The sequence below is a fragment of the Mustela lutreola genome, chromosome 6 (assembly GCF_030435805.1).
Source record: "Mustela lutreola isolate mMusLut2 chromosome 6, mMusLut2.pri, whole genome shotgun sequence".
Lineage (NCBI taxonomy): Eukaryota > Metazoa > Chordata > Mammalia > Carnivora > Mustelidae > Mustela > Mustela lutreola.
This window is the reverse complement of record NC_081295.1, coordinates 32,042,108-32,186,286: the sequence shown is the minus strand read 5'-3', so window position 1 is coordinate 32,186,286 and position 144,179 is coordinate 32,042,108. Positions and strand designations below refer to the sequence as shown.

Below are 144,179 nucleotides of genomic sequence, written 5' to 3'. Positions count from 1 at the left end.
CAGGCACGCATCGCTGATTACCAGTATACATTAAATAAAGTTGTTTGTACACATTGTCTTACCACATATAGGCAGAGGCTTATTATTCTAATTACTCTAATTAGTGCATTGAAATGTTTTCTACTTGATTTGAGGAGACAGTGATTAGTTCTATTACTTCTTTTAACTCGTATTTTATGGAAAACTGTTGGTGCATGTTCAAATTACTTTATTTGCCCCTGGAATATAACGGTGACCCAAACGCAGTGAACTGCACGGTCCTTGCGGGGCCCCAACTTTGATGTGGGCCTCAGCTTGGAGGAGGCGTTCGTTATTTATTATTTCCCTCCCACCCCGCGCGGCCGCGTCTCCCAGGCCCGCCGCCCCCGCCCCAGCCTGAGCCCCAGATGCGCGCCCCGCACTGGCCGAGTCCAAGCAGACGCGAATCTGAAACCGGCTTCGACGCCGCATCGCTGGCCTGCTGCCCCGCTAGTTCCCTGGGTGCGATTACTTTTAAAAGACGCCCTTAAGCATATATTCCGTGAATCTGTTTCTTGAGCTTTAATGTTACTATTAATTGATAAGATCAGCTCATCAAACATACTATTTCGATAGGGAATTGTAATTAAAACCTTAATCCTGTTTGAGACTTTTTTTTTCCTTTAAATTCCTTTTTCTTATGGACGGGGTGCAAAGTTCACTATAAAAGTATTATAACAGGGAGATTAATTCGTTATCTAAATAACAATCTTTGCTATTGATCCAACGTACTTTCCTCCACCTTTTGTGTTGGTCGGGGAGACCCTTAAAAAGGAGAATATGACAAAGCAGAAGATTTGGACCTAGTTCCGCAGACTCAGATCGACTTGGCAAAACGAGGGGGTCCGCGACCCTCCCCCTTAACCACAATCTGAGGAAGCTTCCGAGGTGGGTCTTGGCCGGCCAGGGGACCCCGCGGGGAAGCGCCGCTCCAGAGCCGCAGGCCTGGGAGCCGGGCCTCCTCCGCGCTCCTCTCCCTTGGCAAAAGGAGATCTGCTCAGTTTCTAGGTAAATATTCCACCGGTTCTGCTTTTACTGTTAATATTTAAACTCGGATTATCCCGTCTCTAAATGCGCGTTCCTAACCTTTGCCGGTGGCTGGGATGTAATAAACCCAGGCGGGGCTCGGCGGTTCAGCCTCCCCGGGTCTCGGCCGCAGCCTCCCGCCCCCCGCCCCCACCCCCACCCCGCCCCGCCAGCGCCCGCCCTCCGCCCCTCGCCGCCCGCCGCTAGAGCCGCGCGGGAATGAAATCAGCGCCTCCCGGCAGCTGACGGCTGAGCATTCAGGACGCTCGCAGGCGGAGGGAGGCCGCCCTTTATCCCGGCGGAGGAGTCCTCGGGGGCTGCAGGCGGAGTTGGGCAACCCCGCAGCGCCCTGGGGGAGAGAGCGCCCCGGGGCCCCGTGGCCGCAGCCCCCCCAAATCGGGGTGGGGGGCGAGGAAGTTGGGCGGGGGGTAGCGGGTGTGTTTGTGGGGAGCGGATCCACTCCTCATCTCTCTCCCTCCTCACACGCCCCTTTAAAAGAGGTCGTGGCCCCAGTTTGGGAAGAAGCCCAAGAATGTCTGTAGCGAAGAGGCGCGTCTGCGTTCCGCATCGGTCAGCTCAGTGGCCTGAGGTTGTCTTCTCAGCGCTCTCCCCCCATTCACACCCGCCTTCTTTCCTTCCAACAAAGTCTTCTTCCACCACGCACAGACTTGTTATGTAATCAAGTCTCCCCGGCGAGTTTAACTCGAGAATAAAGGACACCCCATTCCCACCCCTCCTTTCCATTCCCTTCCCTCCTTCCTCCCTCTTTTCTTCCCCCAGTGCATCTGTTCTCCAGGACTCCTGTCCTCGCACCTCGCACCGCGGCCGCAGGCCTTAGCCGAGTAGAACTTTGGCGCCCCACAGTGGCGTCGTCTCGGAATTACTCGCGATTTTACAGCCTCCTGATCCGTTCCAATGTTTTGTTTGGATCCCATTGCTTTCCCCCTCCTCTTCCTCTCCCTCCTCACTCTACATTCCTTCCCTCAACCCCCAGCCAAATACTCTTGAAAGTGACTTTATACATATGACTCATACAGAGGTTTCTAAACATCCGGTTCTAGGTAATTCCCGAGTGGGGATTTGAAATGCTTCATCTGGAAAGATCATACATTTTATAACAGAAAGGTTCCCCCCAAAAAGGTAAGAAGAAAGAATTATTCCCCAGCCTTCGGGTCCCTACGTGTTTGGACTTTGGCAGGTCTTTTCAGTCTCCCAGAGAAGTCCTGGTCCTTTAGGGGCATCGAGACCAGAATACCAGGTTAGAAGCAATGGTTAATACAAAAATGAGTAAGATACTTAGAGGACAGTGTGCTCAGTAATTCAGCCCAGGTTACACCTGTGATTTCTTTCTGTATAGTAGGTTTGTTCAGTCTTAGGTTTCAAAAAGTGAGTTTTTAGCTGTTGCTTGAACAGAGACCTATCCATGGAAAAGCTTTGCAGAATAGGGACACCGCCCCCCCCCCAAATAAATACCTACCAAAAGCATCAATTCAGCATATGGAGCTGAATTTTGTTTCCTTTAGAGCCCAGTGAATTAGTCCTTCTCCCACACTATAAGCCATTCTCACGAGGAACGGTGATTTCTCCCTCTGCTTTTATCCCAAATATCGTAGATAAAAAGGGAGAAGAGAACACGGACCCAAGACAGCTTGCGGCAGTGCTCATGGAGCAGGCTCATGGAAATGGGCCTGCGCTCCTGTACCCGCTCTGCGCCACCGAGAAGTCAGTCGACAAGCCCAAATCTGTTGTTCTCTTTTGCAGGATGTGGATAATGCCACTTCTTTCTTTCCAACAGGATTTAAGTAAGGCTCAAATGAAATAATGTACCCGAAATAATGTACCCAAAACCAATGTGAAGTTCTGTTGTCGCCAACTCCCCTGGAGGCCTCTGCTGTGACTCTCCAGCAAAATATGTTTTCAGCTTAAAAGTAATGACGTAGCCTTATGACTATCAGTGTGGAGAAAGAAAAAATGCAGGGATCGCCATCTGAATTGTATTATCTAGGAAAGGACCAGTGATTCCGATTATTTTAACTCAGGCTACCACGGCAGTGGACTTTTGTTGTTGTTGTTGTTGTTGTATTAGGATGTTCAGGCTTTGGCTTGTGGCTAAAACCATCATTAGGCCTTCAGCGCCCCACAAGAGTAATCCCAGCGCTTACTGCTCCGCTGCGATTCCAGGACCAGTCCAGCACTCCAGGAAACCACTCCTCCTCCCCATTTTTTGTTTCTTGTTTTTTGTTTTTGTTTTTGCTTTTGTTTTGTTTTAACATCTTACAACCTCTTGGCATTTATAGCGTCCTTGTCGGGTGTCATTCACAGCACCCTGCATTAGTCAAGAAGAGAATACTGGGGTCATATACTTAAAGCCAGTCACATATATACATAAATCAGCAACAGCAACTATAGTACCAGCCACCAGCAGGTTCTTTCCAATCGATACGGCCCCCACCTGTGGAGAGCTCCAGTGGTCGCACGACACATCCAGTCACTGAACTTGGAAAATAAAGACAGTTTGGACCCAACAGGCTCTCTGCTACACCTGGGAGTTCCCCGGAGGGGCGCTGTGGCGGAAGCCTGTCCTGCACTCTGGGGTACCCTTCGCCACTCAGAGGACCCTTGCCCACTCGAAGCGTCCTTCACCACCCTAAAGTTCTTCCCCCGCCGGCCAGGGTGTCGGGGTTGGGGGCGTCCCTCTGTCACTTGGGCGTAGGAGGAGTGGCCCTGTCAGGTCCCTCCCTTTGCCTGCGTCCGGAGGAGGCCCTCTTGGGGCGCCCAGCCCGCTAGGGTAGAGGGAGAGGTTCTGGGCGTTTCCCCGCCAGCGCCAGAAGTCTCGGGTCGGGTGTTCTGGAGGTGAAGGAGGGTTGGAGGGCAGTTAAGGCCAAGTGTGCGCGCAGGTCCCCGCGCAGGCGGCCGAAGGCGCGGGCGCGCTCGGGGCGCCCGAAGTACCGGCGGAGCAAGGGTTTCGCCCCGGGCCGCTTCTGAGCTGCCCCCTTCTTCCTCTTGTTGACAACGCGGGGCAGAGGACGCGTGCCAGGACCAATTTTACACTTTGTCTCCCAGGAGGTGTGGGGAAGCAGGAGGCGGTCGCCGGCCCCCGGGGCCCCACGATCGGGACACCCCCCGGGACCCGGCAAAGACACCTCGCGCTGATGACGAGGTGGCCCGACCGAGAAATGACCTACGCCTTCAGATCCTCCGCCCTGTGGTCCCAGCAGTGCTCCACGGGGTCTCGCCTCAATGGTTACCTTCTGAAGGCCTGGAGGCCCCAGAGGCTTCCCCTGTCTGGCTCCCGGGGGTGGGGGGAGAGAGGCGGCCCAGGCTGCCCAAGGCCGCGGAGGGCAGAGGACTTTGCCAGCGAAGAAGGAAAGTGAGGTGGCACCGAGACGTTCCGGATCCTGCCTATCCGGCCTGAGCCAAACACTGAACACTAGGTGCACCTTCACCTAGTTGTGGGAGAAGCCAAACCAATAGCCCGAGAACAGCAGGACTTCTTCCAAATGCGTGGAGTCCCTGAGCCAAGATGTGTGGGCACCGCTCCCTGCAACAAGCCGTTGATAATGCAGGTACATGAAAACACACGCATTTCCAACAGGATAGACCCGTGTTCAATCCATTACGATTCTTCGTTAGAATAATCAAAGTTGGAAGGGAAAGGTAATTTAGCAATTTTTCTTTTTTCTGTTTTGAGAGAGAGAGAGAGAGAGCTTTGGCAGAAACAAGAAGGAAGTCGAGTGGGCACTCTAGGTAGGAGGCAGCTGGCACTGGGCGAGACCAGGGAAGCAGGAAAAGGCAGAGGGTGAGCAGGTTTGGTCCGCTGGGCCTGAGAACAGGAGCCGGCGCTGCCATGAGACGCTGCTAAAGGAGCCTGCGTATAGAGTTAATTGGTAGAGGATCTTGAAGAAGTTTTAATTAGATTCAAAAGGCAATTAAGAGCCATTGTAGAGGAATGATCTGATGAAAATAATGCTTCAGAAAGGAAGAGAGTTGGCGCGATGCATCAGATAGATTGGAGAGGATAAAAGCAGAGAGGTTGGTGAGGGGGCTGTGGGGAGACACCTGACTCAAAGTTATCAGGGAAGGCTGAGAAAGAAGGCAGATGATGGTGCCGATGTGGCTGTAGGCACTAAGAGGAGAGAGAAAAAAAAAATTGCCAGACCATGATTACATTCTTGGGGAATCAGATGGATACGGAGAAAGAGACAGGAACAAAGAAATTGTGTTCAGCTGGCGATGTACTAGTTTCACTAGTCTCTCTCTCTCTCTCATTCACATGTGCACACACACAGTATCATGAAGTCATCAGGGTAGCAGGTTTTTTAGCAACACTTATCTATTTATTGAACTTACCTCTAAGGCTAAGCTGGTTAAATCAATTTAATTTCAATACAATTCAAATTTAATAAAAATGAAGCACCTATCAGATGCCAGGCCCTTTTCTAAATGACGTCTCTGTAATGTAACTGAGCTGGAAAGAGTTGGAACGGAGAGAAAATGAACATATATCAGAGGTCTCAAATTTTTCATACACAGAAGATGCCGACCATGTAGAGAAACTTTTATAGACAGGCCATAGCCAAGGTTCTTTTAAGTTCCCAAAAGAAGGCCTGCAAAAGCCTGTGGCTTCCTTTTTTCTTCATGTATTTTGTATCACATATTTTCATCCAAATCTTACCTTGCTTTAGGGGAGTTAAAGAAGAAGTCTGTTTTGAGGAAATTTAGATATACATGCAATGTTCCTTATTTAACAGGTCAAGTGTCGAAAACAATGACAGGTTAGATTGGAGGATAATATATTTACTTACATTTAAGACTACTTCCCAGTAAAAGTGTGCAACCCCCCTCTCCAACATTTCCTAGCCTTAAAAAAAAAAAAAAAAAAAAAAAAAGGAATGGTTTACTGTATGATTATGAGTTAGGAAGAAAGAAAAGCAATTTGAATAGAGGTCAGTGGAACGTGGGTCTGCCAGTATTCCCTAGAATGTGGTGTAAAGTCACAGAGAGTGCCTGTTTTCAAAGACAGAGCATGAACTGACTTCATATAATTTCTCTTCCTCTTTCGTATACCACAGATAGTCAATCTACATTGCTTTTATTTCCCACTTCCCATGTAAGTCAAGCTCACCAGATGTCCTTGATTTTTTTCCTTGGAAGCTCCATTTTTCAGAAAAGAAAAGAAAAAGAAACTTTTCACCTGAAAGTGTTTCTTAGAAATGAATATCCGGGGGATCCTGGGAGAAAAAATGAGAAGCTCTTTTTCTGCCCTCGTTGTCAGAATACGACTTAATCCTAATTTGTTAAGGGCATTAAAGTTTCTACAGTCCTTTCCCAAGCACTTCTTCAGATGTAAACATTCTACTCCCAGCCCACACCACCCTCTGAAACATTTTACAAAATGCATCCTGTAAAAACCTCTCAGGGGCATCCCAGTGGACGGGAGAGACGACTGAGTCTGAGGTAGAGGATGTGTGTGTCCAGTGAGGGAGCTGCCCGTGTGGCCTGCCTCTTCTCTCTGCCTGTCATCAGCACAGCTCATTTGGAAGGAAGAGAAAGAGCTACTTTAAAATAGTACAGCATGGGGGCTGAGTCATTAGGGTTATCTGCGTAGTAAAGCAACGTTTTAGAAACCAGTTAAACAATTATTTCTGAAACAGTTTCAGGTAGCATAGATTTGAATGGCACCTTAATCAAATGATAAAGTATAGACTTCTCTTCATAATTTTTCAGTCTTCTCAAATAGAATGATCTAGAAAACTAGATCACGAATACCTGTGTACCTACCAATTTCTTTGAGAAATCGAACATTGTCAGTATGTTCTTTGCCCCTCACTTTTGGCTCCCTGGTGGACTTCTCTCTTCTCCAACAGAGGTAACTACTATCCTGAATTTAGTGTTTTCCACCTATTCATTTCTTTGTATTCTTACACATATTTTAAATTCTTTTTTTAAATTTTTTTTAAAGATTTTATTTACTTATTTGACAGAGAGAGATCACAAGTAGGCAGAGAGGCAGGCAGAAAGAGAGAGAGAGAGGAGGAAGCATGCTCCCCGCCGAGCAGAGAGCCCGATGCGGAACTCGATCCCAGGACCCTGAGATCATGACCTGAGCCGAAGGCAGCGGCTTAACCCACTGAGCCACCCAGGCGCCCCTTTTTAATTCTTTTTAAAAAGATTTTATTTTTAAGTAATCTCTAACCCAACATGGGGCTCGAACTCACGACCCCAAGATCAGAGTCACGTGCTCCACCAATGGAGACAGCCAGGTGCACCAGCAGATGTTTTTATTCTTAAGATTTCTTCATGTTTTAAAATTTTATATAAATGATTTGAAACTGGGGCGCCTGGGTGGCTCAGTAGGGTAAGCCTCTACCTTCGGCTCAGGTCATGATCCCAGGGTCCTGGAATCGAGCTCCACATCAGGCTCCCTGCTCAGTGGGGAGACTGCTTCCCCCTCTCCCTCTGCCTGTCTCTCTGCCTACTTGTGATCTCTGCCTGTCAAATAAATAAAATCTTTTTAAAAAATGATTTGAAATTTTTGAATAAACCACACTTTGTAGAAAAAATGTTAAAGATCTCAAATGCAAAAGACAGGCATTTTTGGATACACTGCTATCCTTTTCAGACTTATATAATGCAATTGGCTCAAAGGCCTGTATGGCTATTCTAAACCAGTTATGCTGGGACATTGTGAAAGGCAGAATGGACAGCAATTGCAATATTCACATTTTGCCTTTTTCAATAAGCAAAACCCATATATTTTAAATTATCAGCTTCATTGTGTATAAAAGCCCAATACTACCATATGTGTGTACTTATAAATACCCGTATGTCTCAATACTTGCCACTTCAGAAATATTTATTTCCCCACGGAAGCATTATTTGTTCACTTTGAGTACTTTTATAAGTATTAAATGGTTCAAGAAGGATTCTACTTACAAGTATCGAGAGAATTGGGATATGAAAAGGTAGTTTCTTTCTCCAGCTATGAATAAAAACGATAGGTTGTTTCCAGAGGTGGTTCTGACAATAGCCCCCATGCCGCACACTTTGCTGGAGTGAGGTTTCTGCCATGCTCTCCTGCATGGTGGTGTCAGACCCCGACCTTCAGTCCTTGGTCCAGGCCCTGGCTTTGATTAAGAAAACACGGCCATGCAAACAACTCTACGTGGCTTGCAAAACTAAGATTCAAGAGTCCATGTCACTTCTATTTTTGAACTCCTGAAACCCCTGAGGGGGGAGGAAGGATAAAGTCCCTCAGCCAACAACCTGGCTGAACCCAAGCCCAGCCAATCAGCGAGCTGAATGCAGCCACGGGTGACGACAGGCAAGAGCAGAAGGATTGGCCGAACAATCCAGAACCGTGAGAAATAATAAATCATGGGGCGCCTGGGTGGCTCAGTGCGTTAAAGTCTCTGCCTTCTGCTGGGGTCGTGGTCCTAGGGTCCTGGGATCCAGCCCTGCATCGCATTGGGCTCTCTGCTCAGCGGGGGGCCTGCTTCTTCCTCATTCTCTGCCTGCCTCTCTGCCTGCTTGTGATCTCTGTCTGTCAAATAAAATCTTAAAAAAAAAAAAAGAAATAATAAATCATATTGCTTCAAGCCATACATTTTGAGGGAACTACAGTGTAGCAATAACTAACTGAGAGAAAGAGTAACTTGGGAATGGACCTGTGCTATAAGGGGAAGGCATAAAAAAAAAACAAAAACAAAAAACTCACAAAAGGAAGTCTCACCAGCTCTTCATCTTAGTGAAACTAAATATCTAAACATTCTTAGGGTCTCGTTCCTGCCCAACCCGCAGTCCTCTGAGGTGTGTCAATTGTGAGCAAAAGAGGCTGTACACTAGATGAAATTTTTCAAGTGACCAGTCCAAATGGCACTGCCCTCGTGGCTAAGTGTGTGGGGAACCCTGAACTCCTCTGGTAGTTTTAGTAATATTTATAATTGCCACAAGGAGTTTATAATCTGAGCCCCCAAATCTGTACCAATTTCCAGGACAGCAGAAGCATATGAATTTTATGTGTAAGGTGACACAGAATTCTTAGCTGGAGGAGAACTCAAAGCTAAGAAGAGTAATATAAGAAAACAATTTAGCAGAGTTTAAGAAGATGAGGAGATGTGATGTGGCCCAAGAAGTGGGCTGATGCTTGACAGAGGGAACAACTGGAAAAGGCAAAGGAAACTTGCTCTTTATAGGAAATGGGTGGGAGGAGTAGTCACTTGTAAGAATATTTTTTTCAGAATACTAGTATTTGACTATTAGAACTCTTCCATTTACAAGTCATTGAAACTAAATAAAGCGGGCTTAACCTCCCCCCCCCCCAAAAAAAAAAAACCCATACAATAAAACAAAACAAAAACAAAACAAGAAATGTATTAGATCATACAGCGTAAAACTTCTGAAATGACTGGACACAGAAGGACAAATGGCACCAGTGGAACAGAGTCGGGCTCACCTCATCTCCTGGCAGGTGAACTCATTCTGGTGACCAAGCCTGCTGGCTAGATGATCAAAGTTAGGCTTGTATTCTGTCCTACAATGAGCCTTATCCTGAAGAGTTCCACTTGAGGTCCAGAATTAGTCTTATTGCACATTCTTTTTAAACAGAGTGTGGTGTGTGCCCCTGGCCACGTGCATGTGCGCGTGCGTGTGGAAAGAGCTGCCGTGCTCTGATTGGTCCGTCCTGAGTTCACATGCCAGCTTCTAAAACTAAGGAATCAGCTTCGTCTAAACCACATGCCCCTCGTCTGAGAGGTGTTTTCCCAAAGAAAGTCAGGATGATGGTACAAGAAAGGTTAAAAGGTAGCATGAACAGGAAAAATAGGATTGAAGAAAAATAAAGTGTCTACTATAATCAATGTACTTTAATGTATTTTAAACTTGTCTAGGCTAAGACTTAAAAGTAAGGGCACTTGCAGAACTCTTTCTTTTCTAGCTTGAGGTAGCAACTTTAAAAAATGGGTTATATCATCATGTAAGTGAGTTACAAAAGTGAACGTTATTAGTCTCTTAACCTACAGTTTCCCTATTTCTTACTGTAGAGGTAATAGATTTTTCTAGGAAACAACTCTTAGAAGATTAAAAGATTTCATCTAAAAAATGTACTTATTTGAAATTCCACAACATTCCTAACGAAAAAATATTATCTGCATAATTACATTAAATGGCTTCTGGAATACATTACCACTAATGATGCTAATAGAGTTAGTCCAGATGCAAACTATAAAAACATCCATTATCTTTTGTCCTTGAAGGAACTTCAAAAATCGCTCCTTTTTTTTCTTGCAGGAAGCCTACTAATGCTATATTCTAATTTCTTGTATGTTGTTTTGTAAACTGTTCTACAAACCCTTGGTATCTCACAGAAGCTTCTGAAATGATTCAGAAAATATATTCCATAATTGTTTACTTTTTTCTGTGGTTCAACATCATATGTAATTGATTTAAACAAGATAGTAGTCAACGTATTTAAATCTGATTTTTATTTATCTTCTTAGTTTGTATACAGTCTACAGATATTAGGTAGGACTGTACATGACAAAAACATATTCTATTATTTTATTTAAAAAATTAAGTTACCATTATTGGTAATACATAAAGTTGAAAATAGATTTCATTGTGCAGTAACACTAGCATGTTAACTCACAGAATTTACCAAAAAAAAAAAAAAAAAAAAAGTCTTCAAGGAAAAAGTACCCTAAATATTCAAGTTCATAGAAAAGTAAAAGTCCCTAGGAAGATGTTGCTGCGGCAGAGGTCGAAGAGGTTGCTGCCCGTGTTCTCCTCAAGGATTTTGATGGATTCCTTTCGTACATTGAGGTCCTTCATCCATTTTGAGTCTATTTTTGTGTGTGGTGTAAGGAAATGGTCCAATTTCATTTTTCTGCATGTGGCTGTCCAATTTTCCCAGCACCATTTATTGAAAAGGCTGTCTTTTTTCCATTGGACATTCTTTCCTGCTTTGTCGAAGATTAGTTGACCATAGACTTGAGGGTCTATTTCTGGGCTCTCTATTCTGTTCCATTGATCTATGTGTCTGTTTTTTTAACATGGATGGAACTAGAGCGTATCATGCTTAGCGAAATAAGTCAAGCAGAGAAAGACAACTATCATATGATCTCCCTGATATGAGGAAGTGGTGATGCAACATGGAGGCTTAAGTGGGTAGAAGAATAAATGAAACAAGATGGGATTGGGAGGGAGACAAACCATAAGTGACTCTTAATCTCACAAAACAAACTGAGGGTTGCCGGGGGGAGGGGGTTGGGGAGAAGAGGGTGGGATTATGGACATTGGGGAGGGTATGTGATTTGGTGAGTGCTGTGAAGTGTGTAAACCTGGTGATTCACAGACCTGGGGATAAAAATATATGTATATAAAAAATATATGTTTATAAAAAATAAAAAATTTAAAAAAATAAAAAAATAAAAAAATAAAAAAATAAAAAAAGCAAAAAAAAAAAAAAAAAAAAAAAAAGAAAAGTAAAAGTCCCACCAAAATGACGCTTATTTAAAAATAGATATTTGTGGGGCGCCTGGGTGGCTCAGTGGGTTGAGCCGCTGCCTTCGGCTCGGGTCATGATCTCAGGATCCTGGGATCGAGTCCCTCTCTGCTGAGCTGAGAGCCTGCTTCCTCCTCTCTCTCTCTGCCCGCCTCTCTGCCTACTTGTGATCTCTGTCTGTCGAATAAATAAATAAAACCTTTAAAAATAGATATTTGTAAGATAAGCAAGTACATGGTGATAGAAAGCCTATACATTTAAACCTCAGTGAGTGGCTAGATCTCTCCTATAAAGTATCTATATATTGAAAACTGCTGGTAGCTTTAAATGATCATATGACATGGTCATTAGTACATATGCAATGTTTTGAATACAGTCAATAGGCTGTCTTTATTTTCTTGTATATAATTTGTAGGTCACAAGCTTTTTTGGCCTTGTAGGGAAGTATATTTCCAGAGAAATGGAGCCAATGGGATATGTATATACGTATAGATATTTATACAATAGTAAAAGGAATTGGCTCATGGGATTATTGAGGTTGGCAAATCCAAAATCTTAGGGAATGCTGACAGAGTAGAGACCCAAGAGAACCAGTGCTCTAATTTGAGTCCAAAGACTGGTTTGCTGTAGAACCAGGAAAAGCTAATGTTGCAGAGAAAGCCCAAAGGCAAAGGCAGCATGTTGGAGAAATTCTCCCTTGCTTGGGGAAGGCCAAGCTTTTTGTTCTATTCACCCCTTCAACTGATTAGATAAGGCCTACTTACATTACCGAGGGCCTTTTGCTTTACTCGAAGTCTACTAATTTAAGTGTTAATCTCATCCAAAAACTAAGAATACATCCCAAATGTTTGATCAAATATCTGGACACCTAGTGGTGCCAAATTGGCACATAAAATTAACCATCACATGTGTACTCCTTATAAACTTGGCATCCATACACGTTTTGCAACTGCACTTAACCTTCAAAAAAAAAAAAAAAAATAAGGTCACAATTCCACCTAACATGATACAATTATCCTGTATACAACCAAAAACCCACTAACATTTTCCCCAGAAAACACACAGTCCTGAAATGATGTTTACTTTTCATGATATCCTGTAATGTAAATACTATGCTGTAAAATTAATAATACTTAAATACTATGATCTAAAGTCAATTCATCTTATATTACATAATAAGGAAATGAGAGACTGAAAGTTATTTTGCCATGTAAATATGTACACAAACATATTCATAATGAAATAAATGAAAAAATATATATAAAGAAGTAAATAAAGTATTCATGGCAATTACAGTCTTTACTTCTGTAACTGGTCACGTGGTCATGGCTGGTATTCATGACTACCTCCCTCCCCTCCCCATTGGTATTCCCTTTGCCTTTAGCAAGCACTTCTGCCGGTCTTGGTTTTTCAGTTGGTGGGGAGACCCCAACCTTCATTCCTGACCGTGTTCTGGCACATACAGTAATTTTCAGGCACCAGACCAGGTGGCAAGTAACAATTAGGGAAATGTAGGCCAGGAGGGGTCAATGTCCAAATAAGTGGACGGTTTGAATGTGGTCTAATCTTATCTTTTTTTAAAAGATTATATTTATTTGAGAGAGAGCGAGCACACACACATACAAGTGGGGGGAGGGGCAAAAGGGGAGAGAGAGGAAGAGAGAATCTCTCAGGCAGACTCCACACTGAGTGTGATGCAGGGCTGGATCTCATGATCCTAAGGTCATGACCTGACCTGAAATCAAGTTGGATGCCTAACGAACTGAGCTACCCACTGCCCCAGTCTAATCTCCTTTTACTAAAAATGTTGTAAACATTGCAAAGCTATTATTTTCTTAAGTTTTCAAAGAGCTTTAGACCTATTGTCTCAATATCAGTTCTAATCCTGTCAGGCCTTTTTTTTTCTTTTTCCTTTTTTTTTAAAAAATAAGCTCTACGCCCAAGGTGGGGCTGGAACTGACAGCCCTGAAATCAAGAGTCACACACTCTATGGACTGAGCCAGCCGGGTGCCCCAGTCAGGCAAATTTTTATGGCATTAAAAACTTCTACCGATAAATACGTTGTTTTCAGAGGGCATGTCTCAGAGGATGCTGAGAAATAAATTATTTCTTTAGTTTGTCTTTTAATCAGGAAGATTTCGAGTTTTCCAAAGAAAGTGTGAACGCTATTCCACATTCATATACCTATCCCATATATGTATCACATGAAGATAAGTGCTCAGTTTTATGGGGGTGTAAATCTGGTGCCTTTCACCAGCATTGAATTCATAGTTGGAGTTTCCTATTTCCATTAAGTAATTAAAACTTGTTGAAATGAAATATCATCTTTAAATTGCCATAATTCAAAATAAAGTATCACACATAATTAGAAAATAGACTAGGAAAAGGTGGAAAGAAGAGACTTTGCAAAAGGGATGGTAAATCTAAAAGTAATAAATTGAAGTGACTTTCAAAATAGATGGGAAATTAAGAGAAAATAAAACTGCCTTTAACAACATTGCCTATGTTATAAAACTTGGATGTTAATAGTCTTGCCTTAGCCTGGCGACAGGCCACGCGGTGTATAATCTCCAAAATTTGTTCAAGCAATATTTACTGAGCCCCTATTCTGTGCCAGGTGTTAGTCTCCTTCCCAGGAGACAGAGCAGTGAACAGAACAAAGTCCTTGTTCTTATTGAGATAAAAATTATAGAGGGGTGGATACAAATCCACATATAGTATGTCAAAGAGGCGTAAGTGCCCTCGACAAGAATGTAGGGTGCAAAGGCGAGGGACTGATGGGGTAGAGAATATGCTACTTCATCAGATGGTCCATAAGGCAGTACTGGAGCGGAGCCCCGAGGAGGGCAAGGTCTGGAGCGGAGAAGACCCTCGGGGAAGAGCATTGCAGCAAGGAGCAGGTGCGGAGGCGAGGGCGGCAGTTTGGGAGAGAAGAGCCTAGAGCATAAGGGTTTTGGTTTTTATGATGGAGGGTTTTAAGCAGAGAAAAGGACATTATGGGAGGATGTTTTAAAAGCAGTTTGTAGGTGTGGAGATTAGATTGTGAGGAAGCAAGGGGAGAAACAGGGACACTGGATGTCACCATCTAGCAGTAGTTATAATTTTGTAGTATTTCAATCTGGGGTGGATCTATCCTGCGGATTTGGAGAATCAAATACAATCAAAGCACATTCACTTCAAAGGAATAGGAAGATATTTCATTTCCACATTTCTAAGACTTACATATGAACATAATTCTATCACTTACAGAAGTCCAATATACTAAATATGTTTTTTTATTAACATATAATGTATTATTTGTTTCAGGGGTACAGGTCTGTGATTCATCAGTCTCACACAACTCACAGTGCTCGCCATGGCACATACCTAAATATGGGTTTTTTTTAAAGTTAAATTCACGAAGACGAAATACAACCACCAAATAAGGAATGTTTAATTGGGAAGAATGGTATTAACTAATTTTACATTATAGTATATGGTATCTCACTATATAGGGTTATTATTATTGTTATTATCAATATAATTTATAGAACCTGTACTGCTTAGATCAGTTTGGACACCTGGGGTGTTTGTTAGAAATGTAGTTTTCTGGGTTCTGTCTAGGCTTGGAATCTCCAGGGGTTTGGGGACTGGAAGTCTACATTTTAAACAAGCTCCCAGATGATTCTTACATATGATCATGTTCAAACCAGAAAATCTCAGAGTAATGGAAGAATATCAGTTTGAATATTAAGAGGAAAAACAAAGAGAACTGTACTCTCTTACTTTACCTCCAATCCCTTTGTTAATAGGGTGGGAGATGAAAAAAAAAATGAAGATTCGATTGCCCTGCCATAATTCTAGGGACAACGAGTTAATTTAACAACGAGTTAAATTATAATAAAAATTGCATCCATTTGGACACTATGAGAGGCATTTCGCATTGCTGCCAGTTCTCTTCCATCAATGTCCTTTGACTAGAAGGGCAGATCCCAGGTAGGGTCTTCCATCAGTCTGGGTCCTGGATGGAGCCCACCTGCACCTGAACCACATCATGGAGGACAGCCATGGCGACCAACCCACAGTAGCTAACGTGCTGCATAAGAAATAGATGTTATGATACTTTTCAGGTTGTTATTCATCGTAGCCTGATAAAGGCTAGTACATAAGTGCCTCCAAATCTGGACCAAAAACCCAGTTCCTGAGACAGAAAGATATCAAAAGTAAAAATTCTGAGGTTCCAAGAATCTTGGTGAAAAAAATGTGTACATAGCTTGTCAACGTGACTGCATATACATTAGTGATAGAATGTTATTATGCAGTTTAGAGTTCAGTATATGATAGGTACATATTTGAGTTATGGTCATTTGTGTTTGGAAAATAGGTGTAATGAATCTCCATGACAATTTCATAATGTAAAATTGCACTGACATGCAGAAAGGAAATGTCACAATTTATCTGGGGATATCATTTTCAAAGTCCATGGAAATATGGGGGAATTTCTTTTTAAAATTATAATCCCCCAAACCCACAACGCTCTATCAATGTACATGACTGATGTCAGATTTACATCAGCAAAAATAATTTGCTTCTCCTTGTAAGTTTTTGCAAAGTTTTTCTTCTTAGTATTCTTAATTTTCCTACTAGTGACAATTCGATAACAGTTTCGGAAAGTTTGTTTTAACTTTATTCTTACAATGTAGTCAGTGGCAAGGAAGAATGTCCTTGTTTTTGAAGGATCTCTTGACCACGGATAATGCAACCTCGAGGGAAAACTAGCGACAGCTTCTGATGCCTCTTCTCCGTCTGGCAGCAGTGAGCTGGGGCGGTTCACATGAACTCAAAAGAACAGTGTGTGCATCTCATCCCAACCCAGCATTGAGTGACTTCACACTGAAAGCCTGAAATCAGTCACACTGGGAATATTTCCATAACAAAAATTGGAAAGCCCTACAAGCCAGGGATCCCTCCCTCCCCAGAGAGTTGGGGGTTAAACCTTGGTCAAAAGTTTTCAAAAGTCACCTTCTTTAACATTTGGTGTTTTAATGTTCAGAACATCAAAAAATAGATGGCCTAGATTGATTTCTGAGGGAGGATTTATGGCTACCGAGTTAAAACTGAAGCCAGCAGCTGATTACAGAGGTTTAGGACTGTGGGTGCTGAGGAATCCGTCCTAATGATGCTCCTGGAATGCCCTTCTGCTCAGACTCCAGGCCATTGTCAAGGTGACGAACTGAGAGTAGGACATGAGATCCTGACTTTGGTGAGGAATGTCTATAGAAGGGGGATCAGAAGGTATTTTGAAAGTTGGAAGCAGAACAGTTGTCGAGTAGTCTAATATTTTTTCTCTTTTCTATGTAGCTACACATGGTCAGACACACTGCTGACAGATGCTAAGGAAACATATGCTAGAAACATTTTTTCAGATCTTTCAATTTTACGAATATTTCTGATTATAAGGACTTATGAATATTTATTTTAGGTTTTACTGGGTGGAATTATTTTTAGAACTCTTAAGCGAAGGAAACAGGGCTTTAACACTATCAATTCTCCATTTGGGGTATCTGTCAGCAAAAACATCTCAAATAAGAACAGTGGTGTGCCAGAGTCTGTGTTGGTATTAATAATTCTCGAGCTTTTGTGGTTGTAATCTTAGCAGCAGTTTACAAATGTCCTATAGAAAACACTGCAGAAACAGAACTTCCCACCAAAAAAGAAATTAACAAAATTAATTAAACATATTTACTTAAAAGACTGAAATGTATGTATTTTTTTTAAAATTTTTATTTATTTAAGATACAGAGTGAGAAAGAGAGGGAGACCACGAGCAGGGGTAAGGGGTAGAGGCAGAGGGAGCAGCAGACTCCCCGCTGAGCAGGGAGCCTGACATGGGACTCGATCCCAGGACTCCTGGGTCATGACTTGAGCTGAAGGCAGTCACTTAACAGACTGAGCCACCCAGATGCCCCTATACGCGTGTGTGTGTATATATAAAATTACACTATACATACATATGTGTGTGTATACATGTATACTATGTCCCTATACTTGTGTTTTTATATATAGTATATACTTTATGTATACTACACATACAATACGGTTCACATAAAAGTATCTTCTTTGGGAAGAAATGGTCTTGTAATAAATTACTTACTTCTTTCATTCACAGACTAGCTAAACAGGTGCTAGTTCTGAACTGTTGTTACTGAAACATACTACATATTCAACATTTTAAAATAGTCACTGATCGGAAGTTAATCTAAAATTTCTTTTTCTATTACTATACAGTTGATGAGTAGAATAGCTTACTGACTAGCACGACATATAAATGTTACATAAAGCAGCATAACAGTGAAATCCTACATACAAATAATAAAATTCCTCAGATGGTACAGCAGTTCCTTTAGCCATTCCCACGGACTAGACTATATCATTCATATTCACAAAATTTTAAGTGCCAGAAGTAAACACATTTCTAAAAGTCTAATATAGGAAGAAAATTTGACTTAGAAATTTTGGGCCAAAATAAAAAGTAATCGTGCTCAGAAATATTTTTTTAAATCACATCACCAAAGTGGCTAGTCAACTTCCTAATCTTTCTCTTAAATAATACATTTAAAATATTTTTATTAGAAATAAGTTATGATGCATGATCTTGAAGAAGTATATTAAAAGCTACTGTAGTGAATTTTTTTAAAAGATTTTATTTATTTTGAAAGAGAAAGCATGTAAGTGGGGGGAGAGGCAGAGGGAGAGAGAATCTCAAGCAGACTCCCTGCTGAGCAAGGAGCCTCATGCTGGACTCAATCCCACAACCATGAGATCGTGACCTGAGCTGAAATCAAGGGTGCGGTGCTTAACCCAGTGCCCCTGTGGTAAAGACTTTTTATAAGACATCATATAATACTGCTTAGTAGCACTTTCTAAACAGTGCCCTAAGAAACTATAGTTTCCAAGAAATGTTGACGAATATGCCACAGAAAATTGGGAAACAGCACAACCCTTACCTCATCTCACCTTCACAGCATCCATTAGATATAAAAAGGTTCTGAAGTTCGGCAGTAAAGAAATCTGCCTAGCTGTGCTGAATTCATGGTATCCCATGCTTATTTCACCATAGATTTTTGGGGGGGGGGCACATAACCTCTTGTGAAAATTGCTCTGTAATTATTTATATGCATTCTGGAAAATTCCCCCCACACTAACATGTGACTAGTACAGAGATCTCTACCTATATTTGTGGTCCATATATATGGTCGACTAAGTGGATGGATGACTGTCTCATCTTGTGCGATTCTTTCCATTCTAGCTCACCAAAAATAGTTTGGTGCTACAAGATCTGTAGAACCTGGGAACTAATTAGTAAGGAAGGGATTGGCTTCTACAAAAACCAAATGCCACAGTACAGGATACCTTATACGTAACAGCAGGAAAACACTGTGTCAAACTCTGGTTTAAGTAACAAACCAAACAAACTTTAAGTAAATAAATCTTATTTGGGGGAATTACTGAGAAAGGAGAGAGAAGTAAATAACAGCGTGAACGCAGTCTGCAGGTTAATTGCAGACTCGTGTAATTTTAGAGTTTAAAATGAGCTAATGTCATTTCATAACATGAGGATGGATTGTGAGTGTTTAGCACATAGATGATGGTTCATCTACCAGGCTTATCCTCGTCTCATTTCATAGAAGCTGAGACACAAACCTATTTACCCAAACCTTCCATTATATTCAGCAGTGTCCTGAAATGATCAGTTTTGAAAGTGAGCTAATGAGATACTCAAGCTTATCTTATTATTCGGAAGTACAGAATAATACAAACAATAAAAATCATTAGACATTGAACAGCATTTTTATACAAATAAAATTTAAAACATCTCAGTTAGTTGTCTGTGCAGATTCTCATTTGTAACATTTGTAACAGAAAGAGCTGTTTTATCTTTGGTGTAATCTACTCAATTTATCTGATCATATGACTGCTTTGCTTTTAAGTTTTTCCTTAAAAATTTTATACCTAACACTGCACCAATTTACTTCACCAAATGCACTGATAAAAATCTTCCTTCCTTTGAAAATGTCAATTTCAACGTAATTATCTTTTCCCTTCAAAATGTAATAAACCATTAATAGCATTCCTATGTACAAAAGTTTAAGCCCAAAATTCAGACTTATAGGCAAAAATCTGAAATACACTTTCTGCTGTGCCAAAGGAAAAATCTTGGCCTCTATTCACATTTATAATATATATATAATAAATCATGATCGCTGATTAAAGTAATTTATCTTTTCCCTTTTGACTTGTAGCTATTGCTGTCAATCATCATCTCATTTGCTTATTGACATTAATGTACTGCTAGAGAACTAGGCTGGAAGGATAATATGACAGTTGCTAAAATAGTTCTTTAGCAATAGCTAACATTCTGTTAAGGGTCACTGACAAAATTTTCAGAATGGCTGAAAAGAAAAGTTCTTCTGAAATATTAATTTAGTATTAAATGTGTTAAGAGAGGAGGAAACTAGATATAACACTGAAAAATGTGTGATAAATGGCTTTGAAAATGAAAATTACTAGTCAGAAATAGGTGTCCTTTAATACTATAAAGTAAAACATGAAAAGTCAAACACTCATTATTAATATACATGGTAAACAAATGAAATTTTTATTTGGTTTTATATCTCTTTGTTAGTATTACTATACTTATAAATATGAGTTTCCAATCTTTAGTTAGTTCCTGGGAAACACCAAAAATAAAAACACTTCTTTAAAAAAAAAATCACTTTCTCTTCTTTACATATTGGCTCCAAATTAATCACCCAACAAGAAAGGAGGAATGTTATCTAAATGTTTTTCTGCATTTTGTGTGTTTTTTGGGTCTTACTTCAGAGAAATTTAAATTAAGAGATTTTTTTACTTATGTTCATAGAGTTAGGAAAGTATTTTAATCTACTACTAGCCACTGGGAAGATAATTTATCTTACCCAAATGCTAATAAATATTAAAAAACTTAAAAGTCAGTTGACAATATTAATAACGATGGGTCATTTGGCTTCAGATTTTAATAGATAAGTCTACATATTTTGTCTTGTTAAGAGAACCCTTATACACTGCTGGTGGGAATGTAAATTGGTATAGCCATTATGAAAAACAGTATGGAGGTTTCTAAAAAAATTAAAAATAGAACTACCATATGATTCAGCAATCCCACTTCTTGGTATATATCCCAAGAAAATGAAATCAAGATCTCAAAGAGGTATCTGCACTTCCACAATCATTTACATATTATTCACAAGAGCCAAGGTATGGAAACAACCTAAATGTCAACAGACAAATGGATAAAGACTATGTGGGATGTGTATGTTTGTACACATGTGTGTATGTGTATATTGATAATGTGACATGATTTATATATATCATAACATATATAACACACATATAATATGGAATAGTATTCGGCCTTTAAAATGGTAAAGTGAGAAAGATAAATGCTGAGAACAGATTTGAGAGTGGTGTATAAAATTAGGAATGGGCACACCTGAGCTTAGTAATGATTTGGGAATATCCAAGAACAAAGGTCAAAGATTTGGTCCACCAGCCAAATTCAGACAGCCACTTGAAAAGGGCTTTAACATTTTTTAATGGTAAAAAAATAAATAAATAAGAATAAAATAAATCAAAGGAAGAAGAGTATTTTTGACACATGAAAATTACATGAAATTGAACTTCCAGTGTCCATAAGCAAATAGAGTTTTACTGGAATGCAGTCACATTCATTTATATGCTGTCTATGGTTGCTTCCACACCCCCTCGAAAGGGGTGAGTGGCTCAGGCAGAGACCCACGGATCTCTCAGCTTACACAGTACAAATGTAGTCATTAACTCTCCACATTCTGAATGCCACATATATTGCCACACCACCATGTCTTATGACCAGTGGACACCCATAATGCCAGAACAAAAAGAAAAAGAAAAAAAAATGTGGACTCTGAGTTTCCTGTGTTTTAGGCACAGTGCAGTATGGATAATTCTGTTACCACAGTAGATGGCAAAGCATTGTGTTTACTGAGCAATGACACTGTAGCTGTTCTGGAAGAACACTATACATACAATGGAATTATCAGATAAAGTACTCATCACAGTGGCCAGAAAAATGAAATTTGAAACAAGTAATCTCATTACTCATTACAGAACGTCTTTCTAAAAATAAAAGAAAAATGAAAATAAAGCTGCAGCCAAGGTAAGCATCCGAGTGGTTCATTCATTAGCCCCACAAGGAAAGCCTGCTACCAATGGTGAGTTAATTAAATTGTTTTTTGATTCATCAGCTACAGAAAAGTGTCCAAAGTAAACTTGCTTCGATTATTTAATTAGGCTTTTGGCAAGAACAGTGGCTGGAAGAATTGAGGACATTGGGAGTAACATCAATAGTCAATAAAAAAACAAAGCACATGATTCTGAGTCGTTTCCCCTGGCTCTTGCTGAGTCAACAGATGTTACTGCTGCCGCCTCGTTCTTGTTGTTTATTGGCTACGTCAGTGCTAGGGCTGAAGTGACTGGAGAGTGAGTTTCTACAAATAATCTGTGTGGAGCAACTACAGGAAAGAAACCACAGACAAGAGTATTTTCTCAGAAGTTAAGAAAAAGGACTTCAGGGCAACCTGAAGTAGACTCTGCTAAGATGTGTCACATTTGATGGTCAAAATATGTGGGGAGCAAGAAAAAGGCTGAGTCGGTCAAATTTATAAAACTTGTGAACATGCAAAGTGTTGAAAACTCATACAAATAACAATGGTTATTTACTGTATTATTTATGGCAGCTATTTGTGGAATACATGTGACCTGACCTTGTGCTAATGACCCTGCCCTGGGCAGTGAAGGCCACGGAACCAGCCTCAGGAATCGTCTGTCGGCTTTAGAAGCTTAATATCCCGAACTGTCCTACTACACTGCAGCCTGTCGGCTTAACAGTGGTAGTTTTATCGTGAGTTTTTGAGTTCAGAACAGTTATTGCAATTTTTCTGGACCTGAAGAAATACCTTCAATCATGATTACAAAACACGGATTGGCTTTGGATATAGCCTTTGTTGCAGACTTGATCCTGTTTTGTAATGAATTTTGACCCAGAACTGAAATACTGCAAAACATTGGGAACAGTTATTCCCACTGAATGTGGAATTCAGGAAAAGGTTTCTCCAGACTCAAAGAGCATTCTGGAGTAGTGCTTTTCAAAGGGTGGCCCTCAGACCAGCAGGGTCAACTGACTGCTCATTAAAATGTGCATTCTACTGAATCAGAAGCTCAGGAAACAGAACCAGCAGAACATTGCTCATATGCGAAACACATACTAAAGTAATTTTGGTGACAACTAATGTGATTTGAATCACAAAGTAACACCGAGCAGCTTTATATATTTCCTGTGCTATCAGAAGGTAAGACAAGAAGCCGCATCTCCATTCTCACGCAAATCTGCAGCATGCATTTTCTGAGCTTTAACCGTAAGTCCAAGCAGTGGTTTTTTGGGACCCTGATGCAAATGTAAAGGAAATTTACATTTTTCAAATCTATTCAAATATGCAATTGAGGAGCTCCACCCAACCTTCAACTGGAAGTGATTAATCTGCAAGGTAATAGCATGCTAAAAGGAAGATACCAAAAGAAGAAAGAATCTAATAGAATTCTATCAGTGCCTTCCAAGCGATAAATATGCTCAGTGAAAATATTCTCATGGATTAACATATGTACTTGGCAATACTTATCTGTATGAAAAGATATTTTCCAAGACAAAATATGTAAAATCATACTAGAGATCAACATTAACAGATGAATACTTACAATCAATTTTGAGGACAGGAAATAATAACTTTGAATCCCAACTAAGTGAAATATTATCCTCCTCAAGAGTATTTCGTTCTTCTTGGTAGAAAACCGTATCACAAAAATTGTTCTCGAATACTATGTTTTGAATTCTGTCAATCAAAATTTTGTGGAATTTTTTTTCCTATCACCATATAATACCCATACAATAATCTTAATTTTGCCTCATAGTCTGTTACAGAAAATGTGTGTTGACCAGTGCTCTAGAGTCAGAAGCCACTCTGGACACGTAAAACACGGGCTGAAATCACTGGCCCTAAATCCAGATGTCCAAGGCATGTATTATGGCTCTGCCACTAACAACAATGTGGACATGTGTAAGTTCTTCCATCTTTCTTTGCCTCAGTTTCCTCAACTGTAAGTGGGAATAAGTAATGGTATCTATCTTACAGCATTGCCTTGAAGATGCAGTGACTTAGGAAATGCAGAGCACACAGAGTGTGCCTGGCACAAAGTAAGCACTAACTTCATGCCAGTTGCTAATTTAAGATAAAAGTACAACTTCATCCAGTTGGTAGTCAATTTATAAGTCTCATCCTCCTAAAAGTTCCACTGGATAAAACACTTAAAATGTTTACATACATTTGTGAGTTAAAAGAAAATCCAAGTGCATGAAGGTAACAATGTAGGTCAACCCCCAGACCTGTCCCAACACCCCTTGCTTCCGCCATGAAATAGAAGATAGAATGAGTCATAGCCATGACAGCAACCTTCATACAGAAGTTTCTTACGTGGAGGACACTCTGTTACTATTTTAATATTTCAAAAGTCACAATATTACCTTCTTTATATTCTATGAAAGAATAAACACAGTACTAGTACTAGTACTAATTTATAACCTTTACGTGTTTAAAGTTTGACATATTATATGGTCTAACTCAATAATACATTCTTATTCATTCAACAAATATTTATTGAATGCCTAATATTTGTCATATGTATAAATTCACTCGCTTAACTACTTTGGGGGGGCAATGCTTTCATGTCTATATTGTTGAGAATACCCTCAAAAATTGCCTAGAGACATATATTAATCACGCTTATTTTTTAGCTGAATGTGCTTTTTCTTAAATGACTACAAGAAATTCTAGAATAATGCTATCCAATATGATAGCCCAGGTGACTAATGAACATTGGAGATGTGGCTAATGCAACTGAGGTATGGAATTTTTTTTTTTTTAAGATTTTACTTATTTGACAGAGAGGGGGAGAGAGAGAGAGAGAGAGAGAGAGACAGACAGACAGACAGACGAGAGAGGGAATATAAGCAGGGGGAGTGGGAGAGGGAGAAGCAGGCTTCCCGATGAGCAGGGAGCCGATGTGGGGCTCAATCCCAGGACCCTGGGATCATGACCTAAGCTGAAGGCAGATGCTTAATGACTGAGCCACCCAGGTGCCCCTGAAGTATGGAATTTTTTATTACATTTCAGTTAACTACAATTAAATAATATAGCTACACATGGCTAGTGGCTGCTATCCTACCGGACAGCACAGCTCTATAGGATTACTCTAGGATGTGCAGAAGTTGGAATTTAACTCTATGTGGGAAAATAAATTTTGCTCTATGTGGGAAAATAAATATTGTTATACCATATACTTAGTTTGCTAGTTAAAACAGCCTTGTCGGGGCGCCTGGGTGGCTCAGTGGGTTAAAGCCTCTGCCTTTGGCTCAGGTCATGATCCCAGAGTCCTGGGATGGAGCCCGGCATCACATCGGGCTCTCTGCTCAGCAGGGAGCCTGCTTCCTCCTCTCTCTCTGCCTGCCTCTCTGCCTACTTGTGATCTGTCAAATAAATAAAAATAAATGAATAAAAAGAAAAAACAAACAAACAGAAAAAACCTTGTCTTTTCACACCACAGAACATTTTCTGTTTACTTTTTTAGCAGCAGAACTAAATCAATTCACTATTTAACAAAACAATGTTGTTTGTTTTTCCTCCACTGTAACAGATTCCTAATTATTTAAGGTGCTAGGCCATGGGGGTGGAAAATATATAAATATATATAATATTTATTTTTATATATAAAACATATATAGTAGTCTATATATATATTATATATAAATGAGATATATATATATAAATGTGTATAAAAATATATATATAAAATGAAACCCACATATATATTTCAGAAGTCTTAAACCTTTCCCCCTGGCAAATTTTTAAGGCATCTGCTTAATAACTAGGAAGTTTTTTCTTTAGTAGTTTACCTCTGTTTTCTTTAGCAGTTTACCTCTGTTCTTGATTATGCTCATATTTTTATACTGGTATGATCCAGTATAAAAAGTAGAATCTGCTAAGATGTGTCACATTTTACCTAGTAAAATAGGTATATATGTCAGAAGGAAAATGGAAAAACTAAAATTTTCAAGTCAAAGAGTTAATGTATCACCTTTCCCCAACTAATTCTGGAAATTCTGTATATACCTAAACAAAACACTGGTCAGGTCATAAGGCTTATTAATAAGACATCCTTACATGGAGGTGTGAAAAATTAATTTTATTTTTAAATATCATGATACTTTCTGGATCAACACATTCCTTTAAAAATAAGTTAAAAGGTTTCCATATTACTCTTTTATTACACATGTAATTACTTAATAAAGAATAATATTACTGATTAACATAAGATAAAAATAATGTGAGCCACTCACATACTCTTCAACAAAAGTGCTTGCAATATTTTATGAAAACATTCGTTTACATTTTTACGTGATTTAATGGACAATTTCATATTTTTCTTCAAAATCTACAAATGCCTTCATGGAACATTAAGACATTCCCACCATTATATAAACTAAACAGAACCAACCGTAAAATAAAACCCTACAAAAGCACATTGATTTTATTATAGAACACATATTAAGTCACTGTGTAAAGCTCTTTTTTATGAACACTTTTGGAAAGCTCACGTTGAGTTCTAGCACAGCTCTATTATCAATCTGTGAACAGAAGGACACATCAAGCAAGGAAAGATCTTTACAAGACTCCAGAAGTTTTCTTAAGGATGCTGGACTTACCATTCTTGTTCCTGTTAAGACAAAATAAAACACCATAAATATCATATTTCGATAGTGTCGTGATAAAGAGCACCTTTACTATTTATTGTTTAAAATGCACTTAAATTGCCTTTTAAAAATGAACAGCATTTCTTTAAACAAAAGACACGCTTCAATAAACCTGTAAAAAAAAAAACATGAACTGAATTCTCCTAGCCCACTTGGCATCTAGGATCTGAATTTTGTCAATACTCTATTCAGTTATCTCCCTTTCTACCTCCTACCCCTCCAGACCTTTCTCTTTCTGTCACCCAACTTTCCCTCAACCTGCGGGCCAAGCTTACAGTGATTTTCCCTCACAGTCCACGCAGTGTGGTTACCGAGCAAGCACCCTTGCAGGAACTTCTGTGTCAGGCGCTGGTGATGCACAGATAAGTAAGACACGTGTCTGCCATAAGGAACTCACTTACCAAATCTGAAAGCAAGTAACTACAATACAATCTGGTAAGTTTGACAGTAAGCAGTGGGTATAAAATGGCATTACCAGAAATCAGATGGTGGATGCTGGGTACCGTGTAGCCCATGGTAAATGTGAAGACACTATGGGACGTTTGAGGAGCAGCTCAATTACATACATTATGAAAACACCTGCTACCTAGCAGATACTCAGTAAATACCAAATACCATTAGGCTTTAGGATATCTGTTATAAAAAAACAAAACGACAACAACCTTGCTTTAACTACAGGTTTTCTAGGGAGAGAAAAAAAAATCACAATCCTATCACATAGTTCATCTATGCCTTTTTCCCTTTAAGAAATCCTTTGACTCCCTTCCCTGCCATGGGCTCTAGAAGTGGTAACTATACAGCTCTCTTGACTGTGGCTGGCCCCCGGATTCTCCTGGGAATTCAGAATGGGAATTCAGTAAAGCCTTCCGTGTCCATAGATCTCTCCAACTAAAGACAAGAAAAACTGGTTGGGGGTGTTATATTTAGCCATGTGTACCAAGATAGAGATGGCCAGTGTGACAAGGAAAGAACAAGGCAAAGCCAAAGGGAAAAGCAGACACAAAAGGGTCTGTGAGTGTACAGGGGCAGAGCAGGGAGGGGGCCAGTGCCTGGGCATGAAGGACAGGAAAAGAAAGAAAAAGGAAAAAAAAAACAGCTTTCTTGCCTTTTGGTGGTTTTCCAGTCTTTCCCAAGGTTTGGCCACAGCTAGCTCCTACCTAGGGATCGCAGAGAGATGCCTCTATTTTCATAATCATTTCCTTTCCCTTACATGTATATTAGCTTGAGCCGTTTCTGTTGCACAAGCTCAGAGAAGCTCCACTGAGACCCCCGGCTACATGGTGTTTTTCACCCACCCATGTTCTACTTGGTCATTAGAATCTGAGTCTCCTGATAAATCAGAAGACCCAAAAAGCTTAATAAGAGAATGTCAGGGAAGGCAGTCGGGAGACTGAAAATTGATGTAGGCTAGGGTGTCCTGTCTTGTGCCACGGACGCTGTGCACTTTTCTTTCCTTATCCACTTACGACACAGCTATGTTCTCAGCTCGCTCCTTCAGGGCTGGGGCCGCATCTCTCTTGTTCGCTGACCCATCTCCAGTGTTGGCAACAGTGCCTGACATGGTATATGCTCAATAAGTGTATAATAAATGAGAGAATGAAGGCTGGTGTTTAATTTCCCAATTCCATCAGCCCAGGTTAGACCCTTATTAGATGGATTACCGCAGCTAATCTCCCTGATTCTGATCTCCTCCCTCTCCAATTCACCTACCATTTGTTTCTAGATTAATATCCCCAAAAGCTCTAAATATATCACTCATGCCTTGAATTAAAACCTGATAATAGCTCTTCCTTGTTTAATTCTTTGCAGATTCCTCATCCTGGTGTTCAAAACTCTCCGTGAAAGCCTCCATTATACTAACGTTCTAAGTCAAATTAGATTTGACTATTCTCTGAAGATACTCTGTATTTTTAACTCCAATGCTTTTGTTTCATGCTATTCATTCTGCTCAAAATGTCCCCCCCCCCCCGATTTCCTATTCACTTTTCAAGGATACCTTTCAAATACCTATTAACCTTTTTAATTAAACTTTTTCTTATTTCTCTAATCATATGTACTCTCCTTTCTTTGAACCTCCAAATGGCCTTGTTTCTGGCATGCATTTAAGTTATTTATATATTGTTTTAATTTTTGGCCAGGTTATAAACTCTCTGAAGGTAGGAACTACATCTTACTCAGCTTTGTACTGATCAGTAAGCATTTTTGGTATGAAGAACGTATGCCACTTAACGTTCATATGTGCCAGTTACAAAATGACATAATCACTATCAGCTTGGGGTTTAACTAAGAAGCTGGTTTTGTTTTGTTTTGGTTTTTGTGTGTGTGTGTGTGTGTGTGTTTTAGTGGATTCAAACACTTAAAAATAAAAGGAAACCATAAAACAATAAAAATGAAAATATAGCATAGTGGTTTAGGAGCATAAACTTTGATTCAAATTCCTATGTCCTTACTAGCCATATCCTGGAGATCCTGGGCAAATCACATAACTTGTTTCAACCTGTTTCCACTTCTATGGCTATAAAATACCTCACATAGTTGTTGTGAGGGTTAAATCAGTTAACATATGCTCACAACAGTATAAACCACACAGTGCATTGTTGTTAACATAATTATTAATTATTATCGATACTTTTACTGTGTCCTTCGTATTTGAAATAAGATGTTCAAATACATTTACATGTATGGCCCTCTTTCAGCTATAATTTGTTTTGGCCTGATAATGATACTTCCTTGCTCTTCTTTTCTGAGTACAGTTGACCTACAATGTTACATTAACTCCAAGTGTTCCAGGTAGTGAGTCAACAAGTTTATACATTATGCTATGTTCACCACAAGTGTAGCTACCATTTATCAACGACTATATTCCCTATGCTGTGCCTTTTAGTCCCATGATGCACTTATTCCGTAACTGGAAGCCTGTATCTCTACTCCCCTTCACCCATTTTGCCCATCCCTCCACCACCCTTTCCTCTGACAACCATCAGTCTGTTCTCTATAGGTCTGATTCGGCTTTTTGTTTGTTTATTCATTTCCTGTTGTTGTTTTAAGATTCCACTTATGAGTGAAATAATGTTACTTATCTTTCTCAGTGTGACATGTCACTTAGCATAATACCCTCCATGTTTCATAAATGGCACAACTGCATCCTTTTCATGGCTGTGTAATATTCTGTGGTTTATCTCCATACCACATTTGGTTCATCCATTTTTTATTTATAGACACTTAGGTTGCTTCCATATCTTGGCTACAATACATAATGCTACATAAATATGGGGGTGCATATATCGTCTTGAATCTGTGGTTTTGTTTTGAGTAAACACTAAGTAGTGGAATTGCTGGAACATACAGTAATTTTATTTGTAATTTTTTGAGGCACTTCCATACTGTTTTCCACAGTGGTTGTACCCATTTACATTCCCACCAACAGTGCATGAGGGTTCCTATATCTCCACATCCTCACTAGCATTTATTTCTTGTGTTTTTGATTTTAGCCATCCTAGTAAGTGTAAGGTGGTATCCCATTGTGGTGATGTACATTTCCCTGATGATTAGTGTTGTTGAATACCTTTCATATGTCTATTTGCTATCTGCATGTCTTCTTTGGAAAAATGTCAATTCAGGTCCTCTACCTATTTTTTAATTGTATTGCTTCTTTGGCATTGCGAAGTTCTTTATATATTTTAGATAGTAATTCCTTACAGGATAACTCATTTGCAAATAACTTCTCCCATTCAGTAGGTTCCTTTGGTTTATTTTGCTGTGCAAAAGCTTTTTACTTTGATGTAGTTCCAACAGTTTATTTTTGTTTTTGTTTCCCTTGCCTTAGGAGACATATCGAGAAAAATTTTGCTACAGCTGATGTTAGAGAAATTACTGCCTATGGTTTCTTCTAGGATTTTTGTGATTTCAGGTTTCACATTTAGCTCTGTCATCCGTTTGGGTTTATTTTTGTGTAGGGTATATAAAGTGGGCCATTATTACATTGAGGTATGTTTCCCACTTTATTATTATTATGTTGAAGTTTATTTCACTTTGTTGAGTTCTTATCATGAACAGATGTTGAATTTTATCAAATGCTTTTTCTGCATCTATTGAGATAATCAGATGATTTTTTAGCCATTTCTTCTAGGATGTCCAGTTTGTTGGCCATGTAAGTTTTCACAGTATTCTATTTGTATTTCTGGTGTGTCAGTTATTACTTCTCCGCTCTTATTTCTGATTTTGAGTTCTTTCTATTTTTGGTGAGTCTGGCTATGGGTTCATTGATTTATCTTTTCAAGGAATCAGCTCTTGGTTTCATTGATTTTTTCTAAACATTTTTTTTTTTTTTTTTTGGTCTCTATATCACTTATTTCTGCTCTGATCCTTCTATTAACCTTGGATTTTGTTTGTTTTTCTTTTTCTAGTTCCTTTAGGTGTAAGGTCATATTATTTGAGATTTGTTTCTTGAGGCAGGCCTGTATCACTATAATTTCCCTTTGAACTGCTTTTGCTATGTCCCAAAGATTTTGGACCATAGGTTTTTGTTTTCATTTTTCTCCATTTTTTAAAAAATTTCTTTGATTGCTTCATTGACCCATTCATTGGTTGTTTCGTATCATGCTGTTTAGTCTTCAGGTGTTTACATCTTTTTTAGTCATTTTTCTTGTGACTTACTTCTAACTTTTCTTTCTTGTGATTTATTTCTAGTTTCATACTGTTGTGATTGGAAAAGATGGAAAACATGCATGGTATGACTTTAATCTTCTCAAATTTATTGAGGCTTGTTTTGTGGCCTAATATGTGATCAATTCTGGAGAATGTTCCATGTGCAATAAAAAAAAATACATTCTGTTGTTTTCAGAAGAAATGTTCTCTATACATCTGTTATGTCCAGCTAGTCCAATGTGTCATTCAAAGACATTATTTCCTTGCTGACTTTCTGCCTTGATGATCTATCATTGATGTAAGCAGAATGTTAAGGTCCACTACTACTGCTCTATTACCATCAATTTCTCTCTTTACATCCACTAATGCTTGTTCTATGTATTTAGGTGCTCCAGTATTGGGAGCATAGATATTTACGAGTGTTACATTTTCTTGTTGGATTTATCCCTTTCTCATTATGGGGTGCCCTTCTCTGTCTCTTATTATAGTTATTGTTTTAAAGTACATTTTGTCTGATATAAGTACTACCAACCCCCCCCCCCTTTTTTTCCCCCACTTCCATTTGCATGGTGAATGTTTCTCCATCCCATCACTTTCCGTGTGTTCCTCTTCAGGTCTGAGGTGAGTGAGTCTCTAGTAGTCAGGATAAAGATGAGGTGGGTTTTTTGTTTGTTTGTTTGTTTTCAAATCCATTCTGCCACCCCATGTCTTTTGATTGGTGCATTTTGGCCAATTACATTTAAAGTAATTATTGATAGGCATGTACTTCTTGCCATTTTATTATCTGTTTTCTGGTTGCTTTTGTAGTTCTCCTCTATTCCTTTCTTCTTTTGCTCTCTTTCCTTATGATTGATGCGTTTCTATAGTGTTACATTTTTTGTTTGTTTGTTTGTTTTCTCTCTTTATGTATATCTATTATAGGTTTGGGTTTGTGGTTACCATGAGGTTCATAAATACCATCCTAAGTGTATAGCAATCTATATTAATTTCATGATCTTTAAGTTCAAACACATTTTAAGAACAAAACACAAAAAGAAAAAAGTACCCTTTTTTCCCCTCTTCATGTTTTATGAATATGTTGTGCTACCTTACATCTTTTTATTCATAATTTTCTAATCTCTAATTATGGCCATTTCTTTGCCCCTAAATAAGTCCCTTTAACATTTCTTCTAAGTCTGGTTTAGTGTTGATAAACTCCTTTATTTTTTGTCTGGGAAAATCTCTCTCTCCCTTAAATCTGAATGACAGCCTTTCTGAGTAGCGTATTTTTGGTTATAGGTGTTTTCCTTGCAGCACTTTGAAGGTATCATGCCAATCTCTTCTGGCCTGCAAAGTTTCTGCTGAGTAATCAGCTCATAGTCTTATAGGTTTTCCCTGGTAGGCAACTTTTTGTCTTTCTTTTGCTTTTAAGATTATCTCTTTATTAACCTTTGACATTTTAATTATTATGTGTTGTAGTGTGGACCTCCTTGGGTTCAGCTCATTTAGAATGTTCTTTGATGTGGATGTCTACTTCCTTCTCTAGGCTTTGGAAATTTTCAGCTATTATTTCTTCAGGTAAGTTTTTTTTTCTTACCCCTTTTTCTCTCTTCTGGGACCTCTATACAGCAAATGTTTGTGTGCTTGATGTTGTCCAAGAGATCACTTAATCTATCCCCATTTAAAAAAATTATTTCCTCTTTTCAATGTCCATTTTTGGTGCTTTCCATTAACCTGTCTTCCAGATCTCTGATAAATTCTTCTGCGTCTGCTAATCTGTTGATTCCCTCTAGTATGTTTTTTACTTCAGTGATTGTAGTCTTCAACCCTGACTATTCTTTTTTATATTCTGTATCTCTTTATTGATGGTCTCACTGGGTTCTTCCACTCTTCTTTCCAGCCTGGTTATCTTTATGATCATTACTTTACATTCTTTTTCAGGCATATTATTTATTCCTGTTTCGTTTAATTCTTTTTCTGGGTTTTGTTTTGTTGTTTTGTTTTTTCCTTATTCTTTCTTTGGAGCATATGTCTCTGTCTCCCCATTTTGCTTGACTTTCTGTGTTTGTTTCTATGGATTAGACTGAATAGCTACTTCTCCTAAATTTGAAGGAATGGGCTCGTGTTGGTCATTCTCTATATAGAGTGTATGCTTGATGATTTTTGCTGGTTGGCTGGAGCTATGGCTGGTATGGGCTGGAGGGAGTGGGGGTCCTTTCTACATAGTGAGTGCCCTGTCGGGATAGCTAAAACTGAAGTGGATGCAGGCCAGGGTGCCCCAGGGTTCTATGTGCTGAGGGCACCCTAGCAGGACAGCTCAAGCTGAAATGGGTGCGAGCCAGGGTGTCCCAGTGTGCTCTGTGTAGGGGGTGCCCTGGCTGAGTGGCTGGAACTGATGCAGTTGCAGGCCAGGAGGTCCCTGAGCTCTCTACACAGAAGATACCCTAGCAGGATAGCTGAAACCAACATGGGTGCAAGCCAGGGAGATACAGGGCTGCACACACAGAAGGCATCTTGGAAGGACAGCTGAAGCAGAAATGGATACAACTAGGAGTGTTCCTGGAGTCTCCCCACAGAGGGTGCCCTGAATGGCGGCTGTAGTTGAGATGGAGAACAGGCTGGGAGGTTCCATGGCATCCCACACAGGGGGCATCTTGGCAGGACAACTAAAGCTAAAATGTGGTCCCTGGGCTCTTCACAAAAAACATACCCTGGCAGGATGGCTGAAACTGAACTGGGTGCAAGTTGGGTTGTCCCATGGTGTTCAATGGAGCAGGTGCCCTGGCTGGGTCGCTGGAGCTGACACTGGCAAGGGTGGCAGTGTTCTGGGGTGCTCCACCCAGGGGGCCCTGGGCTGAAATCAATGCAGGAATGGGCGTAGGGTACCTGGGGTGCTCCACCCAGGAGGCACCCTGGCAGACTGTCTGGATCTGAAGCAGACGTCAGCCAAGATGGTCTGAAGCACTCTGCACTGGGGGTGTCCTAGCAAGTCATCTGAAGCCAAAGCAGTGTGGGCCTAGAGTGTTTTGGGGTGTTTTGCACCTGGGTCACCTTGGTGTGAAGGCTGGAGCTGTAGTGAGAACCAACAGGTGTGTCCTGGTGTGCACCACTTTGTGACTGCCTTGGTGGGACAGCTGGGGCTGGTGTGGGCTAAGGGCCCAGGGATCACTGAAGCACCAGGCTCGTTAGGGTGCCCAGACTGTGCAGTGGTCTGTGCCTTCAAGGTGGAGGGGGAGTGCAGACCATGTCCATCAGCCCCACCCACTCTGAGAGCATCCTAGCAGCTCCTCCCACTGTTTGGTGGACTTCTAGCACCAACTCTTTTATATACTAGCTGCTCTTTCAGATCATGGCTTTCTGGGGAAAGAAAATAATAATAATAATAATAGAAGATGAAGAAGAACAGAAAAAGTGAGAAAAGCAAAAAAGATAAAAATGAAAACAAAAACAGAAACAAGACACACACACAAAAATCCCACAGCTTATTTTCTATGCCCTAGTGCCACTGTCCCCAAAGGGGACTTGTGGACCCTGGTCTCACTGAGGTCGCAGCTTCACTGTGATGACTGGGAACTGTGGTTTCCAGATCCTGCTGGGGTCTAGGCTTTTTTTGGGGGGTGGTGTGGGAACAAAAACCGTGTTGTTCTCCAGTCTCTCCTACCCAGAGAGTAAGCCCCCAGCGCCAATGCAGTTTGGCAGGGTTCCCAGTGTTGTCTCTTTTGTATGCTAGTTGCTCTTCTATACTGAGGCTTTCTTTCTCTGCCCAAGGACAGAGAGATCTGGTCCCCATCCCTCAGTACTCTCCCCCACCACTGCTGTTGGCATTGTCAGGCCTGGCGGGGGGGGGGGGGTTCCTTCTGTTACTGTGTTTCAATTATTGTTGCTGTTCTATCTCCTGCCTTGCAGAAGATGTTCAGTCAGCCTTCAGCTCTTCTGCAGGATGAACTGTTCTATAAACAGGCATAAATGGGTGTGCTCCATGGAGGTAAGTTCAGGGTATTCCTATGTTGCCATCTTGGACTGGAACCTTCCATACTTCCTTGCTCTTACATTTAGGAAAGTTACAAATGTTTTCAAAAAGAAGCCATTATACTTCTTACCTATTTTTCTTCTATGTCTCTGTCAAGTAATTCATCCATTTGTTGGCCAAAGTTAGGCCACTGGACCACCTACCCCATTGTTCACCACAACTGTGCTTTTGTTTTAGATCAGTGTTACCGACTATCTTTATGGTTCTGTAGCATCTCTTTCAGACACTGGCTACTCTTCATCTCTGCTGTATGAGGTTTTGAGGGGGAGGGTTGAAAGACAGGAATTAACCAACAATACCACCAATCCTCTGAAGCAAAGCCTAATGTGATTAGCAATCCAATTTTAACGGCCCTGGCCACTGCTCCTCATTCTCTCTCATGTTCTTGAACTTCCCCAAATACTTCTCTTACAAAAGGTTCAGACTAATTCAAGGTGGAACGTAGGTAGGAAGGAAAAGAAAGAAGCAAAGAAAAGCAGGTGTGGTGGGATGGAAAAAAAGTGCTCACTATGCTGGGGCCCAAAACTTGGCATTTGAACCACTGTTCTGCCATATACTAATTGCTGGGCTCCAGTCCCCCTTCTATAAAAAACAATGATAGCCGATTCTCTGAGCTAGGAAGAATAAAGAAATACAACATAGATGAAGTAGCTAGCCCAAAATGTACATGCAATAGGCAAGAATTTCTTCCTAAATTTTTAGGCAAGAATTTCTGTCTAAAAGTAGCTTGAATAAGTAACATGCAACCTGGACTGTGAGTTTTCAAGGAAACCAAACTCAGAAGCTGAAAATCTTCAGGTTTTCCTGTTGTTGAATGTTTAATAAACGGAAAAGGATATAATTAGCACTTCATGGGCTAACCTACAAATACTCACAGATTATTAGAGAACACAGTACGAGTGCTATAAGAGTCCCAGAGCACCAACTGTAGGGGCAATTGTAAGTCTGGTGTTGCCAGCAACACCTCACAGGGCTCCCGCTGACGGACTGCAGTAAGGACACAAGGAATCCCAGAACTGGGAAGGGTTTTTCAACAGATCTTCACTGGGGCAGAACTATTCCTAAAATCTAGAATGATCAGGAATGAAGATTTGGCAATATTCCTTAATAACGAGTTTATCATCAAGAAGTGTGTGTGTGTGTGTATAATTCATTATAAAAATGGATTAATTTCTTCTCTGTCTTTAATAAAAATGGAGAACATAGCTCATATAAATTTTCACTCTTCTTACTAGACCAAGAATTAGTGTTTGTTTAAAGGAGCTTTCTGCTAGATTCAACTACAAAATTCTGTTATTTTCCTTACTCTTTTACCCATTATTCTCGGTATCAATTTGCCTATCTTGCACCTCCTCGAACCAAGCAGCCTTATCAGGACAACATTTTACTGTATCCACGAAGTGTTTTTTGTTTTTTCTCTTTCCTTGCAACAAGTCATGTCAAGGCTTTAAAACAAATCTCTCTACGCACCCTTACCTAATATGTCCAGTTGCCGTAATCTGCTACAATTACACGCCAGCTCTTCGATGTCTGTGTCGCACACGGACCTGTTAGCGGTGAGGAAGAGTTTTTGCAAGTTGGGGAGCTGGCGCGCCAGTCTGGCGAAGCACCCGGTGCTGCTCTGCAGCGTGGGGCACCAGCCCAGGTCGAGCTCCTCCAGAAGCGGGCAGCCGGACGCCAGCTCCGCAATCCCGTTCTCGGTGATGTTCTTACATCTCCACAGGTCCAGTGTTCGGAGTTTTTTACACTTGGCTCCTATCATGCTGGCTATCACGTCATAGTCTTCAATCTGGAAAGCAAATCATTCCAGTCTCTGACGTGCTGTGCTCAGAAATACAAACTGTGTAGAGCGAGTTAAAACACTCTTTTTATTTAAGTTAAAACAGTATTAATCATCTATTGTCTGCTTCCATGTAAACAGACCCACGTTCTTGATAATACCGATCTACCCACTCGTCTCATGGATGTGCCACTGTCTCATGAAACAGCAAGAACCATCACCTACTTAAAAATCCATTTAACAGAACTCCAGACAGGGGACTTCATGAATGAAATCCCAAAACAGTATGAAACCCTCATAAAGAATGTGAGGACTTTGTGTTGTTCTGAATGCCTTCCATTCTGACCTCGCTGCCGCTTCTCATCGACGGGGCCTAGTTTCTTCTCTTTTATACATAATTCATCAGCTTTGGTGGGTATAGAAGATCGCCCTGACAAAGCTGTGCACTTCGCCAGGCTCTGAAATAGTATGTGAATCTGCTGAGAGTACTAATAATGATACTGGCGTGGAGTCAAATGAGGTATTTGGGGACTGGATATACAGCACAAAAATAACTTAGATCATCATATGCTAGTGTCACTTACTGCAGGTGTCCACTAGTTTACTTCCTGATCACAGGCTACTCCCCGACCAGACGAGGATTAAACATTTCAGTTCACAGGCTTCATACACTTTAATAATGTTTGTTTCAACAGGTTTCTTTTAAGACTTCCATTTGTTTTAGAATCAGGTACCAAAATGATCACCAGAAGTCAAAAGGAAGCAAAAGAGCTACCACTTCCAATTATTATTTCCTTTTGTTCATTCATTTATTTCTTTTTTCAACTACCATGTGCCAGCATCACTGAGGCTAGAACAACAGGGAACCGGAATACAAAGACTTTGTTCACATTTTTGGGAAAAGACCGTACAGACAAATGAGCCAAATAAATTCAGAGAGTGAAAAGTGGTGTGAAAATAATAAAATAGGGAGATCCGTCTGTCCAGTGCTCGGTATGCGGTGTGGTGGACGGAGGGAAGAAGGTAGCGAGGAGGGAAGGAGGGAGCGAGGGACTGGTGACTGCTGGGATTTCCAGGAATGAACCCAGTGCATTCAAGGAACAGATGTAGGACCCGGTGTGGCCCAAGGTGAGTGACGAGACCCAAGGGGAGTAAGGAGAGAGACCGTGAAGGCGACAGCTATGCAGGGGTCAGGCCATTAAGCCAAGGAATCAATGGAGGGTTTGAAACAAATATGATCTATATTAAAAGAAAAATTCCTCTGGCTTCTGTCTGGAGGATGGTCTATGGTGGGTAAGAAGAGAGAGGAAGCTCAGTTGCATGAGCATGTAGAGACAAAGGCTTGGATGAAGCTTACAGCAGTGGAACTGGAGAAATGGACAGATCTGGGGATATGTTTTGAGTCTGAACTAAGGCCTGATGGCTTAGGTGTAGTCATGATGATTTTGAAGGTTCTGGTCTTTGGAACTGTGTGTGGGAGAATCATGCAGGAGACCATGAGAAACAGGCTTGGGCGGGGGGCAATATAACTACTTAAGTAAGTGTACCTGAACTATACAAACCTGTAGCTTTGAAAATTACTGCAGTCAATTAACTTCTTTACAAAGAAGTAACTTTAAAACTTTCTAAAACCCATGATTCTGATTGTTATTATTTTGATGGTCAAAACTAAAATCAGTCATCTTGTCCTCTGGTCAGTTGACAGAAAGAAACTGAAATAAACATGGTATTAAAGTGTCAACAGAGATCCGTCCGTGTTACTGTTCTGGTGACCCCTGGACCTGCTGTGAAGCGCGAACAGTATTTCTATGACAGGTGCGAATGTTTCAGCCACAACATCAGTAACGGGACCAGCAGTATTAGTAGTATTTCTGAACTTCAATGTCAAGTCCTTAAAACTTAATTTCCCAGAATACAAATATCAACAGCAACCATATTTTACTGAAGACTACATACTTTAATTTAAAAATAGCCTCCTGGGGTGCCTGGGTGGCACAGTCGGTTAAGCATCCGACTCTTGGTTTCATCTCAAGGTCGTGGGACTGAGCCCCATGCTGGACTCCACACTGAGCATGGGGTCTGCTAAAGTTGTTTCTCCCTCTCCTTCTGTTTTTCCCAGCCTTGCTCATGCTCTCTCTCTCTCTCAAATTAATAAATCTTTTTAAAAAATTGAATAAATATAAATAGTCCATTTATCATAATGCCTAAGAAAAGTCATGCTTTAAGGAGCATTTTCTACAGTATATCACTTAATATGGAACTGTGGGTTCGGTGGTCAGGTAAAGTTGGAAAACAAAGGCTTATGGAAAGGCACACACTTTCTTTGTTGCAGGACATACCACTGAAAGCTCCAGGAGGAAGAGAGAGTAGCATCACTTCCTAATTTTGGCCAGGAATCTCTATGTCACTCTTCCCCAATACACTGTCCCCCAATTCCTTAACTGAGTATCTTTCAGGACTAATATTCCCTGGGTCAACTTGCAAATGCAGACTTAAAACACACCTCATTCTACCGACAAACGTATACAATTCCTAATCTAACGTGTCTGTGGTCAGAGGCCTGCTTTTCTAGAGGACGTTGCTCCAGTTTAAGGGGAAGCAAGTAACAGGCAGAAAAAAGTACCTCTAGCCAAGATTACACAGGGCACTTACCAGTCTAAAGATGACAGGCTAGCCACAAGCAAAGAGCCAAGTGGCAGTAAGTGGCTGGTCTGTTGTCACAGACAGAGCCATCACATGTCATTGGGCCTATCTAGAAGTGTCTTCAGAGGGACTCAAGAGAAGCCCATGAAATGGTTTACTAAGGTAAATATTTGATCAAAAGTAAGGAAAGCCTAATACTGTGTTAGTGGGCTCCCAAGATTGTTTCTAGAGACCGGGGTCAGTCAGAGCCCATACATGGGGTTTAATCAGGCCTCACCACCAGGATGGCTCTCACCTGGGGATATGGACATAGACAAGTGGCCATAACAGGCCTCTCTAACCTATACTGCCAAATCTTGAGGCAGCTCTGAAGCCATCATTGAGCTCTAAAAGGTATTCACATAGGATTTCTTTCAGATTGAATCCAAGCATAGGACCCCAGGAGAACTTCTCTGATCTTGTAACCATCCTGCTAATAACTCAGGTCTTCCTAGTAAGTGGACACAAAACTGGAATGGTTCGGAATCTCCTGCATCTGTTTTGCAAGTGGGAGGTATGAAAGTAAAGAGTGATGGACTGCTCCGCAGTCAGTTGTCTTGGAAGATGCACTTGCTCTGAGTGTGCACACAAACACAAACACTACTGTCCTTGGAGTCTCAGTAGTATTCATAAGCCACATTACTCAGATGGAAAAAATGTAACTCATTCCATGAAATCTTTCAGTGGCACATAAAATCACAATTTTAAATCTGGAAGGACTTTAAAGACGGTCTAGTCTAATAGTCCTTATGCTTTTGGATTTAATGGACCCGTAACATTTCAAAAGAATCTGAGTTCTAACATAGGGTGCCCATCTTTTTTCTCTTAACCAATAAGGACAATAAAACAAACACACACCAAAAACAACAGCCAAAACAAACAAAACAAAACAACAACAACAAAAAAACCTACCTAAATCATTAGCATTTCCAGGAAATAATTTCAGAACTTAAAACTAAAATTAGCTTTGTGAGAAACTTACTGCACTACTGGCATTGGGTATGACTGATCTCTTATTTTGTAAAGAGATCCAGAGAGGTAAATAGCTTCTCTGAAATAACATCTGGCTTGAGGCAGAACCAAACTCTTTTCAACCACGCACACTTCTTCCCTTGCTCTCATAGATAAATAGTGTCAATGTTTCAAAGACATACTCTCCAATTTAAGAAAAATGTTTGAAAGCGGGGGACACCGTAGTTCACCGTAAATCTGAAAAGCTGCAGGTGCGTGTGGAGTGGGCGGGTCAGGATGCCATTAGCCCACGGGAAGAGAAAGAGAACAAGCGAGGGAGGAGAAAGAATTTTCAAATACTCACCATTACACAGCTGCCCAAGCTCAGGTGCTGAAGCTCCGAACAGAAGTTCAAAATGCTGAGCAGTGCTGTTTGCTGCCATCGGGGACCGCATTGGTGGCAAATATGGAAAGTGAGAGAAAGTGAAACAAAGAGAAGAGGTCAATTAGACATTAGAGGCTGTCACTGCTTTTCTTGAAACAGAGCTCACAGCCCAGGTTACAGACACCACAAATACCATTTAATGAGTCCCCAGGTGCTCCCACCATTGATTGGCTTGAAGTCAAGGTAATCATTACCAGTTTCCATGTGAGTCCCCATTTCATATATGGTTTTGCATGTCCTACTGATACCTATATTCCCTGTGACCTCTTGGCCCATTTCCCTAAGGTAAGCAATTGGAAAGTCTGGTTAAGACTGAACAAGAAGACAAGCTAAACAGCCCCTCCCTCAAAAAAAAAAAAAAAGCCAAAACCCAGAGAGGGTTGGTGACACTCTCAAGAACGGCGGCCGCTCTGACATTCACTGATCAGCGGCCGCCTGATGGAGCTGCCAATAGAGTCACCCCAAATCAGGATCGAGCCGGTGACTTTAATGTCAAAGGATTCTCTCTGCTGACAACGATACCAACAACCATCGAGCACCTGTCACTAGCAACATGCTGACTGGAACATATATAATGTGTACTTTCTAGTCATGTTCCTGCCATTTACGCCCATTTATTCGGTGCAATGAAAACGGTCTCACCACCAAAGAAACCCAAAGGTATGCCGGACTGCTATACAGGCACGGGACCTAAGATCTCTCTAGTCCTAACTGTTTGATGAAATGCCTGCCATGAAACATTAAAGAAACAAATAATGTAAAGCATTCAAATTTCACTGGAAATCTAGGTTTTTTTTAATTCCATAAATTAAGGGGGGAAAAAACCTACTCAGATTAATGTGGCAAAATTTCTTTCCATACATTTTAACTCAATCCTATCTAGTTAAATGACAAGTGTTCAGAAAAGTGTCAGTCAGGGAAAGGATAAAGAATGTGTCAATGGCAACACAAAACATGAATTCAAACCCAGATAAGATTCTCATTGAGAAAATAATAACTATTTCAGATAAAATAAACTTAGATAAGGCAAAAATAAAATCATAGGCCCAGAACAAAACTAGACTTAAGACCAATTGTGTCACTGTCGGATATTTCTTTAAATTTAAGCAAAAAAGAAAAAAAAAGTTTATGTTGATTTTACAGTTTTATGTTTAAGTTTCAAGACCACTTATATTTATAAGACAATCCCATGTTGCTTTCAGAAGGCTGGCATTAGAAGAGCTCTATGAAGATTAGTTAATTTTCAGATTCTTTATAGTACTTAGCTATTTTAACTTACTAATAGATGGGAAAACGTCATTAGGTTTGTTTTGTAAAATACCAGATCCTGGGGCACCTAGGTGGTTCAGTCATTAAGCATCTGCCTTTGGCTCAGGTCATGATCCCAGAGTCCTAGGATGGAGCCCCACATCAGGCTCTCTGTTCATGGGGAAGCCTGCTTCTCCCTCTCCCACTCCCTCTGCTTGTATTCCCTCTCAGTCTCTGTCAAAAAAATAAATAACATCTTCAAAAAAAAAAAAAAATACCAGATCCTTATGATAAGGTTGTTTGAAAGATTTTCCCACAAGCAAGATCCAGAACATAATAGAGAATTTTTAGAGAGAAATCCACATATTTTCACGGATTAGAAATCATTAAAAAATAAAATACACTCACTTCGTTCAAGGAACTTGCTGGTAATTTGTTTTAAACTATTACAATGGTAAATATCAGGTATATAGACAAGTACAGAATCCAAGATAATGAATACCCATATAGCTGCAACTCAGATTTACCAAATCTTAACATTTTGCTTTCTTTGCGTACTCTTCTGTATTTATGAATCCCTCCAACCATTCACTACTTCCTTAGAAGTAACCTTTACCATAACTTGGTGTTTACAAACATGCTTAAAAATTATGATATTATACACTATGGATTCATAAACAGAATATTGTTTACATGGTTTTCATATAAAGGATGTTATATAAATATGGATATACTTTTGCATCTTCCTCAAAAGTGCTTGTGAGTAATTTGTTCATGTTGATACAGCTTTAGTTCACTGACTTTTTAACTGTTGTATCCTATTTCGTTATGTAAATATATTACAACATATACTCTCATTTAATGAATATTTAGTTTGTAAGTTTTAGCATAATGAAGAATGTTAAAATAACCATTCTTATACATGCTTCCTTGTACATTTTCTAGAAGAGTTTTTCTCTAGAGCACATACCAGAGGAAGAATTTCTATATATTTTTGTATGCTTTGACTATATTAGATTTTGCAAAATAGCCTTCCCAAGTGCCTGCATCAATTAATGCTACCATCAGCAATAAAAGAGTACTGGGTTCCCACATCTTTGCCAACACAGTCTTTTCATCCTTTTTAACGTCCGCTATCTGATGAGCACGGAATGGCATAATATGCATTCGTATGATTACTAGTGAGGTTGAAGATCTTTTCCCATGTTAATGGGCCACTCATATTTCCTGACCCATAAATTGCTTAATCATATACTTTGCTGATTTTTTCCATTAGGTTATTTCTTCCTTCTTGACTTGTAAGAACTTTTTTCTATGCTGGATACCAATCTTTGTTAGCTATATCCATTACAAATATCTTCTCTAAATATGAGACTTGTCTTCTGCTTTGTTTATAGTAGCTTCTGAGACATGAATTTTCTTTTTTTTAAAGACTTTATTTACTTGACAGAGAGAGAGAGAGCACAAGCACGGGAAGGAGAAGGAGAAGCAGACTCCCCACTGAGCAGGGGGAGCCTGATGTGGGACTCAATCCCAGGACCCAAGGATCATGACCTGAGCCAACTGAGCCACCTGGGTGCCCATGAGACATGAAATTTTAAATTTTAATAGAGTCACATCAATCTTTCTCCTTTATGTTTGTATTTTGTTCTCTTTTCTAAAGAGTACCTCTTTGAGGGGCACCTGGGTGGCTCAGTCAGTTAAGAGTCTCTCTTTATCCAAGGAAGAATATTCTTCTTTTTAAATAACGACATTGAAGTTTTTCTTTACACTTAGGTTTTTAACCAAACTGTAATGGATTTTTAAATATGGCAAGATACAAAACTTCATTTTTTTCCTTAAGAATAACCACTTTTCCTGGTTCAACTTACTGAAGATTCTATCTTATTTACCTATTTGTGGTGTCTTCTGTTATATTTCAAGTTTCTGTATATGTATGAGTCAATTTCTGGATCATTTTGTTCCTCTTGTCTATTTGCCTCTCCCTGCACTAACACTTTAGTCTAAATTATTATACTTTGTAATACGTCATTTTTCAAAACTCTTAACTGTTCCCAGTCCTTTGCTCTCTCCAATGAATTTCTGAATCACCTTAAAGATTTTAGTTTACCTTTTTAAAAGTACTACAGAAAGATCAGTTTTTCTTTTTTTCTTCCCCAATGGTCATTATAGATGATCCTTGAAGAATATCAGCATTAGGGGTGCTAACTTCTGCACAGTCAAAAATTCTTAAGTATATTTTTTGACTCCCTCAAGTCTTAACTACTACTAGCCTACAGTTAACTGGAAGCGGTACCAAAACATAGTCAGTTAAACACACATTTTATATGCTGTACTATATACTGTATTTTTATAATAAAGCAAGCTAGACATAGGAAAACATTATTAAGAAAATCACAAGGAAGAGAAAATACATGTAGAGTACTATATTTACTGAAAAATAGAGTACTGTATTTATTGAAAAACATATAGAACTATATTTATTAAAAAATATCTGCTCACAAGTTGACCCAAGTCAGATTATATCTGATGACTCCTCACTGAACTTTTCTTCTTGTTGAAGAATATCATTAATAGTTTTTTTAGGGGGCACCTGGGTGGCTCAGTGGGTTAAAGCCTCTGCCTTCAGCTCAGGTCATGATCTCAGGGTCCTGGGATCGAGCCCCGCATCGGGCTCTCTGCTCAGCAGGGAGCCTGCCTCCCCCTCTCTCTCTGCCTACTTGTGATTTCTGTCTGTCAAATAAATAAATTAAAAAAAAAAAACCTTTAATAGTTTTTTTAGAAAAATCTTTGGTAGAATTTTAACAACAACACACATTTATAGAGTAATTATTAACACGTCAGGTACTGCTAAAAATTATATATATTAGTCCTCACAACATCCCCATACACTCATTTACTCACTTAATAAACATTTATTCAATGTCTACTCTGTGTTACGCACTGTATAGACACTTGGGATTTACTGATAGTAAACACAGCCGATAATAACCTATAAGGTAGATAATATTATTCCCATTTATTTACTTATGTATAAAGATTTTATTTATTTGAGAGAAAGAGAGAGCATGAGTGGGGGCAGGGGGGGCAGAAGAAGAGGTACAAGCAGACTCCCCGCTGAGCAGGGAGCCAAACCCCTGTGATCTTGACCTGAGCCAAAGTCAGATGTTAATGGACTGAACCACCCAGGTGCTCCTAGTCCCATTTATTAACAGATAAGGAATGTGAGTCAGAGAAAGTTAAATACCTTATTTAGTCTTTTTTTTTTTTTTAAGATTTTATTTATTTATTTGACAGACAGAGAGCACAAGTAGGCAGAGAGGCAGGCAGAGAGAGAGGAGGAAGCAGGCTCCCTGCTGAGTAGACAGCACGATGTGGATGTGGGACTCGATCCTAGGACCCCGAGATCATGACCTGAGCTGAAGGCAGCGGCTTAACCCACTGAGCCACCCAGGTGCCCCGTCCTTATTTAGTCTTTACATTTTCTCTCAGTCTTGAATGAAAATTTAGCTAGGCAAAAAATTTTAGGATGACAGCTACCTTCTTCCATCACTTTGAAAGTGTTACTCCATTCCTATTAGCCTCTATTATTTTGATAAGTTTACTGTCACTCTAATTCCCTTCCTCTGCAGGTAATAAGACCTTTATCTCATATTTTGCAATTTCATCACAATGTATCTAAAGATTTATTTTCACTTATTCTGTTTTGGCTTCCTGATTCAAAGATTTGTATCTTTCATTATGGAAGATGAAGATTCTTAATAACTTTCTCTCCACATATTGCTTCTCTATCATTTGTTTCTTCTTTTTTTCCTTCTGGAACTCCTACTAATGAACACTGGAATCTCCCAAGCCCAGTGCCTAGAGTAGTTTAAAAAATATGTCCACAAACTATTCCATACTTCTTCCTTCCAGAAATGGAGCTTAGTTCTTCTCCTCTAAGAGGGTGCTGGGCTTAGTGACTTACTTCCAACAAAAAGAACATAGCAGGAGTGATGGAATGTTAGGTTATTGTGATGGTTAACTTAACACGTCAACTTGACAGGGCCACAGGGTACCCAGGTATTCAGTCAAACATTATTCTGGGTGTTTCTGAGAGGATGGTTTGGGATGAGATTAACATTCAAATCAGGAGACAGAACAAAAGGCTGGCTGTCCTCCTGTCCTCTACGTTAAGAGAATTCTTCCTGCCTGATGGCCTTCCACCGGGGCATCAGCTTATTCCTGACTTCAGATCGACACTGAAACATCAACTCTTTCTGGGTCTCAAGTTTGCCAACCTTCAGACTGAGAAAATTGGCTCTCCTGCATCTCCAGTTTGCTCACTCACCCTGTGGGCCTTCTCACTTGCCAGTCTCCAGTTCCTCAGAATAAAGCTACACACACACCCTCTTATCTCTGTTTCTTTGGAGAACTCTAATACAGTTATAAAAGGGCTATGGCTCCTCCTGGTTCTGCCTTCCCCTGCTGCTCACTCAGGAAAAGCCAGCTGCCATGTCAAAAGGACACTTGGAAAGCCTACGGAGAAGCCCATGTAGAGAGCCACAGAGGCCTCTGGCCAACAACTAACAAGGAAGTCTGCTGACAGCCGTGTGTGTAAGTCTGGAAGCTGGACCTCCAGCTGCAGTCAAGCTCTGAGATGACTGCAACCTTCTTAGAGACGCTGGCCCAAAACTTTCTGGCCAAACAGCTCCCAGATTCCCGATCTACAGAAGCTGTGTGACATCATGAGTGTCAGCTATTTTTAGCCACTCAGCGTGGTGGTAATCTGTGTGCAGTAACAAATAAATAATACAGTGGCTGGCATATACAGTAGACACAATATATATTAAGTTAATGAATAGGATTATTATGAGGATTAACTGAGGGGTGTGTGTGTGTGTGTGTGTGTATTTTATACATACAAACTACATGCAGTGATGCCTGACATTCATTCAAAGCTTTAACAAGTTTAAGTGCAGTCCTAAAAACCTCTTCTAATTTAGCAATTCTATCTTTGTGTCCAATGTAAAATTTAATCAATTTTTATTACAATAACTATCATTTATTTCCTAGATTTCGAACTAGCTCCTTTGTACAACTGCTTGGTCTTGCTGTTTCAGTGTGTGTTCCATAATTTCTTATTCCACTTTAAAAGATGCTTTCAGGGGGCGCGTGGGTGGCTCAGTGGGTTAATCCTCTGCCTTCAGCTCAGGTCATGATCTCAGGGTCCTGGGATCAAGCCTGCCTCTCTGCCTACTTGTAGTCTCTGTCTGTCAAATAAATAAATAAAATCTTTTTTAAAAGAAGATGCTTTAATTTACTTCTTTGAACTCCCATTCCCTGACCTCATGGCTAATGGTCTTATAGACTGCCCCCATCCAGAACCACCACTTCTACTGAAAGGACAGTGGACCTGCTCTGCAGCAGTCCTGTGGTGACTGCAGAACCAGTAGAGGCTTGGCTCAGTTCTGACCACGAGGTCCAGTGGATCCCAGGTCATTGGATCCTTTTTGGTGCACGTGCCCAGGCCTGAATCCCTCCTTTCTCTACGATTTCCATCTACTCCCTGGGATGGCTTGGACAGCCATCTAACCCAGTCACCTAGCCCTGACTATGCCCATGTTGGGATAATATGATTCTCTTGATAAAGTTGGAGAAGAATTCCTGTAAATCAGTATTTCTAATTAAAATTAAGAGTAAGGAAAAAATTTATGGCCAGGAATACCATATTAACCTGTCTGGGCTGCTCCTCAGATGAGCCGTATCTATTGCTTACTGTCCAGCTTAAAGATTATAACTTTTAGGCATAGACAACACACTTTTGAATTAAAATTCTCATAATGATATATCTAGAAAATATTTTCTGTAACGGCAACGCATTCTGGAGGAATCTCAAGCCACAGAAGTGGAATTCATGGCGCACCATACTTAGTCATGCACAGATTTTACAATAACATACAGTCTGCGCATTAAATTAGGAATTAAAAATTCATTTAATAGTAAAGAGAACCCTTATTTTCATTCCCCGCCTTAAAGAAGGAACACAGAATAAAAGAGATTTATGCTGAATGATACCACCCAGCTTTATTAAATAGGAGATGGGAGATGAAATGCCGAGACTGCCGTACAAGGGGATGGAGGTGATGGCCACGGGAAACAAGGATGACCCTGGGAGAGATGCTGTGAGGAATGCAACCAGGAGTCAAATAGATAAACAAAAGGGCTGACAGGCAGCACTGAGGCAGACAGGGACAATTTTATAGTTTCATGACTTTCTCCAGCAGAGCTCAAGAGAAGCCAGAGGCTGTGGGAGTACCCAGGTTCGCAGAAGACAAACAATAGTTTGCGATCTCTCTAAGTCCAATTAATCAATTTCCTTCTAGAATATTTTTAGGATATTCTTTCTCTATGCTGTTGGTATTCAGAATTAAAGAAGTGCTACTGATGCTGAAGCAAAGAGGGAAAACTAAAGAGAAATGAACTCTTTGTTTCCAGATATAGAAGGGCCTGATTTGGGGGAATCACAGATTCAATGATTCAGAGGAGGAGTTCATAAACTATTGCCCACAGGCCAAATCCAGCCTACTGCCTGCTTCTGTAAATAAAGTTTTATTGGAACAAAGGCACACCCAATCCTCTATGTATTGTCTATGGCTGTTTTTACACTATAACAGCAGGGCTGAGTAGTTGTGACAGAGATCATATAGCCTAAATACGTTTAACATATTTACTCTCTGGGCCTTCACGAAAAAAGCTTGCCCACCCCTACTTAAGAGTTAACAATTCTACCATAATGAGTACTTGCGGCACTTCTACACATCTAGAATGCACAAATGGATGGACTATACCTACATTATCAAATGTGCTATGAAAAAGGAATTCAGAAATAAAAAGTGAAAAATTGTATGAATCTCTTAAGGTATCAGGTCCCCAAGTCCACAAACTCTGCTGGTTAGTTCTATAAAATTCAACAGAAGCACCAGAGTAGCACTATAAAATTAAAATATTATTTAAACAGTTATCAGCTTTAATAATGCAGGACAGCAGATTCATTTTCAATTGAGTCTGTAATTTTTAAACAAAGGCCCAACCTTATTTAAATCACCATGGAAAGGAATTCACTAAGGAGTGACTGGATCCATGTTAATTTATCCGACAGAATTATCAAAACATCCCCTAGGTGAATGCTGGTATCTGGGAGTACAATATATGCTCCTAAAGAAAGAATCCTTTTGCTTTCCACTTAAAATCTACCTACTAACCCTGTTCAAAAGCTTCAAAATCCAATGGATAACTATATGTTACAGAGAATTATTAATGCTTCTCCTTGTTACACAGAAATTTATTAAGAGGCAAAAGAAAGAATTGAAATTTTCATTCCATTTTTTTTTAAGAAATACTACCCATAAACTACATAACTGTCCATCCTCCAGACTTCTAAACTGCTAAGCAAAAATACTTAATAAGATGATAACTGATGTTATTATACTCACATATAAGTTTTAGACAGTCCAGATTTATGGCTTAATAGAATTATATTTATGCATACCATGTACATTTTATAATACAGTGAGACATTGCTTAATCAATGTGTGCAGTACTGTGTTCACATTTTATATTAATACAGTTTTATAGTTGTTATAACTAGTTTATGACCTTTGTTGCTCAGTTAAAATTAACTGTTACTTATCTTTAATACAGAATGCAACCCTTAAACATAACATTCTTAACATAGGAAGGCAGGATGCCAAATCAGTATTCTCCACTCTAAAAAATGATTCCTAGAAAACATTCTAAAGGAACATTGTAAGTTTATATATTATAGACTTATATTAGGTAAAATATAGAGACTAGTGACATCACCTGATCACAAACATACTTTCACTGATCATTATATTTCAAACACATTAGAACAATAACTACAACTAAAGAGATAGGATTTTATAAAAGTATGTTCAATATGTGAAAATTCATAAATTAGCATAAAAATACCACCAAAGAAATCCAAAGAACGCAATCAATCAGCAGAATTTTAAAATATACCTATAGGTATGGGAGCCCGTGGCTGGTTTAGTTGGTAGAGCATGTGACTCTTGATCTCTAGGTAATGAGTTCAAGCACCATATTGAGCATTGAGATTACTTAAAAAAAAGAAAATACACGTATATGTATGAATCTTTCTCTAATTTTAATTTTTTTTTTTTTTTGCCCCAGTGTTCCAATCTCAATAAATTTGAGGAAGGGGAATATAGAATAAAAGAGGTATTTTGTGGAACACCTGAGTGGCTCAGTCTGTTGAGCATCTGCCTTCAGCTTGGGTCATGATCACAGGGTTCTGGGATTGAGTCCCACATCAGGCTCCTTGCTCAGTGAGGAGTCTGCTTCTCCCTCTACCTGCTGCTCAGCCTGCTTGTGCTCTCTCTCTGACAAATAAATACATAAAATCTTTTTTAAAAGAGTATTTTGAGACCTGTTTAAAGTACCCACAACTATCTATAAGTAGAAATAGTCATCATTTTAGAATATTTAAATTCAATTACTTTACAGAGCTTTGCTATGAACCATCTACTACAAATGGTTATCTACAGTCTAAATATACAATATGGTATAGGTTATATAATGATACCTAATCACAACTGAATATAAGAATATGTTTCCAAGCATGGAGGACAAGGGGAGTTAGAGAGGAGAAGGGAGTTGAGGGAAATTGGAAGGGGAGGTGAACCATGAGAGACTATGGACTCTGAAAAACCATCTGAGGGTTTTGAAGGGGCAGGGGTGGGAGGTTGGAGGAACCAGGTGGTGGGTATTAGAGAGGGCATGGATTGCATGGAGCACTGGGTGCGGTGCAAAAACAAGGAATACTGTTATGCCGAAAATAAAAATAAAAATAAAATGTAAAAAAAAAAAAAAAAAAAGAATATGGTTCCAATAATTTGTTAAATTCCCAAAGTCCAAGTGTGTGATAGAACAAAATCATAAACTAAATCACACACGTTGGCCCAGCCTCATTCAGAAGCTATTTTCACCACTGTAGTGGATCTCTTCCATAATCATACAGTTGAATACAGTTTTGCTCACAGACTAAACCGACCAATTTCCATATCAACCCATCATGGATGATGGCAGAGATCTGCAGTCACAAATTCAAGGCAGTTTCCACACCAGCTGGACTTGATAGTAACCTTACTGACTACATAAAAAAAGAATGTTACAATCAGAGGGGTAAGGGCTGGACGGTAAAGAAGCACGTAAGAGGAGCCTGAGGCCTACGTTGGTTGACACTGTTCGTTTAAAGAGAGCGCACTAGTCCAAAGACTTAATCTGTTCTCTTTCCTGTTCAGATGAAAGTGTCCACCTGTTCTCTGCTAATGCCCTCAATCATTTAAGTCGCAAAACTCCCAGTGTTCTCACTCTAAACTCACCAGAGAAGTCTGATACTATAGTTTGGTTTCCCCTGTGATATGCCAGCAGAGAGAGAATGTGCTAATCAGCTCATCAGCTGTCTCTAATGAGTGATGCCCTTGCCAGGTAGACTTCTCACACCTGACTTCCCGGTGGATAATAATGAGTCTGATCCCCAAGAGATGACACTGCCCCCACATCCCACCTCACTGCACTTCACAGGGCTTCTTGGCCCTAAATGAACACCTGACCCTCAACGAACCACAGCCACATACACTCAACCCCACCAAAGGCCCCATATTCCCACTGGAACTTTTGTAAAGCCTATCAAGATAAAAAGAAGTACAGATACATTCTTGCCTGGAGACATACAGTGAAGACTTTAAAAGTTGCTGACTTCTAGTATATGATAGCAAGTTAAATATACTTTAAGTTATTAAAATTCTTAACTCTTAATTCTGTTTAAGAACGGGGGCACCTGGGTGGCTCCATTGGTTAAGCATCTGCCTTTCGTTTGGGCTGTGATCTTGGGGTCCTGGGATCGAGACCTGCGTCGGGCTCCCTGCTCAGCAGGGACTCTGCTTGTCCCTCTTCCTCTGCCCCTTGCTCCCATTCATATTCTCTCTCTTGCTCTCACTCTCTCAAATAAATAAAGTCTTGAAAAAAAATTCCGTTTCAGAACAAAGTAATTACTAATATCCTTTCGTTTTGTATGTTACCTAGCCAAATTAATCTGTCTGAAGTGGACTGCATTTACGTGGCAATTAGCCAATGACTGCCTGCATCAGTCAATGTAGGTGACCAACATAGGTTTTTCCTACATCAGTTTCTCCTCTTGGTCTCAGTTATCGATACCAGCTCTGTTAAGTAAGTGGCCATCCCTTTCGTTTGAGTCTGTTAGCTGCACTGACTCCATTAAAGGAAAGGCCATCCTGGCTTCTACTTACGAGCATAAAATAATGTGTTCTTTAAGTCAAATAAGAATGGAGTAAGGAGACCACCATTATCTCTGTGTCAAAAAGCAAATTTATGGCATTAAATTAAATCAGACTGTTTTCAAAAGACAGTTTATGTATCTTTTCTGGGACAGCTGAAGCACAGGGTGGTACACATTTTTACTTCTCTATCTCCTCTCTGCCAAATAAACTGGTACAGAAGAAAGAAAATATGAGGAGAGTGCTGATATCCAACAGAAGTAAAGATCGACTACTTTTGTTGTCTTCTAGTTGATGAAGATGAAGGCAGCGGGGTCCTTGAAACGGTCGTCTCTGCCCTGGTAGGCCAAGTAAACAGCTGCCAAACCATACTTGCGGATTACTGTCATATACTAGTCCCCCACAATACCTATAATCAGTTTTTTCACTTCTTCAGATTCTTTCAATTTATGCTCTATCATTCTTGAAGTGAGGCAATCAAAACTGGATGCAGGTGTTCCATTTATAACTCCAACTTTTAAAAAACACACTTGGTTTTCTTGTCTGCTGCTAAGCAACAGAATGACATTCTTACTGAGCTACTATCATGCCCCATCTCACACCCATTCCAGATTTTATCTATATCTATATCTATATCTATATATACAGAGATATATTTTTTTTAAACAAACAAAGAAAAGGTAAACAGACTCAAAGTTCTAACGCTAACCCAGATTATTTTAGGAAATGCACAGGACTGCTCTTAAAGACACTTTTTATGCAATGTGTTAAAAAGTTATTGTTCTGCCATCCTCTACAAGCTGTATTATTAGTCCATTAGGGCTGCTCTAACATAGAGCCATAGAGAGGTGGCTTAAACAACAGAAATTTGTTTTTGTACAATTCTGGAGGCTAGAAGTCTGAAATCAAGGTGGTGGCAGGGTTAGTTTCTTCTAAAGCCTCTCTTCTTGGCTTAAAACTGGCCATATTCTTCCCATCTTCACATGCTCTTCTGTCTGTGTGTGTCTGTGTCCTAATCTCCTCTGCTTACAAAGACACCAGGCATATTGGATTGGGGCCCACCCTGATGAACTCATTTAACTTTAATTACCTCTTGAAAGACCCTTTCTCTAATGCAGTCACATTATGAGCTACTGGGGGTAGGAGTTCAACACATGAATTTGGGGAAGACACAATTTAGCTCCTAACAAAAGTATAAAGAGCAGGTTGCAGATATACGCCCCTTTAGAAGCAAAGAACTGTACCTTCCACTTATTTCCAAATGGTTCAGGAAAAAACAAAGTTATGCATACGGTAGGGGAATCTATTTTTTATGTCACTTTTCTTTAAGTCTAAAATCATTTCGAAATAAAAGGTTTTCTTTTAATTATTTAAAAGTCTATTTAATGAGTTAAATTTTTACAGCCCTCCTCTCATGAAAATACATCTTCACGTATAGCAGAAGAAGTGCTTGTAATCAACGCTTATCATACATAATAAGAATCTTGTGAACAGAGAAGAAAAGCACCAACAGGACTGAAACAAAGTCCTTCCTATCAATATATATCCAACTCTATTATAGTGATTTCTTCATCATGAATGGTAGAAGATCCTAAGTTCAAGTTTCTTTCCTGTCTGCTCTAAGTTCCCATCTTTGCCTAAAAAATGTTGTCTGTACAACCTAAGAGACCCACTAAATTCATTAAAAAAAAGTTACCCTATTTACCAATCCATTTCACTTGTTACTCTGGGATCATATAGTAAACAAGGCCCAAGTCTTGGCTCAAGGGTCATTTCTTCTAAAAAAGATCGCCCAACATGACTAAACACAAGCCGTGACACTCTTAGTATGCATTTGGGCTTACTGAACACCAGTCCACTTTGTCTCTATCTCAATACTATCTTGTTCTTTACAGGCATATGTTTACTGCTCTGCATCCACTGAAATTCAACAACTATGTACCACTAACTCTGCAAATAGCTTATTTAGTGATTTATTTTTTTGGGGGGGAGTTGAGTTACAAGAAGACATTTGTTACTTCTCTGATGAAACAATTTTTCATCTCAAACCTAAACATCTAAAAAATGAAAAAGATCTCTTGAAATAAATGAACAAGTTTGAACTATATTTCACTATCTTTTAGGGCTAAGAATTCTGAACAAATAAAGTTCAAATATTTTCTTACAAATTTTTCAAGTTCAGATCTAACCATCCATCTGCTTAATACATGTGCTTATCTAATAATGAAAAAAATGGATTGATGAGCTAGCTATTACTCAATCATTCAACACAAGTTTACTGAATACCTACTACATATATTCATGATAGTGAATACCAGACACTGTTTTATGTACCAGTAATGAAGAAGAATATAGTCAAACATGGTCCTTCCAATTACAGAGTCTGCAAGTTAGGAATGAACATTTCTTTCACCAGAAATAGATCAAAAGGTTGAAAGAGATAATTCAGCCTAAATCTCCCTTAGCACATGATGGGAAAGATACTCTCTCATTTAGGAAGATCTAGAAGAATACTTCACAGAGGTGGAAATATTTGTTCGGGATCATGCTGAGTAAATCTATACTATCATTTTCACATTTACTTAAGCTCATCTAATTTATACAGTGTATGGTTCTTTTAAACATATAACCTTATTTGGTCTTTCAATAGCCTATGTGATAGGGTAAGCTTGATTTTTTTTTTTTTTAATAGACAAACATTTAGCTTAGTACAAGTGACTTACCCAAGCACCTAAATCTTTTAAGTAGAAAAATGAAGATATGGACTGAGTTATAGGACTTAGGGCCCTGATACAGACTAAATAACAAATATCTTCCCAGCTTGCAAATGACCAAATAGTGTGTGAGTCAGAGACCTGAACCCTACTACCAGGTAAAATTTTTAATCACAGCTAGTCACAACAAGATCCTACTGCTGCTTTCTCTCACTGTGGGGTACCAGCTACAGTTAATTAGCCAAAGCAGTGGAGCTGGGCAGAAAAATCTTTTTTTTTTTTTTAATTTGATGTGTTGCATTCTGTAAATTTAAGATGTACAGTGTGTTACTTTAATACCTTTATATATTGTAATATGATTATAATTGAAGCAATCAGTATTTGTATTATATCATTACAGTATATTATTGTTGTCTCTATTCATTATACTGGGCATTAGATTTCTTTAGCTTATTGATTCATGTTATACGTTTGTATCCTTAAACACCATCCATCTTATCCTTCCCCCACCCTTAACCCCTGGAAACCACCATTTTACTCTGTGTTTTCTTTTTATAGGTTTGACATTTTAAATGAACTAGGCCAAATAAAAAGCTGGGCTCAAAAACTGGTGACAATGGGGGCGCCTGGGTGGCTCAGTCATTAAGCGTCTGCCTTCAGCTTGGGTCATGATTCCAGGGATCATGATTCCTGGGAGGGAGCCCGCATCAGGATCCCTGCTCGGAGGAGACTTGCTTCTCCCTCTCCCACGCCCCCTGCCTGTGTTCCCTCTCTCACTGTGTCTCTCTCTGTCAAATAAATAAATAAGATCTTCAAAAAAAAAAAAATTGGTGACAATGACAGCTAGATCTTATTTAAGGTTACTCCCATTTTAGTTTACTACCAAAGCAGCAATCAAGCGTACAAAATATACACCAGGATACAGCCCTGATACCTGACAAGGTTATGCATGAGGCTCGGTGGTCAATGCAGCAGTCTTGATGGTAAGATCTGCCTGGGAGAGAGAAGCCCACTGCCCTGTGCTCACTGCCTGTTTCACCACTGGCTCAGGAAGGGGCCCTGTCAGCAAGCCAAGATCTTCCTACCAGCATAAAAGGCTATGCTTTGATATATACCATTCTATGCTTTGATATATCTTACAATTTTAACAATAATACTAAGACCACCAAAGCTGGATTCAAAGCCTGACTCTAACTTACTGCCCTGTGCCACTAGGAACGTTACTAATCTTTTGGGACCTTCATTTGGACTAGTGTAAAGAAATTAAATTCTATGCAAAATGTCTAGGACAGCAAACAGAATATATTCAGGAAACTTTCCCAAACTTTGGGACTAAAATCCAGGTCTCCAATATTGCCTAAAGCTTTGTTCACTATGCACACAGACTTAAGTCATATAAAATGGCACAAATGTGTTATGTTTCTTATTGTAAATTATATATAGGCACGTGTAACTCTACTAAATCATAGATCCAATGTCTCTGAAGTTAAATGCTATAACAGACTCAACATCTTATAATACTCATTTTTGCTTCTTTTAGAACTTTGTAGAATTCAGAAAAATGGGTAAAAGTTGCGCTGGATAATTAGTATTCCTTCTTAGAAAAAAAAAAAACACCAAAAAACCTCTCCCAAGAAGTTCAAATTTATATCTTTTTTCTTCTACATATTTCCTTAGAGCAAAGAGAGGCATTTAAGATTAATTGCTATTCCCTTTTTTTCAAAACAGTTTATAACACCTGAATGTACTACCAATGATCAACGATTACATGGAAGGCTTAGAGAGAAGCCAGGCCCCTAAATCGTGTCTTCTCATTCCCTGTTCGCTCTTCATCCAGCACCACCACGACTGAGTGCAGGACAGGAAATGTACATGCATGGAAGAAAGAAGGGGTGACGCAATGCGTAACATGCTCTTGGATGTAAAATAAGGCCTACATGAATGATAGGAAGCCTTATTAAAGAGCAAAATGAAATAAAATGAATGTATTTCTAATAAAATCCTTGCTGAAAGATACAACTAGAAGAAGAATATATAAGGATTAACAAAAATGTTTAAAAAGTATAACAATGAGATTGTCCCTACCATCGAGTACAATATACTACAAAACTGCCATGATGATACTATTTGGACTAATATTTATTTATTGAGAGTTTATTATGTTCTAGGTGCCCTCTAGGCACTTTACATGTAACCTGTAGTTTACATGTAACTTAATTCTTACAATTATCCTGAGATATGTATTTTTATTCTCTCTATATTAGAGAAAAGAAAACTGAAATACCAGAGGTTGAATACCTTGGTATGTAAGGTGACCTTCAAGACATGCAAGGGTTCACTACAGCAGGAAAACATCTGGTATACCATCTTGGAAAAGTAATTTGGTTATCTTAGTCATTCATTTAATAAATATTTATCAAATGACTATCTTACCAAGAGCCATTCTAGACGTTGGTAATATGGCAATGAAAAAGATGTACAAGGCTCCTACCATCATGACATTTATATCCCGGGGTAAAGAGAAAGATATTAGCAAGAAAACAAATAAAATCACTTCAGAGTGATAGAGATGATAAGAAGGAAATAAAACTGGATGATATGAGAAAGCAAACCAGAAGCGGGGGTGGGGGGCTACTTTTTTTTTTTTTTTATCAATTTCTAAAAAGTGATCTCTGAAAAAAAAAAAGAAAAGAAAAACTTGAACACTGAGCTAAGAAAAGGGCAGCCATGTAATAAACTGGAAGAATATTCTAGACAAGCAGAAAAGCAAGAGCCAGAACTGGGACCAGATCAGAATGTTCAAGTTATAGAAAGAAGGTCACCATGACTGGAGTAGAGGAAAGGAGAGTATGACAATAAGCGGGTGTTTACTGCAGGGGCCCAGGCGCATCCTCTTAGATCCAACAATGCCACTCACAGGACTCTGTCCTACAGCAGTAACAGCATGTAGATGCAAAACTCTGCACAAAAGAATGTTATTGCTAGGTAATTTTTAAAAGGAAAACAACTGGAGAAACCTGAAAGTTGATCACTTGGGGAATGGTTGAATGGATTATGCTATAGCCTATACCACAAAGTTAATGAAAAGAATCAGACGCTATAGGGTGTGATCTGGAAAGAAGTCCTAGAGATGCTATGTGAAAAAAGCAAGTAGGTCAATATAAATGACAAGATTCCACTTTTTGTTAATGAGACTTCTAAACTATGGTACGGAAAAAAAATTTTTTAAGCTTTATTTATTTATTGAGAGGGGCAGGAGGGAGAGAGACAGTGCGCAACAGCAGGCAGAGGGAGAAGCAAACTCTCTGCTGAGCAGGGAGCCTGACTCAGGGCTTGCTTTCAGGACCCTGGGATCATGAACTGAGCCTAAGGCAGATGCTTAACTGACTGAGCCACCCAGGGGCCCCATGGTATTGAGAATTTTAACTCCCAAGTCTAGCCCCAGATAAATTCCACTTCGCTTCCTCCCCCACCTGCACACTGTCACTCTGCCTCCTTCTCTAATTAATTCCCTGCCAGCATTTCAGCTCACCTCAGCCCACTGTTTACTTCTCTACCTGCAAACATGAACAGTATTACAACAATTTTAAGAACACAGAGAAGAACATTTTCCATAACTATACAAACAATACAATAGACTAAATAATTTTGAAATGACTGAATCAGCTCTATTAATTTTAATACAGTCAGGCGGCATCACAATCTATTTAAAAATCAGAAAGCGTATTATCATGGGTAATTACAGGCAACTAAATATTCAGTTGGCTATCACACAAGCAAAGATGTAAATGATGATTATCCTTACCTCTACTTTTGTTCTATAGAGAACAAGACGCCTAAGACCACATAATTTGGCAATGTGGTTGAAAGCTTGAGGTGGTAGTTTATCACAGGAGGAGAGGTTTAAGTCCTGTAAATTTGGACACATCTCAGAAATAATCTCCAAGCAAGTTTCATTAAGAAAGTGGCTGCACGATAATTCAAGGCGCACTAATTCAGATCCACAAACCTTCAGAAATCTGTAAAAACAATGTTCTGTGTGAATTTTGTAAAATGAAAAGATACTTTTGCAAAGTACATTGGAATTACCTCAACTGTTATTAGACACCTTCAGAAGAATGGATTTCTATTAGGGAAAATGTAAAACTTGTTTCCCTTAAGTTCTCATTTACTACTTACCAAAATAGGCATGATTAGGCTAAAATAAATCAACCTGATATGATAGGATGTATTCATATCTTATAAAAAGTCAGCTAGCGCTAAGTGAAAAATTAAGAAAGCAGAGAACGTATTTATCCTATCTAAAATTCACTTCCTAGTTGATAGAACCAAAAAACGAAAACATAACAAAACTTTTAGTAGACAGTTCCCCCAAATATCCATACAGTCCAGGATAATTTATTTTGAATGTGGCACACAGGGTGAAATCTTTAATTAAATGACCTTAAAATAAATCAGACTAGCCTCCTCCTAACTAAGGAAATGTCTGAACTGGTTTAACTGTCCTATTGTAATGTTCCTTAAAACTGTTACTATTTACTAGAATGATGCTGAAATTATTATAAGATATTCAATTGCAGCTTCACATAAAATACACAGAAATAATTCAACATGGTAGACGTAAAACTCTATTATCAGAGTGGTAATAACAATATTTATTGTAGTTGCATTACAGATGAGGGGGACTCTCCTGCCCATAATCATCATCTGAAAATAATATAAAAGTAAATGTGAGTCTAGGAATATTTGAATCCATGAAACTTTATCAACTAAGCAAATTGACCCTGAAGTGCACCCTGTCCAGGTCTCTTGACATTTTCTTGCCTGTCACAGTGCCACATTAGTAACAAACTCTTACTTTATTTATGCCACATATTTTTCCTGAATGGATTAATTAGCTTCCAAATACACATATAAAGTAAAATTAACTAAATCAATCCTTTATGAAAATAAAAGAAGTTAACACTGGACTTCTAAGTCAAAAGATTAATTTTTATCCCTGCTCCACTTCCTGGCATGTGACCTTGGAAAAGGCATTTACCCAAGTCTCAGTACTTTCTCAGCTGTAAAAGGCAGACTAGAATTACATAATAGCACTCACCACACTGCCTCCTGGTTTTGAACATCAAACAATATGTGAAAGCAGCTGGTAAAGGTCAAAGCACCCCACAAACATTAAAATAAAAGTTGAATCTTGGCCAACTCACATTCAAACAACAAAAAATTCAACTGTTACAAATTTATTTTAAATGTTGAAAATAACTATTGCCCACATGTCTTATTTATACCTGAACACCTATTTATTCTTAATCACTGCAATATGTGTTTTGCTCTTCCTAAATTTGCCCTTTCCTTTTAAATGCCAAATTCAATGCCCTTTCTTTTCAGTGCTTGAATTACTTGACTTATTGTGGCATTTCACACAACTGCCCACCCCTTCCTTAAAATTCCCTGACACTCCTCAAGCTACTCCCTCTCCCGGATTTCTTCCAACCTGTCTCACTACTGTTACCTTTGCTAAACTGAATTAGCTAAACTGTGCTTTGCATCAAGTACGTTCACTTATTCATTCAAGGAATATTTACTGAGCTCCTATTATGATTCAGGTATTACCGTAGGCTCTGGGGAGTTAGCAGTGGATAAAACAAAGTCCCTGCTCTCATGGAGTTTACCTATATTTTGGTAGGTGAGGCAGGCTATAAACAAGTAAATGAGTAAAACAAATAGTGTATTAGAAAGTGAGAAGTGGGGGTGCCTTGGTGGCTCAGTGGGTTAAAGCCTCTGCCTTCAGCTCAGGTCATGATCCCAGGGTCCTGGGATCGAGCCCCGCATCGGGCTCTCTGCTCAGCGGGAAACCTGCTTCCTCCTCTCTCTCTCTGTCTGCCTCTCTGCCTACTTGTGATCTCTGTCTATCAAATAAATAAAATCAAAAAAAGAAAGAAAGAAAGAAAGAAAGAAAGAGAGTTGAGAAGGAAATAAAAGCAGGGAAGGGCAATGGGAAGTATCAAGGGTAGACAGGGTAGTCAGAGACTCCTCTCTGAGAGGATGAGTCAAGACCCAAAGGAAGTAAGGAAGTAAGAATGCAGGTATCTGGGAAAGAACATTCCAGGCTGAGGGAAAGGCAAGCACAATGGTTCTGTGGCAGGACACCAGGTGAAGTGAGGAAATGTAAAGAGACTAATGTAGGAGAGCAGGAGGTACAAAGTGAGGGGGAGGAGAGGAGCAGGTCAGAGAGGCATAAGAGGCAGCTCATATAGTACATGTCCCATAAACATGTTGGCTTTGAGAGAGATGGGATTCTCAGTCATCAGAGGGTTTTGAGCAGAAAAGTGACACAACCTCCTCGTGTTTTAGCAGGATCACTCTGGTTTCTGTGTGGAGAACAGACAGAGAGGGAAGAGGAGTAAAAACAGGGGGACAGTCAGGACACTACTAAAATAATCAGGAAAGAGAAGACTACGCACTGGATCCAGATGGTAGCACTGAATGTGGTGCTCAATATTCAGATTCGGGATCTAGGTCAAAGGTGGTCAGGGTATACTAAACTACAACACACCTTCTCTACATGGAACCGAACTCAGGCTTTTTTATTCCTAAAGCACTACATTTTTTTTCCCTCTTAACTACAATTTCCTTCCTTACTAATTTGTTTATATTGAGTTTTATAAACTGCCTCAAATCCCTTGGCAACTGAAAGAGATTTCTGGTGTACCCAATACTTAGCACAATGTCAGGCACGGAAAAAACATTTGATAAGAGTTTACTAAATGTATCTTCCAATTATGAAAATTCACTTGAAGAATTTAAGTTTCCTCTTACTCCAGAACACACTAAGTTCTACAGACTCAGGGTATTTTTCCCTTACTAGGGTGAAACTATTCCCAAGAAATACAATGAAATTAATAATTTTACCTAACTTTGAGTATAAATAGTAGTTATAGGTAGTTCTTCATATTTTTATAAGCTAGCAACCTAGAAATGGATGTAGGGTTTCAGACTTTGATAATTCTGCAAGTATTGGCAAATTACAAAAGCTAAATGAGCATATTAACTCTTAAAATCTTTAGGCATCTTATCTCTTAAAGGTCTTCATTTTTTTGGCTAAGTACTTCATTCTATAATTTTTTCTCATACTGGACTTGCAACACTTTGACATTTCTTTTCTCTTACCCTCATTACTGAACTTCTCTGAAGAATTTATACTGATGTCAAGCCAATCAGCAGAATGCCAACTGTTAATAGACTAGAAAACTTCCCAAAATGATTTAATGAATGACAGAATTCGAAAGCACAATAAAGATAATGATCATGCCTATACTACCTTTCTGACTTTCCCTCTCTTTTTCTATATTGCATATTTTTACTCAGAGCAGATTTAGTTAATATTACCATACTGTGTCTTCCTAAATTTACAGAATCTACACACCTACTTCTTCATGATCTCTGCGGTTCAAGAAGGCAGAAGTAGCAGCAGACTCAATTAGCCAAACACAACTCTTCTTTCTTTCCTTAATGCCCCTCATGTAAGTTTTATGTTACTGCATAATTACATTCATGTTTTTGTCTTGGTCATCTATTTATTCGTCTCAATTGTGATACTGGTCACCTTAAAGGAGAACTACAGCTTCTTTATTTTCTATAGTCTCTTCATTCCATGATATGAATTCTCATAAAGTATTTCCTGATACTGAGGGTATCAAGAGAAGACCTAAACTAGGTCTCTTGCTATGGGGAAAGAAAGAAATGGCTTAACCTTATGTGGTGAATTAAATTGTCCACAGTAATATAGGCATGTAAGAAGTAATTTACTATGTGGTAACTTGCACCCTCAAATAATAAAATCATATGAATAAATGATTTAATCTGAGCTTACTCATAAAAATAAAAGGCACCAGTCCTCACAACTTGCCTGATGTAAAAAGGTAAGGGGGGGAAAAGGTAAGGGGAGAATTAGACACAAGTATCTATGGCTTCTGATTCCTAGCGGTACATTTTGTTAGCTGACTCTGGGTTTTATAAAATAGCATATTTAAGATAACTCTTTAATATCTTATAATTTGGAACATTATTTAATACATCTGATCCAAAATAAAGCCATTAAAAACAAAACTTGTGAGCAGGGGAAAGAAAGTCTTAAAGCTGCTTCAAATCTCTGGGAATTAGCATTCTAAAAGAGACAACTATATAAAGCATAGGTAGGCAGCTAAAGAAAAGAATAAGTAATAAGCCGTTTATCCCATAAAATTGTAGCTCTGTGTCAAAACACCCAATAAAGCCTTGAATATAAAAAAGCACCCAAGAATATTTTCTTGGATCTCCTCTTAACAATTAGAGGAGTCAGGGATAAAAACCTCTACATAACTGAGGTGGAGATCAAGGTGATTAATTTGGGCAACTATCCAAAAAACATAGTAGTGGTAAAATAAACTGAAGGCTTTTTGAGAATCAGAGTGATAGATTAAGCCTCAAAGCACAAACAGGCAGGGGGGCAAAGAAATATTGGAGACTTTAGGGAACTGTATTGTAAAATAAAAATGGAATTATAAAAGATGTGATTCTAATGAGTAATGATATGCATGAGCAGTACTTGAAGTTGCAAATCACAAATCTGGAGATAAAATAGGATTTTAATAACTGATTAAAACTTTTAGGTTCTTGTTATTCCAATTCAACCTATTTTCCTACTATTCTGAATAATATAAATTCCTAAAAAGTTCTTTGAAATGCACTTAAACAGTTCCAAGTTGTGAGGAAAGGTTTTGCCACAACAAAAATAAGCTGTATCAAACTTTTCCCAAACACTTGCTCAAAAGCAGCTCATCATCACTGGGCTCTCGTTTCAAAATGTACTTTTTTTCTTCAAAGTATTATAAATAAGTCTTCTTCACAGTAATGAGCATAAACAGACCATACTTATTCAGAGATTACTCATTAATAATCAATCCATGAATATTTATTGTTTATTCAGGGAATGCTGCCTACAAGCCAGCATGACTATCAATTCAGAAGTCAAGTCAAGGGGGCCAACAGCAATCAGTAGGCAAAACTCCAATATCTCCCACCCATAAAAAGAATTCTCTCTTCCTGGTATTTAAACTTTTTATTTTCTTAATGGGAACAAGGACTATGCTTAAAGGAATGCTATCAAGATTTATAGTTTTACTGGCTAAAATATTAGCATAAAATATGGAAAACTTAAATTTATGTATGCACTTTTGTGATTATTCAAACAGCCCCATAGCAACTAACATGGCTGAATTGAAAATGGGCGAGAAATAGCTGGTGAGAAAGTAGACTGGAGTTTTAATCTTGCAAAAGAAGATCTTTATCCATTTTGAGTCTAAAATGTAAAAAGTAGCATTACTAACTTTCTTCTCACAACTTATGCCTCTGCTCATGCACCAGAATGAGCAAAACAAAGGGAGTTTTAAAACAGTGACTTAATATTACTGTTCCATTTTACTCGTGATATCATGGTCATATGCAATGTTTTGCCAAAGAAGCTGGACTTCAGCTGTTCACTACCAATGCTTTTTTTAAAGTCTACACTCATGGGGGTGCCTGGGTGGCTCAGTCGGTTGAGCATCTGCCTTCAGCTCGGTTCACTATCTCAGGGTCCCAGGACGCTGGGACAAGTGCCATGTGGGCGCCTCCACTAAGTAGAGAGTCTGCTTCTCCTTCTCACTCTCCCTCTGTGCTCTCGTGCTCTCTCTCTCTCACTATTTCTCTCTCAAATAGATAAAACTCTTTAAAAAAAAGTCTGCACTCATTAGTTATCATCTTGTTATTTCATTAATAAAAATATAGGAAGGATGTTTACATGTTTATAACTTTATCTTTCCTTTACACTGACGTAGGAACTATGCTAAACATCTCTTTACACAGTCAACACTCACTATAATTTCTTATACACGAAGGGTGAAAACAAACAATAAATTTCTAGTAGTGGGAAACGTTGAAGAAAGAGCTCTGAGAGGAACTAAAAATAGCTGAAAGGTCCTTATAATGTAAAATAATGCTATGACACCAGTTAGTCATCTGTGAGTCAGTCGGTCTTGATTTTGAGCCACAGCAGGCTAAACACCCACAGTCATGGTTAGCTTCAGTCCTCCTTGGTCCCATTAGCAGGAAGGAAAACTTTCCAAATGAAGTATGGGGTGGGGTGGGGAGCAAGGGCAAGTAAAAAGGATTCAGCTTTGTTGACTATTTCCTTTGCTGTGCAGATGCTTTTGATCTTGATGAAGTCCCAAAAGTTCATTTTCGCTTTTGTTTCCTTTGCCTTTGGAGACATATCTTGAAAGAAGTTGTTGTGGCTGATATCGAAGAGGTTACTGCGTATGTTCTCCTCTAGGATTCTGATAGATTCCTGTCTCACATTGAGGTCTTTTATCCATTTTGAGCTTATCTTTGCGTATGGTGTAAGAGAATGGTGAGTTTCATTCTTCTACATATAGCTGTCCAATTTTCCCAGGACCATTTATTGAAGAGACTGTCTTTTTCCAACGTATATTTTTTCCTGCTTTGTCAAAGATTATTTGACCATAGAGTTGAGGGTCCATATCTGGCTCTCTACTCTGTTCCACTGGTCTGTGTGTGTGTTTTTATGCCAGTACCATGCTGTCTTGGTGACCACAGCTTTGTAGTAAAGCTTGAAATCAGGTAACGTGATGCCCCCAGTTTTATTTTTGTTTTTCAACATTTCCTTAGCAATTCGGGGTCTCTTCTGATTCCATATAAATTTTTGGATTATTTGCTCCAGCTCTTTGAAAAATACCGGTGGAATTTTGATCGAAATGGCATTTAAAGTATAGATTGCTCTAGGCAGAATAGACATTTTAACAATGTTTATTCTTCCGATCCAAGAGCATGGAATGGTCTTCCATCTCTTTGTGTCTTCTTCAATTTATTTCATGAGTGTTCTGTAGTTCCTCGAGTACAGATCCTTTACCTCTTTGGTTAGGTTTATTCCCGGGTATCTTATGGTTCTTGGTGCTATAGTAAATGGAATCAATTCTCTAATTTCCCTTTCTATATTTTCATTGTTAGTGTATAAGAAAGCCACTGATTTCTGTACATTGACTTTGTATCTTGCCACATTACTCAATTGCTGTATGAGTTCTAGTAGTTTGGGGGTGGAGTCTTTTGGGTTTTTCATATAAAGAACCATGTCATCTGCAAAGAGAGAGAGTTTGACTTCTTCATTGCCAATTTTGATACCTTTTATTTCTCTTTGTTGTCTCTGACTGCTGTTGCTAGGACTTCTAATACTATGCTGAACAAGAGTGGTGAGAGTGGGCATCCTTGTCGTGATCCTAATCTCAACGGGAAGGCTGCAAGCTTTTTCCCACTGAGGATGATATTTGCTGTGGGTTTTTCATGGATAGATTTTATGAAGTTCAAGAATGTTCCCTCTATCTCTACACTTCGAAGCATTTTAATCAGGAACGGATGCTGGATTTTGTCAAATGCTTTTTCTGCACTAATTGAGAGGACCATGTGGTTCTTCTCTCTTCTCTTAAAGAGGCAACCCACAGAATGGGAGAAGTATTTGCAAATGACAGTACAGACAAAAGGTTGATATCCAGGATCTATAAAGAACTCCTCAAACTCAACACACACAAAACAGACAATCCTATAAAAAAATGGGCAGAAGATATGAACAGACACTCCTCCAATGAAGACATACAAATGGCTATCACACACATGAATAAATGCTCATCATCACTAGCCATCAGGGAGATTCAAATGAAAACCACATTGAGATATCACCTTACATGAGTTAGAATGGCCAAAATTAGCAAGACAGGAAACAGCATGTGTTGGAGAGGGTGTGGACAAAGGGGAACCCTCTTACATTGTTGGTGGGAATGCAAGTTGGTGCAGCCACTTTGGAGAACAGTGTGGAGATTCCTTAAGAAATTAAAAATAGAGCTTCCCTATGACCCTGCAATTGCACTACTGGGTATTTACCCCAAAGATACAGATGTAGTGAAAAGAAGGGCCTTCTGTACCCCAATGTTTATAGCAGCAATGGCCACGGTTGCCAAACTGTGGAAAGAGCCAAGATGCCCTTCAATGGACAAATGGATAAGGAAGATGTGGTCCATATACACTATGGAGTATTATGCCTCCATCAGAAAGGATGAATACCCCAACATGGACGGGACTGGAAGAGATTGTGCTGAGTGAAATAAGTCAAGCAGAGAGAGTCAACTATCATACAGTTTCACTTATTTGTGGAGCATAACAAATAACATGGGGGACATGGGGAGATGGAGAGGAGAAGGGAGTTGAGGGAAATTGGAAGGGGAGGTGAACCATGAGAGACTATGGACTCTGAAAAACAATCTGAGGGTTTTGAAGGGGCAGGGGGTGGGAGGTTGGGGGAACCAGGTGGTGGGTATTAGAGAGGGCACGGATTGCATGGAGCACTGGGTGTGGTACAAAAACAATGAATACTGTTAGGCTGAAAAGAAATAAAAAATTTTTTTAAAAAAGGATACAGCTGTGTTTCACTGGATAGCTGTCAAATGTCCAGCAATTTTTAAAATGTGGATTCTATAAAAATTCACCAAAATCATTCTGCTAAAAAAGAAATGTCTATTTTTTTTTTTACCATAGATATCTCCTAAGCAAATTTATATAATAGAAAACATTTTGTATACATAGCATGTTATAAAAAAAATATTTATACTCTCTGACCCACAATACCATAATGTTTTATCTAAGAACACCCTTCCCTGGCTCTATTTTTGGCGGGAAAGAAAGTAACTCAGGGAATCCAGGGTTTCAACATGTGCTATAAGCCATTACTGCTTGTGTTTATTTTTTACTTTGTTGCATAAACTATCAATATTAGCACTTTGAACACACGGTTACTACCCCAAACATTATTATTTCATCCGAATCTTATGGCATCAAATATTTATTTCTGGAACTGCATCTTTATTTTTATAGTCTAGTCAAGGGAAAACAAGGCTCAATATACAAATTTCTAATTCATAAACCACTGTTCAAGAACATATCCACTGAGAGTGTGTGAAGGGAGAGCTATTGTTTATTTTTAACTTCTAAAAACAGGATAGATTATTCATTAATCAAAAATAACAGGTAATTTCCCCAAAGTTTCAACTCCTCCATTATTTAACTTAATGAAATGATGGGATTATACTGTAATGTACAATGAGAATAACCTCATCAAGGTTAAGAGAAAAACACCTGTTTGTATCATAGGCAGAATTAATATGGCATTACTAAATGAATATGCACTTGTGCAAGCTTTCAAATGTTTAACAGGTGACATTTAATAGTAAGAAAACGAAATGCTTAAATAGAAAGGAGCAGAAACACCTGGGCAGGTCTGCAAGTGTGGCCGCCTACTTAGCATGCAATTGCATTTTCAACATAATTAGTTTAAATGAGCTTCTAAATTTGGGTTATGCATTGCACATGTAATTAAGATTTAATTAAAAATGTTCTATAATAAATTGTTTTCCATTTCTGACAAATCACATTAGAGAGGTGGATTTTGATTTGGAAATAGTTTTTAAAATGTGTTAATCATCGGTGCTGAAAATATGAGAAAGAAAAAGAGGAGCTCTGCTGAAAGATACTTGGGATTTACAAAATAAGAGGTAAAGGGCAGCGTTTTCCTTCATAGTATTGTGAAGTTTAGCTGAAGAGGACGGTGAAATTCACTTGCTTTGGTAAGTAGAAGCATGCCGAACGTGATGATACACAAGATGGATTTCTTTCTTATTTCTGTAAAGGATATGGTAGATACTTTCAAACTTTTCTTACGGGAACAACCCCATTGTTAAGTACTGCTTAGTGGTAGAATGAGCAAAGCACGGCTTGGCACTAACCTGCTAAATCCTGCCACAGAGATGAAGCCCCTGTTGCCAGTCCAGGATAAATTAAGCCACTGGACGAGGGTGCAGCGAGGTTGCAGAAATTCCAGCGAGCTGTCATTGAGCTTTGCCCAGTACGGCTGCAGGTTGAGGTGGGTGTACTGTAGAGGGTCGCAGCAATGCTGGTTCAGCAGTTTGCAAGTCTGGGCTAATCTACACAGGTCTGGCAGCGTCAGATGATTCAGAATCAGCTGAATGAGCTACATCAAACAGATTAAAAACCAGTATCACTGAAGTACAGCGTATGCTCTAACAAAGAACAGCAACATCACGTGTTTCCTAACAGTATTTTCACCTAGGACATCGACACCACAGCATTACCCAAAGTCAGAAGAAACCATACTTACATAAGACAAGATAGATTACATTCCAAAATTGTTTCAAGTATACTTGGCTCATGTCTACCACTTTTTTTTTTTTTTTTTTTTTTTTTTACAGTACAAACATCTATTTTGGCAATCTGTTGACTAATAGTTTTTCATAGACTCAACATTTCCTGAGCCATCTGCTACACCTCAAACGTGGTGAGAGATGAGAGTTGCCATTTTCGGAGTTTTGCAGAGTCCAGTGGGAACTGGAAAGTACAATGACATGTTTTAATGGCTTTGAAAGACAGGAGCAGAGGCGGCTCGGGAAGATACAGGCCTAACCCCAAAGGGAGAGGCTACTTGTACCTGGAAGGCTCAGCTCTCAAGCGTGAGAGGCAAACTAGGTGAAAGACTAGTTGATGTTTAAGGGCTGCGTTACAAAGAGCCTCAGAGAGGAGCCTGAATGTACTCGGGAAGCTATAAGGAGTCTGGAAGGGATTTACACTGCAGAATGACCTGGTCAGATCTGTGTTTGGAAAGCTCACACTGCAGGGGTTACTCTTGGAGGCAGGGAGGCAGGAAGTGAAACCAGCCAAGGAGCTGCTAGAGAGTTCCCTGAGGAAAGAGAAAACAGGGGCCTGCTGGCAGGGATGATGTAGCAAACACATACAAAAAGTCTTAAACAGGAGGAATCCAAAAGATTTTTATCTCTAATTAAAATAATTTCCTTGAACTAGTCCAAGATTTGTTGTTTTGTTTTGTTTTTATGGTGAGCAGTTTGGGGCTTCTAAACTAATTTTTCTAAACTACTGCTGAATAGCCTCTTCTGGACCAAGAAACAAAGAAAAAAGAAGATCAAATATTTGCTAAATGCTAAAAATCTTTAGATGAGAGGGAATATTGAGTTTCTTGCTTAATGCAATGTATTTGTCTAGCTACACTTTTTGTTTTGCAAATATGCCCTTTAACCTAAATGATGTTCTTTAATTTATTTGACTATGTAAGCCCAATTTCATTTCAGGTCAGAATTTCACTGTTTTAGGCCAAAAAATTACAAAACTGTGATAACATGATATTTAGAATAAGCTTAAAGGGTACATAAAATAGGAGCATTGCTGACTAGTACATAGATTGTGTTCAGTAGGGCTTGGGGTATTTTCGCTCTTTAAGACTGAACTGGACTTTAAAAAATATTAAAGGTTAGTGATATTTTAAAAAAGGAACTAAAAGGAAATTAAAAATTAGTCTAAATCTCAACACCCCAACAATATGCTAACTTCTAACATCTAAAACACTTACACAAAGAACAAAAGAAAACTGGAGGAAAACATTAGAAAACCCAAACACTGAAGAAAGGTAGAAAATGAGAAGTCTATCATCAAATCTAACGAACCTTCTCCCCACTGGTAGGTAAGTCCTTACGCTTTTCTGATCTCTTCCAATGAATATGCACAAAATCCCATTTTGGATTTGCACTGAAAGAATGATACTATATACATTGTTCTATACTTGGCTTTTCTCATTTAATGCTGTATCTTATAGGTACCTCTTTATCTGCACATAGAAATCCACCCTATTTCTTTCTATAGATATGGCATACTGTTAACTAATTTCTCACTGACATAATTCCATTTTAATACTGCAGTAACGTTGTGTATGTGCATGTACGCATATCTTGGCAAACTCTGCAAATATACCTTAGGGTGAATTTCATGCTTTTAAATTTTGACATAAGCACAAAATTGCCCTTCAGAGTGTTTGCACTGATTCACTACGAACTGTGTAAAAAAGTGCCCATGCAGGGGCACCTGGGTGGCTCAGTCGGTTGGGTGACCCACTCTTGGTTTTGGCTTAGGTCATGATCTCATGGGTTGTGGGACGGCACCCCGCATCAGGGTCTGTGCTCAGAGAGGAGTCTGCTTGGGATTCTTTCCTTCCACCCTTCCCCTCACATGCGCTTTCTCTCAAATAAATAATTTTTTTAAAAAGTACTTATTCACTTATGTCCTAGACAGCCCTAGAATCAATAAATTTCATCATTCTGAAAGCAGAAAAAAAAGGAAACAAAGCAAAAACAGTTTGGTACTGTTGTTTGTTTATTCTTCTTTTTTTAACTACAGAAATGTAACCCTTTGCCAAGGGAGTTGCCAATGTTTCTTTTCTGTTGGTCTGTTTCTGTCTATTCTGTTCCATTTATTTATCTGTTATTTCTCTCACATCAATAGACCTCTGAGTCAAATGAGTTTTGTTCTAACTTTTTTAGAGTTCATGCACTGAGATGCCCTGGATTGTCTGGTTGCAAAGCAGACTCTTTCTTCATTGTTGACCCACAAATATCATTCTCATAGGTTCAGAATATGTCTTATAATCTGAGAAGACTAGTGCCCTTTCCATCACTCTTCTTTTCCAGAATTTTTCTGAGTATTTTCATGATTTTTTTCAGGTAAATTTTTCAATTAAAAAACAAAAATTCTTTATTTTAATTGGGACGTCACTGAATATACCGATTAAGGAAAACTGACACCTTTACTTGATTGTGTCTTCTTAGGCAAGGGCATGGTACAATTTATTATTTAATCATCTTTCATGTCCCTAGAGTTCCTAAAAGCTACTGAATTTTGTCTACTAAGTTTGTGACCTGCCAACTTACTTACTGTTCCTAGTAGTTTTAGCCTAGTCTCCTAAGAATTCTAGTACGTAATCATATCACCTGCAAGTGATGACTTTATCATGATGATGATGATGATGATGCCTCCATTCCAAAAATTATGTCTTTTCCTTCTCATATTTCCAGCATTAGCTCATGCTTTAGAATAATGGGAAGTAATAGTGTTGTCTTGTTCCTGGCTTTAATTTAAATGTGAGCCACAAATGTGAGGTACATATGTAACTTTGAAAGTAAACACATTTTTTAAAAAGTCAAAGAGTGCAGTTAATAATACTATATTGTATACTTGAAAGTTGCTGAAAGTAAATCTTAAGGATTTCCAACACAAACAGTAAAAAAAAAGTTAGCAATACAAGGTGATGTATGTGTCACCCATCTTGATCTTGGTAATCGTTCTAGAATGTATATGTGAAAACATGTTGTACACTTTAAATATAGACAATTGTATTTTCAATTATTCCCTCATGAAGTTAAAAATAAAAGCAAAAGAACAGTGACATTAATTTTAATAGTTTATTTAATAATATTTTTAAATGATCATTTCAAATGTAATCAATATAAAATCACTGAAATGTTTTACTTTTTTTGTATAAAGTATTTGCAATCCTGTATTTTATACTTTCAGCACATCTCAATTTAGACCAGCCATATTTCAAGTGCTCAATAGTACATGTGGCTAGTGGCTACCACAGTGGAAAACCCATTTCTAGTGTCTGATAAGTAAATATGATGTTAGCTTTGGTTAGTAATATTTGGTCATAGACAATTACAAGAAGTTTAACAAGGTATACAATTGTTTAACAGAAATGGATATTTGGATATCCATCCAGCTGTCATTTGTCAACTAAATTTATGTATCTATAAAGATGAGAGAGGATTTTTCTCCTTTTGACCTAGAACTATGGTATTATAATTCTCTTATAGCAAAAACAATTCTCTAATACCAGAACACCCTTGAATTCCAGGAACACATCCTGAATGATTTTGTTGTACCATCTTTTAAAATAATTCTATTTACTTTGTTGTATTTGTTTGCAGAAGTAAAACTGGTCTGTAGACTTTGTATGTGCTACAATGTTAAACCGGTTTCATAAAAATGTTGAAAATTTTCCTTTTTCTTTATGCCATGGAAGAGTTTAAATACTATAGGATTTATCTGTTTCTTAAATGTCTGAAAGAACCTATGAAAGCCATCTGGTCTTGGCAACAGTAGGACCTTAAATATTTGTAGAATGAATTAAAAATCTGTTGTTTTAACTACAATATTAAAAGTTATATCAGGACATTTTTAAGCAGTTAGTACAAGAAGGCATTAAAAATTAAATATATCCCTGTATCAGAGGATCAATAATTCACTTTTTCTAGATGATTTGTAATTTAAATAACACCCAGCAATTTCTGACATCATTCCAAACGAAGGACACTAATGTTAAAAGATGTGCATCTTGTGTGAAAACATCCTCTGATACTTAATATTACATTTTAAGCAAATATCAAAACAGAAAAAGCATAAGGAAAAGTCACTGAGATCATGATATTACCATGTGAAAAAGCACCTTTGGATTTTGATTAAATAAGAGAGAACTCATTTCAGGCCTACACGACAATACCCATTAATCATTCCATACCTGGTATCTATCACAGTGTGTTTTTATATGGGGATAGCCTAGCATGAAGTACTATTTGATACTACAGTGCATGTAGGATGTGATAGTGGGGAGGACTCTCCAGAGTTGGTCTATTCGCCCTCAAAACCCGCTCTACTCATAAAACAATTATTTTCAACTATGGAAACACTGTCAGTTGACATATTTAAAAATGGGGTTTTTTTTCCACTTTAAATAATTTGAATTATCTTAAAATAATTTGGGTATTTTTTTTTTTTTTTTTTAAGTTTCTCTTTTTAGTCCAGGACAGATCATTCAGTGTTTGGTGCTCTCTCTGCATGGTGCTTGGCTTTCGTCAGGGCTGCGTAATGTCCACAGACTACAGATTCCTTCTCCTGGTTTCCGCCCCATGCCTCTGTGGTCCTGAGCAAACCCCTGATCTGTACTGGAAGCCTTCCATCTCTGCTGCCCCTTCCCTTCAGCGCAGAAGCATGCTGAAATCTCTCCCAACTTGCATCACAGACAGATACCTTCCTACTCTGCTGCTTCCTCCACCATTCACTTGTCCTTTCTCCTTTTAGAAGGTAAGTTAGAACAGATAATTCTTTTAATTCATACTCTCCCTCATTCTGATATGCCTTTTTTAAGTGCCACCCAAAGGGGCGAAGTGTTAGGCAAGATGACCAAGTATTCCCTATTGGTGGACAGTCTTCTCCATGTCACAGATCATAAACAGAGTGTATTAACAGAAATACTTTTCTGCTTATACTCAAAGTAAACAGTTTTTGTCTCTGCTTCTCTTACCCTCCTTCATGCCCTAATCAAATATGACAAGGTTTTCCCATTCTTCACCTTAGGTTCACAACTCCACTGAATCAGCTTCCACTGATTATCCTACAGGATTATCAAAGAACTCCAAGCAACCAAAACCTGTGGGCACTTGTAATTTAGCTCTCCGCAGCAATGTGGCTATGTCCTTTTTATGTCTTCTATGCCTCTTTCACTTCCCATTGCTTCACTGTTAAGACACTGTCATCTTCATCTCAAGGGCCTTTTCTGACAGGTCTTCCTCTATGGGACTCCTAAATGTTAGTATTCCCAGAATTCTGCTCTTGGCCTTTGATTCATACTCTAAGACTTTCACCAATTAATTTTATCTACCACAGTGCCCCTCACCTCTTCCAAGTAGACTCAGTCACATATAAAGTCAGACCTTCCTCCTGCGTTTCAAACTGAAATACTAACTGCCTACTCTCCTCAACCAGCTGGGGTGCTTTGAGGACTCACAGGCACGTCAAAGTCAATGTGCTCTTCCTACCTTCACCCACTGTTTTACTATTAATGGTATGTCCGTCCACCTAGTCATTTTGAGCAGAAACCTGAAAGTCTGATGTTCTGCTTCCTCTAGAGATGAACATTTACTAGTTACTTTCAATTTCTACCATCTGAGCTCTGGAATATTTCTCCTATTCATCTCCTTTCCAAATCTTCCAATATCCAGGCTTCATCATTTCTTGCCTCAATGACAGCAGTAGTTTCCGAACTGCTGTCCCCTGCCTCCCACCCTGCCCTCCTCTCGGTCTCCTCGTCATTTGCCAGCGGGGTAATCTAAGACAGAAATCTCATTTTCTTATTCTCATTTTTAAAATAAATTAAATAAAACCTTCAGTGTTTCCCTACTGACTACAGAAAAGGTTCACGGTCTTCTTTATACCATGACACATGGGAAAGACGGAATTTACATGAAGGCCAAAAACTTGGGCAATTATTCTAATTGTGGGCCAACACAGGTGCAAAAGTGCCTGCATATTATGGGTAATTCCTGGAATGTTAGCTATTCCCCACCTTTCTCTCCCTCTCAAAAAAGCATTACAAAGAATACAAGAGAATACAAGAAAGTGAGTGTGAAACTATTATGGGTATATAATCTTGGATCTCCTCTAATTTCTTACCAAAACTTATTTATATAAGGTCTCAAGTATCTAGGAGTTCCCCCAATTAATCTCGCTGTGTACTGAAGAAACACAGCACCCTGAGGAACACGGGCTGAAGGGATAAAACGCAAATCTCTCAGTAAAACCTGCAAGACCTCTCCGACGCAGACTGTGCACCGCCAGGGCTAGGATGTCCTGCTCCCATCGACACGAATGGTGTGCCGTGGAGTTAGGCACCGAGGCAGTTCTGAGCCTCCATCCGGTTTCATCTCCTACGGCCTCTGCTATCAAATCCTCTTCCAGTCACCCTGAAAGGCGGGAGTTCCCAAACAGGTCACACGTGTTCACTTCCTCTCACCTCTGTACATTCTCTTCCCTCTGCCTGAAGTTCCCCTCAGTTATTCATTGGAATGCTCTCTGTCAGCCATTTCTCAAGTCTGGATAAAATTCAAAAACTGTTCAAAACATAATTGCTGAATTTAAATCTCTACCTTGTAGTTTTAGGAAGTGGGTAAGAATCAAAGAAGTGATTTCGTTTCCTCCTGATGAACTGCTCCCACTGTTGTGAGGGCAGATGCTCCCTGAAGCCCTGAGGGACAACCCTGTCGGGATCCCACGCTCCTCTTTCGCCAACTCAACTCTCCCTTCATCTTTCCTCAGTCCTCTCACCCAGGGGCCAGCGGGTCTCATCCAATCTGTGAAGCTTTCTTTCTATAACACAAGACTTGACCCAGACAGCCTGGGTGGGATCCTGGCGCATGGCTTACTGACTAAATTACCCTGGATCCTTAACTTCATCTTTTCGTGGCAGCCTTAGCTACTCCACAGGATGTATGGCAGCATTTTAACTGTAAATGTTGTACGGACATTGTGGTGACCCTTAGGCCTTCAAGAGACCATCTCACTGTTCCATGCAAGTTAAGCTACTTGTGTTATTACAAAGAAACCTGCAATACCTACCAGTTTGGAAGAGGATAGTCTAAATTGGCTAAAATTTGTGTTTATAAATCTTTCCTAAAAAGACTTGGTTATATTGTTTTTAACCACACATAGCAGTTGTCAGCGAGGGACAAAAAATGCCTCGTGGTCCGCTTCTGGCATCTGATGCCTGGGAGCCAGGGATGCTAAACATACTGCATAAATGCCCCTAGAGAGACACAGTGAAAACAAGGCTTTCGGCAGAGGCACCTTCCACCTACCTAGACCAAAAATTATAACTAGTCATAGATTATAAATGAGAGTTAGCAGAGAAGAATAAAGGACACTTGGGGAAACAATGGGCTTATCAAGTAGATAAGCATCCCTTTCACAGTCTTACTAACACTCTTAATGCAAGACAGAAGTGGTAAGATTACGTAACATAATTTTGTCTAGTTTTTTCAAAATCAAAACATAGCTGACCCTTGAACAATAGCAAAAGTTAAGGCTGTCATCCCCCCCCCGCCCACAGCTGAAAATCCATATATAACTTCTGACTCCCCAAAAAGTCAACTATTAAGAGCCTACTGTTGACTTAATTAAGCCTTACAGTGAACACAAATAGTCAAGTAACACATTTTATATATTATATGTATTATGACTATATTCTTTCAATGACATAATCTAGAGAAGAGAAAATGTTAAGAAAATCCTAAGGAAGATGCATTTACAGTACTACACTGTAAAAAAAAAGAAATCTATGTATAAGTGGACCCACACAGTTTAAAAGCCATGTTGTTCAAAGGTTAATTATATATAATACATGAGATTACATACACTTTACCAACACTTGCATTTCTCTGATAGTAAAATAAACATTAATATCTAAACATTTAAAAATTATAGTCTTATGTCAATACTGCTACTAATTATCTTTGGCTTACCTCATAAGGCAGTTTATCAAAATATCCATTATTTGGCCCCTCCCCGAGGGCAGTACTACTAAACTTTTTGTTAAGACTATCCATTCCACAAACATCCTTTTCTTCATAGTCATCATCTTCTAAATCATTCATGTCAATAAGTGAAGTCTTGAGAGAAAGCACTGGCTTGTCCTTCGTACCGTGTAACACGACAGCATCTAATTCAGTGTAATAATCCAGAAGAGAACTATTTACTTCCAGCCGTATGAGGTTTGTGGGAAAATTTATCTGCCTGATACAAGGTTTAAACTGGCGAGCCTGGGAAGCATTCACCTTCGTCGGTTTCTCGGACCAAAGAATCTCCCATCTGCCAAAGAAAGAAACTTACCTATAATACGCTTTGGAATGAAATTTACTGTTACTTTAGGATTATGGCCCCATTCCCAATATGTTCATGTGATGCACAAAGGTATGAAATAAGGTGAACAGAATCAAACACAAGTATTGTTTCCAGTACATAAAAGAAATATATACTAAATGCCATATACTTTGAAATATCTATACTGCTTAAATTATTTTTATAATTCCCTAGAAAGTTCTTTCTGGCAAATTTCACATTGGTCAGTTAGAAACTCGCATCGCTAGAACTACATAAGGAACACCATTTGGTTTTACAGAAAAAGGAAACCCTAAGTCACAATAAGGCGCACAGGATGAACAAAGCTCTTACGTGTCCCTGTCCTAAACCAACTGTGGAAATGACACTGAGTGTCTTGTCACACCGGGGTCTCCTTGTCCAGCTTTTTCATTTCTTTACTGGTGTCATATAAACTCAAAACTTCCCTTATCTCTGGTTTTCTTTCATCTGGTCATTAAGTTTTGTCAAACTTTTCACGAAATTCTTGCTTTTATATGCTTTTCCTCTGAATTCCCATTATTCTCCTCTTTCAGCCATCTGTGTATGTTCCGTATCTAGCAAGTATCTAACACATACCACGTAAATAACATTTTCTCCTACTCCTCCAAGATGAACCCCACGTTCCAGCCAGATTAGTCATTACCTTCTGGATAATAAACTCATTTCCATCGTTGTGTCTTTGGTCATGTTGTCTCCCCAAAACAAAATGCTCAACCTGCAATTATCAGCCCATTGATTCTTCAAGGTCCAACTCACATGCCATCCCTTCATAGAGGTCTCCTTATAAAACTATTTTCCAAAATTATTTAAAGATTCTCCATAATGTAGCATCATTAGATATGTAATATTCTCACATATGTGTTATTAGTAACCATTTCTAATATTGTTCCCAAATATATCAGAGAAACTTTAAAGTGCAGACCAAAAAAAACACTTTAATAAACATCTTTCCATTTCTAATGACTTTAGTTAGCAGAATTTTTTAAATACAGATTTCATGTGAAAGACTAAGTATTTCTAAGTCTCTCAACACATACTTCAAACTGCTTTCAAAGAAGCTTATGCCAATGGCATTTAAGAATGACTACTGAAGGATGCCTGAGTGGCTCAGTCAGTTAAGCCTCTGACTCTTGATTTCAGCTTAGGCCATGATCTCAGGGTTATGAAACTGAGTCCTGTGTCTCCACACTCAGCACGGAGTCTGCTTAAGATTCCCTCTCTCTCTTTACCCCCCACACCTCACCTACCCCCTGCACGCACACATTCTCTCTCTCTCTCTAAAATAATACATGAACTCTTCAAAAAGAATGACTAATGAAAGTTTTATTTATTTTTTAAAAATAATCTGTAATTTCATGGTAAGCCACATCTCCACAAGATATAATTTATAATTCACTGATTACCAATAACACTTAAAATGTTTTCATAGGGCGCCTGGGTGGCTCAGTGGGTTAAGCCGCTGCCTTCGGCTCAGGTCATGATCTCAGGGTCCTGGGATCGAGTCCCGCATCGGGCTCTCTGCTCAGCAGGGAGCCTGCTTCCTCCTCTCTCTCTCTGCCTGCCTCTCTGCCTACTTGTGATCTCTCTCTGTCAAATAAATAAATAAAATCTTAAAAAAAAAATAAAAAAAATAAAATGTTTTCATAAATTTATGAATCATATAAGGTTCTTTCTTTTTAATATATCATCTATTCATTTCCTTGGCCAAGTGACCTATCAAGATTTAAGTAAAAATTGATTATAGCAAGGCATTTAGGAAACTGAAATAGACAAAAGAGTGTGAGTCAAAACTACAGAAGTCATCAACATGCAGGTACCCTAATGGTCTTTAGGCCAAGATGGCAGCGAGAAAGGCACAGAGCACCAATCTGGAAGCACATGGCAGAAGTTCTCAGGGATTATTTAAACACATCACTAACCATTATAGTAGGAACTTTCGCAGTTACGAGCACCTTTATAATCACTTCATATCTGCTGCTTTTATAAAACCCATCAAACAAAGAGCCTGTGACTGTTATACCTGGAGATAACACGGAAGTAGGAATGGAGAGATCAGTGTCACTCTCTAACCAACCTTGGGAGATGAGGGAAGAGTTCTAAGGAGTAGAGCAAGTTGTGGCAGTTTCAGAGTGAAGGAAAGCACGCTGGGCATCTTGCTCTTCCTGTGACAAGGCAGTAAAGCCCACCAGGAGTGCCAGGCTAGACCCAAGTACCCCTAGAGCGTAACTGCAAAAATCTTGAGGGTTCCTAACAATAGAACTGATTTCAACACTCTAATGTAAACCTATGCAGTTAAATAGAGCTAGCCATACAGATACAAGGAACTGAAGTATGAATCATTTAAAACCGTGTTGGTGGGAAAATGCTTTCCTAATTTGGGACAGTATATTTCCAAAAATCATGAGGCAAATGGTTTTACTATATGTAAACAGTAAACTCTTACTACTTGTTGCCACGCTAAAATGACATCAGATGTTAGAGGAACGCTATTGTCTGGGAAACAAGGACTGCACAGGACCCTGTAAAGTAATGGCCCATACTGGGTCACAACACATGTGGTCTAACCCCATCTATTATGATTTAGCTTCACTGAGGAGTTTTTATGAGGCTTAACAGAAACACTGAAAATGTGATATAGAAATCACCTCTGCCAGGTCCTTTGCAATAAATAAACACACAACTAACACATGTTCTTCACGTATAGTTTGAACTGCTTTATAATACAAATTACATTATAAATTTACAAACAGCTTAAAGAAAAGCACTGCCTAGAGAAGATTCTATTTTAATAAGGTATTAATCCACTAAACTCCTCCCTACCTACCTTGCAGAATGGACAAAGTTAGATGATGCTTTAAATTAACTTCCTTAACTTTCTAGTATATTTAAACATATCAGTATTAATGTTATTTTAGTAACATTTTTGCTTCTTCTATGTAGCATGAATATTCTATATTTACTTACACATATATCTTAAATTGTAGATATGATAGTACAAAGAACATCATCATGTTTGTTTTTTTAAATCACCAGTTTTTAGAAATATTTAAAAATATGTCTAAATATAAAAAAATTTCATGTATCTAAATTATTTATATTTTACTTTTTCTTGATAATCTAAAAAGCAAAAATTATAAAAAAAGAAAAATTATCTTATATGTCTGTGGCCATCTGAATTAAACTAACATTAACCATAAGACCAATACAAATTGATCCTGAGGTGTCTGCATTAAAGCATTTTTTTATTTAAAATTTCCTAATAGAATTACAATATATTATTTCAAAGTTAGAAAGAGAATGGTATCTATTTTATTCAATAAGATAATATGCCAATATTACTTTATTCTAGAAAACTGAAGCCAGAATCTTAAAATCTAGCCAGAGAAAACAAGCAAGCAAATACAAACAAATGTACATGTGCACACATGTGGATGAACACATACACACACACACACACACACACATACACACATTCCTTACTGGGAGACAGCCCAACTCTTTCAATCCTCTTGACCCAGTACAGTGTTAAGGAGATCAGACTGCTTTAAGTCATGCCCTCTGTAGTCTATACATTTATCTGTTTACTATGTAGTCACATACTGTGTGTGTGTGTGTGTGTGTGTGACAAATCTGACAGACTCCAACGTCCTATGTAAGTATTTAAATCTACAGTATTACATATGAAAATTCAGCTTGGAATTCCATTCTGGCTGTGCTCAGAGCACTTAATTCTGGGATGGTAACCAAGGGCATTCTCTTCATCCGCCCACCTATTTCCCCATTCTGTTGATAGTACTACTGAATGCCTACTATGTGTCCAGTACCTAGAAACAAAGAAACAAACCACTCCACCACCATGATGTTAATTTGTTGCTGCCCCCATTGAGAACGTCCCTCTAGGGCTCCCTAGAGAAAGAGAGATGTTCACCAATGGAAACCAGAGAAACGAGTTTTCCAGCATACTTAGGTTGGAAACTTGGCACATGGATGCAAAAAGCTTCCCTTCTAACCACAATTTCTCCTGGTTGGTCAGCGTGTCTAGCAGCCAGCACAAAGAAAGTTCTCTTGCTAACACTGCTGCATTCCATCAGCCGAAAGTGAAAGGACAGAAGAGGAGCACCAACAAGAATAAGAGAAGAGTACTCTGATACACGCCTACTCACTGCCTGCCTCCCAGCCCATCTCTAATTGGAACTAACTAGCATCTGCTTTAACAAAATCATGCTTCTTGGCCTACAAAGTCAGGACCACACTATGACCAATTTGTGAAACTGTTGTCTAAGCAACTCCCTTTGGCAGCAAATTCACTCTACGACAGCCACTTTCTGCTTTCTTAACTTCAGTGTTATATAACAAGTGTTTTTAACACTCAGAAAAATCCATACCACTGAATTTTATCCCCAAATAACTTTATTCTAATCAGTTTCTTTAATATGACCTCAATTTATCCTTTTACTTTCTCCTCTTTTCCTGTCTCTTTCTTCCAATGTGTAACCCCATGCTAGCCTATCTTCTGACCCTTACATAAGCATCCATTAAGATCCTACCCTCAGTACAGGGACATTGGATACTACTGGTTTTCTTTTCTCTGAATCAGGTGCTAGGCAAGATGTCAGAAGACTTTGAGATCTTATAGAACTACCTGTAACTTGTCTACTTCACTTACTGAACAAAAAAAAGGAAACCAGACAAAATGGGGAAAGACTGCTTTTAATTTTTGAATGTTCTGGTACTACAAGTCCATTTCATGCCAATTCCTGAGCCACTCCCAACACACTCGCTTGCTAATTCTTAAGGTAGGCATAAAACCATGTGCTCAATTAAAATAATAGGCAGTACAGTCCCGGGGTTCCTAAACAACATGGAGATCTCCATGAACAAATGTGAAAAATAAGGAAGTGTATTGGTGTATATAAAAATACGCACACATACGCATGTAAAGTCGCCAACCACTCTTTAGATTCTGATCATGCCAACTTCCCAGTATAAACTGAGGTTTCTTTTATAAAGTGATGATGATGATAAATAATGTTAGTTATTTCAAGGGTTTGCCTTCAGAGGTGTACTTATTTAGCAAAGTAAATAATCTGACAATCTATATCAGTTCTCTGATGTTTACTATTATTATGTTTCCTAGTTTATGAGAGCCAACGCCCCCTACCTGTACTCCACTCAGACCTCCTGGGCAGTTCTGTGGGCCCACCTCACGTCCCCCTGCAGCCTTCTTCAGAGAACTACTCGGGCTCCTAGAGCCTCTTCGTCCAGAGGGTGGCCTGTGCCTGGCAGATTTCCATTCCCCTTGCCACTTCTCTAGCCCCTAGTCCAAGATAAACCGGTGTAGGAACCTAAGAGCCCGGCTCCTCAGCAACTTTTCCTCGAGGCTGACTGGGACTTCTTATGAAAGTGCATCCTTGTCTGACTTTTTCCCTTCCCTGCAGTGCTCTCCCCATTCTCATAGAGGTTCCTCCAGGAGCCTTTCCGTTGCAATCCTCCGCATAACAACAGTCCTCTCAAGGTCTGCTTCTCAGACACTGGATCTAAGAGCCCTGTGATTTCCAAAGTCTAGAAACCACTAGTCTAGATCTAAAGAATGGCACTTCCACGCTTGTGGCCCTTTGCTAGCTTGTTGTCTACACTCAAACCTTGTGACTTCTTCAAACTCCAACACCTCACCTCACGACTTCACCTTTGCAATGTGCTGTTCTTTCTCCACCTTTCCTATCCAAACTAAAGCTTCACTCAACTTTTGGGTCTCTGTTAAGTCACTTCCTTAAGGAAGACTTCTCTGAGCCCCACAGACCAGGTTTGCCCTCCACCAGCACATGATCTCTATGATCTCCCAGTCTTCTTCCAGGCTGGCCTGTAACACTCAAACAAGAGCCAGGTTTGTCAGGTTCCTTGTTTTGTTCCCAGTAGTGAAGTGGCAGAGAAGGTGGTCAATGTTTCTGTTTAAAGAAATTCACCAAAATGTTAACAGTTACTGAATCTGGGGAGAGTTGTAGGTTTTGTTTTGTTTTGTTTTTTCCGTGTATTTTCTTTCTTGATATTTTATAACAAGATTTTTTTTTAAACAATGAAACCTCTACTGATTTCATAATCAGTAAAATTTAAAAGGTCCTTTTTTATCCTGCAATAACATATATTGGTTAGATTCCTTTTCTCTTAAAATTTAAAGGAATGGTATTTTCTGTGGAATAAAGCTAAAAATAAAATAAGCAAATTCTAATTATTGCTACATTTGTAAATAAAGTTGTCACTTTAATCACAACCATATATCACAACTCTAGGAACCCAAGAGCACGATTTATATTCAAAATGAATTATGCAGACATTATGGTTTCAAGATATTACATGTTCATAGATCTCATTCCCAAATTTGCCTAGCTTTTCAGGGGAAAAAGCTTAACTTTGTAGGAAAGACACAAAGAATGACAGAATCCAATAAAAACAACTCTCGCATAAGAAAGGATCCTGCCCAAAGTACTTTTTTTCTCAGAAACAAACCAAAACATATCTGTATATTATGTGGTTTTCTGTTTTTTTTTTTTATAGGCTCATTAATAATATTCACGATTAATTATCAAGGTCATTCTGAAAAGAACAAATAAAGACTTTCCCAGCAGACTCCAGCTTGAGCTGAGCTGTACTCTGCATTTGTTTCCTGAGACTGGGGAGGTGTTCCCTTAGAGCTGAGGGGACGAGGGCCTTCAAGGAAGCAGTATAACTGATCCTTGTCCCCACTCCTCCTTCAGTGGCAGCTGGGGACTGACAACTTAACAGGGGTCCACAAACTGCTCTGGGGTTAGAATTAATTCAGATTGGCAGGGCTTCTTGTCTATTTTGTTCTTGCTCACTGCTGTATCCCCAGTACACAAATCAACACTTAGCACATGGAAGACACACATATATTTAATAAATTAGTACAGTGATAGAAGGATCAGTGGTATCAACAAGTAATGGAAAAATGAGCAAATAATATGATCAGATAGTAAATAAATGGCTTTTTAACATGAAAGCATATTCAACCTCAGAGATAATAAATATTTCAACTTAAGGGTTACATAAGATAACATTTTCACCTACCAAAGTGACAAAAATATTAAAATTTATGAACACACTCTGCAGGTGAGGCCTGGACAAAACATGTATGCATATACAATACTGGCAGGAATATAAATAAGCAGAGCTTCTTTGAAGAGAAATTTGGCACTATATATCAACATGGCAAATGCGTAGACCACCACCCCCCCCGCCCCGGCCCAGCAATTCTTTTGGAATCTTAACCCACAGATATACCTGCACATACGGAAACTCATTCATGACATGGTTATTCATTGCATTAATGTTCATAAGAGCAAAAGTATGGAAAAACTAAGTACCCATCAAAAGGTGATTGGTTAATAAGTGGGGATACATGTACACTGTGCTTTACTTGCAACCACAGAAAAGAATGAGGACCCTCTCTTCGCATTTATATGAAAAGGTACAGTATATGCCGTTAGGTGAAACAAGGTAGAGGATGGGGTGAAGAGTCTGCTTACTGTGTTTGTATAAAGAAAACAAAAATATATTTGTGTTTGTTTATATCTTCATACGGAAACTCTGGAAAGAACTAAATGAGTGGATAAAAGTGGTTTCTTTGAAGACGGCTGGGCCTTAGGCACAGGGAGAACAGAATACATGCAAGACTGCATTATGTGCTTTTTAAATTACTGAACCATGTGAATATATCACTGGATCAGGAATTATATTTTTTTAAAAAGAGGAGGCTGAACTGCAAAAAGAGAGAGAGAGGGGCACTGCTGTGCAAATTGATGTAAATAAATAGGCTTTTAGAAAGGATGTATGAATCAAAGCAACATTTGTTTTTAAATGAATATGCTTGCTACAAAGACATTCCCCTAAGATTAAAACTAATTCCCTAAGTACCCCTCCTAAACTATCACTCTATATAGATCTACTTTGAGTTACTGTGTGTAAAAGCAGTAACATGACGTTTGTTTGAATATATGTTACAGGTCATATTTCCTACTAACTTCTCAGACTGGCCCACATCCCAATTAGCTGAAATCACGTTTTTTGTTTATTGTAACTTGTGACACACAAATCTCATCATCTATGAATATTACAGCATAAAGTGTTAAAGGTATAAAGAATGAGTACAGCTTTAAATGCATGATCTTTCTTTTCCCTATCAGAAAACTAAAGAAAATTTTGAAAATCCAATTTGTTGAAATTACCTAAAAGAGTAAGAAAAGACCTCCATTATTAAAACAAACAAAACCTTTCAGCCATATAACTTGGTTATTAAAAAATGAGTCTTACCTTACTTCAGCTGGTGGAATTGGGGAATAGGGATTTGCAGAACAAGCCAGAATTCTGATGACGGCTCCAGGATGATAGGTTTCCAGAACATGAACGGCTGTTGGATACACCTGTTGTTCAAAAGCAAGTTCCACATAGTCTTGGCTTTGAAAATTAGGCGGGGTCCTCTTGAATGGCAAGGAAGCACTAGGACACTGGTCCCACCATGTTCCGTAAGTTCGAAATACAGCTGTCTGAGTGAAGTCACCAGAACTTGGAAATACATTTGGTACACCTGCCAAATTCCACATGGTATAGGACATACTGTTCTCACTTCCATAATGGGAACTGAAATCGACTACTTCTTTGGCATACTGGACCACCTCTGCATTGAGAGGGGAAGTCCGGCTGTTTGATTCTATAGTTCTATGGCTGTTCATCATTTCTCCTCTTGTAGCTGTCCTGGCTCGGCGCCGAAGGCATATATAATAAAACATAGTCAGAACTGTTAACATGGGAAAGACTGGTGACATCTAGGTGTGAATTATGAGGCTTCAAAAGGTCAGGTGTCCTCAGGAAGATGCATGAACTCTTTGAACGATGTTCTAAAAAAAATGGATGGCTTGGTAAAGTAAAAATAATTCAAATATACAGAAAAATGCATGGATAAGATAATAATCAGTCTTTTCTCTCAATGTAATTTCCCAGAATGAAACTGGAAAACCAAAATTCACTGTAAATGTAAATCTCCAATATAATTTACTGAATGAATTTTTAAGAAACCTAAATATTGATAATGCATATAATTTTATGCTATATGGGAAGCAAAACTGATATTATAAGGTAATGGAAAGTATATGATCCCAAAAACTCTATTTTATACAAAATTGTAACTATCTTTCAAAAAACACTAAAGTCCTTGAACTTTTAAAACGAAAATCATTTAAAATATATGGCTAGCCACCGAAACACTGCTTTAAATCCAAAAGAAGGCATTTTATAATTTCACATTTTAACAAATGATTCCCTATTGTTAATTATTACTCACCTCCAAACTTGATAAGTACAGATTTCACATTATGGGAATACAGTTTTCTGGAGCTGACAGGTAATCCAGACCAACTAAATTAACTGCCTTACACATCACAGATCACCAGACAGTGTTTAATTTATAACTCTTAGCAGTATTTGTTAGGGCAGTCCATGGCTGGCTGGCATCTGGTTTGCTGCCAGATACTCTTAGAAATCACTCACCCCAGAGAGAATGGTCACAGGATACACACAGGAAATGCAAAAGTTGGCATTCATCCATGTGGCCTGAAAATTGCATGCTGATTTCAGGTTCAAATGTTGAAATGTCACATTCTTTTACCTATAAGACAACAGTTTTAGAAGATCTTTTTATTTCCAACTTAGGAAGTAAAATATCCCCAAAAGATTATAGATCTTTTAGATAACAGACAAACATTGATAAATAGCTACTTATTAAGCAGAACTTTCAAACTGAACAGGTCATATATTTTGGAATTTTGTGGACAATTCTGAATAATTTTAAAATTTTGTGACAGACTGTAATAAAAATGTAATAATGACCCCTTTCTATATACACAACATAAACCTATAGCTTATGGGTCCATGTATGTGGGCAGACATATATTACGGGGACCAAAGCATATTTTTCATCTTATTGTTTTATTTTTCTTTTTAAAACATTTCTGAGTGTAGTTGACACACAAAGTTACATTAGGTTCAGGTGTACAACATAGTGATCTAACATCTCTACATGTTATGCTATGCTCACCACAAGTGTAGTTACCATCTGTCACCATATGCTATTACAGTATCATTGACTATATTCCCTGTGCTGTACCTTTTATTCCCAGAACTTATTCATTCCGTAACTAGAGGCCTGTGTCTCTCACTCCTCACCCATGTTGCCTGTTCCTCACCCTCCTTTCCTCTAGCAACTATCCGTGTTCTCTCTCAAACCTATTTATAGGTCTGATTCTTTTTATTCATTGTTTTTTAAATTCCATATAGAAGTGAAATCATGAGGTATTTGTCTTTCTCTATTTTTTAAAAAATATTTTATTTATTTATTTAACAGAGATCACAAGTAGACAGAGGCAGACAGAGAGAGAGAGAGGGAGGCAGGGTCCCTGCTGAGCAGAGAGCCTGATGCAGGGCTCGATCCCAGGACCCTGGGATCATGACATGAGGGTAGGCCAGAGGCTTTATTTAACCCACTGAGACACCTAGGCACCCCTCTCTGACTAATTTCAACTAACATAATGGCCTCTAGGTCCATCCATGTTTTCCCCACAATGGCAACATAATCCTTTTTATGGCCATATAATATTCCCCTGTGTGTGTGTGTGTGTGTGTGTGTGTGTGCGTGTGTGTTTACATCTTCTCTATCCATCCATCTATCAATGGACATTTAAGTTGCTTCCATATCTGGCTAGTGTAAATAATGATGCAAAGAACATAGTGGAGCATATCCTTTTGTGTTACTGTTTTTGTTTTCTTTGGGTAAATACCCAGTGGTGGAATTATTGAATTATGTTTCTATTTTTAATCTTTTGAAGAACCTCCATGCTGTTTTCCAAAGTGCCTGCACCAATTAGATTCCCACCACCAGTGCACAAGGGTTTCTTTTTCTCCACATGCTTGCCAACAATTGTTATTTCTTCTCTTTTTGATTTTAGCCACTCTGACTGGTGTCAGGTGATATCTCATTGTGGTTTTGATTTGCATTTCCCTGATGATTAGTGATGTTGAGCATCTTTATGTGTCTAGTGGCCATCTGTATGTCTTCTTCAGAAAAATGTCTGTTCAGGCCTTCTGCCCACTTTTTTTTAAATCTTTTTTTAAGGTTTTTATTTTATTTTACCTATTTATTTGACAGAGAGAGATCACAAGCAGCCAGAGAAGCAGGCAGAGAGAGAGAAGGAAGCAGGCTCCCCGCTGAGCAGAGAGCCTGATGTGGGGCTCAATCCCAGAACCCCGAGATCATGACCTGAGCCGAAGGCAGAGGCTTAACCTATTGAGCCACCCAGGTGCCCCTCTGCCCATTTTTTAATCAGACTATTTCTTAAAGGCAGGATCTAGCCAAAGATCTTCATTTCTCAAAGTACTCAGTACATGGTAGGCACAAAATATTTGATATGTTGACAGAAAGGTGATGAACAAACAAAAAACACTATAAATCTAAAATAATTTAAGATTACATAATAGCATTCTTGTGCCTCTTAATCCCAGCCAGATCCAAACACAGTGAAAGGCTTGACAAAATACAACCAGTAAAACAGTAGAGAATTGAGCTTGAAACAAGTGAGGATAATCCACAGTTGTAAGAAACAGAGGAAAGAGAGCAAGAGCTGAAGCTACTATAACTTCTGGAAACAGGTACAAGCCTTAATGGTTATAAGTGGACTAACACCGTACAGAGAGGTTATTTCAAGCCACAGGTATGTGGAAAGATCTTCATAAATCCAAAAAACAGGAAAGATCATCCTATCTGTTAAAATCAGAAATAAGAAAACTCACTGGCCAGGAAGCCTAAGGAGACATGACCTCAATTTCGGCAATGGGGAAAAGTCCTCAGAGGAAAATCAGAATCCTGTTAGGTGTATACCATGCATACAGCATGCACTGAAATTCACACTACATTCATGAGTTAGAATCTCTACCCCTTCCCCAAGCAAAAAAATTTGAAAAGATAAAGTAGCCCTGAACTGGTAAAACTTTAGAAACTTTAGGGGCAGATGTGAAACCTCTTTACAGGAATACTTCCAGGATGCATGACACAGGACAGACTAAACCCTTCCTAAAGATACATCACAGTAAAAACTTACAGACTCCAAGGGAAGATGAACCATGATGCAGGACAGTCAGTAGGCAGGCTCACTAAATGGAGAAATTCATACCCCAAGAACAAGAAATAACAGAACAATTTGAACAAGGTATTTTTTTTAGAGAAGAGTAACAAAACATGTATTAAAATAAATAAGGTGTTTCTGCAGTGCACATTCCTAGTGCTGATGTACCAGGAATCAAGAAATCAGATTCACCTCAGGAAATATAACACCAAGGGCTAAAGTATAGGTAATGTTATAAATGTGGGAAAAAATAATTATCTAGAGTATCACTTCTTTATTCAAATATTTTACCTACCACAAGTATAAATCTATCACAAAAAAATTACAACTGCACAAATCTCAAATCTTTGATGCCAAAATTTAAAATGAGACAGCTCTTTTACCATATATACTTTATTTCAAAATAGGCCCCCAGGTATATTAACAGGCATAATTGCTCAAAGAATTTACTTGCTTCTTCTCTTTCTTAAAAGAATAAAATAAACTACAAAAATGAAATTTAGGAAATAAAGAACAATTTATAAGTATCCAACTCAACCAACAGACAATTAGAAGACTGCATGTTTTATTCCTGGAAACCTTAAAAAAAAAAATACAGAATTCTCTCTGCTCAAGTAGACAAATGAGTTTGGCTATATAATCTTTTTCTTAAGATTTATTTATTTATTTGCAAGAGACAGATAGGAAAGGGAGGGAGCACGTGGGGTTGGGGCAGAGAGAGAGGGAGAAAGTTCCAAGCAGAGCACAGAACCAGAAATGAGCCTCAATCCCAGGACCCTGAGATCATGACCAGAACCGACCAGAAGGGAAACTGAAAGCTGGAAGCTCAACCAATTGCGGCCACCCAGACGCCCCTGGCTATATGATCTTTGGACATCACTTCTCACTCCACAGTCTATATAAACTGCTTCAAATAGGCTTCTTTCACTTTCTTTACAAAACTGAATTTATCAGAAAGTAGAAATGTTATAAAACATCTATTTTATAGAAATATCTGTAAAATAAGAAATCATCATTCATGTGAACTTTCATGATCATTCTTGGCATAAAGATTGAGACAAATTGTGAAAAGTCAAATTCTATTTGACACACCAAGCCCCAAACTTTCTGTTTCCCAGATAGCTTTTATGATTATAGATCACAGGATAATACAAAAGCAGCAAGAATGCCATATACGCAATATCATCTTTAAGCTGGGTTAAAGTTAAGTAAAATTTTACACTGAAGCAACATATATAAAAGTGAGTTATAAACTGTAAATATATGTACTATATAATCAAATTTCTGCAGAGTAGAAGAGAAATGTAAATGGATGCTTTATTTCTCCAACTATGAATAACAATAATCATTTTTTGTAAGGTAAAGCTAAAAATGACAAATTTTTGAAAGAAGGAAAAGCAGTACACAGTACACTGAAAAAGCAAATATATTTTTTCCAGCCATACTATTCAGAAAAATGTAATAAAATTAAAACCTGTTTTTGAAAATGTAAACAAGGCACAGAAATAAAAAAGAAAATGTGCAAACCCATTGTTAAACCCTTTCGTTGATTCTAAGCTCCTTTCCAATCAACTAAGATGATGCTATTAAAGTGTTTTTGAGGGGGAAGAACATATGGAGAAGAAAGGATAGCTCACTCTACTCTTCCCTGGGAAATGAAGCTGAAAAAGGTAATAGAGCCATAGTCTCAGGACTCATGTGGGCAGCAACGGCCAATGCTGAAGTCCAAATTGTCCATGTACTGTCTGGACTTTTGCCAAGGCATGGAGGCAATTTGTGATAACCAATGAATATCCCAATGGGCAATGAACCAAATGCAAAAGACACAATAACTCTATTTTATGAGGAGAATGGGATTCAAAGACAAAATGACTTTTCCCACCTGGTGCAAATAAATAAATATTAGTCTGGTACACTAAAGGGATTCAAAAGGGTGATTATAAAATATACCTTTAGAGACATTTCTTTTCCAATTTATTCTAAATGCTACTTTAATTTTTAAAACTCTCACAACATATAAAAATATTATTTTCCATTTAACAAAAGTCACAATTACAAATAGGGTGGTCCTTATTTTATTAGTTATTTAATCCAATTACTTATCAACAATGGCTATGAGGGGAGAAATTCTCCACAACACACGGAACTTTTATACTAGCACAATCAAGGAATACAGAACAACCACCATTTTAACTTCTATCCTGAGACTTTTATACTCCTTGGGAAAACAACTTCCTTTACACGACATGATTTTATTATAATACAACTTTATTTTCAACTACATCTTTCATATTATAAAATGCTTAACAAAGTTAAATAATACAATTACAGAGAAAGCAATAACAGTGGAAAAGAGAAATTAAGAGGTATAGACAAGGGAGAACATATGTTTTCTACTGAGATTTGAAGTGAGATGGGGAGTCGATGAGGCGGAGAGAAGCAGGATGGCAGGAACTGCGGCGGAGGAGACGGCTCCTGCTCCTGCTCCAGTACAGGAAAGTGGAGGAAGGAAACGGACTTTTCTTAAAATAAACAAAAGGAGGCGATCAGAATGAACATGAACAGAACCAGGACCATGGCCAGGCCAGGTTCGCGGTGGGATGAAAGAACCTAGAGACAAGCTTAAAACTCCAAGAGGATTCTCAACTTAAACTGAAAAGATAGAAGGAAAGAAAAAAGGACATGCAAAAAGGCACAGCCAGATACTGAAGTCACCACACAGTCCTGTTGCAGAAGAGCCCACAGAGATAAGCCAATGAAGTGATGGGGAAAGACTAGGGTCTGGGCAGCTCAGTGGCCTCACACCTAAATGTAACAGAGTGCATAATGTGGTAGGAAATCAAGATAAAAAGGCCAAACTCAGTAATGTTATCATTTCTGAATCCTGCTGAAACTGATCAACACTATTTTGAGAAAGGACTCTTCTGGACAAGTCTAGAATCCAGACATCAGTGAATGGAGGAAAATATCAATCAAGAAGAGGGAAATTATATTTGAATTAAGTGCAGCAGCTGCCACTCATTCCCAGCCCTCTTTCCTGGCCTGCCCCCCTATGCTTCTAGGCCACCATGGGCTCTTCTATATTCTTCTGCCTGTCTGGTAACTGCCTGATAACCTCTCCTCCCTGGGCCTTCTTTATTCTCAAATATATAGAAGTACCATTAAGAGAAGGCTGTCTTTTGATGAAATGATACCCAAGAATGTTCCACCTACCTTGGCACATCTCCCTCTCCCTTGCATTTCCACACTCCCCATCTTTGCTGTAGAACATCTGCCCTGCCCCAACCGCACACCTCACACACCTCAGCATCTCCAAGTCTTCCACTGAGGCTGGGCTGCTCTGAAATGCCCTGTTCTTCCCTGCTTGGCAGCCTCTTACTCATCCGTTAAGGTCAGGTACAGACTTGGTCTATCACTCACTTTTTCTCTGCTCTTACATTTTTGTGTGCCATTTCTTACATGGTGAGAGATTTCCTTCTACCCCAACACACTATGAATTCCTCAAATTCAGAGAATGTGACTTACTCATAACTACAGGACTCCGCGCTTAGCACGTCCCAAGATAAGTGAAATAAGCATTTGTTCTGCTTTTTGAAGGTGGGCAGAGAAGATGGCGAGACAGAATTAAAATAAACACAGAAATGAAACCAGGGACTCTTCATGATAAGAACCCGAGGACCGAAAAATGAAGCAAAAAAAGTTCTGTATCTTGATACAGAGCAAAAGAGGGGGAAAATGGATAATAAAAACCGAATCACAATAGGTAAGAATCAAATGTATGACCTTTGAAGCCATCCAATAAGGAATAGTATACATATTGAAATTTTACTGTTCAAAGAGAATGTAAAAAAGTAGTAACCTCTGTTAGTACAAAAGCAGCCCCTGAACACATAAAAGAGACTTGACCTTGGCTACAAAGAAAGTCTGATTGAAATTAAAGAAAGATTCATGAAAGAGATGATTGGAGAGGTAAAAGGAAACTATTTTCTCAAATACAATGAATTTTTTTTAACACTCCAAATCTGCGTTAAGACCACAGAATGATTAAGAAGAACTAGAAAAACTATGAGTGGAAAAGAAGTTCTTAGAAAAAGTGATAACCTAGGAACAAGAGGGCAGAGACAAGTCCAGGAACACCATAATAAAAGAGCCAGGTTGATGCTATTCTGGTATTAGATGAGCTAGGGAGGAGCAAAGGTCAAGTGCTAGCAAAGCAGCCCTTTTTTCTTCACCATAATTATTTACATTTCAATGTATTATATTAAAATAATGTACGGGTGTCAGTAAGGAGACTACTGGACTACTGAGGATGGAATATTACTACTTTACATGCCTCTCTCTTCCTCTAAGTAAATTCTCCTCCAATTGAAACATTTTTATTATAATTACAGTTTTTATTCAACAAGGCCCCAATATAGAATAAACATGCAAGTTCTTAACTGAACCAAGTGTATGGACAGGGAAAATAGAGCTTCCTAGCCAACTTCAAAAGTTTTTTGAAAATCCAGGTAAGTAGAGCAAAAGAAGGGAGGGGAATCACTTGGGAACAAAAAACCTAAAGGCTGAGGGAAAATCCTGAAAACCAAGAAAGACAAACAGTACTTCTTTCTCTTCCAGGAATCGAAGCAGGACTTAAAAATACAAAAAGGATGGCAACAGTGGGCATTTCAGAACATTGCCTGAATTAATGAACAAATGGTGAGGACCACGTAAGGAGTGCCCAAGAAGTCAAACCAGGAACAAACTTGTCAGAACACAAGGGAGAAGATTTAGACTCAATTTAACCTAGATACTGATAATGGTTAGTTCTCTCCCTCTTTCTTTGCTAAACTTTAACAAGCATATCTCACCTTATGAAATATTTCATGAGCATACTTTAGTAGAGAAAGAAACGAATCAAGGAGCCAATGTTTTCTTTTTGTTTTAAAAAACAGAGCTGTAGGGACAGATGTTTGGTGATTTAATACAATGGACCTCAAAACCCTCTTCCTGATGAAAGTGCTAGCTCACAAAATGACAGGAAGGACTTGTTTCTAATAACACACATATGATATATAAAGTAACTTGGATAAGATGCCACCATGCTATATTCTCTGTATTTCACCTTTTCTTCCCTTGTTAATAATGGGTAAGAATACATCATTCGAATGGGAAGAATTGTGAATTCAGAATAACTCCAAACCTTTGGCTGATATATAATATATATTTAACTAAACACTAAAATATTAGGGATAGTTGGCTAAGGGCAATTCTAATGGACTCACTGAAGAGAGAAAAAAATATCTCTAGCCACTAAAACCATAAAGTATATTGAATTTACTTTATTCAAATACTAACTATACATTTTTATACAGTAAAATAAAGAGCTTTTACTTACAGAAATATATTACATTTAGCCTTCCTAACAAAAATCCAACTACAAGATCATAGGTATGTCACTGCTAACCATTTGTGCTAAAAGAGCAATTAACTAAAACAGTGTAATACTATTAAATTTAGTGTGTAATTTACATTCCAAAAAAATGTACTCCATTTTAAGTGTGCAGTATAATGAGTTTCCAAAGACATATACCAATGTAACCAATTCCAGAATCTAAATATAGAATGTTTCCATCAACCCCAAAGGTTCATTGCTGCTCCCTCCCAATCACCAAACCACTTCCTGTACCAGATAAAAAATAATTTGGTTCCCATTGCTATAACCCAGAGTGCCCTTTATTCTTGAGTTACATGTAAGTGAAATAATATGTGTGTATTCTTTTGTGTTTAGGTTATTCTGCACAGCCTATCTTTAGATTGATCCCTGTTACATATATCAGTAGTTTGTTCCTTTTTACTGAAGAATCATAACCATTATGTGGACATATCCACTCACCTGTTGATAAAAATTTCGGTTGTTTCTTGTGCCAAAGTGTTTCTAAAATGGCTGCCAACATTTTACATTTCTACCAGTAATATATGAGACTTGTAGTTGTTCCACATCCTCATTAATAATCAATGTTGTCAGTCTTCAGCCATTCCAGGAGGTGGGTGGTAAATATCTTGTTTTAAATTTGCATTTCTCAATTGACTAGTAATGATGTGGAGCATTTTTTCACATCTTTATTTGCCATTTGTATCTTCTTTAGTGAAATGTCTATTTTGCCCATTTTTCAGAATCAGGTTTTTTTGTTTTCATATTATTGAGTTGTAAGAGTTCTTTGTACATTCTAGATATAAGTTTTTTATCAGATATATATTTTACAAATATTTTCTCCCAGTCTGTGCCTGGTATCTCATCTATTTGATAATATCTTTTAAAGAGAAAACGTTTCAATTTTTATTAAGTCCAATTCATCATCTTTTCCCTTTTATGGCATATTTTTGTGAATCCTTGCAAACATTTTACTTCAGAGCAATGTCAACTATAATTTCAAAAATTCTAGAACAGATAGTATTTAATACCTTAAACCTGGGAACAGTTAATTGCACATTAGTGAAATTTTAAGATGATACCAAACTGGATGCCTCAAACGCTCCTGGTGGGAATGCAAAAATCGTATAGTCACTTGGGAAAACTTTGTCAGTTTATTATAAAGCTCAACATACTCTTACTAAACCATTTAGCAATTCCACTCCTACATTTTTTATCCAAGAGCACTGAAAACCTATTTTCAAACAAAAACCTGTACACAAATATTTATGTATTTATTCATTATCACTCCAATCTGGAAACACGAAAGATGTCCTTCAACAGGTGAAAGAATAAACCACCATACATCCATACAATGAAATATTACTCAGTAATAAAACAGAATGAACCACTGATTCAGCAAATAGCACAGATGAACCTTAAAATGATTTTGTAAGTGAAAGAAGCTATACCAAAAGCTACATATTGTAGAACTTCATTTATAGGATATTCTGGAAAAGGCAAAACTATAGGGAAGGGAAACAGATCAGTGATTGTGAGTGAGATAGAGGAAAAGATAGGTTGCCTCCATGACTAAATGGGCCCACACTAAGGAATTCCTTGGGTGATAGAACTGTTCTGTATGCTTTTGATTTCAGTCTTTGTTTGGGACCAAAACAAAGTCAAGTTGAAGATTTAATATCTTCATATTGGCTTATATCATGGGGGTCCTATTTATTAGTCTGTTCTCGACCAGCACACTCTGAAAGATACCTCTTAGTTGACATGTCCTGCCCATTTTTGTGTCCAGGACAAAGCCCAGTCACAGAGGCCCTTCCACTCACCTGGCTTTAGGGAGCTCCCTGTCTAGAGGAGAGAACATGAAGTGACCCTCATGACTTCACATAGAAACCCAGCCAGGAACAAATCAGCCAACACAGATCTGTATTTGTATGTAGAAAAAGAATTACCTATCTTAAAAATAAGGAAACAGTTTGAGCCATTAGAGCAAATGGTCTCCAATAAAAGTGAGTGAATAGGAGGATAGTTTTAAAATTATAATTGTTATCTTTAGTGTGAATTAATAGAGCATAGGATTCACATAACATGGAGAAACTAATTTAAAAAAATTTTAAGGTCTTTGACATTAAAAATACAGTAGCCAAATTCAAAATTTAAATGAAAAAAAGTGTAAGTAACTTAGAAGACAGATGCAAGAAACCTACTGCCTATATAAAATCAATGTGAAAGACTGAAGCTGAAGGAAAGTTAAGGAAATGCTAAAAGTTAATGTACTATTTCAGGAATTCTAAAGAAAAAAACTGACTCAAACTCTTATTCACTTAGAAAAATAAACAATACAATGAAAAATATTTCTGGACATGCAAACATACTTCCTGTAACTCTTCTTAAAAAATATTCAAGACCATATTCCAGTCAAAAACCAAAGAAAGGAAAGTAAATATTTTTAAAAGGGAAAGATGCAATATTCAAGTAACTAGTGACCTGAAGTCAAATTTAAATCTTTACAGACACAGTATTGGTGAAGATGAAAAGGATGGTTAAGGGCAAAAACACAAGTAATATAAAAAAGAAATCAAATCAATAAAACTAAGAATGTAGGGAAAGCAAGGAGTCACAGCCTCACATTACTAAATGGAGGTATAAGGGAACAGTTACAGATGATTTTAGAATTTCTGAACTTGTAAGGGAAAGAAAAAAAGGTAAAAAGGTAAATATTTACCTTTTTTTAAATTTTCCTATTAAAAGATAAAGTCTTTGGACAAGGGATCTTTGTAATGAAAATGTTCTGTATTTTGACTATGGTGGTAGTCACAAGATCTACATAAAATTGCTGAGAATTAAATGCAAACACACACAAGTGCATGTAAAAGTCATGAAATCTGGACAAGGTCTATAGATTGTACCAATGTCAATTTCCTGGGTATAATACTGTACTATAATTATGCAAAACGTTACCACAGTTGGTAACTAGATGAAGTATACATAGGACTTCTCTGTATTATCTTTTATAATTGCATGTGAATCTATAATTATCTTTTTTTTTTTTTTTCCAGAGGGAGGGCACAGAGCCCAGTGTGAGGCTTGATCTCATGACCCTGAGATCAGGACCTAAGCTGAAATCCTGAGATCAAAAGTCGGACGCTTACCAGACTGAGCCACCTAGGCACCCCCTATAATGATCTTTCTTAAAAAAAGTTTAAAAATGCAAGAAAATAAACGAACTTTAATATTAGGAGGAGGGAAGACTAGGGAGAGAAATAAAAGTCAGCTATATGATGTTTGATGTTTAAAAGAGGCAAGTAAAGCAAAATGATGTGGAAAAACTAAACATACGAGGAATAAGGATCTGGCACACAGAAAACTGACAGGGATGGCAATAGTAATATCAGACAGTGTAGACGCCAAGGTAAAAATCATTAAACAGGGGCGCCTGGGTGGCTCAGTGGGTTAAAGCCTCTGCCTTCGGCTCAGGTCATGTTCCCAGGGCCCTGGGATCGAGCCCTGCATCGAGCTCTCTGCTCAGTTGGGGGCCTGCTTCCCCTTCTCTCTCTGCTTGTCTCTCTGCCTACTTGTGATCTCTGTCTGTCGAATAAATAAATAAAATCTTTTAAAAATCATTAAACAAGGCAAAAGGGATATTTTATATTTTGTAAGATGAAAATGCAAACAATTACACACAGGATGAATTCAACCAAATTCAGAGTCACAGTAGAAAACCAATCTATTTTGCTTACTGATTTGTCAATTTTGAGGGAAAAAAGTAATATAGTATGATTAATGTGTCAGGAAAAACAACAGGGAAAGAATGGCTTATCAAAAAAAAAAAAAAAATGTTTTAGAGAGATACCACCTCACACCAGTCAGAATGCCTAAAATTAACCAGTCAGGAAATGACAGATGCTAGCGAGGATGCAGAGAAAAGGGAACCCTCCTACACTGTTGGTGGGAATGCAAGCTGGTGCAACCACTCTGGAAAACAGCATGGAGGTTCCTCAAAAAGTTGAAAATAGAGCTACCCAGCAATCGCACTACTAGGTATTTACCCTAAAGATACAAATGTAGTGATCCAAAGGGGCACGTGCACATGAATGTTTATAGCAGCAATGTCCACAATAGCCAAACTATGGAAAGAACCTAGATGGCCATCAACAGATGAATGGATTAAGAAGATATGATATATATACACAATGCAATACTATGCGGCCATCAAAAGAAATGAAATCTTGCCATTTGCGATGACCTGGAAGGAACTAGAGGTTATTACGCCGAGTGAAATAAGTCAATCAGAGAAAGACAATTATCGTATGATCTCCCTGGTATGAGGAAGTTGAGAGGCAACGTGGGGGGCTTGGGGGTAGGAAAGGAATAAATGAAACAAGATAGGATCAGGAGGGAGACAAACTCTTAATCTCACAAAACAAACTAAGGGTTGCCAGGAAGAGGGGGTTAGGAAGAGGGTGGTTGGGTTATGGTCACTGGGGAAGGTATGTGCTATGGTGAGTGCTGTGAAGTGTGTAAACCTGGCAATTCACAGACCTGTACCCCTGGGGCTGATAATACATTATATGTTAATTAAAAAATTAAAAATTATTTTAAAAAATTTAAAAATGTTTCAGAAAAATGTTTAGATATTTAGAAAAATAAATTTGGAATATTATCATAGCAACCATTCTTCATCTAAATTAATGATACAAAATATCCAATTAGGGGAATTTGTACAAAGTATTTTAATAATCTTGGGGTAGAAACTTAGCAATCATAAAGGCAGAGAATAATAGAACTGACAACATAAGTGTTATAAAAATTTCTGTAAAGCAAAATTTCCCAGAAAAAGCATTAAAGGAATGCACTAAGAAAAAAATATACTATCAAATGGTGTGCCAAGTCACTAGTAGCCACTACATGTAAAGAGCTATTACAAACCAGTAAGACAAAGAGAAACACTTCAGCAGAAAACTAAGTAGATGATGAACATGTAAGTTACAAAAGATGCAAATGACCTTAATTTACAGATATTTAACTCCATCAATAAACAAGATGCAAAATTAAAACAGTAAAAAAAAAAAAAAAAACAGCATTTTTCATCCATAAAATTACTAAAATGTAAAGAATGACTGTATCACCTCGATATAATTCTTCACAGGTCTCTCATGTTTCTGCGTGTCTTGTAAGTGGGGCACTGATAGCCTTTGTTCCAGACTATCTTTTCAAGGAGGTCTATATTTAGCAAACATCAATGGTAGATAAAGTGAGGTTTCCCTTTGGAGAAGAGGGCAGGTCTGTTTATTATCCAGCATAATAAATATAATGCCTCTCCCTAGGACAAAGTTTAGGTGAGTTTATTTGCAGCCCATTATGGAAGATTTGGGTTCCCTAAACTCAGGGTTCCTGTCCTGTAATGAATCTACGGTGTGTGCTTGAGTCATCTCATCCTTACCACATCACCCAGCAGAAAGTGGGGTTCAAGGAAGCAGCACAAGAAAATGAGGATACTCTGGCTACTGTTGTTGCTGTGCCTTGTCTCTGGCCCTGGAGTCTCATGTCTTTTGCCAGTATACATGAAACTGTTGCCTTGCTAGTAGGGTAAAATCTCAAGATCTGTGACAATCCATGGCAATGATACGGCAGCAACAGCATTCTTACAGTGTATAAATTGACTCTTCCAATACCTTTTCAAGAGCAAGATGGCACAATCTATCATAATTTAAAATGTAGGTAGCCTTTGACCTAGCAATTGCTTGTTTAAGCATTTACACTGAAGAAATAAACAAATGTGCTAAAATACACATACAAAATGAATAACAGAAATAAATTTCTATTCTGTAACAGAAATATATTTGAAATAGCTTAAATTTCTATTCTGCAGTAGAAATAAATCTGAAACCGCTTAAATATCAACAGGGAATGAGTTAAATAAATTTTAGGTTATTTCTCACTGAAATACCAGAAAGACTTTCAAAAGATAATATTACATGCGCTGTCACAGAAAGATGTTCATCAATTATTACTAACTGGAAGTTATAGAAAATTCTATATAGTACACTGCCATTTATGAAGCAAATATACACTGATGTACACTGATACACATGTATTTTTAGTGTCTGGAAGAACAAATGATTAATGATGATCCCTGGGAAATGGGGTTATAGACCAGGTGGGCATATTACACTTTCATTTTCTCCTTTAGCTACTTCTGTATTACTTGAAATTTTTTTTGAAGAATGTAGATATCTTTTTTATAATCTAATAAAGTTTCTAAGCATCTATAACGGCAGCACTTGAAAATTCATTACATTTAAGATATCCAGTTGCAATGGTGAAGTAGAAATGGACAAGGGGCTCTCCTGGGTTTCACTTCTATGGGCACTTAGAAACAAGGTACAGAAAGTCCTGAGTCATAGCTGAGGAAAAACACACTACACTTACTAATAACACAATCCAAAGTTAAAGGGCATGCAGATTTTGAACAGCTGCTTTTCTATGTACAACTCTGAGGAGCAACTCTACATGGCAGATTCTGAGGTACCAAGAGAAGGGATTTATTTAGCAATGGTTAATGAATCAACGCACCATGAAATAGGTTAGAAAAAATAATAATTTCAAAAATAGACAAGAAACTTCAAAGGGGTAGGAGGAGGCGAGTGGTAAGGACACCTGGGTGGCTTAGTCGGTTGAGCATTCTACTCTTGATTTTGGCGCAGGTCATGATCTCAGGGTTTGGGGACAGAGGCCCTGCTCTGCAGGTTCGGCTCTGTGCTCATTGCAGAGTCTGCTTGAACCTTCTCTCTCCTCCTCCCTCTGCCCCTCCCCACTGCTGGCATTCTCTCTAAATAAATAAATAAATAAAATCTTTTAAAATAAATAGAAAGATAGAAGGGGGTAAGGAAATCAATTTAACCCCATTAAGTGGGGTTTAGTGATCTACGACATACCAGATACTGTTTGAATCAACAGACATTCAACACATTATAAAACTAGAGTAAGAAAAGCAGCATGGTATCAGCACAAGAAGCCAGAGATCACTGACGAGCAGTTCAGAAAACGTCCTTACCATACACAAGAATCAGGACCTTGGATAAATAGAGTATTTGCTATCGGTAGGGAAAAACAGAATCCAACAAATGATGATGGGGTCAGTGGCTAATAATTTTGGGTGGGGGGAAGCACCTTACTTCATTTCTCACACTAAAATATACTTAAGATAGGTTAAAGACTTTTGGATGAAGACTAAGATCATTAAAAGCACCAAAAGAAAACAGGTGGATATATATTACAGTTCATGTGGCAAAAAGTCTGAGAGGACATCAAAGTTAGCTACGCAAAGTTAAGACAGAATGTTGATCACAGGAAAATCATGATGATGAGGCAGTAGTTAACAATATTTTAAAATGCCATGTACACAGTACTACAAGTGCATTTACTCGATCACAGCATTATAAAGAAGAAATTAACCATTTTCCATAGAGATGACCTCTCCGATTTTCAAGTCAGTAACAGAAGAGAAGCGCGGGATATTGCAGGATTCAGAAAAGCCAAAATTTGAGACAGTTTAAAAAGTTGATACTCAAAAGAGATATGAAAAGAAGGATCCAATTCAATGAGCAGTTAGAGACTGCCTACCACAGAGTGATGCACGTTGCCACGAGGAAGACAAGTGTGCTCTTTCCCCAGTAACTGAGTATCGAACAAAGAACTGTTGGATAGTTGATGTATTAAGAAAACCTCCCTTTACTTAACCAACAGGTATAATATATAGTACAGAACTACAGAGGCATCAAGAGAGCTTTTTAAGGATAAAATGTGCCTGAAATCAAGGACTGCAAGCCAGGAAGCAGTAAAGGCAGCTTGTGTCCTCAAACGAATTGGAACAAACAAGATCACCACCACGCATGGTGTTGAACCCTCCAGGGCAAAAGGCCAACGCCTCTACCTGACCACGGGTTTATATCACCTTGACTTTCTATTTATTCGTATCTTTCAATGAGTGACTGCATCCCGAGGCTATGTGGCAATAAACCTTTGGGAACCATCTAGACAATCCAAAACCACCCCACTGTAAGCATGTTGACCAGGAGGCCACGGGGATCGTCACCATCAACACTACACTCTAAGGGCACCCTTAAACACAGAGGCCAAGGTTGCTGCCGGTATCCTGTTGCAGTCCTGAAGTCATGGGCCTGGTCAGTTAAACACCAACGATGCCAGGGGAAACCAAGGCGACACGCACAGGAGCAACAAGTACACAGGCAGGCAGGTGGCCGACGCGGGACTGCGGGGTCAGCACGGCCGGCTGACAGCGCGATGCAAACAACCCCGGGCAGGGTGGACGCTGGGACAACGCTTCACGCCGTGCAGAGTGGGACAGAGAAGCAGCACCCAAGGCACGTAAGCCGCTCGCAGGTGCCCAGCAAGCTCCGAAAGCGCAGCGCGGGCTTCGGGGGGAGGGGCGACCGGTGGGGAACCTCCGCCCCGCGCCCAGGCTCCCCCAAGCACGGCGCTCCGCCCCGGCCCGGCCCCGCCCCAGCGCCGAAGGAGGGAGACGGAGACCCGCAGGAGGAAAAAGTAAAGGAAGGGCCGTACCCTGCAGGGTCCGGGAGAGGTGCACGCCGTGGGGCTCACCACCGACCCAGGCGGCACCGGGAGACGCCGGCGCGGGGGCGGCTCCCAGAGTCCCGCGCTGCGGCGCGCCTGCGGCGAGGCCGGCCCAGCGCGACCCGGAAGGAACACGCAAAGACCGCGAGGAGGGGCGGGGCCGAGCCAGGGGAGGGGCGGGGCCAGAGGGGAGGCGGAGCGCCGCTCTCGCTGGAGTCCGGCGCTCAGCGGAGGGGAGGAGCTTCCTACTGACTCCCCAGCCCCAGTCGTGCCCTACAAATTGCCCAGTTACTGCCCAGCGGGCAGTGGTTGAAATCCACTGCGGGAATAATCCGTTCCTCGCACCAGCCTGCCATCTGTAGCGTAGTCCTGCTAGGGCTTTTGCTGTCCAGAGTTGGTGGGTCAGGTAATGCATAGGGATTATGGGTGATAAGGTCCTCAGAGCAAAAGTGGAAAATAAATTCTAGGTGCTTTAGAGGCGTAATTCACGGAGTTTGCAAACGTCTTCTGCTCCAGATACAAACCGTCCTGCAAAGTCATTTCCCTCACGTATGGAAACCGTGGCCTTGATCCCTCATGAAACAGATGCTCTCATGTCTCCCTTACTCAGTTACTTTTATTTATTTTCAGTAGATACAATATCAACTTTTTAAAGTTTGCATTATACTGATCTCATTACAAGATTGCTAATGAAATGGAAAAACATTGAATAAAGAGACGTTAACACATTACTTGTTACCTAGTTGCCCCTAAAGAGGAAAATAATAAAAATATTTATAAATTATATATATGAACTGAACTGATACATGATGTGCAATAAAAATGTTATGCAAAACTAGATACTTATAAAAAGAATGTAATGTGCAGCATAAATTGCATGCAAAACTGGACATTTTAAAGCAGTTTGGTTGTTTTCTTTTTTTTTTTTTTTCAAGATTTTTTTTAAGATTAATAATTTGAGAGACCGAGAGAGAGAGAGAGAGAGAGCGCGAGAGCGCACAAGTGGAGGGGTAAGGGTCAGAGGGAAAGAGAGAAGCAGGCTCTCCACTGAGCAGGGAGCCTGATCCGGGGCTTGATCCCAGGATTCTGGGATCATGACCCGAATGGAAGACAGATGCTTGACCCACTGAGCCACCCAGGCATCTCCAAAACTGGACATTTTAAAAAGGACTTGAAGCTTAATCCTCAATTTCCCTTGAGAGTGGGCACCTTAGTGAGTTGCTTCCAGAGAACATGGAAGGGAGGAAAAAGTAGCTTTATTGTGGAGAAACCTGGTAAACACTACATTGGCCAGATAAAAGTTAACACCATCAGTGACAAACCAAGTTGATAGCATGCACCCTGATAATGGTGTGATGAGAAAGACACTTCATAATTATCTTTCTCAAAACCCATAAACCTAGTCTGACCTTGAGACAACATTAGAAAACCCGGAAAAACCTACAAAATACCTGAACAAACTGTCTAGCTAATGGAAAAAATAGAACAAAACAAGTAAAGAAAAACTGAGAAATTGTCACAGACCTGATGCGAACTTGGGTGTTAGGACCACTAAATGTAACATGATATTTTGAATGGGATCCTCAAATGTGAAGTGGATGTTAGTGGGAAAACTAGTGAAATAGGAATGGAATTTAGTTAGCAGTGGTATACTAATGTTGGTGTCTATTACAATATATGATGTTAAGAAATTAGGGGCAAATGGATGAATGGTATATAGAACCTTCTGTACCACCACTGTGACTTTTTGCAAATCCCAAGTCTATTCTAAAATCAAAAGTGAATTACAACTAAATTAATTTATTAATACGTAAATAAAACCTGCTCTTATGATTGCCTGATTTTATGGGTTGATGCCTTTAGGGCACTGAGACCCAGGCTAACTAAAAAAAATTTTCTCATTTCTAATGTTTGAAATAAATAATTTTGAAATAATTTTTTTCTTAAGGTATAAATATAGTCAGAAAAGAACACAAAATATGAATGTAGAGTTTGATGAAAAGTAAAGACACCCATGTATTCACCACTTAGATCAAAACATAGATAATTACTAGCACTCAGAAGCCCCACACTTATTTTCTTAAAACTCTATCTTTCACTCCCCACCAAAGGTAACCATTTCTCTGACTTCTAATACCAGAGTGGTTCTTGCTTTTACATAGTTGGATTCATACATTACAATCTGGCTTCTTTCTCTCAACATTAGGTCTGTGAGAGCTGTTCATGCTGTTGAGTGTAGTGGTAGTTTCTAGAGTTTCTAACGTATAAATACACTGTAACTTATTTATTCTACTCCTGATGGACACTGAGCTGTTTTTTGTTTTGATTATTATAGACAATGCTGTTAAGAACATTCTTGTTCATATGTTTTGTTGCATATCTTTTGAATGCCCCCCCTCCATACCTTTTCATCTCCTTGGTGAATAGATATAATAGTTGAGATATAGCAGTTGGTGCTATTATTTATTTTGTTTAGTGTTTTGGTTTAGTTTTTTTTTTTTTTAAGATACTTAAAAGTGCTTCTTGGAAAGTGTGTAAGGTTTTTTTTTTTAATTTTTTATTTTTTATAAACATATAATATATTTTTATCCCCAGGGGTACAGGTCTGTAAATCACCATGTTCACACAGAAAGTGTGTAAGTTTATATTTAAGGAAAGGGAAAGACTAGGGCAAAGTTCCATTTCTGTGACTAGACTGAATTTTGGTCATCATTGCTCAATCTACCCTCCCTCCAACCTTTTCATCTCAAGTGTCATAGCATTGCCATGCTTCATTTACTGAGCAGAAGAGCCAAGTGGGGCCAAGGAAAAAGAGCGATACTTATCACTTAGTGATGGTGCTGATTTAATGGGTGAACTAATGCCTAGTTATTAAATGGAATGTTGTTTGGAGCTGAATAGCATCCCACGCTGTAACAGCGCTATTACAAATAAAGAAAGTCCCAACAAAGCTTAATTGTGCATAAAGAACCAGCTCAGCAAGCTGGTTATGATCCATTCTATGTTCGCTTCAAAAGTTACAATGTTCTACTTAGATGGGGAGGCGGACAAGGAAGGACCAGGTTCAAAACTCTTCTTTGTCTCTAATTCTTAAAACACTCACCATTATACCCTCCACTGTTTTCAAGTGATTTGTCTTTATCTTAAAATGAAATGTGTACCAATTATAAACTTTCAGTCATATGCATGACAATAAGACACTATATTGGAGGTGAAGCTAGCGTATGCTCTTTACACGGCAGAGAGGACCAAAAATATCTTCACCATGACTCCGTTAGGTTTCCTATCATTGGTTCCCAAGTAAAGTCTTCTGTCAAGTCAAGATCTCTCAGAAAATGCAACTCTATACCTTTCTGCATAACTCAGCCAAAATAATTAGCCTCATTGTGAAATCTTAAGTTAACTAGTTTGTTGAAAAGTGGCTTACCATCAATAATATTAGTCCAAGGGGGCACCTGGGTGGCTCAGTAGATTAAGCCACTGCCTTCGGCTCAGGTCATGATCTCAGGGTCCTGGGATTGAGACCCACATCGGGCTCTTTGCTCAGCGGGGAGCCTGCTTCTCTCTCTCTCTCTCTGCCTGCCTCTCTGCCTACTTGTGATCTCTCTCTGTGAAATAAATAAATAAAATCTTTAAAAAAACATAATGTAAGTCCAAGGTTTTAATATCCCAGTGGCCAAGGAGCATGAATAAGAGCCAATAGGAGTGATCTCTTGGTACACTTTTTTGAACCTCTTAGGGTCTATAACACGTTCTATTTTAATATTAATCTACCATGACATTCACCTAGAAACAGTCACAGCCCTAACTGTGAAACAAAATAACACTTCTAAGCCAAAAGTCCACCCCAAATTCATGTAATCCCAACGCCTGTATTACTGATGGAGAAACTAAGGCTCGGAGAGATTGACTTCTCCAAATCATACTGTCAGACTCTCAATGACACCTGGTTCTCTGGCTTTACATCCAGAGGGTTCTTTTTTTAAAAAAAAAAAATATCATATTACTTTCTGATTTAACAGAAACTTAGCTAGTCTTATTACCATAACCTTGAAGTACCCTGAATACAGTAGAAGAAAATCGAACTTGGGAGTAGGAAGACCTGTCTATCCAGCTCTGCTATGTAAGTAACTCTGTGATCTTGGATAAGTTACAACTTCTCTGAGCTTGTTCTCCCTTCTGTGAAATGTGTCTAACTCATAGGCACTGGAGGGATTTAAAAGAGAGCATATATGTGAAAGCACTTTGTGAGCTATAAAGTAGTATGCAAATGTATGAATATTATTAATATTTATTAAAACATGTGAAAGATAAGAAATTGAATCTTTCCAGCACAAAATTTCAGAATAGAACTTTCACATTCATTCTAGTCTATTCCTTTCAATTGTCACCAGAGGAGAGAAAAGGCTGGAAAGACTGGGTAATTTTTCCAAAGACTTAGGGCAAGTTGCTGGCAAACCAGGACTTGAATTAGGTCTCCCAATTTGCAGTTTCAATAGACTTCTATTATGTTTGATAAGTGAATACTAACTACAAATCAGCAAGTTGGTTTAAAATAATCTGATAAAATTTTAGACTGAATTTACACAGACTTAGAAAGGTTATCTTGAAATACTTTTAAAAGTACTTTTAAGATATATTTAAAAAAAAAACTTTTCAAACTCACAATGTCTGTGCTGTTTTGTCTTATATTATTGCTCCTCCTATAGCTTGGATCATTTACTTATTCCTTTTCCTGTAGCTTGGATCATAACTAAGCATTAATAAAACATTGCCTGTGGGGGCACCTGGGTGGCTCAGTCGGTTAAGCCTCTGCTTTCCGATCAGGACCCTGAAGTCCTGGGATTGAGCCCCACATTGAGCCTCACATTGGGCTCTCTGCTCAGTAGGGAGCCTGCTTCCTCCTCTCTCTCTCTCTCTCTCTGCCTACTTCTCTGCCTACTTGTGATCTCTGTCAAATAAGTAAATAAAATATTTAAAAATAAATAAATAAAATAAATAAAACATTGCCTGTGGTTAGGGCCTGGTGGGTCAGACAGTTAAGCATCTTTGACTCAGGTCATTAACCAAGGGATCCAGACCTGAGTTGGACGCCCTGCTTGGTGGGGAGTCTGCTTCTCTCTCTCTCTCCCTCTCTCTTTTTCTCTCAAATAAATAAATAGATAAATCTTAAAACACACACACACACACACACACACACATTGTCGGTGGTTGAAAATAATGTTGGAGAACAACCACCTAGATACAAAGGACAAAACAGACCTCTTCCTGAAGTAACTTCCTGCCCATGCTCCTAGGAGGATGGAAAATGCAGCCACAAAAATGACGCTCATGGGCAGGGTCTCAAGTAAAGCCAATTGAGGCTACAATCTGTTTTCTTCTTACTTTTTCTTTTTTTAAGTGAAGATGCTTTTGAAAGAATTCTTATGCATGTGTGTTAGACAGAACTCTGTGGTCTATTCACAGAGTGACACGGCAATCAATAGAAAAAAAGCAAAGGTTTTCTGTCAACACAAGTAAAACAAATACCTGAGAGTTTCCATATTAATGTTCCATATAATTCAGTCCTTAGTGGGAGATTCGAGAGGACTGGGTCATCCAGATAAACACTCATCATTCACCCATTTATTTGTGCCCTTAACAACAGTGAACGTCCCTTCCCTACTGTAATATAATCTGTGTATTTAAAACAAAGAATGAAAATACCATTTCCCAGGTAGCCCAAATCCTTTGGAATGCAAACAAGTTCATCCTGTTTTTGTTATTGAGCCATAAATATGTTCCCCATTTAGTTAATATGAGTAATCAAATGTATATAGAAAATACAAATGACTCAAGAATTATATATTAAGTATAATTTAAAATGAAATCTTTACAATTGCTGAAACTTTATTGTAAAGCATCCCCAAACCAGTACCCTTTGCTGATGCACTTCTTTGATCCAGCATTTCTGTATCTCCCATGGGTGTTATGTGAAAGAGCAAAGGTAATCTGGCAGAAAGCTCTCTAAAAGCACAGCTTTAAATATCATTCTTTAAGGAGCACCTGAGGCTCAGTTGGTTAAATGGGCTCCCTTCTCAGTGGGGAGTCTACTTTCCCTCTGCCAGTCCCCCACCCCTGCTCCCCTGCTCATGCTCTCTCTCTCTCTCTCAAATAAATAAATCTATATATATATATATATATATATATATATATATATATATATATATATATATAATTTTTGAGATACCCCAACTGTTTGGGGTTTCTTGGTTCTATTCCTCATAGTCCCTTACTGGGAAAAATTCCTCTATTTCAAAGTCATTTAAAAAAGAAACAGAAAATAAATTTACTAATGACTTGCCTCCCCCAGCCCCCACGTTATAAATTGGTAGAAAGTTCCCAAAATTTTGAGAAGAAATTGACTTTTCTTCAATATGTTCTCAGAATGTTACTGAAGACAAAGCTCTCTATTATATACTCTCCTCTAGCTAGTTTTTTCCTTGCTTATCATTTCAGCCTTTAATGGCAAGAGATTTGATTGCTTTCGAGTAGGGGTCTTTTCTTCCAAATCAAATGACTCATAGAGCAAGTCAGTAAGAGAGAAGGGTGAGCAGCCAGGATGGCCTGCTGGCAGCGTTCCTCCTTCCGCCCGCCTCCTGGCCTCCTGCCCCCTGGGAACGCCTCTGGCTGCCAAGACAGCACAAACAACTTGGAGATGGGCCAGACAAGATTTAACGATGGTCAGTTGGGATCAATCTTTTATGGAACTGGGCACTTTATTTACTATTTACTAAGTAGATTGCTATTCATATATTGTTGGACTAGCTTATGGGATGAGATGTCTTGAGCTAATTTCATATTTGTATGTCCTATTTCCCTAATAGTGAATATTTTTCCATAGCCTTTAGTGCAGCTGGAAAACAAGTTTAATGCAATCACTCAGAAGTACCTCTTTAGAGAACAAACACAAGTGTTTGAGATTCAGATGAGTCTATGATCTACTTTCTTTGAAGGTCATATTTTGAAATTGGAAGGAGCCACCTTAATATTTCTATGGGCAATATTAGTATTTTATTCTTCCACTAATAACTGATGTTCATTTAGACTGAGAGTTGGAGTTCACATACAAATTGTGCTTGGTGTTTTTTTCTATTCCAATTTTGTCTGTGCCTCCAACTACAGACAGAATCCAAGCAGGCATTCTTTTATGGAATACCTGACAAATACAATTTAGGTAAAAATGGTAGAAGTTCTATAGGCCAATACTTCTAAAACTTTAATGTGCAATGGACTATTTCTCAGCCATGAGAAAGGAAGATATTTTTTCATTTGTGACAACATGAAAGGGCTTCGAGCACATTATGCTTAGTGAGATGAGTCAAACAGAGAAAGACAAGTACTGTATAATCTCACTTATATATGGAATTTTTAAAAAGCTAAACCTGTAGGGGAAAAAAATATCAAATATTGTTACCAGGGAATGGAGTGGGGAGGATTCAAATGCTGTTCAAGGATACAAACTTGTAACAGGTAGTAAAGAAACCATAGAGATCTAATGCACAGTGTCATGAATATAGATAATAATGTTATACCATAATTATATAATGGGATAAATTTTGCTACATTGACCATCATATTACAATATATAAATGAGCCAAAGCAATACGTTGCACACCTTGTTACATGTCCAATTTATCCAATAAAAAAAAAAAAAACCTTTAATGTGTCTATGAATCTTCTGGAAATCATGTTAAAATGTAATTCTCATTATAGGTGGAGCCCGAGTTCTGAACGAATCACAAGCTCCGAGATGATCTAGATGCTGCTGAACCCTGCAATCCACTTCCGGTAGAAAGCTCTAGGCCATTTCTCTGCGGAGTACTTTATCTCAACGTGAGGGCTTACCATGAGCAGGTACTCATGTTACAAAGCAATACCTCAATGTCAATGGTGACTCGAATAAAGTAAATGGATAGAATCTTGTTGAACATTTGTGTTGACTTCTTTTGATGGCTTTAGATTTCCTTCAGAATAAGGATAAATAATGTATATTCCCTTTCGGTTTTACTGATAGGGCAGATACAAGAGAAAAATCTATGACGTGTTGGCGTAAGTGGGCATCTCTTAAGTCTCAGGAGACTGTGGCAAACCCACCTTGCAAGGTAATTGAGAAAGCCAGCAGCCAATATTAGAATAGTTTGGGGGATAAAATTCTGGCATATACCAACGCTGCATGAGCTTGGCCAATTTCACTTTCTGTACGTCAAAGTTCTCCACCAGTAGTGTCATGTCTCCAGCTGCTGTTCCGCTCCATTCTGGCTTTGTTTTCACCCAGTTCAAGTGCAGCAGGGAAATAAGGGCATAAGAAAAACATCAGATTTGTTATTCACAGCAACAGCTCCAAGCCCAGACAGCTCCAAAGTAAATCTGAGCAAGGTCTTGCTGTGACTTTGTGACCAAAGACTTAATGTTCTCATACCATTAGTGGGCTCTGGCACTTTATCAAACCTGTGATATTGACTAACTACCAGTAATTGCTGATTTATGGGCAAAGTTTTCTCAGCCTTGTTTTCTTCAGGACTCTAATATACCTTTCTCTTCTGGAAACATGTTGAATCAGTCAGTTCACGTTCTCTGTGAGCTTTGCTGTTGACATATCTAAATAGAGGACATCTTGCCCTTTTACCTATTGCTGTTGAGATGACTTTGTAGGACTTAACTTCTCTTAGCTCTTAAGAAAGAAATCCACACTTCTATGCATTCAGGGAGGGCAATTAACAGAATACAGCATGTGGAAAATAAACATTATCGTTCTATACTTTTTTAAAGCTCTTTACTTAAGCAGGAGAAGACAATGATATAACTACAAGGATTTCTAAAGAACATCTAGTCCCAGATAGCAAATGGGTTTCACTTCCAGTGTAATAGGACATGGCACAGGAATGAGGGCAGATGCGCGCTTGTATCGTCTAATCCAGAATTAGTATCAACCCTAACTTCTAGTCCATGCTTCCCTTCCCTATTTTTTTTCCCCCTTTCTATCTTTCTTTCTTTGTTATCTGGCACTCTCTACCTAGATACAAGTACCAACCAAACCTCAAAATTAGAGCCAAGGAAGAATTAGGGTCATGTCAAGAGCCTAAAACAACTCTGTCAATGTTGCCTCCCTTTCAGACTTCTTCTCCTACCCATTCCATTATTAACCAGCACCTGGGGCCTCCCAGAACCATCTCCACGGCAGGCTGTTTCCTTTACCATTTCCAAAGGAGTCCATGTCGCTATGGGTGCTTTGTGCCTGAAGGATCATGTTACAGCAAACTTTGAACCATGCTATGAAATGTTTATGACTAAGCCACAGCTCACAATAGTTGCACACATAGAAAAATCTCTGGTTTCCAGTTAATTCCTTTTCCAGAATCAAAAACTCCTATCAGGTGCCTCCTTCATCGCTTTTTCCACTTCCTTATTCATCACATACAGCACTGGGAGGGAGGCAGATGTTGGTGAGACCAACCGAGACCTTATCATATCTTGGAGGTGTCCAAGTATAGAAATATATTTTGCCCTGTTTATTTCTAGCTTCAGTAGAGCGCTAATTGCAGCCAAGACGTCTAGAGCTCATTTAGATTTTTCTCTGGTAGTGTGACCTTGGCTGAGTTACTTCACCTTTTTGATATTTTGTCAAGTATGGATAATGGCATCTTCTCTTAAATGTGGTTAATCAAAGAAGATATGCAAAAGAACTTTGCTTTCTCCACAGGAAAGGTTCTAGTCTATATAAATACAAGGAATTATTAAGATACTGATATTTTCAGGCTAAGTTAAGTGTGATTGAATTTTACACCATTAAATGTGCATGTTCAGTGATTTCTTTATTGGTAGGCTGATTCTTAGTATGTTAATGAAGACCTATGTATAGTTTTCTTGATTAACTCATGGCTCAGGACGTGTTACTTCAAACACCAAACAAGATTCAGAGTTTTGAGGCATTGCATCCAATATCTCAATTATTCATCTTAAGAATTAGTGTAAAATTAGCACAGATCCCTGTTCATATGGAAATAGATGGGTATGTTAAATGGAATGCTGTAGCTGGAAAAAGTCTTGCATAATGAAAGGATTAATATTAATATCTTTGAATGGAAGAAGTATATCACATTATTAGTAAGAAATAATTCATTCATGGTACTTGTCATCTAAACAATTATTTTATGTGGTTTATCTCACTTCCAAAGTTCAAGCTATTCAATCCATCGAGGAAATATTTTAAAATGGAAATATGCAAGCACATTTTTAACTTAAAGTAAAAGCTATGTTAAACACTGAAATTTCTTCCTTGTTTCTTCTCCTCGTATTTTCTATCACTTCTCATGTTCAAATTTTCACATCAGTCACTGTAGGGTTTAATTCTTAATCAGAACTGGATAATTAGGGTACACTTCCACTAACTATACAGATAAAATACTAGGTATATATGATAGTTTGCCATCACTAAAATCTCTTAGTTCTTTCAGGTAAGTCTCTCAGAGTCTTATCTGAGTTTATTACAAAAATAAACCCAAGGGCGGGGTGCCTGGGTGGCTCAGTTGGTTAAGCGACTGCCTTTGGCTCAGGTCACGATCCTGGAATCCCGGGTTCGAGCCCCTCATCGGTCTGCCTGCTAGGCAGGGAGTCTGCTTCTCCCTCTGACCCTTCTCCTTCTCATGCTCTCTCTCTCTCTCTCATTCTCTCTCTCTCAAATAAATAAAATCTTTAAAAATAAATAAATATATAAACCCAAGGGTGCCTGGGTGGCTCAGTCCATTAAGTGGCTACCTTCAGCTTGGGTCATGATCCCAGGTTCCTGGGATCAAGGCCGCATCGGGCTCCCTGCTCAGCGGGAAGACGGCTTCCCCTCTCCCACTCCCCCTGCTTGTGTCTCCTCTCTCTCTGTCTCTCTGTCAAATAAATAAATAAAATCTTAAAAAAAAAAAATTAAACCCAAATTGTGATAACAATAATTTATGGAAATGCTAAAGGAAATGAAATACCAATGTACATCACATGTACATATATATAATATAACATATATTTACATTATATATATAATGTATAATGTATAAATGTACACACATGCACACACCCTAGACTCAAGTTGAGGCTCTAATCAGTTTTAAGTTTCTGAAGCTTTTCACTATTATAATATAGCTTTATTCTAATATTTTGCAATTCCTTTTCATTTAGAAATGAACTCAATAATTTCATATTGAGAATCTGTTAGGTGAAAGGCACTTTGCTAAATGTGTGGAGGAAATAAAAACTAACAAGAACCTCACGATGTAGGTGTACAAACCCCTGTATACAAATATTTTAATCGGAAGAGGACAGCTTAAAAGCATTTTAAACAAAATTCTGTGTGAACCTAAAGTTGGACAAAATTGTCACTATGCATGGCTGCATGAAGGAGTTGGCATGTTTAACTGAGCTAAAAAGATAACAATTTGAGGGATTTCCAGGCAAAGGCACAACATGAAAAAAAGCTTGTGGGGGGTGGAGGGAGGAAGCAGGAAGTGTTTTGGGATTGGTGATGAGAGAGAGTTGCAAAGAGTACCGAAGTATCTCCTACTTCTTTTCTACCCAGAGTACTTTGTGATAATCTTACCTCTTTTTCAACCAAAAAAATTGGTTTTGAATACAGATTGATACGTGAAGAAATTCTAATGGAGAAAGTGATTTCCCAGGGAAAACATACACAATAATTTCACTGCTTTGAATTGCCAAAGACAACTGAGGATGGTGTAAACTAACATTGTAAACATTTATGGGGGCCTAGGGAGTACACAAAAGGAAAAAAGAACCATCTGATAATACAATGTTGGCAGCCATGTAACAGGCCCGGTGCACAGACAAGATGGACGGCAAAGCCTAAGAGTCCACTGGCTGAGAGTCTGTCAGCTGAGACACAGGTCTGGGCACCAAGAATCACTTCATACTCCAGTTCAAGTCCTATGGTAAAGGGGACTGGGAGTCTAGGAAGACATCAAGCAAATAATCCTGAAATGGATGGGTTGGTTTCTTCAACCATTTCTAACTCAGAATTCTGGGACGAGAACCCCTAAACATACTACTTATTTACATATTTACCCAAAGGGCCTATTCCACTTACTATGACATAGAACAGACTATTCTAAAACCTCAAGAAGAAAAATTGCTATTATGTTCACAGATTCTGTGGGTCAGGTTTTTGACAACAAAGTGACGTCAGCTTGCCTCTGCTGTATACTGTCAGGCCTCAGCTGGAAAGCTTGAAGGCAGAGGCCTGGATCATCAGAGGGCTCATTCTCTTGCATACTATGCAGTTAACACTGGCTGTTGGCTGGAGAGTTCCTCTTCAATTGTGCTTCTGATTCTGATCTCCCCACAAAAAACCTTGTTTGATTTCATCACAATATGGTGGCAGAGTTCAATGACAAGCATCCTAAGAGACAGAACCACATGTGGCCACATGTCCCTTCTGTGCCCTTGCTTTGCAAGTCATATAGCATCACTTCTGTCCTCTTTTACCTGTGGAAGGGTTGTCAAGCTCCTGCCCAAATTCAAGGTGAGAAAACAGAGACATTGCCTCTTGGGAGGAGGAAAAGCAAAGTTCTGAAGAGCGTGTCAAACCAGAAATACCACCATAGCCATATTTGGAAAATACAACCTGTCACAGGGCCCTAAAGAGCTCATAGGACAAATACTGTTGCCCCCTCTTGCCCTCTCCTATATCTTCTGTAACTATTGTGGTTTCTTAAATGAAGGGAGAGGCAGAGGATTAACAAGAACTCTGGATTCGGCTTAGGAGAATTATTAATAAAGTTTATTATGGGTTTTCACAATTCGAACTCAACATAGATTAATAATCCCAGAGCATGGGAAAGATAAATGTATTTGAAGAGGTGGCTTGGGATAAATCGTTGAGAACTTTAAATGCTACTCTGAGAATTTAGGTTTTATGCTGGACTTGGGACTTTGTTTTGTGTCCGCGGAGAAATGGCTGCACAGAAATGGTTTCTTTGGCTGCGTCATGAGTGACATAATCATTTAGGAAAATGACACATTCTTAAATCCCTGGGCAGGATGGCAAGACATTAGAAACTGAGAGAAAACAGAAGTTCTCTCTCTCTCTCTCTTTTTTAATTCAAGTATAATGAACTTACAGTGTTATAATAGTTTCTGGTGTATGATACAGTGATTCAAGAATTCTATACATTACTCAGTGCTCATCTTGGTAAGTGTACTCTTAACCCTCTGCACCTGTTTCACCCATCCCCCCACCCACCTCCCTTCTGACAACCACCAGCTTGTTCTCCATATTTAAGAGTCTGTTTTTAGATCTCTTTTTTCTTTATCCGTTTGTTTTATTTCTTAAATTCCACATATGAAATCATATGGTATTTTTCTTTCTCTGTCTTACTTCACTTATTATACTCTCTAGAGCCATCCATATTGTTGCAAGTGGAAGATTTCATTCTTTTTGTAGCTGAGTAATATTCCATTTTGTATACATACTAGAACTTCTTTATCCAGTTATCTGTGGACGGACACTTGGTTTGCTTCCATACCTTGGCTAAATAATGCTGCAATAAACACAGGGGTACGTATATCTTTTCAAATTTGTGTTTTTGTTTCCTTTGAGTAAATACCCAGTAATGGAATTATGGGAACATATGGTAATTCTATTTTTTATTTTCTGAGGAATGTCGATCCTGTTTTCCATGGTGGCTGCACTGGCTTGTCTTCCCACCACCAGTTCATAAAGGTTCTTTTTTCTCCCCATCCTTACCAACACATGTTGTTTCTTGTGTTTTTGATTTTAACCATTCTGAAAGGTGTGAAGTGATAGCTCATTGTGGTTTTGATTTGCACTTTCCTGGTGATGAGTGAAATAGAACAACTTGTCATGTGTCTGTCTGCCATCTGTATGTCTTCTTTGGAAAAACTGAACAGCTGCATGCAAAAGAATGACCACTCTCTTACACCATATACAAACTGGACCACTCTTTTACACCATACACAAAAAATACCTCAAAATGGATAAAGACCTAAATGTGAGACCTGAAACCATAAAATTCCTAGAAGAAAATTTAAGCAATAATTTATTTGACATAAGCCATAGAAACATTTTTCTAGATATGTGTCCTCTGGCAAGGCAAACAAAAGCAAAATTAAACCGTCAGGACCACACCAAAATAAAACAGAAATTCTCTTAACTGACCTCTTCTTAACAGAAATGCCACATTCATACTAGCTCTAATGTTGTCTCCAAAATCCATGGACTGATTTGCAGGACATCCTGGATGTTGAGCCAGTAAGACACATCCCAACCCTCTCTTGTATTCCTACTCCTTCCAGGTGGGTTGTTTGCTTACCAATAGTCAGAATGTTTGTTTCCAAATGTGTTTATGAGCTTTAGTTGCAATTACATAATTTAAGGAATATTTTAAGACAAAAGTAATGATAAGTGTAAAAGGAAAGAGAGTTGATGTTTCTGTGAAAACTGAACTACCTGCTTTGGGAAAGACTAAAAAAAGGTATAATAATTGTTGTAGAATTAAGGGTGTGTAAAGCAAAGGTAAAAGATTGGGGGGAAAATGAAAATCTGGAAGATTCTATAGTGAGTCTTGTACTTTCAGAGTAGACAACACAGTGCAGCACAGTGGTTAAGAAACCATAGAGCAAAATTTTTATTATTTTATTTTTTTTTATTTTTTATAAACATATATTTTTATCCCCAGGGGTACAGGTCTGTGAATCACCAGGTTTACACACTTCACAGCACTCACCAAATCACATGCCCTCCCCAATGTCCATAATCCCAACCCCTTCTCCCAAACCCCCTCCCCCCGGCAACCCTCAGTTTGTTTTGTGAGATTAAGAGTCACTTATGGTTTGTCTCCCTCCCAATCCCATCTTGTTTCATTTCTTCTTCTTCTACCCACTTAAGCCTCCATGTTGCATCACCACTTCCTCATATCAGGGAGATCATATGATAGTTGTCTTTCTCTGCTTGACTTATTTCGCTAAGCATGATACGCTCTAGTTCCATCCATGTTGTTGCAAATGGCAAGATTTCATTTCTTTTGATGGCTGCATAGTATTCCATTGTGTATATATACCACATCTTCTTGATCCATTCATCTGTTGATGGACATCTAGGTTCTTTCCATAGTTTGGCTATTGTGGACATTGCTGCTATAAACATTCGGGTGCATGTGCCCCTTTGGATCACTACATTTGTATCTTTAGGGTAAATACCCAATAGTGCAATTGCTGGGTCATAGGGCAGTTCTATTTTCAACATTTTGAGGAACCTCCATGCTGTTTTCCAGAGTGGCTGCACCAGCTTGCATTCCCACCAACAGTGTAGGAGGGTTCCCCTTTCTCCGCATCCTCGCCAGCATCTGTCATTTCCTGACTTGTTGATTTTAGCCATTCTGACTGGTGTGAGGTGATATCGCATTGTGGTTTTGATTTGTATTTCCCTGATGCCGAGTGATATGGAGCACTTTTTCATGTGTCTGTTCGCCATCTGGATGTCTTCTTTGCAGAAATGTCTGTTCATGTCCTCTGCCCATTTCTTGATTGGATTATTTGTTCTTTGGGTGTTGAGTTGGCTAAGTTCTTTATAGATTCTGGACACTAGTCCTTTATCTGATATGTCGTTTGCAAATATCTTCTCCCATTCTGTCAGTTGTCTTTTGATTTTGTTAACTGTTTCCTTCGCTGTGCAAAAGCTTTTGATCTTGATGAAATCCCAGTAGTTCATTTTTTCCCTTGCTTCCCTTGCCTTTTGCGTTGTTCCTAGGAAGATGTTGCTGCGGCAGAGGTCGAAGAGGTTGCTGCCCGTGTTCTCCTCAAGGATTTTGATGGATTCCTTTCGTACATTGAGGTCCTTCATCCATTTTGAGTCTATTTTTGTGTGTGGTGTAAGGGAATGGTCCAATTTCATTTTTCTGCATGTGGCTGTCCAATTTTCCCAGCACCATTTATTGAAAAGGCTGTCTTTTTTCCATTGGACATTCTTTCCTGCTTTGTCGAAGATTAGTTGACCATAGATTTGAGGGTCTATTTCTGGGCTCTCTATTCTGTTCCATTGATCTATGTGTCTGTTTTTGTGCCAGTACCATGCTGTCTTGATGATGACAGCTTTGTAATAGAGCCTGAAGTCCGGAATTGTGATGCCACCAACGTTGGCTTTCTTTTTCAATATCCCTTTGGCTATTCGAGGTCTTTTCTGGTTCCATATAAATTTTAGCATTATTTGTTCCATTTCTTTGAAAAAGATGGATGGTACTTTGATAGGAATTGCATTAAATGTGTAGATTGCTTTAGGTAGCATAGACATTTTCACAATATTTATTCTTCCAATCCAGGAGCATGGAACATTTTTCCATTTCTTTGTGTCTTCCTCAATTTCTTTCATGAGTACTTTATAGTTTTCTGAGTATAGATTCTGTGTCTCTTTGGTTAGGTTTATTCCTAGGTATCTTATGGTTTTGGATGCAATTGTAAATGGGATTGACTCCTTAATATCTCTTTCTTCTGTCTTGCTGTTGGTGTAGAGAAATGCAACTGATTTCTGTGCATTGATTTTATATCCTGACACTTTACTGAATTCCTGTATAAGTTCTAGCAGTTTTGGAGTGGAGTCTTTTGGGTTTTCCACATATAGTATCATATCATCTGCGAAGAGTGATAATTTGACTTCTTCTTTGCCGATTTGGATGCCTTTAATTTCCTTTTGTTGTCTGATTGCTGAGGCTAGGACCTCTAGTACGATGTTGAATAGCAGTGGTGATAATGGACATCCCTGCCGTGTTCCTGACCTTAGCGGAAAAGCTTTCAGTTTTTCTCCATTGAGAATGATATTTGCGGTGGGTTTTTCATAGATGGCTTTGATGATATTGAGGTATGTGCCCTCTATCCCTACACTTTGAAGAGTTTTGATCAGGAAGGGATGTTGTACTTTGTCAAATGCTTTTTCAGCATCTATTGAGAGTATCATATGGTTCTTGTTCTTTCTTTTATTGATGTGTTGTATCACATTGACTGATTTGCGGATGTTGAACCAACCTTGCAGCCCTGGAATAAATCCCACTTGGTCGTGGTGAATAATCTTTTTAATGTACTGTTGAATCCTATTGGCTAGTATTTTGTTGAGTATTTTCGCATCTGTGTTCATCAAGGATATCGGTCTATAGCTCTCTTTTTTGGTGGGATCCTTGTCTGGTTTTGGGATCAAGGTGATGCTGGCTTCATAAAATGAGTTTGGAAGTTTTCCTTCCATTTCTATTTTTTGGAACAGTTTCAGGAGAATAGGAATTAGTTCTTCTTTAAATGTTTGGTAGAATTCCCCCGGGAAGCCGTCTGGCCCTGGGCTTTTGTTTGTTTGGAGATTTTTAATGACTGTTTCAATCTCCTTACTGGTTATGGGTCTGTTCAGGCTTTCTATTTCTTCCTGGTTCAGTTGTGGTAGTTTATATGTTTCTAGGAATGCATCCATTTCTTCCAGATTGTCAAATTTATTGCCATAGAGTTGCTCATAGTATGTTCTTATAATAGTTTGTATTTCTTTGGTGTTAGTTGTGATCTCTCCTCTTTCATTCATGATTTTATTTATTTGGGTCCTTTCTCTTTTCTTTTTGATAAGTCGGGCCAGGGGTTTATCAATTTTATTAATTCTTTCAAAGAACCAGCTCCTAGTTTCGTTGATTTGTTCGATTGTTTTTTTGGTTTCTATTTCATTGATTTCTGCTCTGATCTTTATGATTTCTCTTCTCCTGCTGGGCTTAGGGTTTCTTTCTTGTTCTTTCTCCAGCTCCTTTAGGTGTAGGGTTAGGTTGTGTACCTGAGACCTTTCTTGTTTCTTGAGAAAGGCTTGTACCGCTATATATTTTCCTCTCAGGACTGCCTTTGTTGTGTCCCACAGATTTTGAACCGTTGTATTTTCATTATCATTTGTTTCCATGATTTTTTTCAATTCTTCTTTAATTTCCCGGTTGACCCATTCATTCTTTAGAAGGATACTGTTTAGTCTCCATGTATTTGGGTTCTTTCCAAACTTCCTTTTGTGGTTGAGTTCTATCTTTAGAGCACTGTGGTCTGAAAATATGCAGGGAATGATCCCAATCTTTTGATACCGGTTGAGTCCTGATTTAGGACCGAGGATGTGATCTATTCTGGAGAATGTTCCATGTGCACTAGAGAAGAATGTGTATTCTGTTGCTTTGGGATGAAATGCTCTGAATATATCTGTGATGTCCATCTGGTCCAGTGTGTCGTTTAAGGCCTTTATTTCCTTGCTGATCTTTTGCTTGGATGACCTGTCTATTTCAGTGAGGGGAGTGTTAAAGTCCCCTACTATTATTGTATTATTGTTGATGTGTTTCTTTGATTTTGTTATTAATTGGTTTATATAGTTGGCTGCTCCCACATTGGGGGCATAGATATTTAAAATTGTTAAATCTTCTTGTTGGACAGACCCTTTGAGTATGATATAGTGTCCTTCCTCATCTCTTATTATAGTCTTTGGCTTAAAATCTAATTGATCTGATATAAGGATTGCCACTCCTGCTTTCTTCTGATGTCCATTAGCATGGTAAATTCTTTTCCACCCCCTCACTTTAAATCTGGAGGTGTCTTCGGGCTTAAAATGTGTTTCTTGGAGGCAACATATAGATGGGTTTTGTTTTTTAATCCATTCTGATACCCTGTGTCTTTTGACAGGGGCATTTAGCCCATTCACATTCAGGGTAAGTATTGAGAGATATGAATTTAGTGCCATTGTATTGCCTGTAAGGTGACTGTTACTGTATATGGTCTCTGTTCCTTTCTGATCTACCACTTGTAGGCTCTCTCTTTGCTTAGAGGACCCCTTTCAATATTTCCTGTAGAGCTGGTTTGGTATTTGCAAATTCTTTCAGTTGTTGTTTGTCCTGGAAGCTTTTAATCTCTCCTTCTATTTTCAATGATAGCCTAGCTGGATATAGTATTCTTGGCTGCATGTTTTTCTCGTTTAGTGCTCTGAAAATATCATGCCAGCTCTTTCTGGCCTGCCAGGTCTCTGTGGATAAGTCAGCTGCCAATCTAATATTTTTACCATTGTATGTTACAGACTTCTTTTCCCGGGCTGCTTTCAGGATTTTCTCTTTGTCATTGAGACTTGTAAATTTTACTATTAGGTGACGGGGTGTGGGCCTATTCTTATTGATTTTGAGGGGCGTTCTCTGAACCTCCTGAATTTTGATGCTCGTTCCCTTTGCCATATTGGGGAAATTCTCCCCAATAATTCTCTCCAGTATACCTTCTGCTCCCCTCTCTCTTTCTTCTTCTTCTGGAATCCCAATTATTCTAATGTTGTTTCGTCTTATGGTGTCACTTATCTCTCGAAATCTCCCCTCGTGGTCCAGTAGCTGTTTGTCCCTCTTTTGCTCAGCTTCTTTATTCTCTGTCATTTGGTCTTCTATATCACTAATTCTTTCTTCTGCCTCATTTATCCTAGCAGTTAGAGCCTCCATTTTTGATTGCACCTCATTAATAGCTTTTTTGATTTCACCTTGGTTAGATTTTAGTTCTTTTATTTCTCCAGAAAGGGCTTTTATATCTCTCGAGAGGGTTTCTCTAATATCTTCCATGCCTTTTTCGAGCCCGGCTAGAACCTTGAGAATTGTCATTCTGAACTCTAGATCTGACATATTACCGATGTCTGTATTGATTAGGTCCCTAGCCTTCGGTACTGCCTCTTGTTCTTTTTTTTGTGTTGAATTTTTATGTCTTGTCATTTTGTCCAGATAAGAGTAAATGAAGGGGCAAGTAAAATACTAAAAGGGTGGCAACAACCCCAGGAAAATATGCTTTAACCAAATTAGAAGATATCCAAAATCGTGAGTGGGGAGAAAGGGGATAAAAAGAGGTTCAAAAAGGAAGAAAGAAAAAAAAAAAAACAAAAAGAAAAGAAAAAAAAAAGAAAAGAAAAGAAAAGAAAAGAATTTTTAAAAAAAGAAAACACCTAAGAAAAATGTAAAAAAGAAAAAATATATATATTAGATAAACTAGTAAAAAATCGTTAAAAAAGAAAAAGGTAACAGTTAAAAAAAAAAATTTTACCCGAAGGCGAGAAAAAAAAAAAAAATGAAAAAGAAAAAATTAAATTAACTGCAAGACTAAAAAAAATCACAGGAAAAAAGCCATGAGTTCCGTGTTTGGCTTTCTCCTCCTCTTTAATTCTGCTGCTCTCCTTGGTATTGAAACCGCACTCCTTGGTAGGTGAACTTGGTCTCGGCTGGATTTCTTGTTGATCTTCTGGGGGAGGGGCCTGGTGTAGTGATTCTCAAGTGTCTTTGCCCCAGGCGGAATTGCACCGCCCTTACCCGGGGCCGGGGTGAGTAATCCGCTCGGGTTTGCTTTCAGGAGCTTTTGTTACCTGAGCGCTTTCCGTAGAGTTCCGGAGGACGGGAATACAAATGGCGGCCTCCTGGTCTCCGGCCCGGAGGAGCCAAGAGCCCAGGGCCCCACTCCTCAGTGCGCCCTCAGAGAACAGCGCCCAGTTACTCCCGTCTGCCTGACCTCCGGCCGCGCTCCGAGCTCACCGAGCCTGCGACCGGTTCAAGGTAACACCGAGCTGCGAGCTTACTGTCGGCTCTGTCTCTGTAGCCGGCTTTCCCGTTCCAATACCCGCAAGCTCTGCGACACTCAGACACCCCCGATCCTTCTGTGACCCTGCGGGACCTGAGGCCACGCTGACCCCGCGTGGGCTTCGCCCCGGTTTAGCCTCTGGAGCGATGTCCCTCAGCGGAACAGACTTTTAAAAGTCCTGATTTTGTGCACGGTTGCTCCGCCGCTTGCCGGGAGCCGGCCCCTCCCCCCGGGGTCTATCTTCCCGTCGCTTTGGATTCACTTCTCCGCCGGTCCTACCTTTCAGAAAGTGGTTGTTTTTCTGTTTCCAGAATTGCTGTTCTTCTTCTCTTCGATCTGCCGATGGATTTTCAGGTGTTTGCCATCTTTAGATAAGCTATCTAGCTGATCTCCGGCTAGCTGAAGCAGTCTCAGCCTGCTACTTCTCTGCCATCTTGACTCCTCCCCCCCCCCATAGAGCAAAATTTAATGAAACCACTTCCAATCCTACCATTGCTATCTATGTGACTTTGGGTAATTTAATTAACCTTTGCATGCCTCCATTTCCTTATCTATAAAAATAGAGTTAGTCATCGTACCTACCTCGTAGTTTGTATGAGAATTAATAGAGTTAAAATTAATAAAGCTCATAAAAGAGTACCTGCTACATAGAAAGTATTTAAGAAGACTATTACTAATTATTCATTATTATTACACACTGTGGATATAGTTTTTTTTAAGATTTTATTTATTTATTTGACAGATACAGATCACAAGTAGGCAGAGAGGCAAGGAGAGAGAGAGAGAGAGAGGGGAGGAAGCAGGCTCTCTGCTGAGAAGAGAGCCCGATGTGGGGCTTGACCCCAGAACTCTGGAATCATGGCCCGAGTCGAAGGCAGAGGCTTTAACCCATTGAGCCACCCAGGTGCCCCAGGTGGATATAGTTTTTAGAAGAAGGACAATATGTAGGGGCTTCTGGGTACCTCGGTCAGTTAAGCGTCTGCCTTCAGCTCAAGTCATAGTCCCGGGATCCTGGATCAAGCCTTGTGTCTGGATCCCTGTTCAGTGGGGAGTCTTCTACCTCTGTCTGTCTCCCTTCTTCTGCTCTCTCTCTCTCTCATAAATAAATAAAATCTATTTTAAAATTTTTAAAAAAGGAAGAAGAATGCAGAACACCAATAAGTGAATCAATTCAGGAAAATGCTCTGGCTACATTAAAAGATGAATGCATGAATATACGTTCATAAGTTCACAAGGTGTATGTGTATCATTATTTTTATAATTCCCTGCTGAAACAGACCTGATAAGCTATTGGCTTCAATTATCTGAGATAAGAGATGCTTCTCTGTCTGTAGGACCCTTGCCAGGTGGGTGATGCTAGGAGTCTATAGCAGGAACAGGGAGAATGGAGAGGAAGGGGCAGAGATAAGAGACTTGGTAGAAAGAGACTCTATAGTACCCGAAAATTGCTTGCACACAAAAAGAAAGCAAGGACTCTGACCCCAAGGTTTGAGCCTGAGTTCTTGAAAAGAAGTTCATCAGAAAAGAGAACTTGATTTGGGAAGGGAATAATGAAAATGTTTATTTAAATATAATTGATTTGGGAGGTGCCTGGGTGAGTTAGTGGATTAAGCTTCTGCCTTCGGCTCGGGTCATGACCTCAGGGTCCTGGGATCGAGCCCCACATCGGGCTCTCTGCTCAGCAGGGAGCCTGCTTCCCCCTCTCTGCCTGCCTTTCTGCCTACTTGTGATCTCTCTCTCTCTTTCTGTCAAATAAATAAATAAAATCTTTAATATAAATAAATAAATATAATTGGTTTTTAAACTTTGGTGTTTCCTGGGATTTGTTCGTGGGCCTTCTCTCTACATTTCTCCCCCAAATCCTCACTCTATGTAAACTCATCTCATTGCTTCGGTTAGCATATTCTAATCATGTCAAAATTCATTATTCAGCTCAAATCTCTCTGTTGACCTTTAGTATATGCAGCTGGGTCCCAAATACATAGCTTTTCTCGAATGTTCCACAGAACACCCATTGAACACTCAGTGTATGTCAAGCAATTTGTCATCTTGCCACCAACAACTGTTCCTTTTCCAAACTACCTTAACTAATGATACCATCATTTACTCAATTATTCAGGCCATGGGTGACCAAAAAGTCAATCTAAATGTCTCCTCTTACCTTACCCTTACATTTAATTGGTCTCTAAGACTTGCCATTTTACCTTGTGAATATTATTTTAATCTGTCCCTTCTGCCTCCTAACTCAACTCCTTGCCTTCATAACTGGTTTCTTTGCCTTCATGCTTCCTCCCTTCTAACCCATTGCTACCAGAGTTATATTTATAAAATGCAATATGATCATATTGCACGAATGGTTAAGACTCTTCAGTGGCTTCTCATGGTCTGAAGGATCCAGCCCCAAATTCTATAGATGGCAACAGCATATAAGTCATATTGTGATCTATTCTCTGCTTTTTTCTCCTTATTCATCTCTGCCCCTTGTGCTCCATGATCAGTCATACAGATTTATCATGAAAATAACACCCCTCCCAGAATTTACCCTTCAAAAACTTGGCACAATGGAATTTATAAGACAGAAGATTTGAACCTGCTCCACAAAGACTATCTCCACTGGCTTCAAGAAACAGGAAAGAAACTATCCCAATCAAAGCTTTCTGAATTCTTTTTAAGAAAGTCTACCTAGTATTAAGTGTCCAAATCTTGATCTCAGCTAAGGTCTTGATCTCGGGGTCAGGAGTTCAAGCCCTGCCTTGGGCTCCAGAAAGAAATCTAGTATAATTTTATAGGGGGAAAAACAATCCTCCAAAAGGTATGTTTTCAATCTATATTTTATTCTAAATATTTGTTTTTTTAAATTTATAAATATTTGCTTCTAGTTAACAACTATATTTTGTATTTTCCTGGCATTTATTTCTATGATTAACATTGGTATTTTTATAGAATGAATAGGACCAGAACTCTGATTTGTAATGTTATATCTATAAGACAAAAAGAATTTGTCTAAGAATGACTCAACTTCTAACAATCATATAAAAACTAATTATGCTGTCAGAAGTGCCCTATACACAAAGTTAAAAATGAAAAAGAGAACAAAGAAGTTATTAAAAGAACACCAAGAAAATACTTTGCACAGCTCTATAATAATAAAACCTAGAAGAAATGAACAGTAGTCTAAGAAAATATAAACTTCCAAAATTGGCCCTTGAAGAGGTAGTAAATCTAAATAAATCAATTTTCATGGAAAAAAATAAAGTTGTCACAGAATTACTACTTAAAAATGTGCAGGACCCAGATGGTTTTACAGATGAATTATTTCAAACTTTCCAGGAACAAATTGTTTCTATGTTATATAAACTGGTCCAGAACTTGGATAAAGAAAGAAACTGTTTCTCTTCCTTATATGAAGTTAGCATCCATTTAACAAGGAGAGCACAAACTTCAGACCAATCGCCCTTGGAAGAACTGACACAAAACTCCCAAGTAAAAGATAAACCCATTTACTTTAAATATTTTTCAATGATAAAGAATGACCCAGCAAAGCTAATTTAAAAAATGCAAGGATAGTTCAATAGTGGGCAATGTATTAATAGATCAAAAGGAAAATCATATTATTATTTTATATTGCATAAAGAGGAGGCTTTTATTTTTATAAACTTGACCTTGGAAAATGCACAGATACTCCATGGTTGGCATAACTGTGACCTGCCCTTAAAATGAGTATGAAACAGTTAAAAAAGGCTCCCTGAGATGTCACAAGGCAGCATAAACTCCACATGTTCTGTGCAGTGAAGGAGCCTCTCTCAATCCGATTCTATCTACACCCTCCTCCCAGAAATGGAGGCTGAAAGGCCAAGTCCGTCACCTAGCACTGCCCTGGAGAAGAGTGAGTATAGGTAGAGTATGGGGGCATAGTGCAGGAAGCCACGGCTAGCATTTTAATGACCACGCTCTCAGGGAGAAATACAACTGATGGAGCAAACGCCAGTGCAAGAGTTCCTTCTCTGGAACGGACTTTACAGCTCCGGTGTGGAGAGGTGATCCTTGCACTTAGATGAGAGAGGACCAGAACAGTGGGGAACAGAAAAAAGTCACTGATGCAGCTCAGTTGAAGAGGAGCATCCAAACTGGGGCAGGACCAAAACCATGACCTTTGCCACAGCTGGGACCACATTTGGTATGTGCTCTAGTTGGGGATATTTCTTGCTAATTAAGTTCATCCTACAAATTGTACCTTAAGGTAAAGAGAGAGGGATGCGCCAAGCATGTGACACAGGCCGTGAAGACCTCGGGGCCTATGGCACATTGCCACTTTCTAAGGACAACTCCTGAACTGCTTTGCTTGGTTTGGTTTTGTCTTTTTACCGGCACTGGGATGAGATGTGCCTCTGGCTCCGGCTTCAGGTGAAAACCACCGGCCACTCTAGCCCATGCTCATAGAGAAAAAAGTTGGTATATGAAGCAAAGGCAGCCTGATTGTGGACCCTGCAGGCATTAAGCAAATAGTTGAGGCTGAAAATTCAATATATTGAAATTTGAGTGAAAAGATGATGTTTGAAATCTGAGCATGTGATTACCTTTTAAAAATATACTTTGACGGAGAGGGCGCCTGGGTGGCTCAGTTGTTAATTGTCTGCCTTTGGCTCAGGTCATGATCCCAGGGTCCTGGGATTGAGCCCATGCATCGGGCTCCCTGCTCAGCAGGAAGCTTGCTTCTCCCTCTCCCACTCCCCCTGCTTCTGTTCTCTCTCTCACTGTCTCTCTCTCTCTGTCAAATAAATAAATAAAATATATAAATAAATACATAAATAAATAAATAAAAATATACTTTGGGGAGAGGGCAGAGCTCCTCAGAATCTATATACCTACCCAGATGAAAAATGGGTACTTGTCACAAGTCACGTTTTATTTTTTTTAAATAGGCTTTTATTTTTTCTTTGAGCTATTTTGGAATCATAGCAATGTTGATTAGAAGGTACAAATAGTTCCCATATACCTCCTGTCCCACACATGCACAGCGCCCCCTAGTAGAGTGGTACCTTTGGGACAATGGATGCATCTACCTTGATGTACCGATATCACCAGGAGCCCATAGTTGACACTAGGGTGTGTTCTTGGCATTGTACATTCTATGAGTTTTGAAAAATTCATAATAGCAAGTATTCATCATTATAGTTATCATACAGAGTTGTTTCACTGCCTTAAATATTTTCTGTGTCCAGCCTACTCATCAATCTGTCCCCTTAACCTCTGGAAACCACTGCTCTTTATACTGTCTCCATAATTCTGCCTTTCTCAGAATGCCATATAGTTGGAATCATTTGGATTTATCCTTTCCAGATTGGTTTCTTTCACCTGGTAACATGCATTTACCTTTCCATGGCCTGTTCATGTCTTTTCAGCATTGAATAATACTCCATTGTCTGGACATACCACAATGTATTTACCCATTCTCCTGGACATCTTGGTTACTTCAAAGTTCTGTCAATAATGAACAAAGCAGTTATAAACATCCGCATGCAAGTTTTTCTGTGGAAATGTGTTCCACGCCTTTGGGTAAATATTAAGGAGTGCAATTGCTAGCTTACATGGCAAGAAGATGTTAGCTTTCTAAGAAATTGCCAAACTGTCTTCAAAATGGCTATTTTGCATTCCCACCAGCCATGAGTGAGAGCTTCGGTAGCTCCACATATGAAGCAACTTTTAGAGTAAACTTATTTAGTCAAACAGGTATGCATGGCCCAAGGCCTCAGGACCCCAAAACACTCTGATGAGGCAGAATGTTCCAAGTTGTCAGAGGTTATCTCCTTACAGTTAGTCAAGGGCCATTCCTGAAGACAGGCCTTTCTCTGGAATGTGATGAGTTTGAACAACCAAAGTCTCCTGAGTTAACTCTTTTCTACTCCTAAAGTGCAAGTCCTGAGCATCCAGCTATTCCCAGGAAGTAGTTGATCTACACCCAGTTGCTCTCAGTAAGCACCTGGTCTACACCTAACACCCACCATGCGTTAGTATGAGAAAGGAGAGCGCATTCTGACTTTCTACCAGGCAGTCTGAAGTAAAAGACACAATCCTTGGCAAGGCTGGGAGTCGACCCTAGAGAATAAAGCATGCACTCTAGATGGGGAATGCCCCATCTCTCTCATAACCAGAAAATTTGTGTTCAGGACACAGAGGGTGAAGCTGATAATGATGGTACTCTTAATGACACCTAAAGGTCCACTCTCGATATTTCAGGTTAGACAAGGCCAGACCCAGAAAAATAGTACACTCCATTTTAAGGAAGCTGAATTTATCCTGGAGCTAATGAGAAGTTATTGAAGGAATTTACATGGACCACTGCAGACTAAGGTTTAAATTTTTAAAATATTGCTCTGAACACAATGAGGATGGAGGGAGAGAGGAATGGATGCCAATTTAGGAGGTTGCTGCATTAATTAAGGCCAACACTAAGGACTGAACAAAGACAGTAACCGTAGGAGTGGAGAGGAGTTTGGATGAGAGATATTCAGGGAGTAAAACTGATGTGCAGGGAAGCATCTAGCACAATGGTCACATCCTGGGTTAGATGAGAGAAAGAGAACACCTTAGTCCCAGGCTTCCAGTAGGAAATACACAGGAAGGTGTAACATGCACATGGTGGACACCACATAGGAAGGGTTAATAGCATCTTTAGTAAGTTGACTATTGGAGGTGGAATTTTAGGAAGATTATTCTGAAAGCAGTAAGCCATAGGTACCAGAGAGAGGGGAAAGCAAAACCTGAGATACCCTAACTAGGGTGTGACAGACTAGAAAAGATATAAGCACCAGTGAACTATCAAAAGAAAGATCCCTCAGTTCTGACATTTGATTACTAGAAAACAATGAATGAGGGAGAGAAAAATTAGTCACACTTCCAACTTTTAATTCCTGGCGACATACCAAAGTTACATGACTGGAGTCTCATGGATAAATAATATTATTAATTCCAATAAGAAACTTCCATTTGAATTTTATTGTATGGTTAAATAATTTCTCTCCATTTGGCACAAAAGTCTCATTATACTTACAACCATAATCCCCATTGGGAAAAGAAGTTTTCTTGCCCAGAATTGAGCTGATTGCCGAATTCCTGTTTGTGCTGATGGTGTTTAAGTGCCATAGCTTTTGTTTCTAGGTTACTCTTGCTCCCTGATGAATGGGGATTTAGTTTGTGGAACCATTTAATACACCAAGTTTTAAAGCCTGATTGTAACTTCTGGTTCGAGATGTTTGACCTTTTATCCACATTTAAATATCTGAAAAACATTTGGAAACTTCAGCTGGGAGATCAAACAAAATTCTGTCACAAAGGTTCCTGACCTTTCTACATCTCTGAAAAAAGGAATTAAGACTTCAGGCTTTCTTAATACACATTTGAAACTAAGCTCATTGATTGAGAGCTTTCTGTTCTGCATTTGGTTCCGTGGCTTCACCTGGTGTCAGTGTGAAATTTGTCGCTCTTTATCCTTTATTTTCTTTTTTCCTCTGACCTCTGTAAAGTTCAACTGACTTTCAGGTGAATAAATACAAGTCCAGATTGTGTTTAGATTTTAGTAGACCATTGCCAAAATGGTCACAGTCTTAAACTGGGAAGCTAAAATGTCAGTAATTCGAACACTGGCTGGCAGAGGGTTGACTTAAATTTGAGACCTCAGTATTGTTTTCATTTGAGTAAAACTGAGTATTTTCCACTGCTTCATTTATTCGTTCAGTAACTCCTTTTTAGGGCACACTGTGTGCCAGGTACTTGGGATGCATCAGTGAATAAAACAAAGACCTTTCATTCATAAAGCTCATACTTGAGTGGGGATATAAAATTATAAGCCTAATAAGTAAGTGTATCTATGGTATGTGAGGAGGTGATTAGTTCTCTGGGAACAAGAAACGTGTAGAGCAGGCTAGGGAGGAATTAGGAGAGGAGGTGTGGTGGAGAAGTTGCTATATTAAATATAGAGATCAAGGGGGACATTGTGGAGGAGGTGAGATGGGAGCATAAGCCTGAAGGAGGTGAGGAAAATAACCAGAAAGATATCTGGGAAAAGAGCATTCCAGGCAAAGGTAAGAGGAAAAGCAAAGACCTTAAAGCAGGATGCTGCCTAGAATGTTCCAGAAGCAGTAAGTAGGCAGGTTGCCCCAGGGGGGGTGGGGGGGAGGTTAGCCGAGGACATAGGCTATTGCAACCATAGGCATGAATAAGTATTCTGAAATATCTGACAACTTCAAAACCATAACTGGTGCTTGATCTGGCCATAACTATGCAATCTTTGCTTCATTCTCCCACTCCCCAGAGGAACTTTCTGCTTGTTAAGCTCATATTTTCATCATCCTTCCAAGCCATTCCTGTCTACTTCTACCTCTAAGCCCTTGTACATCCCTCAAGGCACCATACTTCGGACCTTTATCCTAGTAGCAAAATCCTCCCCTTTGCTAAGGTCACCTCATGGTCCACCCACCCTCGGTGAGGTTTTCCTTAAATTCATTTACCCATTTTCTTTCATTTACTCAGTGCCACCCAGTTTAATCCCTTGAGTATCTGCTATCTTGTGTCATGCCTTTATTACGTCATGTGTGCCAGTCTTTTCCTAGAAAGTATGTACTTCCTAAAGTCTGAAATCATTCATCTGTTTCTAACTAGGCTTTGCTGTTAAATATAACTGGGAATACAGACATGAGTAAGACTCTACCACTATCCCAGAGGAGTTCAATCTGGAGAGAAAATGGCTGGCAAATCACGACCAGTGATACTCTAGGATCTCTATACCGCTGTGACTCTGAGAATGACAGAGCACTCTGAACAGAGAGAAAAAGAGAAACCAATATACATTAGATGCCACACATCATCTTGTTTAATTCTTACAATTGCCTTGCAGATAGAGCTATAAGCTTCATTTTAAAAGATGAGGACATTGAGGCCCAAGAGAGGTGAAGTTTCTTGACCATGGTTACTCAGGTAGATACAATCAGTCCTGGGACTGGATTTAGGCCTTTGATTTTCATTTAACTACACAATTCTTCCACTCACTTATTATCCTTTACCAGTCCGAAGAACACAGCAACTAAGAAATATGTATTATACCAATCAAATAAAATAGCTATTTCTTTCATTTGTCCTTATGTTGCCTTTCAAATATCAGAGGATGCCCATGGTAAACATACTTTTCTTTATTTTATAAACTTCAACCTTGTCTCTCCTCAGACTTCGATTTAAGAAAAATGAAATCCAGTTCTAGCTATATTTTTCTCTTGCAATTCCTATTGTATGTTTGTTTAAAGATCAGTTGTGAAACGAAAATGTCAAGTTTGAATTCTAACTCTGCCTTTCATTTATTACAGGTTACTCAATTTAGCGGTTTTAGGTTGCTCCATTTGTAAAACAGAGACACCGGTAAATGAGGATCCTGGTAGAATTAATTAATATTTTAAAAACATCTGATACTATGCAAATGAAAAATACTAGTTAAGTGAACATGATTTCAGTTTTCATTGCATGTGTAGGAAACATTATAGTATACATACATTAGCATGTTAGCTAATTAGGTGACTTCTCAAGTTAACTGTTAAGGAAAAAAAGACCATCCAAATGAGAACAAGCAGGAGCCGTATGTTCAGAACTTGCTATCACAAGGGAGTCAGCCACCATCACTTGCATTGCGGCAGAGATGCAGAAGCAAGCAGAGAAGTAGGAAATTTTTATAGTACAAAGAAGGGAACTTTTAGATGTGCTCTAACCGGAGGCTGTGGGCATGGGGAGTTGTAGTTAGGCTAAATAGAAGTGGGACACCCTAAGTGAGTGGTTTAGAGTGCATATCTGGTTTTCTCTCATTGGCCATTAGGCGGGAGCCGAGACAAGAATTAAGGAAGCTGTCAGTTATTCATCAAGTCCTGGCCATTTTGTTATGGACATCATTGTTTGGCTTCCTGGATTAGTTGCTATCGGTAATTGGTCGGACTTTCCAGAAGTCTGACGTCCAGCAGGTTGACTTCCTAGGCTAGTTAAAGTAGGTAATGGATTCATTTCCTGGGCTGGTTGTTGCACATTGTGGATCAGAGTTCTATTTTCACACAAGGCTTGGCCTTTGTCTGTTTGTACATTCAGTCTCTCAGTGCAGGTTTATTCAAAGTTGAGTTAGCAAGTCTCTATGTTTTACAGAACTCAACCTTCACTTTAATGAGTTGCTGTTTTTAAAATTTTAGTTCTAGAAGCATCTAGAATACATGTGCTAATTTTTCTAAGCATTAACCTCATTAAATTTGATATATTAATAATTTGGGTATGCCTTCTCTTGTCAAAACTTTTAGCAAATATTCCAAATGTGACTTAGAATTTCTATCATGATTTATTAGAAAATATATATAGAATAGAAAAGTCACTGTCCTGTTGTAAAGAGTTCATTACCATTGTTAATCACCAGTTGTTAATTGGTCCTTCAGAAAAGTTAGATTGACCATATATGTGTTCTATTTTTTGAAGGCTTATAGGAGAACAAACAAACAAACAAACAAAAACAAAGCTACAGCTGGGATTCAAGATGCTACACACTAAACAAGAGGAAGTTTCTAGAAAATAAAATCACACTTAAAACTCCCCATAACAAAAATCACAGTAGCCAACACAGGAAAGGTAATTCAGGCATGTGCTGAGAGAGTCATACGACACCATCAACACTGTGGTTTCAGTAAATATTTTCTTGGTCATTTCAAATGAAGGTAGCCAGAAAGACAGAGTAGACATTTGTCCACTGCTTGCTTGAATAATTTTGATTAATGACCCATCTCTCCACTACTCTTAGTTCTCATTATCAGAGGTCAGATGAGACCCCTCCTAGCCCTAGGGGGCAAACCCAAGCCTAAGCTAATCAGTATGTCAAATTTCATGACTACAGTGATTGGTTCAAAGGTGGGCTCCTCACCTCACCTGGTCCAACCGGAATAAATGTCAGAACTTTTCATGAGAATGCTGGAACAAATAATCTCATACTTCCCCTTGTGGGTATGAGCCACAAAAACTATTCCCTAAGGGCAGTGGCAGCCAGCTTGTAAGCACAAGAGTGCAAATTCAGGAATAAGACTCACAAAGATGAAGCATGGCCCAGCAGTGTACAGGAGAAACTGGGTGTCCTGCCTTCTTAAGTGAAGAAAAACCCAGTTCTTCCCTACTAGGAGTCTCTGCCTTTGTGAGTCGCCTTTACTACTCACACAGAACACTTGACTTCTGACCCTTCTGGGCATCAAATGTATAGAGGTTTTTTCTGCACAATAGCAGGCAACTCTCTGTGACACCAGATCAGTATCCTACAATTTAACTCAATGCTAATATTACCTACCTGGAGATAGTACCTGGCCCCAGATCCTACAGGCTAAAGGTTTAGTCTCACAAGACAGTGCTTTCCCACCCTCCCCACCTCCCCTCCTCACAACCCTACCCCTTCAGATGCCAGTTCCAAGTTCAGGCTGTCCCCTGTGCTTCTGACCAACTGATTATGGGTTGCAGGGTCTAACAACCCCCTCCCTGGAGTCAAGTAATTTGAGCAGCTGACAAAACTCAGGGAGGCACTTACTTACATGGACCAGTTTATTTACCAGATATGATAAAGGATACAGAGGAACAGCCAGATGGAGAAATACACAGAGTGGGGTCTGGGAGATTCTGGAGCTCAGGAGTATCTGTGCCTTTGGAGCTGGGGGTGCATCACCTTCTGGGACATGAATGTATTTGCCAGCCTGGAAGCTCTCTGAACTGCTATTGGTATTTTGTGGAGGCTCCTCCTGTTGTCATGATCAATCATTAACTCCAATCACAGCCCCTGTCTTCCCTGGAGAATGAGGAGCAGGGCTGCAAATCATGGCTTTTCCCAGCTTCTCATCAAGGCTTGGTCTTTCCAGTAACCAGCCCTAATCCAGGAGCCAGCCGGGAGCCCCACCCACAGTCACCTCAGTAGAACAAAAGATTCTCCTGGTGTTCTTATCACTGAGGAATTCATGAGGGTTTTAGGAGCTTGGAGTCAGGACATGGGAGCAGAGACCGATATATATGTATTTCTGTTACCTCACAAGCTGTAAAGAGAGAAAAACCAGAGAGTCACTGATGGTGTTGTTTGAATCTATTTTCCTAATTATCACTGTATAGTCTTCTCCCAGTTAGAAAATAAACATAGGGGCCGCCTGGGTGGCTCCATGGGTTAAGCCTCTCCCTTCACCTCTGGTCGTGATCTGAGGGTGCTGTGATCGAGCCCCGCATCGGGCTCTCTGCTCAGCGGGGAGACTGCTTCCCCCCTCCCTCTCTGCCTGCCTCTCTGCCTACTTGGGATCTCCCTCTCTCTGTCAAAACAAAAAATAAAAAAAGAAAGAAAACAAACATAGAACAGCACAAAGATAACATAAACAAGGCTAAAGAAGTAAATAACCCACTGCCCATAATCCAATCATCTAGAGATGGCCTGGTGAACATTTCAGGGGCAGACCTCCAATGGACAGGCACCTGGATGACAAGCTTGTATCTAGAAACTGGGCGCTGCATTTGAGGAACAAACCAGAAAAGCAACACATATCCTATTTATCATCAATAACAGTGGACTGCGATTGCCAGGCAAAATGCTGAATGTTTTTCCACAAAAGCACTGCGGCAAGGATGATTATTTCTCGCAAGGAACAGCGACGGTGGCAAACCAGCGAGCAGTATAAGAAATACGGCAGGTCCAAGCCAGGTCTGATTTGACAAACTCACACAGATAATCTCAGTGTCAAAGAAAAACTGGGAAGTCTCTAGCTGCCACTGAGGCAAAAGTCCTTCCTTTGAAGAGGAGAGACCTGCTCCAATCCCTAAGGCTGTCCTGCCCTCAGGAAGCTTTCCATCAAGAGATGTGCTTTAGAGCCCCCCAGGTGGGAAGGCAAATGAACAGCCAAGGGCTTAGAGGGATTTATTTGATCTGAGAAGTGCCTTCATTTTAGGCCTTTAAAGCTCCCTCCTCCTTAAGTCGAAAGATCCCACATTTCTGGGCAGTAAGAGAACAAAGCTTGGTGCCCTAGTCCTACAGAGACATTTTCTTTACATGTGAAAGAAACAAAATGTGACTGAGCTCGAGTTATGTAAATGAGCCAGAGACAGCCCCTGTTCTCCGAAAATGGCGCCATTGCGATTTACTTCCTCACAGCAGGCTAAGACCTTTAGTCCCAAGCCTGCCGGTGCCAACCTCCAGCGCTCACACATCAAATTGCTTTAAATAGAATCCAAATAAACGTATTTTTAGCCTTTTGGAGTCTACCTACTTTACAAACCAGTGAAACTGCACCCAATATCTGTTAAGCATAGATAAGACAAAGCCTGTGGCCGTAAAGGAAGCCCAACCCCTAGGTGCCCTTCAGAGTTCTCTGACCCAGAAACTCTCCCTCTTACTGTTGAACCACAGCACCCAAACACAGAGCCCCCACTCTGATTTCCCCCTACCTCTCTAGGACTTCCTCTGCCCTATTCCCCTTCTGGGTGGCGGCCCTGCAGTGATGCTTCTGGAAGGTCTCTTGCCGGAAGGGGCTTTCCCCACTGTGCTGCCATGTTTATGTCCTCCCCAGCCAAGTTGCTTGTATGTGACTGTGGTCCCTTCTCTAACTTGTTCAACCCTGACATCTCTGAACTTACCAGAGCCAGCTGAGTCCAGTCTTTCCTAATGTATTTGTGCTATTTTGTTCAGAAACAATGTATCCCCCAAATCTTATCAATGAAATAAATTTCATTGTATATTAATATTAATATACTTCTCCTGCTCCCCCAAGTTTTGAACCAACTGACAGATAAACGAGTCAAGAGGACGGTGATCAAATTTCTGAAACAACTATGAAGACTAAGGCGTTGGTGCGTGACAACAAGGGCCGTCCCCACGCTCCAGCAAGAATTATGTGCAGTTAGTCATTGGGTCTCAGTCTCGAGAGGGGATGGAGATCTGACCCTCCGACTCCAGCAGCAGATTGGATCTCAATCCCTCCAGGCAGCCAGGCAGATGCACCCTACTGTGACAGGCAGAGGCTAGAGCTGAGGCTTTCCTCAGCTGTCCCAGCCAGAGAAGCCACTAGTGACCGGGCAGAGAGAAGCTAAGAGCTTCCTCATGGATGGCTTCCATGAGGAAGAAACAGCAGGATTGGCAGTCAGTGTTCTCAAGAGCACATTCTCTTCTGTGACTGTAACTGTAAACATAAAATATTGCTGTGGAACGAGTTTAGCTTCCAGATGATTCTGTTTTCCTCGAGAACCACCATCTTGACAGTCCCACGTTTAAAGGAAGAATACTACACCTTCTTCTCATGAAAACATTGATTCAAATACTCAAGCTCTACCAATGAAAAGGACTACGTTTATTTTTATATTTAGGGTAACATTTAGGATACCTGCCTAAAAATATATCAGCTTAACTAACAGTTACATCAAAAGTTAATCAAAATCTTTAAGCTAGGAGTCATTGACTGAGAACCCCTAGCTTAGGGTTATGAAACTTCCGGGTTGTCTTTTCTAGGAAAACATAGTACAGTTTGGGGTGGGTTTAGAACCTCTTGTAGGGATGACTTTCTGGTTTTTCAAAATGAACAGGTCCATCTCAGTTCGAAGAAAGAAGAGTCCAAGAGCTCCAGCAGTGGCGACAGCCTAAAATACAGGAAAGGAAAGTCCGTGTGGGAATACCTCATCCTAAGTGTCTTGAAGGCAGGTTGTCCTATGATGTTTAGCAAGTCACAACCTGGATGACTAATTCCATAGGCTCACGTATCTGCCTGGCACGCTTCTGTGTTCCGAGGTGTGCTTGTAAATAGTAATCTGGTGGAAATGAAGTACACAGAACTTCAGTGACAGGAAATAAGGACGGAAAAGTTTTGAGCCCACGAGAACAAGAGGTTATATGAGGGTACTGTGGCTTTAACTCTAAGCCCTGAAACCCGGAGCGTGTTGTGACACTGTTGTGACATTTAAGAAGAGTTACACCAGACAATTTAGATTTCACTGTGACATATGCTGTATAAATTCTTTAATGTTTAGCTTATCTTGCACTAAACAGCAGAAGAATACTTAGTAAGTGCAAGTAGGTCAACATCACTTTAATTTGCATTATCAGTTCAGAAGAACATTTTACACTATATGTGTTGTGATAAAACACTGTGTCATTTCTGTCACCCGATGCGGAGTATTTTTAGGTCTTTGCACATTATGTGTAGAGATATTTGGTATTGCCTTTAATGTAACTTGCCATCTGTGTTCTAGTTTCTAAGCATTGGCAGAAGTGAGCTAAAAGCATTGGCCAAACTTCAAGGGGTTAAGATTTTTGCTAACAAATATGGACTATTTGATATGAAAACCATCATTGTTTGATATGTCAAATAAAACATTTGTCAATCAAAAGTCTTTAAGCACTGGGCTATGTGACATTTACTCTTTTATAAACCAACAAAGTCCCTGGTGGCATGCCTTTTTTCCTCTCATTTAAATAGTAGTAGGAGAACAAATCATACTTCAGGGCAAGTTGATAACTGCCAGTCACGATTCCTGCCTTGTTTACTATAATGAGGAGGGTAATAAATGCATCTGACCATTTCGGCTGGCATTTGCATAGATGAATGATTTGTCCAGTCAGTCGCTCTCCAGTGATTTGGGTCTTTTTGTCAGCACAAAGAGCATTCAGTCTCTCTGGAATTTACAGCAGCCAAGCTCTCATTAGCAAACATCCTTTACCATGAATGATTCAAATAATTACCACTGAAATAATAAACTGTTTCACAAAAACATTTTATTTGATGGCTCCAAACATCAACTTTTCTGAATTGTTGACATTCAAATAAGCCAGAGAGCTTCATTGTTAAGGAACAATGGCTCTCTTGTTAAAGGGTGGGCATTGTTTTACCTCCAATAGACCTTTAAACTTGGCCAGCTATCAAATGCGTCCCTCAAACTGCCAGCCAACATTCTGGGTAATCAGAGGGCATGTACCAGATGGAGCTGTTAAAACTTTACATATTCAAACTCCAGGAAATTTTCTTTAGATTTTCTTTTGAGGTTGCAAACCTAGAACTCCAGATTAATTAGCAGCTGCTACTTTGTATCTTTTTGCACCTAGTGGAGCCAAATAATATTAAATGTCCTCACTTATACTAAGCTATTCAAGTGCGAGTTCTTCGCTGTAATGGTATTCTATGTGTATAATTAAGTGTTATTTGATATAGTTTTGGAGTTCAAACAAATGAGCAAGCAACAATTATACCTTATTATGATCTTCTCTAGTGCATAGCCATAGGGTTGCTCTCGGTGCATTACCAAATCCATAGCACCAGGCAGACAGCAGTTCCTGTTATCAACTTTTTTCACCCTCTGCGCCATGCATAATTTAGAGAGTTTTATTAATTTTGAGCCGGTTTAATGTATGCGCATGTTCTAAAGATCTAGGTAGATTGTATGACTAAGTTTAGCTTTCATAGTGCAATTGTTTATGCATGTAAATGTCTGAAAAATATTTTCCCTCAAAGCTTAAAAAGCTATGGTTTCATTTAAATAGATTAACTTGCACATTGCACCTTCTTCCTTACCTGCAAGGAAAAATTCAGGAAGGGAACGAATGGAATATATTTCTGTGCTTTGCAAATTTCCTCATTACTTTGCTTTCACTTTCAAATTTAGACACGTTATATATAGCAAGAATGGAAAACCGTCAACAATACTGAAATACCTTGATGTTCCTACAAAACTACAACACGATGCAAGAAAATCGTGATCGCTGGGACGCAAAATTTTTAAACGTTAACTTTGAGGAAGAGCCTAAGGTTATTAATAATACCAAGGAGATTTTATAGGCTCTAGAGCCACTATCTCCTAGAAGTCAGGGATATCAAAATTACCCTTCCGACATGTGCTGGATATAGGCGGCCACTTAAAATGGCATCCCAGTCCTGACGCTTCCATTTCTATCCCACAAAGATAGATGCAAACTAGAAACATAATTTATCACACTTAAAATAATTTACTTTACTTTATCAGGACTCCGTGTCCAAATCCTCGAGTTTCTCCTTCGCCACGGGCTCAGAACCTTTGTCTCCGAACAGTGCGGCTTTTTTGTTGCCCTTCCCTCGTGCTGCCGGCTCCGGTTGGTAATCATGGTCAAGCCTACAGAGCCCATTTTTCATCTTGTTATTTGGCTTGTCAAATCAAAGGTCAAGAGATGATGAAGAAACCCCCCAAATAGCCCCGGATTGGCAGATTTTCCCCGAAGTTTTCTCGCAGAATTTGGTGCTTATGAAAGTGAGGGAATAAAGAACCGGCTCTAGCCATAAATCATGCAGGCACGAGCTTTCCAAGTTTCGCACAGTTTTAGCTGCCTGGTACCCAGAGGCCCAGAAAAGGCAAACGCGCGTACGACCATTCGTAGGGCCATCCGCAGCATCCTAGGGCTGAGGGCATGCGAGGAGCGCTTTCTGACATCCACTCATTGTTCACCATTGGAGAGGTGGGCAAGGGCTCAGCGCAGCCTGAACTCTTTAGCCGTGACGTGGCGTGATACACGAGGCAGGACTTGATGTACGACGGTTGTAGAACCGGAGAATGCTAGTGCCCGGAGCGACAGCCAGATCACAGCAGGCTGCGGGACTCGTGCTTGAATCCTGGGTCTCTAGACAGCGAAGGCAGAGGTCATACTCCGAGTTAGACCACAGGGATGGGTCTCTGAGGCTCAAATCCCGCTTGTGAAGACCCGTCTCCTTACCTGCTAACACTACCACGGGGCCTATACGTGCACGAATCTTCTTCCATGTTAATAAAAATGACGGTGCTACTCTTGGTCATTGGGTCTTTTCGTGATGATGTCGCTCCAGGTGTGGGGACAGGGATTGTTTGTGGTAGTGTTGTCAGTCGTGCTTCCCCAGGGATCTGGAAGAAAATTGCCTGGTATTGTGCCAGTGGAGTAAGGGAACGTGTATGCTCTTTTTAAAATGCAAGGATTGGGGCCCCTGGGTGGCTCTGTCGTTAAGCACCTGCCTTCGGCTCAGGTCATGATCCCAAGGTCCTGGGATCGAGCCCCATATCAGGCTCTCTGCTCTGTGGGGAGCCTTGCTTCTCCCTCTCCAGCTCTCCTGCACTTGTGTTTCCTCTCTTGCTATCTCTCTCTGTCATAAATAAATAAAGTATTTAAAAAGCAAAAATAAAGGGCAGATTTTTGCTTGTTTAACAAAACATTCCAGGGACTGCTACTATCAAGTTGGTATAATGTTTAAGACCGTATCTTCAACTCACATGGGCAGAATATTGTTTTCAGTTCCGTTTTGGGGAGGGGGAGAAGAGAACGGTCCATGGTTCCTTTTGAAACAACTGTTTCGGTGTTTTGAACGGTCCCAAAATACGGATGTATTTGACATTGTGGTCTGGTTGTCATATTTAGGCAAGTGTCCTCTCCTTAATCGATGCACTGATAATGTTAAATTTTGCTTTAAGCCCTGTTATAGGTTGCATTGTGCCCCCTGCAAAACGCTTATGTTGAAGCCCTAACCTCCAGTATCTCAGAATGTGATTGTATTTGGACATACAGTCTCTAAAGAGGTGATTAACCTAAAATGCGGCTGGCCCTCACCCAGTCTGACTGGTGTCTTTAGAAGAAAAGGCAATGTGGACATGAAAACACACCAGAGGTGCCGTCACACGGGGAAAGGACCACTTGAAGAGAGAGCAAGAGTGCAGCCACCCGCAAGTCCAGGAGAGAGGCTCTAGAGGAAACCAGCCCTGCCCGCACTTGATCTTAGACTTCAAGCCTCCAGAACGGTGATGTTGTTTAAGCTACCCAGTCTTTGGTATTTGGGAAGGGCAGCTCTCACAAATGTTTACAAGCTCCTTAAATGCATTGCTCTCTCTTCCCAAATAGAGAACTCTAGCTGAGCCAGATTCCCTCTGCATCTTTTACCCGGATAAAAGATGTGTTCAGTTTCTTATCATTTGGTTTTTGGTTTTTTAAAGATTTTTCTATTTATTTATTTATTTATTTGACAGTGAGAGAGGAAACACAAGCAGGGGCAGTGGGAAAGGGAAGAATGGGGGAGTGGGAGAGGGAGAAGCAGGCCTCTTGCCAAGCAAGGAGCCTGATGCAGGGATCCATGCCAGGACCCTGAGATCATGACCTGAGCTGAAGGCAGAGGCTTAATGACTGAGCCACCGAGGGACCCCTTATCCTTCAGTTCTAACCTTGGTTAACACCTCCTCAGGGAAGACTTCCGTCACTGTCCAGTGTTCCTCCTTTGGGTTCCGTTGCTGTCCCAACACTTACCACGTGGCCGTAAGTGGTAAACCTGAGTTAACTCTGGCAAGCAAGAGCCAAGGACCGTGCCTTGCTCAGTTTTAATAGAAAAGTGCACTATGTTATAGTTCCTAGTGGC

General features: G+C 39.2%; 1 protein-coding gene across 1 annotated transcript; it reads right to left on the bottom strand.

Annotated features, from left to right (window-relative positions):
* Positions 1–25,873: 25,873 nt before the first annotated feature.
* On the bottom strand, positions 25,874–104,272 carry FBXL4 (F-box and leucine rich repeat protein 4). The gene is made up of 9 exons (XM_059177028.1): positions 104,128–104,272; positions 87,505–87,622; positions 86,272–86,855; positions 77,550–77,895; positions 69,126–69,370; positions 59,066–59,279; positions 40,896–40,967; positions 36,595–36,907; positions 25,874–26,425 (listed from the first exon to the last, which is right to left on the bottom strand). The coding sequence occupies exons 3-9, from the start codon at positions 86,781–86,783 to the stop codon at positions 26,262–26,264; spliced, it is 1,866 nt and encodes a 621-aa protein (XP_059033011.1). The 5' UTR covers positions 86,784–86,855; positions 87,505–87,622; positions 104,128–104,272; the 3' UTR covers positions 25,874–26,261.
* Between the last annotated feature and the right edge of the window lie 39,907 nt (positions 104,273–144,179).

Bases quoted from the DNA above. Each gene is read 5' to 3' on its own strand.
- FBXL4 (XM_059177028.1), bottom strand. From the start codon at position 86,783: ATGTCACCAGTCTTTCCCATGTTAACAGTTCTGACTATGTTTTATTAT. The intron at 59,280-69,125 runs GTTAGTGCCAAG...TTGTTTTTACAG, and splicing joins TCTGTGGCAGGATTTAGCAG to ATTTCTGAAGGTTTGTGGAT. The intron at 36,908-40,895 runs GTGAGTATTTGA...TTTGCTTTCCAG, and splicing joins GCTTGGGCAGCTGTGTAATG to ATTGAAGACTATGACGTGAT.